The sequence below is a fragment of the Nothoprocta perdicaria genome, unplaced genomic scaffold (assembly GCF_003342845.1).
Source record: "Nothoprocta perdicaria isolate Ctin4 unplaced genomic scaffold, notPer1 scaffold_94, whole genome shotgun sequence".
NCBI lineage: Eukaryota > Metazoa > Chordata > Aves > Tinamiformes > Tinamidae > Nothoprocta > Nothoprocta perdicaria.
This window is the reverse complement of record NW_020456243.1, coordinates 2,590,029-2,734,207: the sequence shown is the minus strand read 5'-3', so window position 1 is coordinate 2,734,207 and position 144,179 is coordinate 2,590,029.

The window sequence follows — 144,179 nt, the reverse complement described above, 5'->3', positions numbered from 1 at the left end:
TCATCTCTACAGTAAAGAGAGAAAAACAGGCATTTTCAGAAAGTAGTACATTCTGTTCTCGGATGGATGAATTGTCCCAGGGAGATGAATCTCCCTCCATTTTTTTCACAAAAAGATATTACATTTTCAGACATCTAAATCTGGGTGAAATTAATCCATGTCAGGCTTGCTTTTCTACCTGTCTCTTCTCTCTGTGAGTTCTACAGATGAGAATCTCACTTCTTGGCTTTAGATATGCAATTTTACACCTGACTCTCTTAAAGTACACTTTATTTTAACAAGCATAGCTTACCAAACATATTTATGTTGGGCTATCCTGTTGTTAACTGCTATAGTTCGTTTTTCTAAATTATGCATCACCTACCAAGTCTAAAAGTAGTAATATTGTATTTATTTTTAAATCAGAGATTGGGTTGCAGCAGTCCCATATGTAGGATGCAGTTAGAAACATTTCCATCTTATCCTGATTTATTTTTAAGACCTAAATTTGGACTACAATAAATTTAATGTATCAAGCTTTTATTCTATTTCATGTTGACTTTTTTTTTTTTCTTTGTTACAGTATTATTCTTTCCAGGTCCATCTAAACCAGAGGTAAAGCTTGACATATCACTTTTAATAATAAAACCATTGCATTTATATAACTAAAGGCCATCCAGATAAGTTTTTCAAAGAGACTATGAGGGGTTTACTACTCAAATTCCTTAATCTCTCTAGAAAATGTTAGGCCATATTAAATTACCATTCTAGTCCTGGTCTTCAGTAAATGTATTTACAGGTCACAGGCGAATGCACAACACGTCTCCACACATGCATTTCCCTACTTCCCACATGTATATTGTGACCATGTGTCAACAAATTTATGATTTGTCTGTGCAGACTTTTCACACATAGGCTGGGATGTTTGTGGATAGCTGGCATATTAGCTCCAAAGTGCTCATTCTTCTTCATCAGTGTGATGCAAAGAGAGCAAGAGAGGCTGCTGAAGCTGTTATTCCTTCGCTGTGATTTGCACAAAGTATTGTACAAAGAGTAAACTTTTGTACCATATGTGCACAAATCTATGGTGCTAATAGGCCAGAAAAGAGGATAAAAATATTTCATCATTTCATTATAAGCTCCAAGTTCTCTGCAATAGGAATACTATATGTGTTAATATTTTGGACTGATTATCATCCTGCAATATTTCTAAATGCAAGGTTTTTCCTACCAAGTCTGTGTGGGTTTCAAGTCCTTTCTCTTTTTCTCCTTTAATGATCAGGAAAAGAAAAAAAAAAAAAAGATTTTGATTAGTTGAGTAGTTTCCATAGCAGCTGTGATCCAGGTGGCGGGAACCAGTTACTTAGGATGTAAAATTCTGAGTAATTAGTTTATTTTTAATCTTTTAATTCTGTGGGAGTAAAATTTGGTGTGCTAATGAGAGAGGTTTTGAGTAGAATTGTCTTCACTAATGTGCTATCATCATTTTGTTTTACCGATGAAGCTGGACCTTGTACGAAAATAAAATGAGTGGAAAAATCTGAAGCAGAAGGTACAGTTTTCATTCTGACTTAAAAGTCCCTAAAGGGCTTTTTTATATTTTGTTTTTATCGAGAACTTTTTATAACTGGAAACCTGAGGGATTTGGTTCAAAGGGCAGCTTGTGTTCATGCAGAAAAACCCACTCTAATACAGAAAAAAAGGCATCAACTGAAGAATGAAAAGGTATGGAAAATATATTAACTGTGTCATTCTTTTACCAGCTCCTATTGTTAAGGAAGGACTGAATTTGATTATTTTACAATGTGTACATTTGCTGAAGAACAACAAAAAATATTACTTGATAGTCATGTTTCTTAACTTGTCTTCCCACACCCCCTTTTTTATTTCTCCCACTTACTTCTGTTTTTAGTTTTTAAAGCTACTTGTTCAATTTCCTAGTTTGCCAAGTTAAAGCACTCTATTTTTAGTTTAAAATATGAAAATGGATCAGTGTATCACTTCAGTATTTTCCATGTTCTATGAAGCTTTTTTTTTTTTTTTCTTCCTGTGGACTAAGGCCAATTAGCAGATGGAGATTTGTGAGCTGGAGACCGTCCAAGGAGGAGGAGGCATTTCCTTTTAACTGGAGGCCCACCAACTTTACATTCACCATGAACTAAATATTTTATTAGGAAAAAAAATCCCGTATATTTTTACTGTCATTTTTCCTCAACATGCTTTAAAGCTACATAGATTAAACCACAGAAACATACCTATTTTCCTGAGCTGAGTTACACTGGCTAAAAATTAAGAAGGCTCATACTCAGACCACCTATCCTACTTCAYATATTAAGCATAGTTTCTTCTTCCATTATTGAAGGAGATGGGTAAGTTAGAAATGGGCTTAGAAATGGGGCTTAGAAATGTTCTTGGCCGTCTTGACTTTGCTCACCTGAATTAGCAAGCTAAGGAAGCTACCCAGGAGATGACCATGCTTTGCCTCTGCACTAGCCATACAGGCTGTAGGTGCATTTTCAATAGCATGTTAGTCCAGATCAGGAACAACTCTGAATCTCCCTGTTCAGGACACTCAGCTGTCTCGAGGTGCCTTTGGATTATGATATACAAAAGGGTGAGCTGCAGAATCATACCTACTGCTTCCTCACCTCTAACAGCTGGCCAATTCATGGAGCCAGATCAGAATTAGTCTCAAGTAGACCCCTCCAGAAGATTGATAGTATTCACACCATATACTCAGCACTATTTCTTTCTACAGTGAATAGCTACTAGAGTTATGCTACTACAGTCATGTTGTAAAAGGGACCGTTCTCTGGTCCCAAGGGCAAAATATACAGCCCAAATCACTTTTTTCTCAAAGGAAAGGTTGATCTCATTTTGACTAACTACTGGGAAAAAAAAACAAAACAAAACAAAACACATTGTTATGTTGTCCCCCAAATCACACCAAGCTCCTTCTCAGGAAGAGATAGTTCTTACACACCAAGGGAGCGCTATTGATTATGGCAAGTGTTCCCTGACTTTAATAATGCACACGTGGCTACCATGCTAAAGATGATATAGAATCAGCTTTTCAGGGCGAAAAGAAAGAATTGTTTACATGTTCCTCTGTACATATGGACAGATATATASTGCGCAAATGTAATCACCCTAAACCTAAGTGACATAGCTTAGAGACTCATACTGGGCTCAGATTTGAGAGGGCCTTTTCTATTAATATTTTTGGATACCCACACATCCCTTTAGCCTTGAGCACACAGCAGTAGATGAGAATGGCAATTTCATTACATGTCTTCCTCTTGCAGGGAGCCTAGAAGATTGATAGAGGAGGCCCAGGATGCAGTTCCACCAGATGCTGAAAGAGGTACAAACCTGCATCAACAAACCTAGTTGAGCACCCCTATCACTTAGCCAAGTCAAAGCTATAAAAGAGCAATTTTCTGTTGTCTTATTGAATATAAGTCTTTGCACATGAAAGAATCAAGAGATTAGGCAAAAGCAATAGGACCTCGAGTCTGATTCCAGTCTAGATGAGAGCTTTTAAGGAAATGAGCATCTTGGCTGTATATTGAAAGGCTGTAATATTGAAAGGCTGTATATTGAAAATAAAATACATAAATCATTTTAAGTGTCTTTTAAACAAAACTGTTAATCACACCTAAATTGGACCTAAAGAATAGTTAGACAGTACCCCAAGATCTAATTCCACTGTTACTGCAGTTTTGAAAGGAGGGATATTTTCTTAACTAGGTATTTAACCCTTGTAGARGGATGTCCAGGCAACCATCATTGACGTGCACAATGGGTAATAGCTCATCAAAATTTTCATTTGCATTTGTCTAGGTCTTCAGATTTCAAATTATAAAGAAACCTGTGTTCTGAATTGAAAAGGTCAGAAGGAGCAATATACAACATCTCAGTCCATACTCCCTCTGCCACCTCCTTCCTCCTTTGTTGCGCTCTCTGTAACACTCTTCTCACCCCCACTGAGTTGCCTGCTTACTTAGATCTGCTTTGCAGTGAAAAGCTTCATTTGCAGAGCACTTAACTGTACCTCTCCCTCCTGCTTTCATTGACCATTTCTGTTCCATTTCCTGATCATCTTTTCTTTAAAAAAGCCAGGATGATGTGAACAATACCTTCTTCCACACTTAAGAAAGGGAAAAAAGCTTTCTTTCCTTCTTTATTCTCTGTCAAAACTCTTGTTATCTTACATAATGTTGCCAGTTTGATTTTGTCTCCTTACATCGTAGGGATCAAACATCAGCTTTGTTCAAATATAGCTCTGAATATAAAAAGTGCTGTAGCTGCCAATAAATAGGAGAAGGCAAGAAGATGAAGAGCTGTTTGACTACTTAAAAAAACCTACCAGCACCAACACCAAAACTTTGACACTATTAGAACATTAAGAATCAAGGAGAATTTTCACTCTAAAGCACCCATCTGTGCCTGCAAACATACACATGTGAATGTGAGAGGTCTCCTTATTTACTTAGGACAGAATGGGGAAGAATGCATCCAGCTGAGCTGGTTCTGTTACATTGAACCCTCTGGTAAAATTAAGGATTAGGGTGCTTTATCGTATAAATGCTGTGTTTCTTGGTTCATTCCGTCAGTCTGCTTTCTTTCCTCTCTGTGTATTTTTGAACTATGCCTTCAGAAAATATTTGCTCTATCTCATTCACACTGTWAAGTGTGAAGAGTGTTAATGGAATGCTTTTTTTTCTTTTGTTTGTTTTTTTCTTTTTTTTTACTCTAGCTAAGTCTGTGAAAATTAATTTAAGCTGTCCATTGCAACAATAATTTAAACCGTCAGTATTTAAAAAAATATTCCATGTAGTGGGAGTTTTGAATGCTTTGAATATTTCTACCTCTATCCTCCAAAGAATGGGATAGTCATGAAATGTGTATAGAGTATGCATAAGAGGGACTATTTTTGTTGAAATAAATCATGTTTAGGTTCTGGTTTGGACTGGAGAGGTGCTGAGTTGCTTAGTTTTGAAAAATGAAAGTACCACTAAGATACCATCAAGCTTCAACAATTTTTTCTTCCTGCTAATTMTTTCGTTCCCACCTTTTCTAATACTAGGATTCAGGGAAAAAAAATGTAATGTGAAATCTCCCTCTGTTCTATCCTGTTGTCTTATTTCCTMCTCCAGTCTCCAAACTAGAGGAAGAAAAGAACATCTCTCCCTCTCTCCCGCTTTGACTCTAAAGTAATTGTATTCCTTTGCTGCCTTGCTTTCCTCTCATATATCAAGGAGACTAAGGGTATGACTATGGAAAGGCTGGAGGGGTATGGAAGCCAGTGAAGCCACAGTAATTTGCCAYAGCTGAGGATCTAGCATCTGAATCACCCTTTTGTCCCTACTGCAATGAATTCCTCTTGTTCTCCAACCTTGTGTTCTGCAGCCTTTTCCAAGGAAATTCCTGTTATTCCTTCATGGAATGATAGTCTCCCATAATGGATGTTTACCACGGCAATTTAAATAGAAATATAATTATATATATACACGTATATATCACAGAATCACAGAATTGTTAAGGTTGGAATGGACCTCTAGAGATCATTTTGTCCATCCTTCCTATTTCAGCAGAGACACCTAGAACATGTGGCAAGGGGGCACCGCTCCTGGAGGCACTGCATATGTATGTCTCYATATATATATTTGTGAGAAAAAGGAGTCAGAGCGGCCGCTGGCATACATAAATAAGCATAGACAACAATGCTTTGGAAACATCTTTCATTAAAAATGATTGCATACGGATAGATATCTCTGTATAGACTGGGTCTATGTARGTCTATTTTCTCTGTGATAGCCCAATTCTATTTTAGCTAACATATATTTGTTCTTCTTGGGGAAAATCAGCTCTGTCAAGATACTTTTTTTTCTAGACTCAAAATGAATATGAATTATTTTCATATTTCATCAGGTGCAATATGTTTCATGTTTTACTGCTGTAYTCTTGGAACATGTTCTAAATGAAAAAAAAGAATATATTAAAAAATGGAAACAAATATCAAGAAAATGCTGTAGGACTAGGACCATTACTAATTCAAGCAGTAGCTTCATGTCCTAGTATGATAAAATTTACTTTAAATTGGATTCAGAGCACAGGTGAACCAACCTATACTCTTCCACTTAGATGTCAGTAAAAGTAGGCCTAGCAGACAATAGTTACTTCGTAGTTATAAATTATCAATCCTGCTCAGTGAAAAAGTATTAACAAAACTTGCGAAAGTGGTAGGTACCACTTCTTTAACTAACTTCTTATCTCTTGTAGATACTGACAGTTTTCAAGCTGAGGTGTATATTGCAGAGAGCAAGGTCTTGATGATATGAGCATATTGTACTATATAAATAATAGCTTCTGTGAGTGGTTTTTGGCACATTCTTTCTAGTGCCAAATTCTTATGCACAAATGCTCATGTGGTGAGGAAAAAAAAGCACTTGAATTTTTCTTACAGGATTTGTTCCTGTCAGACATTCAGCATTTAAACAAACAAAATAGTCTGTCATCATTGTTGAGTGCAGTAAACTTTTGAGGAAAAGTTTGCCTCATTTAAAAAAAAAAAAAAAAAAAAAGAAACAGGAAAGAAAAGGTAAAAAAAAGTATGAGCCTGAAACAACTTACCCCTTTTTCAGTTGTCCTTGCAACCTCAACAAAAACATTTTATTAAAAAGAGAGAGAATTGCCTCCAAGGTGCCATTCTGCCATTCTTGTTATTGAAGTTAACCTTACTGTGGAATACTCCAGAAGACCAGGGTCTAACATGCTTTTACCTGTCMACTGCGGTGGCAGAAAGACTGCTGCCGGAGCTGCCCAAGCCCCACAGCTGCTCATTGTCCCCATCAGCCTGAGGAAACCCATCTTTGCAAGCACGACCCCTTTTGGTTGACTTCCTAAGTTACTTTGGGAATGAATCACCTTGTCTTGCTTACATAGATAAAGCAATCTCAGCTACTTCACTTCGTGTTGGTCTGAGATGGGTTAAAGAGCAGCCACAGGAGCAGCTCAGCCAGAAGGTGTCCAGCCAGAGTGGCAACCGGTGCCAGAGGAACAGCAGCAGTGGGCTAAGGAAGGTTTCACGTGGCTTCATCAGCACTGTCAGCATTTGTGGTCAGCATTTGATTGAGCCTTATGGGAAACAAGGAGTAAAATCAACTAAATTAATGCTGGAATGCAGTAGTTGAAGAAGGTTGAAGGTTGCTTCATTTCTCTCATTTAAGGTCCTTATCTCACAGGAAAGTGCTKCTTTGCAACTCATGGACACAAAATGAGATTAGATTGATCAAAGAAATTCTTAAGAGTGGATTAYTTGCCCTGATCCAGCATTCACTAATAAGATTCATATTTAGCTTTTTCTGATGCTCACAAATTAAAAAAAAAAAAAAGTTTGTTTTATTTATTTTGACTCAGAAGCCATTTTGCTCCAGCTTATATAAATAAAGCACAAACAAATTCCAAGTTCTCATATTAGTTTTGAAGTATTCAGAAGTGTTTTCACTCTCTTTGGATGGCTTTATCCTATTTACTGTCAAAAAGTTCAGAAAAAGAATTGTGACATTTATCCCTTCATATTCTTTTTCACACTTCCACATTTTAGATGAGTAATTAAATGTTTCCCTCTTTAAAAAAAAAGAAAAATAGAATATGAGAAAAAGAACAAGTTTCTTCTTCTGTTTTAAACTCCCTATTTCCCTATACCTTTCCTGTCAATAAAAGCTAGAACTTTCTTTTAGTTTCCCAACAGTACAAAATATCTTAGTTTTATTTTTAATATTTCTATTATTAATAACTTTTCTTTTTATTGTTAATTATATAATTTCTATCTTAGTAAAATATTAAAATGAATTAAAAAATGTTCAGTCCAATGTCCGTGGTTGGTAATTGACCCACATCTGTCAGCCCAGCTATGGTGGCACCTGGTAGGCAAGAGCAGTGCCCTTCAAGCAGGAGCTCACAGGATGAACTCATCCTTTCCTGACTTTACAGGGAGCTTACAGAGACACATGAGTTCASTGCCAAAAGTTAGACAGGAGAATGTCCTCTATATCTGAAAATAAAGTCGCTTTTCAAAAGACCATGTGAAAAACACAAGGTTGAGGTAAATACCAAAGGAATATTTTATTACGGTAAATTCTGCTGACAATGTTTCTGCTTCCTTAGAAATGTCCCAGACCTGTGTCATCATGCTTAGATATATTGCCATTGTGATCCTTTTCTTAGAGTTTACAGAACTTTTTACAAACATGTGAATACCATGTGTTAAATATGACTCTTACCTGACCCCCTAACATAGCCTTTTCCTTTTCTCTTCTCTGGAGACTAAACATCACTCCATGGGTATAATACCTTCMCAGAAGGGCACTACTGAGAATCACCATAGAAATATCCATCAGCTTTTTCTCTTTGCCTTTCTTTCAAATTTGGACCAAACGCCGTTTTCATCATCACTTACTAAGGTGATCTCTGGCCTTATGCAAACCATTCTAATGCATTCAGAGAGGGAAGATCTGGTGACTGCTGTAATAAGGGTTTTACATTCATAGATATAGTAAAAGAGGGCAAAGTAGCAGATTGCAAAAGCAGGGGCAGAATATAAAGCCAAAGATGTGATTTTATGACCAACTATAAAGAACTGGTGAAATATAATCCATCTGGAAGATATTACTTGCCCTGAAGCCAGTAAAAGTCGGACAACCATGAGGAACTGACCATATCTCACCTGTAGGTTTTCTGCAGAAATACTGAACTGATCCTCAGTAAAAGGAGAGGTAAATGTGTGAGTAACAGTCCTGATGTATGTCTTCATAAATCTAGAAACTTGACAAAGCTCAACTAAAGGGATGTGAAGCAGTGAAAAACTTCACAACATGAGGGATAACTCTCAGAAGCTAGAATACATGTTTTGAAGTGTCTTGCAAAATCTTATTTTGTCTTTGAACAGTCAGTGTTACCACTTGAGCACTTGGAGTTTTGCTGGATGAAAGATTTTGCCATGTAATAGATGGATAGAAGACAAAAAGAAGAGTTCTCTTTCAGGARCATATCTCAGTGTATCAGTAGGATATTTATAGATGTTTTCTCTATAGGCCTCATGGAGAGGACCATTGTAATGATTTTCTTTAGACAGGATTTTTCAACAATAACCTTACCAGGGAGAGCAACTGACTCTTGCATTCAAGGAGCACTCCTCTTGATATGTCTAATGCTATTATTGTCCTCCAGGTTGGTCAGAGCTCCTTGTTCAGAGTAATGTATCAATGGTTAGCTATAACAAAAGTCATCCACGTTAAATCCCAAGACACAGAACAAGGCATAATAGCCTGAATGTTCTGTGCAGTTTGTCCAGTCAATTTCCTGGAGGTTTCCAGTTTCAGGGCAATTTCCTGATAGTTTTGAGTTTTAGCACTTTTAGGTACAGTTTCAGTTTAAAAAATAAAAAATAAGAAGAATGTAAAGAAAGCAGAGAAAAAATAGCACTTTTGCACAAGGGAATCTTTAGTTATAACACCACAGTCTATCATGAAACAATACAATGCAATTGCATCACAGACTGTTTCTGTATGATTTATATGTTTGGTACCATTCTGCAAGAAATATAATGTATTATTTCCAGGCAAAACACTTTATTACGTTGCCGTTAAGGTTTAAAGCATTTAGTGCTTACTCAGTCAAAGATCTCTTTACATGGTACTGAAACATAGCCATAAGAAAGTCTAGGTTCATTTTACAGAAAGAGAAAAGCTTAAAAATAAATAAATAAATAAATAAATAAATAAATAAATAAATAAAAACAACAACAAAAAAAAAGTACTAGAAGATAAGTACTAGAAGACCTCAAGAGGGTCCAGAGAAGGGCAACCAGGATGATTAAGGGAATGGAACATCTCTCGTATGAAGAGAGACTGAGTGAGCTGGGCCTGTTTTCTCTGGAGAAGAGAAGGTTCAGAGGGGATATGATTAATATGTATAAGTTCAGGAAGGGAGAATGCAGGGAGGAAGGGGACAAGCTGTTCTCACTGGTGGCGAGAGATAGGACGAGGGGTAATGGCCACAAGCTGAAGCACAAGAAGTTCCGTCTCCAGGTGAGGAGMAACTTCTTTACTGTTAGGGTGACAGAGCAGTGGAACAGGCTGCCCAGGGAGGTTGTGGAATCTCCTTCTTTGGAGGTCTTCAAAACCCRCCTGGATGCCACCCTGTGCCACACGCTGTAGGTGTACCTGCTTGAGCAGGAAGGTTGGACTAGATGATCTSTAGAGGTCCCTTCCAACCTTAAATATTCTGTGATTCTGTGATAACAAAATAGCTTTTGTATTTTGTATTTTTATTCATTGTGGTCTTGATCCTATTCTTCAAATAAATAGAAAAGGTCACTTATCCCTACAGATACTTTGAAAACAATTTGGAACCCCATAGTAGGAGCTAGCACCTCAATGCATCCTACCWTCAACCTTAAAACATAGAATATTGTGCTTTTAGAAGGCTTCTAACTGCTTCACTGCTTCTTACAATCTCTCCTCAAACCTAGAAATTAGTCTGAAAAACTGGAACWGTGGAAGACTGTATCCTCTAACACGTGAATAAGTAATATCTTTTTTKTGTGTGTGTGAATTTATAAACAAAAGCTGATGTCCAACTTTCATTTCCATGGGAGAATTCCATCAATTAATAAAATAAATTATGAATTCATAACTCCTGGACCAAGTGTCTTACCAATGACAAGACAACCCACCAAAAAACAGATAAAACATATYTGGATGTAAAATACTTTATGTTCTAGTCACTTTTCCAAATTACCACTAAAAATATAAATAAAAAAAACTGGTTTGATATCAGAAATGYTGTGTGTTTTGATTTGGTTCAAATCAAACTACTGAGTATTTAGAGAAGGAAAAAAAAAATCCGTCTTCATCCAAAAGCTATAGCAAAACTGGAGTCTCTCCACAATACCATTTTTCACTGTCCCATGTATCATACTTTCTGGTATAAGAGGTTTTGCAGCCAAATGGGGTAGTTCAATTACTTTAGTGAGAATGTATTATTTATTGACCTAAAGGTCAAAGGGGATCAGGTGATGTGGGGAGTTTTCAGGAGGAATGATGATCATTTGTCAAGAAAGAAGAAATGTACATTGACACGTGAGGTTATTACGCTCCTCTTGATCACARTTTGACCTTTCTTTCACTAGAACAATAGATCATGCTAAGGGAGAGGGAAATAGAACCCAATCCACAAAGAGGCAGGACATTTAAGGTGGTGATTAGAAGAGTTGAAGCAAATGAATAGAAGAGAAAAAGATATACAAGCATGCACATGCATTAAAGACTACAAAACCTTTTTGTTGGAGTGAGGATTAATCCTTTCAAAATTGGAAGAATTTTCTTTAAAAATAAGAATTCACTTAAAAAAAAAATCTGAAAATTTGGAAGTTCAGCGATTCACAGGCATAATATCTGTGAATAACCTTAACTGTTCTACTAAGCCCAGTTTCCTATACTGTTGCAATATGTGTTTATATCCTCATATCAGGGAAAAAAAAATAAAAGGTACCCCAAATACCCAGTGAGCTAGAAGAATTGGTTACTTCTGAGACACCAAYAATGTATGTTATGAAGAATTAGGGGCCACAGGGCTGCTCTGGCTCCTTAGCAGAGCTGCTGGCTCAGCTCTCCATGAGACTTGATTAATTGAATTGCCTGGTAGAATCATCTGGTGAGCACTGATTGGGACCTTAATAAGGAAGGTGTGATTACTGCCAGTAGTACATTTTGTGTAATCAGAACTGAGAGAGGGGAAGAGAGAGCTATTTCTGTAGCATTACTATAACAGTAAGGTAGTCAAAGCCAGTATAAGCACTGCAAATTTTAATAACATAAGGAGAACAGGGTGCAGTCTCCATATGTGACTATTTGAAATAGGTCGTGTCCCAAAGTGCCCTTTTCTAAGGACTCACCCACAAGGGATTTACAATGAGTTAAATAGGAATTCAGCCTGAGAATAAAATAGAATTGGGAAAATGCTTTTTCTCACTGAATGAGCTCCTGGATGAAATCTTATGACTTATAATAGGCAGGAGGCCAGAAATGTGGTGCTCTTAACAACATGATAGTATCTTAGAATACATGGACATAAAATGAGAGAGAGAATTAAATACCTCAGATTTAGGCTGCTAATATTACATTCTCTTGTCATTTTTGTCCCCTAATTGCTTTGTATCTGACTTCTGTGCAGAAGCTAAGAAATCTTAACATATAATRCCATAAAATAAATAGAAGATGAAAGAAAATAGAATATGATTTTCCCATAGTTTTTCAGATTCTACTATAGAGCTGAAAAGAAAAAAAATGTATTATATCATAGTGAGATTGAATTTATAGAATAAAATAAAATCTTTTATCAAGGAAATAGCCTCCCATGCCTTCTAGAAAATAATATCCTGGCTCAACTGTGTCACAGAGGAACCTTTCCAATAGCATCAGTTAGATCAAGATTTCCCCACAGCTTTTCAAAGTAATTTTAATATTCAGTAGACCACCATGTCAATCCTACTCTATTCTGTTTCATCTCTATGCACTTGTATGAAGATACTCAGTGAAAAGGAACTTCTTGCTTTCATCTTTCACTGGTCATAGTTACCATGGAGCAGTCCGTCACAGTTGAAAATTCTTAAAACATTTATCCTTTACCAACTGTAACTCAGTGAGTTTACTACTTCCTCATTCTTGCCCATGGAAAAATTTATATGGTTACATGGAAGCAAAAAATATTTAATAACCTTTTCTTTTCTTAAAGCTAAAAAGATTTACCCCAAGTTCTTAAGGAAACAAATTTCAGAATCTAAAAATTTCGCTATTTATATACTATATAATGCTATATTTGCTTCATCTCCTTAATTGATAGGATTTCAAAAGGGAAATAAAAGATTCATGGAGATACAGAAACATATATATGCAAAATCAAGGACAGCATTTACATTCTTAGAAGGTCSTAGTCTCTACATCTTGGATCCCCTCTACCTCCAGGAAMCAACTGCAAAAAGCAATGAAGCTTTTCCACATCTCTTCAGCTACCAAAGAAAAAGGTGGAAGGAATAATTCAGACTTGTATTCCTTCTGTTGAGGAAGCCAATGATGGTTCATGGGAGGTGAAAAGATTTGGACACAGATTGTTGTGCTTGGGCTCTTGTCTTCTACTGACTTCCTAATAACTGCTGTTTCATCTTCTCTTGGCTTTTTAAGACATAAATAGGTGGGTTTCTTTGATGAATATGAAAGGGAAGGGACTTAGACTGAATTTAGTGGAAAATCAAGGATGCATAGAAATTTTGAAGATTCGTTCTGACATTGCCTGAAAGGATTTTTTTCCATGTTTTGTTTCTAAAGTGAATTTTCTCTTATAAACTGTTCTAAAGTTAAAGAGTTCAATTAACAAAGCCTCGTAACTCCAAATGTAAATCAAAAGCACCAGGCTGGATGTAATCAAACATCTTGACTTGGCTCAGATGGAAAAATGTGGGGGGTTGTTCTTCTGAAAACAAAGGAAAAATATCATTTTTGGCTCAGYCCAAATCACTACTCCCTGTAGACTTCCCATGTAACTATCAAATGCTCTTCCARTACCACAGAGCTGTGAGTCAGAGAGCCTTTCAGTTGTTTCCTATTGCTAGAGAAATAGTTGTTATTGCTGAAATTCTACTCCAAGTCTTTTCCCCTCTCCTTACCCCCATTTTAGTAGACACCCCACTCACTCAAGGCTTTGAAAAAAGCAACAAAATCAGTTACAGAAGTCTCTTACCACCTCATTCAGAAAAAAAAAAATGTCTAGAATAAGAAAATTACTTTTAAGCATTCTTTCAAGATGTGATACAACCGATATTGCCTGAAGCACAAGCAGAAAGGCCTTCAGAGGCCTTGGTTCATGGGCCAGATGTGGTCCTCTACCCTGACTCTTCACCATCCCATCTCCCTGCATTCCCCTGTGCTGTTCTGTTGCTCATAGCAGGCTGTCTGTTAACTCTCAGCCCGTCCCCAAAGCATAAGGATGATGATTACAAACATGGCATCTCTGAAACATTGCAATTGGACCATCCACAATAAGGATTCCTCTGAAAGATGTGAAATCAACAAAATTTGACCTGTGAGACAACTTAAAGCCRGACCTTCATATTTCAATCAGGTCTTTGCATAGATGTAGCTGCAGCTCTTTTCCTTGTTTTAATAAACAACAAAAAGAACCATAAAATATGTATTTTTTGGCTGATTTAGGAATAACTTGAGTGGAGAATTGGTCAAGAAATCTACCACTCTATCAATTTTCAACACTTAACCTGTTTGTGATGAACATAATAAATTCTATGTTGTAAAAGTACCTAACTTGACTGAAGATGTCTTTTTTTCTTCTGTACTTTCTTTAATTACCACTGTATGATACCAGCTTATTTGAGTATCTGGAAAATATTCTCTGTCTCTTAGGGAATAAATTGAAACAAAGAACAACAGATTCTGAATTTGCTGCTCCAGTCAGCAATAAGAGTTGTTCAATTTAAAMCATTATGCAAGATTCAGAGACTGTCTTATTGATTAAAAACGCATGTGAAATAACTGAAAAGCAGCTTCCCTACCCTATAATCAATGTGCCATCTATTCACTCTCAACGATGTTCCTATTCCCAGGGCAAAGTCCAAGTGCAAAGTCTATTTTCCCTACAGTCTGCATACCATCCCACCCTCCAGCTCTACAAAGTCCCTGAACTTTGCAACTTTGCAGAGTTTGTACAATTATTAAAAAAAAAAAAAAAAAAAAAAAAAAAAAAAAAGGCAAAGCTATCTGCCTCAGTGTGATGGCTGAAAGGCATGGCAAAATGAAAAAGAAAAAATCATTTTGCAAAAATAGAATGTTTTTGACAAGTAGTGGTATCTATCAAAGAAATATTCCCCAGATTACAACTCATATTCTCTTTACACATATTTATGGATACAAGTGCATAATGTGACAGCAAAAGGAAAGGGATGTGCGTGCGAAGAGGGAGTAATCAGGCAAGAATATGCAATGATCTTGTCTTGAAATGTAGAACAGAAGGCATATATGGAGGGGAGAGAGGGTAATATACTGTGTTACACAAGAAAACCTAAAAGCAAATTAAAGCAACATTCCAGCTGCATGCTTCACAGCTCACATTTACTCATTATTGCTTAAATATCAAACACTGAAACACATCTGGTGAAACTCACATTTTGATGCCTTTAAAAAATATACAAAACCCCATGAAACAATGAAACCACAATGTGAAAATAGCTGAGGGGCTGCCTATAGTTAACTTGATTTTCAGGAAATAATAAGGATTTGATCTTRCCTATCACTGAACACCACAGATACCCACTGAGAGCCAAGACTTGGTTAATGTGGGATCATGCCTATAACATGCTGCTTTCAAGAGGCACTATGAAATGAAGAAAATGGGTCAGGTTAAAAGGGAGCATTTGTGTAAAGCAGTGTCACTCTGTAAGAAACATGTCGTTGTCTGTGTTCTCATAAATCACAGAATCAGAAGTGGTATCCTGAGAAGAGGGAGGCCAGAGAGAGAGAGATTAGTGGTTTAAAATATCTCTCCATTACCAGCTATAAGTAGTGTTGGCACAGGTGGAATCTCATTCTGCCCAGGCAGGGGAAAGGTTGTCTTCCCCCCACAATTTGATCAGCACTTAAAGCTTTGCAAACACACTCCCATGGGGGTACTGACATAAGCAGGAAACTCAGTAGCAAGAGTTTCAGCTCATATTAGTGCCATTTCTTCTGGTTCTTACCAGGGAGAATGGGAATGAAAGACTAACAGAAATGCTGGTCATGCAGCTGATCACACTTTCCCAACAGAAGTGTTAGTTGGCATGTGCATACTCTGCCAAAAACTCTGAGAAAAAAAATCTATTACATGCTTCCACTTTTGAAGGAAAGAAAGGTTTTGAGATAGTTATTTTGTAAAGGACTAACCTGCCTCAGCTTAAGTACCTGAGAGATGATTGTTGGAATCTCAACTAATATCACCTGGGATTTTCTTAATAATCTGGGGTAAAAATGTTAGCACCAAATGTAATTCATCTCATCATGGGAGCAGTGTCTAAGACAGTCTGAATAAATTAAAAGGCCTATTTCTCTTCAGATACTATAAAGTCATGAAAGATAGCTCTCCCAGACTGCATGGGTTAATGGGTTCTTTTTGACTTAAATGGGTTAAATGATGTTCTTTCTCTTTAGTAATAGGGTACCTAATTTAACTATGCTGTATATCACTTTGCATATTGTACAGCAGTTCAAACAATAATATCAAATGAATAATATTTTTATAATAATAATTATAATAATATAATAAAATGATCTTTGATCTTTGGTCTTAATGATGCCTTTCCAAATAGTACTTTCAGGTTAAAGTTTGAATTTTTTGCTCCATAAGATTTTTTTTCAGTTGCAGAATATCCCACAGTGCAGAATCTCACATATTTCACCATTATCAGGGCAAGTCTAGTTTCTGTCTATCAGCAGGCACTCTCTAGCAGATTTTCTAAATATCCACTCTTATTTGACTTTGTATTAATCTATGATCCTTCTGAATCCTATATCATTAGGAATGCAAGAGTGCAGAAAAAACTATTTCACTCAGTTTTCTTGGTTTTCYTAAAGTCCTTTTTTATCTAATTAGAAATGGTGTGACACAAATAAATGTTTTATTTATTCCTAGAATGAAAAAAAAAATCGAATTAAAACTAAAAATGAKTGCTAAATTATCAGTAAACGAAAAAGAAAACTCATGACACTGGAGAAAATTATTCCCATATAGATCACTGGTAAGACCTTGCTTTTAAATACCCTAGACTGCCAAATCCAGGTCTCTGCTATAGTCATTTAAAATAAACCCATGCAGATGATATTCTGTGAGGAGGGAGAGTCGAAAAGTAATCTTGGCTACTATTTTGCCACTTGTTCTTTGACTGACCAGAGAGTCTTCCTGCATCAACTCTGTAAGGCTGATAACTATACTCTGTGCCTGGAGTAATAAAAAACAGAGGTGAGGGAGCTACTTTTTTCATTCTTTTTATTCTCCAGGGTAATTACAAATGCAGTAAGACAAAGGAAAGTGGATTGGAAAGCCATCCATCTCTAGGACTCAAATTAATGGCTTTACACAATTAACACAAAGGCTGTGCTCTTATATTAGTTATTTGCCTGTTACATTTTGAGGGTCAAAAATAAGCAGGAAAAATTCTAAAAGAAACATCTGGGCTGCTTCTGTGCTGACCATCCGTGAGAAATTTGTTTTGAGTTATAATTGTTAAAGAGAGAATAATAACACATTGCTGTACAGAGATGCCCCAACAAGGCCATTCAGTGGCTTTAGAAAGGCAGTCACAGTTCTTGCAGGAGAAGAAAGGTCCCAGCTTTCCCACACAGCAAACTCAAACAATGCCAGGTAATAAACAACAGAAAAAATAAGGATGATACCTAGTTTCAGTGATACTATTTTAGTTATATTTTTATTTTAGTTTATTTTAGTTTATTTTATTATTTTTATTTATTTTATTATTATTTTATTTTATTTTATTATTTTATTTTATTTTATTTTATTTTATTTTATTTTATTTTATTTTATTTTATTTTATTTTATTTTATTTTATTTTATTTTATTTTATTTATTTTAGTTTATTTCAGTGATACTAATTTTAGTTACTAAAATTCATCGTTAAGTGAGCCAGGGCCGAATTTTCACTCTCACTAGGCCTAACTTCTGTTTTAATAGTTTGGTACATCTGCTTTTGCACTGTGTAGCTAATTATGGGATTCATTCCTGCTGCTTCAGGAATGCCATATTTAGGAGACAAAGCCTGAAGGCATGCAAGACTTGCCTTTAGGCTGCCGAAGAGCCCGCAAGCACCTCCTGCTCAGCACAGACCTCCTCTTTCTTTTGCCAAATGACTACAAGGCAAACTTCCTAAAGAGATCGTAACTACACAGCAAAGTCTTCTTGTGGTGGTTCCCCACACTGATTGAATAATGTGGGAAAGAATAGCCCCATATCATTGAGCAGAGCTGYGAAGTGAGGCAAGGGCTGATTATTTCATAAATTTGCTTTTTAGTTTGAACTGAAGAATCAGATTATTAMACTGAAAAGCAGAGTTTTGCCTTCCCATAGATAAATCTGCCACATTCTTTGCAAAAACACATTGATACTGCTRCCTGGGGGAGCTGCCGTGGAAAAGGAAGAAACCTGAGCGTATCTGTAGTTTGTCAAGAAAAGGCACAGAAAAATTTTAAGACTGTCTCAAAAGTTATAAGAYTTTCTTTAAGGTAGAAAGTATAGAATTGTCTCCATTTGTCTTCTGCTTTCTTAGGCTTGGCTCTGGTTTTCTGCGATTTATTGGTTTTTAAAGGAAAGCTGAAAATCTCAAGTAATCACATTTCCCAGATAGCAGGCTTCAAGGAATATATAGAGCACATTATGATTCCCATTTATAAGGCCAGAAAGTATCACTATGATGATCTACCTCCTACAACATAGGTCGACTGGAGTGGACCTATGCTTAAATTGCTTAATTTATGAGCACTCTTGACTTGTCAGAGAACCCATCACAACCACTGATATGTTGTTGCAGAGATCATTTACAGATTTTTTTCTAGAAAACACAAGACTTATTCTCCTTTTACTGTGCACAGTTTTCATTTGCAGTCATCRGATCGCAGTGCTTGCTGCAGGGACTGCTGCTGCAGTGTTTGCCCTGCTGCTTCCTGCATTAAAAGTTTCTGGTCTGCAAGTAAGAGAAACTACCAGAAATGTCCCCGACAGAAGAGCTGGGAATGCCTGAACTTGGAGAGAGGAGAAACAGGTACTCAGGGCTCCTGCAGCAACTCCTGTGAGTGCCTCTCCGAGTCGCTGCCTCACTCAGTTCTGAGAGCTTGGGCTCTCTTCAGAAGCTGTTCCCATGTACAGTATTTTCCATCTCCAATAAAAAGCCTTTACTTATGCCCTACTTGCTAACCATATAGCTCTCCATCTCATCCATTATTTATTATATYTTCAATGTTTCTGTCTCTTCCATATGGATCAGTTATAATTTTATGTTTTTTTTTTAATTTATGTAGACCACAGCTAGAAACATTGGACTATAAAGGGACAGGAGACAAGCCCTGTATAACCTGTAACACCTTCTAGCTAGTCTGTGTTCAGTCCATTCACTGTATGTTATTTACTGCACTTAAATAAGTTGTTCTACAATATCAAGTTAAATTCAATGAGAAATTTATGTATAGTACCATATTATTGTATAAAGACCATTATTTATATCAACTCAAAAGGCATTTTAATCTAAACAGGTACCAGATAAGTTAGGGGAAATATATTTTCCATAATTCCATATTGCTTGCTATTAGATATAATATCTTTATTTCCTTATTAGTCAAGCCTCATACCAGCTGTTTCATTGTTTTGCCTAGGCTAAATTTGAGACTGATAAGCCTGTAATTCCCTGTGTCTTTCCCCTCCCCCTTTTTTCAGAATTGGCACAGCTATAGCTTTCTACCACTTGGCTTCCTCACAGCTGCACATTTATTGAAAAATAATTTAATTTAAAAAGAAAGACTATTAGGAGCAAAATTACAATACATATAATTGTTACTTAATTCCTGAAACTTAACTTTATTTAGTTCTTTCAGAATGAGAATTGAACTATGGATAATTTAATGTGCACAGCGAAAGTGTCTTTATGCACTCCTATTAAACTAGTAAATACACTTTGTAAAAATCTTTTGCTAGCAATAAATATACCTAGTACTAGAAAATAATTTAATTTTGCATAGTAAGGCATTTACACATATTTTGTRTTTCTCTAAGTTGGTTTCTCTCATATATATGTTTCTCTCATATATATGGCTTTAGAATGAGTAAAAAGAATGCACTAGGGAACAAAAAGATTTTATTTAATTCTCCAAACTTTTTTGTTCCTTCAACAATAGCAATTGTTGATTGCTAGAAGTCAATAAGATAGACTCCCAAACACAATTTATGTGTACATAGGAAAACACTGAATACATATTAAAAGGAACTGAAAATATCTTGCAATTTTGTATCAATTAAATAGTAGCATTACTAATGTAGAATAAGAAATATGGTATAAGAGATTATTTGTAAAGTATATTCAGTAAATTGCAGCTGCTAATATATTCAGAGACATGACTTCAGCTTCCCATATACCAGGTTTCTCTCTCTCTGTATGTTTTGTGGAAAATTACTATTCAGGTCATATGAGCTTTGGCCTGCAACACTAGAATGAGGAGATACCAGATCAAACTGTAGTCCACAGATGCCAAGGGGAGGCCAAGCTTAGAGGGTGCCATAGGGGATAATCACAGAGCAGCAGCTGCTGCTGAACAAGAAGGCTTTGGCAGGCAGATACTGGAAAGGATGAGCAATTTAGACCTGATTCATTCAAGGGTGGAGCAGGGATGAGCTACCTGCAGAGTATTCACAGTTACTAAAATCAGGATTTGTAACATGTTAAGCCATTCTCATTTCTGTCTTCTTCCCAGGTTACTAAGCTGTCCTATTATARGCATTCTTGATTTTTTTTTCTCCCATCCTCCTCCTCCTATGCATTTAGGACATAGCATTTTTACCATTTAGCAATTATTACATGAGAATCTCAGCTTTTGATTTAGAAAAAATAAAGGAACCTACAAAGTTTCCAACCCCGCTTTGAGTTAGACTGGAATATACTCTGGTCATCCAAAAGGTGAATAATATTTCTTATTATTTCTAAACCAAACTTGTCAGTCTTATCTGTAGGCAAATTCATGGCATGTGAACTTCAGTTTAAACTGGCATTTTTCAGTGCAAGGGCTAACTCTTTAYAGAAGTGCCTCAACCTGGGAACCTGGGCTAATGCAGCTGTAAAAGGTTAGAATGGAGCAGAGACTTAAAGGATTTTTAAACTCACTTCTTAGCTCTCAGCTCCCCTTCATATTATGGTAGAATTATTTTACCCTGTGGTAGACACTCTCCCTCACACCTGAGCCTGTGAGACAGATGTCAAGAGCCATACCAAAGAAAAGTTGTGATGTTGCAGCTTATGCAAAAAGTGAGTGCAGTGAGTGCTGTGTCTCATGATCCATGATCCATCTTATGTAAGCACATCTCYATCACATGATTCGTGTGGAGAGTATCCACCTAAACTGTGACTAGATGCAAGATGAGAAAAAGGGAAGGAATGGAGTTATGCCTACTACCTGACTTAAACTAGATAAAGCAATTGAATTTTCCATCTCCACTTAGAACAAGAGCTTGTCTGTCTTGCTTGAATGATATTAAGGGCAACTGTAGATAGAGGCCAGCCTCTACTGCTTATATAAATCCTTATTCCCTCCCTACTTACACAAAAATTATTCACATTTCATGAATCCTGCTTCACTCTATGGTGTACTGTCTTCTTTTCTTCCTATGTCCATAATTGCATATTTTTATGTACTCTAGCCTTCCATTTAGATAAACAGCTGCAGGTAGAATAATTGGCTCTCTAGAGAATCATTTCAGAGAATGTCAGATGACATTTTAACCCAATTTTTCAGCAATCTGGAAAGGAGTGGATAGATGATAAATCCACATATTTCAGGTGATCATCTGGAACCGTGGAACATCTGTAAAAAAMCATCAGAAGATAATGACAGAGCACTACAAGTTTTGTCTGCCATGCACTTTATCTGTATCTTATATATGCTTTACTCTGACGAGGAGAAGCAGCAATACCAGTGATGATGGGGAGGCACAGGTTTCAGTGCAGACTGTACAGAGCTTCCTGATTCCTAGAAAAGGAACTTGGAAAGATTATGGAAGAAAAGAAAGATGATTACATGAAGCAAAAGATGCACCAGAGACCAAAATGTCTCTGCTATCCATATTCACACCAWTGTTTACCCATGCAATGAACAATACAGATGGCGTAACTATGCCTGTTCACCCTACAGTTATATGTCCTGTTTGCAGAGTAGGGAAATCCTTGATTCCCTGAGGTTATTCCACTTGTCATCTCAGGGAGAATCTGTCATCAACTTATTAATCATTCCAGCTGCTACAATAGTTTGGGTTCTGGGAAAGTGGACACTTATCTGTGTAGAAATGAGGGACAAGAGAGTGTAAGACTCTTGAACTCATTTTACAGAGCTGCCAAACCACAGTTTGATTTTAGGTTGGGTTTTTTTTTTTTTTTTCAGAAAAGAAAATGGTAGCAATCACTGACAGTAGCCAACAGTGGTGGAGTGCGACATGATTGAATCTGTGCATGCAGAACTTCCAGTATTGCACATCTAAGAAAAAATAATTTAAATGCTTTGGTTAAACCCTAAATGCARCATCAACTAAACATTTCCAATCAACAATTTGCATTTTCACTCACCTTTTCTGCTGACAAGTACCATTTGTTAACTATGTAAGATGAGCTATGAGTGATGGAGCAATTATGCTAAACAAAATGATTTCAGCATTTCACAGGATGGACTTGGGATACTAATCACTGAATTTGACTGTAGTCAAGAGGACAGAAACATATTTTTTCTCTTAATCATTTGTGTGTGCACAGAAGTATGAAAAATGTATTCTTCTATCCAACTGGGAAGCTATAAATTCACTCTTCTAATCCTCCCAGCAAGAGCATGTGTAGGGCTCCAAATATAACTTGTTATGATCAATGGATTGTCACATCCCTGCAACATTGCAAAAAAAAAAAAAAAAAATCACTGAAGTCAAGCCACATTAGGAATATGGGCAAGAACTAGCAGGCCATTTGAATTCTCGTTTGTTAAACATGCATTGCTGGTTAAGTTTAGGGACCTTTGAAATGTGAAACATTGGAGCAGAAGTGAAGAAATGCCTCCTATTTACACAATTTATTATTGTATGAGGAGCCTGAGAGAGTTGGAAAACTGTCATAGCAAATGGAAATTGTCTTTTCAGATATAAATTAATTATGACTCTAAGAAAGTACTAATGAGAACAAGSAAAAATATCTAGCACCGACATGTAAGACAACAGAAGAATGGCATCCAAAGATCCAGCTTTCCTTTCACTGACAGCATGGACTAATCAGAGTAGAGAGGCCAACAGAACTCAATTTGTCTCAGCTTTCCTTTACTCTTAGATCTTGCAGACTGCTGATTTCACACATCAGATGCTTGCCAATTGTGCATGGTAGCCGTAGTCTAATTTAAGAAAACAATTCTTAGAAGATCTTTTAATCTGTAATATATACATGTGTGTATATGGTTATAGTACTTTTGTCAAGAGGCTAGGATGTGTGGATATAATGCATTATCTCTTCCTTACATGCATTTTCSTTTTGTAAAATGCAAAAGTAAATCTGTGCRTATGCTGTACACATTTTTTTCATCTCTGTCAACAGTGAAGACAGTTATGTCCCTTAACTGTATCCCACTCACTTCTTTTAAGAATTCTGTATTTATTCCAGTTCCAGGCTCTTTCAAGACACTCTGAAAGACTAAAAACTGCACAAAGTCCAGGCTTCTTCAAAATATACTTGATCTCTGGGTAGTTATTTTAAGCTTGCAAAAATGCATCAATATTCCTGCACACAAGCTCAACATCTGCAGCTTCTGGCTGGCCAAAGACATGCTGACTGTCAGTGGTGAACTGTGTTTTCAAGAGCCCTGACCATGCCACATAGTGCAGAACCACATACTTTTCTGGCTCAGCCAGAAAGACAGGACAAAAAAAAAAAAAAAAGCTGAAGGTAATTCTAAATTGTCTTTATGTGACTGTATTATTTGGGGGGATGAGACAGCTACTAAAATCTTTCTGGAGCAACCCTAGAAGCTGTTTAGACTTCTAAGGCACTTTCSAGATACTATATAGTACTCCTTATCTCAGCCCACACTTTTGGGCTACAGAATCCAGCATCTTCTGTGGGCAATATGGCAGGTCATTTTCCTGGCCTTGTGCTGAGGGAAGGCTCTCTCAACCTGTATAATTTTATACTGTGTTATCTGTATTCTACTTTGTTGTATAGCCAAGTGCTTCTGCTGCCTCTGCTGATAACRTGCAGCAATGTGCAACTCTCCCCAAGCTGACAAAGTACTGCCTGGCTTACTTCTGCTATGGGTTTGGAGGCTGTACTGCCTGCCATAACGTCGCYAGAGGCATGGGCTTTTCTGGCAAGGGACCACACTATTCATCTCAAAATGGTACAGTTCAGAGTGACACATCTGCAGTTTAACTAATTAGGGAAGAGCCAGGAGCATGGAAGTGAGGACCAGCTCACTTCACACTATAACATGCTCTTTGACACTTTCGGATGGAACCAGCAGTAGGAGGACCATTTCTCTGCATCCTCTAGTTCTACTGAAATCCAAGGAAATTAGGAAAGTAAATACTCTTATTGGAATATGAAATTGAGTGTCTTGCCTGGTTTCATACACAATAAGGGAGGACAGAAGTTGATTCTGATAGTAGTGGGAAGTTCCATGTTTGAGACAGGAATTTTGATGATTAAAGTCGTTCCTGAATAACTGCAGGAAGAGGAAATTTTTCTAGAAATTCACRATTTCTTGGGAACTATGTTTGTAACATATATAAACAGAGGACAGAAGCAAACCAATAGYAGCAAAGTAAAAAGTATACAAACATAGCCCTAGTTTGCAATCTGCAGTCTAGAAAGTARGAAGTGACTACATTCTTGAGACTATTTTAAATTTTTCCACAGATACACCTAAATAAAGAATATAACAAGTGCAATCCTRATGCCTGAACGTAGGTACCTAATGCCAGTTGAGATGCCCCCAAGACTAATCGATATGACACCAGGTTATTGGGAGACCTATGCCTTTCTGAAGGGGCATCTTGGGACATCCAGGGCATCTCAGGTAAAACTAGGCAAGTGTCTAGGCAGCTGGAGCAAGCCATTCAATAATTTATATCATCAGCTTGAAAACTCGTAGAGCTCTTAATGTACAACCACACCAGATTAGAGAAATTTGATTTGCAAGAAGATAAAACTAATTTTAAAGATCAAAGAAGCCAGAGCATTTGCTAAAATAATTGCTGAGATGGAAGTCCAAAATACTGTAATACGATAATAAATATTTTTTCTAAGTCTTCCCTAGGCCATTTGGTTAGCTTATTCTTGAACAAGCAGTGCATAATAACTTTTATCTGGTTGTCCTACAGTACAAAGACTGTCCATTCTATGAAAAAMAATTTAAATCATGTAGCAACAAAATTCCAGCTTCCATCAAGTACTACTTGTACTTGCTAGTTCTATATTTAGATTTTTCATGAAAATTTAACATCTTTATGTAAAGTAAATCATATCAGGCAGGAAAAAATAATTAAAAAAAAGGAAAAAAAAAAGAAAAAGAAAAAGGTTAAGATCAATGAAAACTATGGTTAAGATATCATTTGCTGGCTTTCATCCAAACAAGTTTCTTAAGTGAGCTACAAGGCCTTAATTTTTCAAAAGAGATTAATTTTATTGAATTCAATGGGATTAAGCAGAACTACCTCCTTTTATAGAGAAATAGGAGAAATGGTTCTTCACCATTATTTAYTGAGTAAAATAAAACGCATTCTGGCCTGAAATGTGCACATTTATCAACATTAAATGGAGCCAGTTGTGTGTCTTACAAAGTCTGAGTTGCTTTTTGTCTTCAAAATTACTTGGGAAACCTGGAAAGAGACATGAGAGTTATACAAATGTACTCCTGAATASATACTTATTATAAAAGTTAGACTCTAAGAGTAAGTATGGTCACTTCCATATAACCCTGAAGACTCTGAGGTGTGAGATAGACTATAAAATTAACCAATGGAAGAGTGCCTGTTTAGAATGCTCACTAACTGTCATTTATAGATGTCTCTAAAGCATTAAAAAACAACAAAAAAAGACAAAATATTGCCAAGGTGAAGTATCATTCCATTGAAGGGAAGTAATTTATCATTATATTTAAGAACTTGGACTGTCAGGCTCGATAAATGAAATGGTCCATTGATATAACTCAAATCACTGATGCATGGCTCCAATATATAATGCTTAATTAGGTGTGCTAAATTAACTTATTTCTATGTAAAGTGTTTATGTTTTATGGAATGAGCCATTTAATTAAAAAGGCCCAAGTAGAATATTGTCTCACATCATAGCCCTGCCCTTTCATTGCAAGCAAAATTTCCAAACTGAAAATCAAATTAAGCAAACCTCAAGAAAATTAACTTTATTCACTGACACATTATGTAAAGCCTATTGTCTCCCTGGCATATATATGTTCTCTGATATTTTATAAGAAAGGCTTTGAAAATCTTCTCTCTGTAAATGCAATCTCTTTCCTCATTCACTTAAGGCYTCAAATTCAGTATCTAAACATAGGGAGACATCCATGTCACACACCTCAGTTAGTACAGGCTCCCTATATGATCAGTTAAAGAAGACAACTCTAGTGCTTGTTCTATGCGCGGGATGTGCAGCTAAGATAGATATGATTATCTGCCGTTATGAGATACCTTCTCTCTTCATTGACTGTAGAAGAACAGATGACTAGCTCAGACTGGACCTTTCATGTTCTGGTAGAATTAATCTAGTTAGATGAATACTGATCACTCATACTGGTGAGAAAAAAGTTTCCAAAGAAGCTGTTCAGAACTCCAATTTACAGGGAATAATTATTTTGTCTTGTGTTTTATATTGATAGAAATTGCTCCAATACGCAGCAATTGCTTCAGAACAAACTGCATCACTGTAACCAGACCTTCCCATCCCTCCCCCTGCTCTCAGACATATSTTGTAGTGTATATGGAAACTAAGTGTACTTTCAAATTAGTAAGTTGATCACAAGTATTTTGTAATTGACGAAGTCATCTGTTGTTCAAAGAGGGAGAGAGAGGAAGAGGAAATCATTAGGGTATAAAAACAAAGAGCTCAAGTCTCAGTGGAAATAATTCCATATAATCGGTCTTAAAATGTAATGCTATAGTGATCATGAAAGTGTTAAAAAAAATATATACAATTCTCTGAGCTAAAACTTCCTGCTTCACTTTAAGAATGAACAGATGAGTTTTTCAGCTTGCCCTGCAACATAGTTCATACACTAAGAAAAATGGAAACTTTTTGTGCTTGCTGAGGTCTGGCTTCTCAAACAATAAGAAATCAATGTTCATCCCAGTGCTTTTCTTTAAGATTCATCTTTTCTTTCTCAGATCTATTCACTTTTCTTCTTCTAGAGACTGTGCCCATTTCCCTTATCCAGGTGAGGAAAATAATTCTATGGTCTTGTGCTTCACAGACTTGAATTAACTTCAATATTATTTTGCAACAAAGGAGAGCATTATCCCTATTTGCAGTAGAAAAACTGAAACACTAAAAGACTAAGGGAGAGATCAGAGCACCTCATTAACTGCTTCTAATTTAATCATTTTGGTATCTAAGGATTAGGATTCAGATTCATCTTAATTTTGGTTGGGTACTTAAAGTGTTTAATTTAGAAGCCTATTTATCTTTATTGTTTTTTGTTGTCAACAGAGTGAGGTAGGTTTCATCTGACTGAAGATTTTAATGACACCCAGAGGACAGCTCTACTCAGCCCTGGTAAGGCTGCACCTGGAGTACTGGGTGCAGTTCTGGGCTCCCCAGTATAAGAGGGATGTGGAGCTTGTAGAGAGGGTCCAGTGGAGGGCAACAAAGATGATTAAGGGACTGGAGCATATCTTGTATGAAGAAAGACTGAGTGAGTTGGGCCTGTTTAACTTGGAGAAGAGAAGGCTGAGAGGGGATATGATTAACATGTATAAATACATGAAAGGAGATTGTAGGGAGGAAGGGGCCAAGCTTTTCTCAGTGGTGGCCAGGACACCCATAGGACATACCCATAGGACAAAGGGTAATGGGTGCAAGCTGAAACACAGGAGGTTCTATCTCCAGGTGAGGAGGAACTTCTTTACTGTGAGGGTGACAGAGCCCTGGAACAGGCTGCCCAGGGAGGTTGTGGAGTCTCCTTCTCTGGAGGCCTTCAAAACCCACCAGGATGCCACCCTGTGCCCCGTGCTCTAGGTGTCCTTGCTAGATCAGGGGGGTTGGACTAGATGACCTCTCGAGGTCCCTTCCAACTCTAGCCACTCTGTGATTCTGTGATTCTGTGATTCTGTGACAGTTAGGAGGACAATTATTAATTTCCTCACTACAGTACCTAGTGTGCAGTGGAGTGAATCCAGGTCTTCATGCATGGGTCTGGAAGACTCAGAATATCTGCATTTGTCTTTTGAGTTTCCTCTCTGAAGGAGTAACTGGAAGTCACTCATGTTGGGTGCCAGGAGCTCTCAAACTCAAGCCCTCTAGGCACTGTACCTGTGGTCAATGAACATCCAAATGACCTTCTACATGCCAAATTTCTCAACTGTCCAAGAAATGAAAATCACATGCTCTCCCCAAATCTTATTGAGTGATCTGATACCTAGAGTTCTGAATTATGTTTTCTCTACTTGTTTTTTCCCCAACTTTTTTGGTCACAATTCACAGAATTCACAGAATATTTAAGGTTGGAAGGGACCTCTAGAGATCATCTAGTCCAACCTTCCTGCTCAAGCAGGCACACCTAGAGCATGTGGCACAGGGTGGCATCCAGGCGGGTTTGGAAGACCTCCAGAGTAGGAGACTCCACAACCTCCCTGGGCAGCCTGTTCCACTGCTCTGTCACCCTAACAGTAAAGAAGTTCCTCCTCACCTGGAGACGGAACTTCTTGTGTTTCAGCTTGTGGCCATTACCCCTCGTCCTATCGCTGGCCACCAGTGAGAACAGCCTGTCCCCTTCCTCCCTGCATTCTCCCTTCCTGAACTTATACATATTAATCATATCCCCTCTGAGCCGTCTCTTCTCCAGAGAAAACAGGCCCAGCTCACTCAGCCTCTCTTCATACGAGAGATGTTCCATTCCCTTAATCATCCTGGTTGCCCTTCTCTGGACCCTCTCCAGAAGCTCCACGTCCTTCCTATACTGGGGTGCCCAGAACTGAACACAGTACTCCAGGTGCAGCCTCACCAGAGCTGAGTAGAGGGGCAGAATCACCTCCCTTGACCTGCTGGCAACACTCCTCCTGATGCAGGCCAGGATCCCATTGGCCTTCTTGGCCACGAGGGCACACTGCTCACTCATGGTTAACTTAGTGTCAAAACAAGACCTTAGTGCTTTGGCACAGCTTCCACAGACGTGTCTATTGTCTCTTCACAATCTATTCTGTGGTCCCCTGCTTCAGTTGGACGTGAAGCTTGAATTTCAAGAAATCATGGAGTAATGATGACTAATTTGTGTCTCCCACTTTGTGAGTACTCTAATAAGCTGTCTTTTATGCAAAAGAGGAACTCTTCTTTTGAGCTTCCTTTTGAAATATATTACCATGGTGCAGTTTGGAGTCCATGATGTCAGAATTTCCTAGGCCCATTCAGATCCTAAGAGCATAGGTCTGCACTAGAAACTTCAACAGAATTTAACTTTTTCCCCAATTCATCTAACAATCTCAGAAAAAAACTATAGGATATGTTTCCAAGTCTGTACTGCTTCTAGATGTGTGGAAGAATAGTACTTTAACTGATAAGGAAAACCAAGGATAAAATTTTAACGGCCAGGATCACATTCAAGACTCTGGGGGTACCAATAGGCCATAACAACATTGTCCAGGCTCCTCTGGCTGCTCTCCAAACCTGTCCAGAACCAATCCAATCCAGCCTGAGGCCATCAATCTATGCACCACTATGCTGCAGTGGTGCCAAACACCAGCCCCACCGCAGCCCTAGCCCAGCCATGGTGTCCCCTGATGCCATCCACGGTCCACTGCTTGGCCATGATGTCACCACCAGCCCCACTAACACTAGTATCCTAGGAAATCCATATCCATAGGAAACTGGCAGACAACGCTGATTGGCCCTGACAATTACTTCCATGAATTTAGTTGTCCATTTAATTCCACTTTAAGCACTAAAGTGGAATTTCCAGATCATAAAGTGACTTTCTTGAGAAAGCTTTAGATGGGGAAGATTTGTAAAATTAATTTAGTGTTCTAAGCAACGGAAAATCTTATTCTGGCATGTTGCCTACTCTAGGTAGTCAATACACTCCAGTCATCACAACACAATTTGCTGGTATGTTGAATTCCTGGAAAGATGGTGGCAATCTACCACACTAAAATTTATGAGGCAATTCCCAATTATCATATTTGCATTTGCTTCTTCTGAGGTCTCTTATTCATTTTGTCTCCACAGCTATAAATGGTGACCCACTCTACCCATACTATTGGTCTCCGCTGCTAAATGTAAAAGGGGTCATGAATCAAAGCCCTCAAATACTATGGTGTTCAACAAATGTTGGGAACAAAACCTGAAGCTGACAGCACTTTGAAGTTGCCAAAAATGACTTTGGCTAGATAAACAAACATCTCACTTATTTTGCCAGCTCAGTTAGGGGCAGTAATTTCTGGCAGAAAGGAAGAACAGACTGCCGGTGATGGTAACTTCTTAAATTGCCCCATAACAAATCACTAGAACTCATTAGTCTGTTTTACATTATTTGCCATTCTCACATTGTAGATGTATGTGAGGTGTTTCATCTCCTGCAGCTGAAAAATAACTGAGTTTTAGATTTCAGACGCAGATTTGAGTTTCCAGCATCATGAAAAGACCACTTTGATGCAGTTTCCACTAAGCTTCTGTGCAAGACCACTCTATTTTTTTAAAAGATTGTGCCTRTTTTGAAGCTTTTTGAGAGTGCCCATTGTTACTCAAGTTCTTTTTTCCTCTAGTAAATGCTACATATATAATATACACTTAAGCAAGTATATTTTATGGACACAGTACATTAATATAGCAATATGGGCCATATGGTTTAAATTCTCTTGGAATAAATTACTAGACATTGTACTTGTTTTTCTAAGTGGATTTTTATGAATGTATATGATATGAATTATTGCTGTATTGTGTGTAGAGAGTAACTTCTATTTCATGCCTGAATCTGTTGATATCATATATGCAGTGAAGGTGTGGGGCAATTTTAATCTCAAACATGGGCTCAAGCCTGTGCTTGAAACATGGTATACACACAACCACATATACTGCAGTCTTCAGGACATTGATTCTTAAGACTTCCTGGAAATAACAGATTGTATTATTATATAGAGCAGATGGTAAATATTTTTTTTTATGATCCAAAGAGGAGAGCTTTCATATTTCAAGATGAATCTTCTATATTATGGAATACATATTGAAGTTTTTCAAATGTAATTAGAAAGTGAGACACTTTCTTCTGCATCTTCTAAGAATCAATGTAAGAACAACCACTAAATATATGATAATAGTAAATGAAATCTTTGCTTTCTCAGCCACATTATTCCAGTTTCTGTCCCAGTCTCACACATGGTGGCTCTGAAGACTTACTTCTCAGACTTGTTAAATTCTGGAGTGACTTACATTTTTGTCTAGAAACCCTATCTCTTTTTCACACTACTATTTATATTCCCAAGTGAAATACTAATTTCAGCTAGTCAACATTTTTCAATTATGAGGATTTAGCAGGGAAATTCAAGGCAGCTCTAGTTACAGTATCATTTTACAGAAGAATTATTAGACTACTCAGCTCACCTGTAGTCAGGGAGCAACAAACTCTTAACCTGAGACTACTCTCCTGGCTACTTTTCATGACCTATCATACTCATTCATTTCCTTTAGTCCAGAATTATTTGCTTTTGTGCACCCTGAGGTTTATTTTTCCAACAGTTAGCTTCCATATGAGGGTGAATGTCAGGATGGAAATCAGAAGTTCTTTCTTCTCAAATATGTTTAGTGACTTTAAGGTCTTTTCCTATAGGGTGCATTCTCTCCCCTCTGCAAGTTCAGGACACCTGCCAACTACCAATGATGTACAGGACCTGGCCAGTGTCCAGTTACATCGAAACTGCAATGGTACTTCTAGATGCATAGATATTACTGAGACCTTTGGAAAGCAAAAGATGTCAACCATATTCTGTCAGTAGCTTTCTGCTGTTACTTTGCTCAGATGCATGCAAAACACAGACCAAAATTTCTTATGGATTGCATTGTACTTTACAATTGTAATTCAGCAATAAATTTAAGGAAAATTATATATTATGTTTCACAACCAATAAAAAATGTGTAAATGAGAGTTGCAAAGTAAAGTAATGGGGAAACAGGCCTTTCCTGAAGAGTGAAAGGCTTTAAACACTATTATGGTCTGATAGGAATGTTTTCAATTCTTTTTTTCCTTAAAAAAAAAAAAAAAAAAAAAAAAAGTTGTTCCTCAGAGAGCACATATTTGTAGTCTCTTATTACAGAATTCCCACTAGACATCTCCTTCAATACCTGTACCTCAATAAGGCAGTCTTTGGGCCAGAATCAATCCTAGTCTACTGGCTCAACTCATGTAGAACTCTATAGAAACTTGATAGTTTTCTTCATGGACAATAGGACCTTGCACTTCAGTTCCATCAAGCCTTTTTGTATTTTCCCCTTTTTTGTTTCTAAAACTGTTTAGTATAATTATCCTTATGTGTGTTCTCATCATTATCTGCTTTGTTCTGCCTGGTAGGTGATAGTGTCTTACAGATGTTCACAGTGGCTCCCTGTGGAGCTGAAAAGAACAATGATTTATTTGCCATCCCAGACTTTTTTTTTAATGTAACAATATCTGAGATTTCAGGAATTAAGCAGAGTAACATCACTGTAAGGAAATATTTGGATGTGCTCCTTTTGAAATGGTCTGTGATCATCATGGCTTCTAGTTGGTCACTCATTCAAGGTCATTTGTTAGATCAATTAAAAATATTGCTCTTACTGTAAAAAATAATCTCAAGCATTTGCAAACTTATCAGTTTCTAAAGCTGTGTTGACTCTTTGCAAGAAAAGAGCAGTCCTTGAAAGCACGAAGTAGAAAACTATTCTCCTAATTCTGCCATCATTTATGCACCTGCTTTAACTTTAACTGTTGAATAAGCCTAGTAATTTCATTCAAGTCTATAAAACCATATTATCACATAAAGGTTTTAGCTGCAGACTGATAGGCTGAATTTGAAGTCTAGACTCCTAATATATTCAGTTGAAAGAGGCAGAGACTTGGAGAAGGCAATTCAGAGCATATACGTTCCTAGCATAAACAGTACCTAGCATGCTTCCTCTTCACTTTTAACTTTAAAGGGAATATCCACCCTAATTGCTTAGAATAAGGAGAGCTGAATACTCCAGTCATGCCATCTCACGTTTGAGATTTTAGATGCATGATAGTGCAAAAACTCTAGTGATTTTATCAGTGTAGTTGGTCCTTGACTCTGAAGAAAAAGTAGTGTAAGTAAGTCTCCCCCAGTTCCTGTCTTCAATCTCTCCCCTTCAAATTAACACTTTAATCTGTTCATAGAAGCACTAGAAACTTCACGCTAGAAATCAGGTGAAAGGATATGGGTTTATTGACATTTTTGCATCTTCACCATGCTGCAAATTTTGCCACTTAACAAATCCAAATATTCTTTCAAAATTGAAAATAGAGCAAGGCTTTTAACTGGAGCTAGAAGTATCACAGAGGGACTAGTTATCAGCGATATGAGATCACATTACAGCTGCTGTTTGAAAATAATAATGATCTTCACTCATCCATTTAGGTTTTTAATACTTACACCATTTCATCCTTCCTTTCCATGATTTTTCTCATGTATAGAAAAATTCTGTGTAAAATGTAATAAGACTCTCTGAATGAGGAATAGCCAAATAAAATTGTCTTTAAAAGCATGGAGTATGTCTAGGTCATTCTAAAAAGCATTTCAAACCAGTGCCTCTGAGATTGGCCAGTTTGGTGCAGACTAAAGCATGCAAGCCCTTGAGGACAGAAATCAGTGTTCAGAATGCATAGTCTAATGAGGCCACAGACCATACATGAAGGATCACATAGTCTCAACAGTCTAACTCCCAGGTTATGTGTAAATATTTTGCACTCACAGATTTGAGTGGGGCACCGTATCTAGCCCCACTTACCTTTATGGCTGTGGATCTCAAACTAACTTGACACATGGACACATTCTTTATAGAACAAGGAGTCATTTAAAGGATTTCAAAGAAATTTACAACTTAATTAAGTTGTAAACTATCAGCTTTTGAGAAATTGCTGTCTTTTACTGCTTAGATTATAAGAAATTTAGGGGAAATAAAAAGGAAAATAGTACTTCTTCCTGTGTGTCCAGCTAGCCCAGGGTCCTAGGGTCTGGTTAGTCCACAGAGGTGGTTCAAGCAAAGAGAGAAGTTTGTCATTCTCTGGATAGATACATATTCCAAAGCATAACCTTTCCTGCAACATTTATTTCTTTGAAGTAGTAAAAAATAAACTGTCTCCTAAAAATATTTCCCATGGCCCTGCAGCCATCATCTTTATAACAAGAAGCAAAGACCATTGCTGTCCCCCCAAAACAATGCAAGTCCTGCAGTACTGCAGTAGGAAAAAGCAAAGTCTATTGATACATGGCTGAATCTGTGCAAAGGATTTCAGACTTTGCAAGTTGGGCTCAGAAACACTGTTAATGAATGTTGATGTCAATTTAATTCATGGACTCAGTTTCTGTATGACCAAAAGATCTAGAAAGGTTGGAGCAATGTTTTGAATTCCGATGTCAATTGTAATTTATCTTATTTAAAATAGGAAAGCCTCCGTGCTGGGTGATGTGAAGAAAATTCTCCACTGGAATCAGACATGATAATAAATCACTTCTTGGTTTTCTCGCATGAATAATTTGTGTCTTGTTATGCAAAGCCTGGCAGCTAATTTGAAGCTGAGACCAGAAATACACAAATAATCAATGTTTCTCATTCCCAGATCTGCTTTTCAGAGAAGCAAAAATACCCTGCGTAAGAAATCAAGTAGTACACTAGAGTGAAGTAACAAATATCTGACATGTTAAGAAACAGCAATAAGAATACTACAACAGCCAGCAACATAGCAAATGATGTGATGCAGACAAAGTCACCTTGAGCTTCACGCTCTCTTTCTTAATGTATATATATCTTTAGGAAAAAAGAATCTCTAAACTGAAAAGGAAGTGACAGCAGAATAGACAGGATAGACAAGGCTGGGAATTTTTTAGGATTGTATTATGCAAGACTGAAAGTTAATCCTTTTTTTTTTTTTTTTTTTTGGTGGACAGGTTATTTTTCAGCCTGACCAGTGAAGAAATGGCTGGAGTGAGAGCGGGGCAGAACCACTTCTTCTGATGGCTGCCCTGGCTCACGTCAGCTGGAAGCACACATCAGGCTTCATCTGAGTTGTATTCATCTGTCACACTGAAAAAGCTGGGAGAAAGATACGACCTTTAGCTGTAAACACAGAAATCTGACAAGTGATTTTTGCTCCTTGAGTATCCCAGTGTCAGAAGCAGATTCAAGGGGTGTTTTCCACCTAAAGCTTTTCATCAGATGTTTTCTATGGGTTGCCTTGATTGTGCCCCACTCAGCAGCTTACTTGGCGGTCCTGAAAGGCTAAAGTATGAAGTACTAAAGGCATTGAATATCCTCTTCTGAAACACTCAGGAATATTGATGAAATAAAGATTGTCTGATTATGTCTCTCTTTCTACTCCCAGTCCCACAGCCTGAGAAGCATTTGATTGATAGAATTTCACCTTCAGGACTTGCAGACAGAGAAATATTTTCTCAAGTAGTTTGAGTGTAGAACTAAAGCATTTTAAACTGCATTTTATGTCCAGCAAAAAATCAGGATGCAACCTAAAAGATGGTGGTGGCATGCTGAATGTCTCAGTATTCAGATTCCTCTGTGTGGAACCTTTTCAGGATACATTAAGGTGTACTTAAACCTCCACTGCAGTACATCAGTTGTGCGTTTCTGGTTAGAGAGTTCTGCTTGGATATATGTGTTGAAGAGGATGGCACACAATAAGTACATGCAGGAAGAAAAGACATTTCTGATTTTATGAGCTTTTTAGAACTGAAGACTTCAAACAAATCCTGACAGTAAAAGGTATTCAGCCAAAATGCCATTAATACTAGGGTGGGGCAGAGGGAAGGGGAGAGAACATACCTTATTTTTAGAGGACAAGGGTCAGTCAGCCATTTGTCTTTCTCCATGCTGTGGAGGTCAGCCTCAAGGACACCAGTACAAGGAAAGACTCATGGGCAGATAAGGAAACTATGCAAGAAAAACAAGAAAATGCTAACGCATGGCTAGCGCGTGATCAAGCAGCTTTTTGGGCTATTCTGTGTGTGATCATTTAGTCTATTGGTTGAATTGCAATTGTTACTAGCTGTTATTAGTTGTTACTAGTTATATACTAGAGTATATAACTTGTGTCTGTTACTAAATAAGGGGTCTTTGGTACATGATACTGGAATCCATCTCACATACACTGTTCAAAAAAAAAAAAAAAAAATCCTAAAAATTTCCCAGTCTTGTCTATCCTGCAGTCACTTCCTTTTCAGTTTAGAGATTCTTTTTTCCTAAAGATATATATACATTAAGAAAGAGAGCGTGAAGSTCAAGGTGACTTTGTCTGCATCACATCATTTGCTATGTTGCTGGCTGTTGCAGTATTCTTATTGCTTTCCGTCAGAAAATCTAATTCTGTACATACAAATTTTTATCTAGTTCATTACATTAAACGATCTTAAAAGATCTTATTTAAGATATATAACTGCTGCAAACATATGTACAGGACCTGTCAATTTTGATCAGAAAACTAATTGCGTATATAACACTGCATACCCAAAAGAAAAAAAATGTAATAGGAAGGTAGATAGCCTTACAGTCCAAGCACTGTTGTTTTATCTAGGGACTCTTTAATTTTGAAGTTAATTTGGGTTTAATTTGGATTGTGATATGGTTTTACTATTTGCATTTTGGCAAATCCACTACTCTTGCTGGTCCAAATTCATCCAGAACTGGAAATCTTGCAGAGCTGTTGAAGAGAGACAGACTCTTCCAATAGCTGCTTAGATCTCAGATGTTAATAACTGTCCTATGAAGGTGTCCTGTCCTTTCTGCTGGCAGAAGGCTGATGTGACTTGTGACTCATTTGAATGCTCTAAGTTAAGTTGGGTAGATCAGGCCTCTGTGCCTTATGTTTCAAAGTAGTTCTGTAAGCATGAATGACTGGGAGGTACTTGAACACTATAGCAATAGGGTCCATATGAAGTATCTAGAACTGCCCTTGGTTAACATAGTATCACTTCAAGAGTGAATTCTAATTTCCACTGTTTGTGCAATGTGAACTAGAGAACTTTGAGCTGTGGCTTCTGGCATCTAACTGCATGAATGTTTCTTTGAAGATAATACATATTTGCAAGATTTAAAATGAAACAAAATTAACTGGACACACTTGAGTGTGTCTCTATTGTTGAAAGCCTGGGTTAGCTCTTACTGATATAATGCTACATTTGTCACTCACCCCCTCACCCCTGCCACCACTCGTTCCGTGACAAAAGTATATGTGACCTTGCAACACATGAGCAGGTGTGGGAATGCAGCTTGCAATCTCATCCCAGTAAAGTCCTGCTCCATCTTATTATTCGTATTTTAGCATGTGTATGTTTGTTACATAACATGCAGAATATGTATCTTCTTCCATTCATCTATATACCCATTGCCTTGCCCTCTACCCCATCAGGTGGAGGAAGGTATAAACAGGAATATTTCTTTTCATCTAAGAAATCATAAATCTTATTCTCCTCTCTTATTTGTCACTGTTTTATTCCACTAGAATAAATAGCTATGGAGCTACATTCTGGAAAATCAGATGATAAGAAATCAGTTAATGGGATTTATCCCATGTAATATTAAACTTCCACAAGTTAGACAAATGTTTTCACTCAAGTTAATTATCCTCAGCTACTTTTTCCCTAATTCAAGGGAAAATAAAATAGGTTTGTCTATAGTGAATCATGTTTTTAAATATCTTCTGTTGCACTTATCTCTATTATGCTTAGGAACCTGAYATTCTCCACTAGGCTGAGAGTGACTAGCTCAGATCCTAATATTTTCACACAAATGTTTACATTGAGTGAGACACAAGCCTTCCAAAATGTGGCAAAAAATGATGATATCTTTTGTCCTTTCTTATTCAGCTTTTGCCAAGCCAATACTTGGCTCCATGCAATATTCCATACTCCATACAAAATGTATGTATGTTTACATGTATAGTGTACTACCAGGTCTAATGCAAAACATCTGTAGTCTTATAGATTATCCTAATTCAGCATAGGATATCTGCTAATGGGAAAAATGATTATGTCTTTTCTACCTAATTTCTTTCAGTCAAACATGGTTGTAATTCCAGGCACAGTTATGTTTGAAATCTGAGGAGTCTGAAGCATTTTTGTGTCTGAAACCACTACCTAAGTATTTTTGAAACAAGTATTACTTCACTGTGTCTCACCTGTTAGTCAGCTTTTGGCACTTTTCCATGCCTGATGCTTCAAAGCAATTTAGAAGAGTCCTGTCATGTATATAAATGTCTGGGCAATTTAGCAGTTGGTGAACATTTTCCTTCCTGAGCTACCCAGATAAATGGCTTGTGATTCAAAGGTGAGACCACACAGTCTGCAGAGCTCCTCTCTGTATGTGGCTGTCCTGTGTAGCATGCAAGGTGGCTGGAACATCCACATGCACTGTGCTTGGCAGAGATATCCATTCAGACACTGTAAACAGCACACCATTAGTTCATCAGAACACCTATCCTGATCTGTCRTCAAGACTAACTAAGCCCAACACAGAGCCACACGTGGTTATTTCTCCCTGTTTCCAGTGCTAGCTTGCCTGGCATAGCACATAAATTTGCACACTTTTGTCCTTTGCACTGAGTAAGTATCGCCTGGAGTGTCCGGGCTCACAATGTCACCTTCTCTTTACACCTTCACAATTTCTCTGTGATATAAACACTTACAGGTCTATCCAAGCCTGGATGTACTTGCTTATAACAAAAAGCATATTATTCTTAGTGTTACATAAAAAACACTGCGGAGTAGAGAGAATGGGTTCTTTTCTCAGAGAGGCTTGTCAAAGGACAGAAGGAAGTACGGAGATCAGTCATTTTACTTGTAATAATTAGTGACTCTGAAATAAACAGCTTTTATTAGAAAAGTAGAATACTTAACAAACATTACTCTTTAACCTTTCATAAAACAGAATGTCTTAAAAGCATGACCACTTAATTGTTTTATGTTACTAAGTAAAGAACATGTATTTTTAGATTAAGACACTGTTGTGCAAGGAGCAGTATGACTGTAACAGAGAAGAGAGATTTTGTCCTAAGGGAGTTTGAACTTGAACAGACAGAAAAGATGAAAGAGAAACAGAGGATTTGGGGTGAAGTAATCCACCTGAGCTTATATAACAATGAAGGGCAAAGCCTTATCCCTTCAAGTGTTCTTTTTAAGTTTTTTTCTTTTGTTTTTGTGTGAGATAGGAAATTCTTTTTTTTTTTTTTTTTTTTTTTTTTTTTTTTTTTTTTTTTCCTTCCATGTGAATTCTGGGCTCAGGAGCAGTGTGATAAACCCACTGACTAAAATCTCCCCAGCAGCTGCAGGAAGAAGTAAATTCAAGCTCACTTGTCAAATCCGAGCCTTCTGCCGGGAGCTCAGAGCTTGCACAGGCTGTGTGGACTGTCTCCCCGTCACCCTGACTGCTGATTAAGCAAAACATGTGTTTAAGTCCATTCAGCCATTGAGACCCATAGAAAGCTTGTCATGTGGAAAGTTGTAGAAAAGCAGGGAAGAGAAATAGAGCCAAAAATCATATTTACTTCATATTTCATATTTTAGCATCAATTCAACTTACTCTCTTCCAGAACATGGAAGGAGCAGGCAGTCTCCTCACTTCTTGGCTCAGCAAGCACATTGGAAATCTTCCTAGACCTTCTTCCCCTCAGCTCCAGCCAACCATGGCAGAAAGAATAAGCCAGMTCTTGTTTACAATATTTTAAGAACAGGGAAAAGCAATATATTCCTAGTTGCTTGGAGTTTTATTCTCTTTAAGAGTGATGGATTTGGTGAGAAATACATGTTTATAAAGATGAAGATGTGACTCATTGTAAGGCAAATTCTAAACATTTGACCTTGTCATATAATTTTCCTACTCCTTAGTTTCATGTAGCTGAAGACCAGTGGGGTTTATTAGAGTAAGAGCAAGGGTGAAGCTAGTGTCACGCTTAGCAAAATAAACACGGAACAAAAGTGGTTTATAAATGTCAGGATAATTCTCAACTGCCAAAATGCTCTGATCGTGCCGTGGAATGAGTGGTGTCACTTTGGGAAAAGACAGTTTGGCTGCCTAAGCTGTGCCTGTCGCAAGCCATCAAATATCATCTACTTACCTCCATGCAGAGCCCAGTTACTTAGCCTCAGAGCACTACTCTGTGACCCTAATGAGAAAGCAGGAGGGATAACTGGGCTATCAGTGCCAGAATGGCTTTGAGGATCATTATTCAAGCAATCTTAACAGGTCCCATGCTCTGGATGAATATAACCACTTTTCAAATCCTGACATGCCTGCTACTCTTACTGCATAAAGAAAGGGAAGACCCATATTAGTTCCTGCCTGCATATGTAAGCCAGACACCACTAAGAAAGATATTCCTTGCATTCTCCAAGAAGAGGAATCCATTCTAGTTATGGTCTTGTGCTTGGCTGTACTCAAGCTCTGTATACCTCAGAAGGGGCAAGAGGGAAAGTTAATGCTCTGTWGCAGACAAAAAAAAAAAAGAGAAGGGACCTCTAGAGATCATCTAGTCCAACCTTCTGCTCAAGCAGTCACACCTAGAGTATGTGGCACAGGGTGGTGTCCAGGTGGGTTTGGAAGACCTCCAGAGAAGGAGACTCCACAACCTCCCTGGGCAGCCTGTTCCAGGGCTCTGGCACCCTTACACGAAAGAAGTTCTTCCTCACATGGAGATGGAATCTGGAATCTCCTGTCTTTCAGATTGCACCCATTACCCCTTGTCCTATCRCTGGCCACCACTGAGAAAAGATTGTCCCCTTCCTCCCTACAATCTCCCTTCATGTATTTATACATGTTAATAAGATCCCCTCTCAGCCTTTTCTTCTCCAAGCTGAACAGGCCCAACTCACAGTCTCTCCTCATACGAGAGATGTCCCAGTCCCTTAATCAACTTTGTAGCTCTAAGTTCCCTCTCCTATTTTCTTCCCTAGACTAACATACAGCCTGTTTCTGAAAGTTTGTTCTTAAAGCATATCTGGGGACTCTAACTTTTAACGGTGAAAAGGACAGAAATGTTGAGGAGTTTCCTTATTTTGGGAGCCTCTAAAAACCAGGCCAAACTAACTTCTTAATGGCCCTTGGAAGATCTCAATTAGAAAAGATTTAATGCTGGGAGAAAAATTTTGGCTCCTAAAAAGAGATGATGACTTATCTCTTATACATTTGACTTCCCACTAACTAGGCCTTCCCAATCTGGATATCATCCACTAGCCTATTAATCAGCTTTCTCTCCTGCCTGACACACTCAAAACATTTCATGTTAATAAGGGTTTAAAAGTGCATTTACCACTTCAGTTTTCTGGAACTTTGATATTAATAGCAATAGAGTCTTGTAGTACAAATTTAGTCACAGCTTTAACAAAAATACATAGCTAACACACCAAACTTTGGAGTAAGCTGCTTGAAACTTTTTTTTCTTTTTCTATTAGAGACTTAAATCCCTCAGCCCATGTTCACATTCCTTCAGCCTGAAGGCAACTGTATAAAAGCTTCAAGGATGAGCTTTGCTTCTCATTGCAGTCTTAAGTATTGTCAGTATGCAAGTATTGTCAGTATGCTGAGGACTTTGCATGGTTTCCCACTCTCCATGATCAAACCCAGCAATGACTAGACTATTCATATATCCAGAACTGCATTTATTCATTGCAGGGCCAGAAGAGGCCACCAGACCCATACAAACTGCATCTGAGTTAAAGGCTCTGTTTTCTGACACATAACCAATTTCAATTGAAAGGCTCTGGGAGACAGAGAATCCCTCACAACAATATAGACATTATTGGATAGGATGTTTCAATGCTTTAATTAACTTCACTAATAGGAAATTATGTCCTAATTTGTTCAATTTCATTTTTCAGGTACTGAGTCTTGTTTTGCCTCCATCAGGAAAAGCTGAAAAGAAGCCTCCTTTCATCATCTGTTTCTTTCTACACCTAGTTCAGTACAGGGTAGAGTTCATCTAGCTTCTTGTTAAAAGGTCAGCTTCTAATCTGTGGATCGTTTATAGGGATCCTTTTGAACACCACATCCTTCTAGAGGTGGACATCACTGCTGGACAAGGAATTCCACAGTATCATTGTTATGTGAATAGAAGTTATTCTCCTGACCACGTATGTGCTGACATCTCACAGGAAGGCTTGTTATAAAGGGTGGGCTATGCTATCCACAAAACTTCCACACAAAAAAATCCACAAAAGTAGGATAGCCCTAAGAACTAGAGGCAGAAGCCAGGCTACTCCATCTCATAGCCAGAAAGGGGTTTCTGTTTCTCCTTATGCTTAGCACTAGAAGCCCAGCCAAGAAGAAAAACAGAAGTGATGGTAACATGGGTACCAAAATCCTCATGTATTACCTACACTAATCCCTATGTCTTTCTAGTGCCAACACGGATTGGAAACTTCCAATGCTTTTGCCCTGTCATTGGCTCCAAGCCTGGAGCAAAASCTTCCCCCTCTTCCGGGCCTTGGAGGCTGTGAGAATCTGCAGCTCCTGCTTTGCCACAGAAAAGGCAGGAGTGGATTGAGCAAGCACGCTGACAATCTGCCTGTAGTAAAACGGCAAAGGGCTGGTAATTAATAATTTATCTATGTCTGTCTGTTTGCACTGTGTTCTCTCTCTTCACAGTGGAATGAGGACTTTGAGAAAACAGTAACAAAATGGAATTGTTTAAGYGTGTATTTTCTTGAAAGGGCTAAAATGTGACTATGCTTCTTGCCAAGTTACAGAGAATATTTCCATTGAAAAGTAACCAGTCTGGAAATTTAGAGAGCTGAAAATATAGGACTAGGTTCTCTAAGCTGCCAGACTCCAGCAAAGTAAATGAAATGAGGCTGATTTACTCTTGCTGAGAATGGCACCCACTGAGTCACATCCTAAGTTTGCATCGAGCCTTCCCCTAGACAGACTTTATTGTCCTTCATGGGGGGCGTAGGAAGAGGTGTGTGTTCTACCTCCAGCCCCGTCAAATGATGGATGTGCGCAGAACACAATGGAGACACAAACAGTCCCATACAGYCAGCTAGTGTTGTCTGATCAGCGCATGTAGTTCTAGATATAGAGCTTATAAGCCATATATAAACAGATGGCGAACTGGGACTTTCAGTGAAGGAAGTGGCAGAGAGTGGAATACAAATCAGAAGAACAGTTGCCATCACCTTCTCCCTCTCCTGCCTGAAAAGCTGGTGGAGATGAGGCACCAACCATCAGCCCATGGCTCAGATGACTTGTTCTGAAACTTGGTCACCCCATTCCAATCTCAACTATGGATTATTCTGTTGCAAGAATTTATCTTTTCTCTTATCTCTGTTTGTATTTCACAAATTTCTTGTTTAACTGACTTCTGTAAGGTCAAATTTAGGTCAAAGGTTTCCAAGTCTACTGTTTCGGAAAACCAAATTAACAGAATTCCTCTCCTCCCTGCCCCATTAGACCTTGATCTTACAGAAAATTATGTTTGTGCTTAATTTAATGAGTTATTAACAAGGGATCTTGTGAAGTATCTCAGGACCTAGGGCTGAAGGTGACGTMTAACCATAGGTGTTTCCACAGGAGAATATTGTAGTCAGATACTACAAGAAGATCTCATGACTGAGGAAAGGTGTCCTGGTCTTTGCATGAATATGAGTTTATTTTATGCCCTTTCCAGCTGGCTATAACATGAGTCTAAGTATTGCATTATGAATAATCAGGGACATGCTTCAGTGGAGTTTCTATCCTCATTGYCTGCAGCCTTTTAGATCAGTATGCTTAAGTGAAATAAATCATTTGACTTTGGAAACATTATCCCCCTAAATCATTTGTACTTCTCCACTATTTTTTTTAATTCCTCCCACTCCCTTCTTCTGCCTGCTATCTTCATTTTAAGAAATGCAAGTACACATAAATGACGCTTTGACTTTCACACAGCCAGCTGAACCACACCAGAGTTCATCCAGTCAATTTACCATCCACTAGGTAAATCTAATCTTTCCATCATCCATAACTACTGCCATTTCTGTTCTGAGCTAGCATTGAAACAGACTGCATTCTGGGAATAAAAAAAATACTGGTTGAAAAACAAAGCATAATTCTTCAAACCAAGGACAGACCCACTAGCAAGCAAAAGCAAGAGATGACAAGCACTGCTGCTGAGAGAGAGGGAGAAGGCACCCCGTTTTCTGAGACTCAACATATCTTTCTGATAAAATATGAGGATGAGGAGAATTTTATCATGGCTATTTTTGTAGTAGGGCAATAGGGCTCAGAGACTCCTACATATAGGAGATGATACCCATATCACTGTTCTGCGCCTCAAATCATGTGAGATTCATGGATTCATACTTATTACATGAAAAACTGAAATGAATCATCTGGATTTGGAAAYATAAAACATCTGTACCTCTCCATATTTTTCCCTTTTCTCTTTCTCCCCACCTTCTTTTTTTTTCTCTTTCCACCCTCAGGAGGATAATAAATAACAGTTCATATTTATTGCATGAAAAATATCTTTTTCCCAATACAGTTAGGCAAGCTTTTTGTTACAGGCCAAACTTTATTCACACTTGCTTATCTGTAGCACTTTTTGAAACATCCTAGATGAAATCTACTTCTTTAAGGTATAACTTTTTAGTATTCTTTTAGTATATCAACTGTCTTTAATTGACAAGAGTAGTATCTATTCAAACCTCTGACAGTTCTTCTCATCTATAGATTTCAAAACATTTTGTACCAAATGGCACAAGGTCTTAGCCCAGCTTTATGAGTCCTGTGGCACAAAGATGATTTTCCTATAGAAATTCAGTTTCAGAGTAAGACATAGGTTTTCATGATGCTATGTCATTTTTATGATCAGCTTAAGGTGATGAGATATTTTAAACTTTAGCTTCTGCACTGTGGAGTAGATTCAAAAAAGTTCTTGGGTTACATCCACATGGGAAGAACTAGACTTCAAATGTTTCAAACAGGTCAGTTTTCTTAACCTTATCATTGCAGACATCTAGCTGAAAATAAACATTGACTGAAAATATACTTGAAAACCAGTCCTTGAATGCAGGTGACATGAAGGCATTTCTATTCAGGCTCTATTGGCAGCCTGAATCCTCTCCTGACAACATCCTTAATTTCAAAAACAAAGACAGTAATCATTATTTTTAATGAGGCCCTGAAAGAAGCCTCCCTTCTTTCTAATTTTCTTCCCCAAATGCTCCCACATGCCTAATGGTTAACACATGTCATCAAAAGGTGAGAACCTAAAATTCTGTTCCCTCCTTAGTCCAAAAATGTTCAAATCCCTATCTCTCTAATACCTGGAAACACATATCATTTGGAGGTGAGAGGGAAGGGGATACTGTTGCCATTGCTGTTGCTTTACTATGCAGAAAGTCATTCAAGATTAGAGAAATAGAAAGACAAAGACAGAAAAAGTTCATGCTCTTCATGGAACTTCAGCCCTCTGACAGAGGGCTACAGGCCCTATTTCCAGCACTATATATTTTACATAAAATGTATGTAAAATACACACTATATATTTTCTGTGCATATATTTTACATAAAACTGTAAAACAATGAAAACTATATATCCTTGTATCCTTGATATGGGAACTGGAAATGAGTCACTAGTAAGTTTCCTAAACTTTCACTTAGACAGYGATTTAATCTTATTACTGTGATTTATTTGATTTTTACTCTGGTATTTGCTTATTTCTCTCCTGTCTGTAGCTCACACCTTGACAATTTAATATATTATTTTGAGGGAAGCTAGATCCAGAGCTGAAGCACAGAAAGCCATGGCCATGTCTGTTTTTTGAGGTTTAGGGTCTTGTCAGCACATCTGATATGGTCTGAGAGTCGTGGTCAGGCTGAGTTCTGCTGAAAGCTTAAACAAGAAAAAGRGGAAGATTTATCTTGCCTAAATTGAGATGAGCACAAACACTTCTGAATTYGTTCCATGTGCTGCCTTTTAATATCAAAAAGTCACCTTCGGATCAGGGTTCATTCAAACCATTTGAACAACTATTTTTCCTTGGATTGTTCTCTTAAATAATCCAGACACATTTCTCTAGTAACATCTCTGCCAATTTAATGATTAAAATTAACTCACAAGGGGTGCCATAAGGAGAGACAATGGTAAGTATGAACAGAGGTAAATAGTTAGATTAGCACTTAGTCTTTGATACCTAAATTCTCTTTATCTCACTATTTAGATGTCTGTCTCATAGCACAACTGTTTCTGAAAGCAAGATACCCAGATATTTCAAATTCTGGGGATAATTTTACATGTGCTATGCTATTTCCAGATCAAATGAATGAGGTGAATTAATTGAATATTGCCATCTTTACAGCTGAGATAAGATAAAGAAGGTAAGAAGGAGAAATGGAATGAAGTAATTTATTGATTATATGTGTAAAATAYGGTTGAAAATATTTTATATATCTCTGGAAATTGAATGACACATTTGGCTTGTTTAACTTTTGGAACATCTAAGAGACATATTGTCTGCTCAGGAACTGTCTTAGTCAAACTTCCATTGAAGACAAGAGAAAAAAAWTTCTTTAATGGAAATTGGAGAACTGACAATGAAAAGATAAATTTCGAAGCATTTGTTGACTGAATGAATACACATTTGACAGTTGGTTTATAGAATAACTTGCCGAGTATAAAATAATATAACAATATTACTTTACCAATTTAAGATTAACYTAAGGTTAAGTATGGATGTGTAAAAATTCCATTTTGTTTTTATGTAGATGTGGGACACATGTATAGGTAAGGTCATTTAGTTTACAATAACTTTGTCAATAGACCAACAGTCTTTTTTTGATGGCACATGCAGTTTACTCTATCATCTCAGCCAAGATCTGAGCTAATTACAGAAAGGAAGATAGAATTAAAGGACAGCTGAAAGGCAGGATGTATTATCTCGGACTCTGACCTACAGCAACATACCTAACAGGGCCTCTAGCCTGGASTTGGCAAGCACTACCACAGCTCTGTAATACCAAATACTTGGAAAAATAACATTAGAAAATTGACATAGGGACTTATTCCTCACAACATTGACTTCAGGATTTTTTTCAAGGCTATAAATATATGAGTAACTAAACACAAGCCTGGCAAAAATTTGGGCTAGGAAAAGTATTATTCAYCTCTTCCACTGGGGTATTGGAAAAACTGATTTGACATAACCACACGTTGAGATTTCTAGACAAAAGGCTGTATATATTCAAAGTTCTACTACAATGAATTAGCAGAGTATGCTGAGTGTTATTGTGATTTTTTGAAGATGAATTTATTCTGAACTAGTAAGTAAGTAGTTGCTTTGAGAGAGCAGATTCCACTTGCACCTGTAAGAGAAACTGTATCTTAAAAGCAAATTCCCAGATGTAAAAATTAACTTAAAATCCATGTATAACCCGACAAGACAACTCCAAACTAAGTGGCAGAGTATTTGAAAAACATCTTCATTTAAGCTAATTCTGAAATAAGTTCCCAATTAAAAAAAAAAAAAAAAAACAGAATTTCTTTTTATTTCTTTTTTATAGTAACACTAATGTAAGAGAAATACTTGTAGTAAGCATTAGGCAGGCTTACATTTAATCTTCCCTCTTTCAAGGTTTACTTGAAAACTATTTGGATGTAAAGCCGAGTCCCACTTGTGATGGGATGAATAGTTTGAATAGGGTGGTTACTTGGACTCCCAGGATTTTTTTTTCCACAATAATCAACAGGTAAATCTAGAGCATAAAGGGTGGCTGTTCCAACAGAGTAGAATAAAGGATGTATTGCTAGCCTCAAAGTTGTGGAAAGGAAGAAAACCATGGCAGATGACATGATAGTCAGAAGATAGTCAGAAGATAGAAGTTTGTAAAGAGGAGCTGGAAAAAGGCAAGAAGGTTTCTTAGGATACGGGCAGTGTAGAAATTGTCTTTTTCTTCTTTTTTTTTTTTTTTCTTGTTTGTTTGTTTGTTTTGTTTCCTACTCTATTCCCAGATGAAAATAACAGCTTTGTCGTTACAAAGGGAGAGTTACTTTCTCAGGAAAGTGTTCTCCAAGGCATTTAATTGGGAGAATGAGCTTGAATGAATGAGAAAGGAGATGTAAAGGAGATACAAAAGTCAGAATCCATGTAAAAAAACAGTTTTAAGTCCTTCTTAGTCTAAGAGATGAACAGTGCCCAAATCACTCATGCCAAGAACCACGTTATCCAAGAGGGTAGGAGCAACTCTTAAATGTATTTATCTTCTTCTTAGCAAAGAAAGAATTCAAGACAAAGAAAGATAGAGGGAGCAAGAAAAAGGCTAACTCTATAGTCATGTGTAAAGTCAGTCTAGAAATGGTAGCATAGATGAAAATCCGTTTTTTTCTGAATTTACTACAGTGCAATACCCCAGCTGTCCATCTCTCTAGTTCATGTAATAACCCCAGAGTTTGGAACCAGGTTCCCATCTTCTGCTTGTCTCCCATTCTGTGAAACATATTTTGTTTTTGGACTTCAGTACAATTTCAGCAGGAGGCATAGGAAATATCTGCAAGCTTGGTGTTTATACTTACTGGTAGATAAAAAGCATGGGGTGCACTTCCTCCACAGAGTATGAGCTTAGGGCTTGTTTTTCCCATCAGCACAGTACATGGATTATTGATCAAGTGTAAAAGTGTGAGGAAGCTAGAGTGGATAGGAGAATGAGTATGGCCACTGTATTATAAAATAAAAAGTTTGACCTCTGTTTCATTGCTGAAAGGCATGAAAGGCATGGCAAAGAACATGTAGTCTGCACACAGCAGAGCAAACAATAGCTAAAACATCTGAGAATGTTTTCAGCTATAACTAACAGGACTTATCATCTCTTTTACTGCAAAGATTAGAGTCAATGTAAAGGTAACTTCAGACATGAAAATACAGTCTTTGAATCTTAGTCATATTTAAGAGCTTTCCCATAATGCAGTATTGAAATTCAGACCCATTGTTCTCCATAAGTTGTTCTGCTTTCCTCATTACTTCAACAGGTAGCTTCAGCTCGTCCTCATGCAACTCATTGAACAGTGTGAATCTCATTTAAAAGGGCTTATCTCTCCCCCTAACCCAGGGCAGGACTTTCTACTCCAGGATTATGGCACACAAAGGTTTGGTGAAATATCTAAGTCACAACACCGTACAAAGATAGTTGGACAATAGATTTAGTAATGTTTGCAAGATGTTCAGGCACTTCAGTAACAGGAATTCTATAAGTGCTTCCAAAAAGTTGCTTTTAAAGCATAAATTTTGTTCCAGTACCACTAGGGCTGCATCTCCCACAGCCCTCTTCCCACTGCTGCATGAGTCAAAAAAACGGCTGTGCTGCCGAACAGATCTAGCATTACCTCCCTGCATCGACTGCTCACATGGCTCCTTCCAAACCAGCCTGTTTTTCCTCAAGAACTATAGGACACTGACAAAGCCACTATCTCAATACTTCTCTGCTAGCTGAATAACCAGGAAATAACTTCCATATGACTCTCATTTTTGGTAAGAGAGACAACCAAGCMCAGTACTGTTTTTCTGTCTTGTTTCTCTGTTACCAATGTTACATTTGTTTTAATCTCCTGTCGTGTCTTGTACTTGCACAGTAACTGGTGCCATTATTGCTGAGCTCTGTAATTACACAGTGGATCTCTCAGTAGCACTAAGCACTAATTACAAAGTTCTCCAAAGTAGAAGGACAAAACAACTGTTCAATGTTTGCTGCCAGCGGAGTTTTACTGTATGCATTTTCCATACCACTTAGTTTACTGCCTACTTAACTTTCCATAAAGTGTAATTAGGTTCTGGGTAGGGTTGGAAGACACATGGTGTATAATATATTAACTGCATTTTTATTCATAAAGTAACAAAGACTCTGCATCAAGTTAATGCCAACAGTTTCCCTTGGAAATAGCACAAATAATTTGTCACTGCTCATTACTCACACACTACTATACCATTGTTAGCTTTTGAAAAGACAGTTTCTAAAATTATCCAGAAGAGCTGATTATTGGTTTTGGTATTATAATGTTTAAATGGACCAATTCAAGATCTACACATTTAACCCAAGCAAATAGAAGTGTTTTGGTTTTGTATTTGTCTTTCTGGCAAGTATGGATTATTTCTTTCTGAAGAATAAAGGCTACCCAGTGGAATACAGAGAACAGAGACAGTACAAGGCCTCTGAGACGGGTACTGATGTCTACCTGAGCCTTTTACTGATGGCAAGAATAAAATCTCTCTGAAAGAAGAGACAACAGAGGTCAGACCATATTGCATGAGAGACTTTCACAAACCCACAGAGATTTCCCTGTTTTTCCCAGAGAAAAAAGAGATAAAACGGCTTCTCCAAGGTCACAAACGACTGACCTGTAGCAGAACAAGGAAGAGAAGAGAAGTTTCCTCAATGCTTTGTTACTGCTGGGTCCACCTGGACTTCCTGTTTTGCCTCTCTGTAACTGCTTTAATCCTCCCCAGTCTCTTTAGGCCTCCATCGGTGGAAGACATGTGTGTTCCTGTGAATCTGGTTCAGTTCATCAATCACTGTACATTTTGATGCTTTCTTTGAAGACAGAGAGGTGTATTTTGCAAGCCTTGTGTTGACACTTGCCTCGGCAGGGCTCTAAGGGCAAACTGGTTGCAGTGTCCACTRACATACTAAACCAATTCAGGGATCTCATTGGCATGTCACTTGTGGATTACTCAATTTGTATGAATTTCTGCTAACTTGAGTAATACTAGGTCCCACAGATGGCTTCACTCCTCTTCCACTTCACCGCAGTGTATAAGAGGCTTATACACTGAATTATCCTGTGTCTAAACCAGAGGACGAGTTTTGATAAAGAGACCTAACATCTGCATTCTGGGAATAAAGAAGTATTGTTGTAAGACATATCAGTTCTCCCTTTTATGTTTCTGGGTGCAAAYGACTGGCTGGAGCCACGGCTCCTCCAGCTCTGTTTCCAGAAGCAGCAGGAGTGTTCATCATTTTCTTCTTGAGACTGGAGTTGCAGTCTTCAAAAAGAAGAAAAGCAGGAAAGATTTTTGCATATCTGACCAAATGTGGACACATTGTCCTAGTCAGATCACCATACTTATCACCTCACAAAGRAAAATAAGTTACAGAAGACAGGATCTCATATCCAAGTCCAGACCAGTTGGAAGGTCAATCGTATCCCTTTGCTTTTCTGACAGGAATTAAACTGGTCACTAAAATCCAGCAGTCTATTACAGGAGTATTAGCAGTGTCTATTAAAATGGGAGAAAATGAGAATTGCCTTTGATTTTTTTTTTTCTGACRTATGTATATAGGGACACTTTGCTAAAGTACCCTAAGATAGTTCGTGCTGCTCCAGCCCAAGTTTCCCAAGATCTGCTTTGGCCCTACTAAATCACTTCGCAGCAGTTTTGGAAGAAAATTCTAGTATATCAAGTGATCCCAATTGTGAATAAGTATCCTAAATAGAGAGATTTAGTTTACAGAGCTGACAATCTCCCCTGTTTCACAGAAACATTGAAAAGTTGGGGTGGGAAGGGACTACTTGAGATCATTTGGTCCAGCTAAAGCAGATTTGGACCAGATCATGTCCAAATAGATTTTGAATATCTCCAAGGGCGAAGACACCACAACCTCTTTGGAAATTGCTTAGCACAAAGAAAAAATATTTTCTTAGGTTCAGAGAGAGCTTCATGTGTTTCAATTAGTGCTCGTCGCAGTTACTGACTCCACTGAGAACAGCCTGTTTCCATCCTCTTTACACTCTCTCGTCAGTCATTTATCCACCTTAATAAGGTCCCTCTGAAACTTCTTTTCTCTAGGCTGATCAGTCCCAGCTCTTTCAGTTCTCTCTTCATATGAAAAATGCTCTAGTCTCTTAATCATTTTTGAGGTCCATTGCTGGACGTGCTCCAGTAAAACTACRTATTTCTTGTACTTGGAAAATAGGTACATACTCACACATAGGGCAAGATAAAAACATTTTTTTTAGCTCCTATTTCCCAATAGTGGGAACACTTTGACTGCTGAAAGCTGCTCATACTTCATAGCCAGTATTTTTCATGTAATACACTTTTTCCTCTTTTTATCTGTTTTTTTTTTTTTTTTNTTTTTTTTTTTTTTTTTTTTTTTTTTTTTTTTTTTTACCCTCTTTATTTTTTCATTTTCTGAACAGGATTCTCTCTTCTTTTCCCACTGTTGCTTGTCTGTAGAATGCTGACCCAAAGAGACTCAGTGAGTTACTAGTTCTCTTCAGTAAGTCTGTGTTTCACTTGAACTTCACTACTATTCCTTTATTTTAAGAAGTAAGCTTCAGTTTGGCTAAGATGATCTGATGACAGGCTGAAGAGAGACTTTGAGCTTCTGAAAGCCATGGAAAATTCAGATAGTAGGTAGTAACTTCTCATTTCAGAAAACTTATGATAATAATTTCTCATCCTGAGATAGAGAAAAAGTCTCCTAATTAACTCTGATTATCTCTCCTCACATTTGAACATGTTGTGTAGAACTACACAGCTTTACACACTATAGCACTGTCTCATCGATATCTATTATGTTTCCTTGTCTGTCTTCAAAATCTTTGTTTAGCAGTGTGTTTGAAACACAGTTAAAGCTGAAATAGTTACTAGCAACGGCACATGAAGACAAAAGAACAGCACAAAAGTTTTAAGATAGTTTCAATACTGTGACAATACTTCTCAACAGTATGCCCTATCAATATGGAGCACTTAAAATACAATTTAGAATTCCAGCTAATAGCCTTATCCCCATCAGCAACACATATAACAACATGGAACTGAAACTACTGCTGTCTTCAACAGCTTCTAATTAGAGATGATGGACTTTTTCTACTAAAACTACTTGTATTTTAATAGGAGAGTCATTGTTTTCTTCTCAAAATGATTTTTTTTTCACAAAATCGATTTTTTTTGCAAAACAGTCAAAACTGTCAGTGGTCCAAACCTGAACTTTTCATTCTTCACTCCCAAGAACCTAATTTTACTAAAAGTAAACATTTCTGACAGACAATTTGAATTTTCTATGAGAAAGCCACATCCACATTTATTTGCTTATTATTAGCAAAAAAAGCTTCATTCTGAGGCAAGAGATCCTTCTGACTGGCTATTTGTTGCTGATGTGACATATGAATTTCACATCTTCTGCAAAATCATTGCTGTTACTAAAACAACAGGCGGGTATTTCACTGTAAAATTTGAATAGACAGATGGATTTTGGACCCACTCCTGAAGATTATCTGATTAATAAATTGCATGAACTAAGAACAGTTCCATTTCCATCAACCTTCATAGAGATCCTTTCAGTGTAATCTAAAATGTAATTTGGCCAATGTTGGATACCATGCAATTAAAATGTCCCGAAAGGTGCAGGGGAGGTTATGACAATATTTCAGGAAGGAATAAGTAGTAGTCATTAGAAATCCTTAAAAACAATAGCCAGATAGTATTTGATACTAGAATCCTTTCTTGATAAAGACTGAAAAATGCTTGAGAAGGATTGAACTTTGATTTTTTTTTTTTCTGATATATATATAGGGACACTTTGCTTGATTTGATTTCTCTAATGACTACCAGACACCAGCACATCAGCAATCCATAGCTTGATAGCTTGCTGTTTTACTCTGAGGCTACATACGTACAATCTAGGTTAGAAGAGAGTTATCTAAGGAACTATGTTTTCTGTTTAGCAACATGAATAAAGTGTTTTATTACCATGAGATGTAGAAGAAAAATGTTACTATTGTAGGTGTTCTTCCATAGGAAAACACAAAGGAGGCTAGCAACAGAAACTGAACCCTATGAAATGCAGGGTCATCGCTAGACTTGAAAAAAAATCATTAAAATTAAAATTAAAATTAAAATTAAAATTAGAATTAAAATTAAAAAAATAAATTAAAAAGTAAAAAAAAAATGTTTTGTCTCAAAGATCAGCTTACCATTGCTTTGCAGATGCTACTTTTAATACAGTGATACTGACTGACTGAGTTGCACTGTGCTGCACATTGGGTATGCCTGATGGAGAGCTGGCAAGCAGGAGCAGACTCTGTCAGCACTTCAAACCAATCAGAGCAGAGCAGAGCCATCTCCCAAAACATGCCATGGATATACTGCTAGCACTGCTTGAAGCTCACATATATTATATGAGTCTTGAAGAGATCTTCTTGAAATCAAATACCTTCTAGTCAGCTCAGAACATAGGCATAACTCTTCAAATTATGCTTGAGGCTTGAGCAGCAGGTCCTCACCTCTACTAGTAAAATGCTGTGTAGGCAGAATCACAACATAAGACAACTCCAAAAAGCTATATCAGAAGCAGACATAAAACTTGTTATCCAACATTGTATTTATAGATAAAGACTTGAGGTCAGAAAAGTCAGGATGTCTTTCTTTCAGTTGTAAAATAAATCTAAATTACATAAGTTCCAGTTCAGTGTTCAGTATATAAGGCCTTTCCTCTCAGCAATCTTGCAAGAATAATAATGCCCTGTAAACACAATTGGGAAAGGGAGAGAGGGAAGAAGAGAGGAAAGAAGACACCAGTTACCCAGTGCTAGAGATTGTATTTCTTCATTCAGTGAAGCAAAAATCTATTCCTAAACATATGCTGATGACCAAATCAGACAGGAGATATTTATTTATCTACTACTTAAAGACTGACTGCATGGAAAGAAATTTTTTTTAATAGTCCTTAGTGAACTACTACAATAAAATCCTCACCATGTGTCTCTCACTACTGCTGTAGTCATAGAGAGAATAGTAGTGATCACAGGTCTCTAAACCACATATAATATTTCAAGAAAAAAGGAAATCAAAAGCTATAGTAATATTTAGATAGAATGCACTAATTTTTAGATTTAGAAACCACAGTCATCCAGGAGACACAGTGGAGTCCTGGATGGAGTCCACAGTGGAGTAATGTTGCTCCCAATGGATCAGCAGACACAGTGGGTTATTGGCCAGTGAAAGTTTTGATATCTTTAGGGAAGTGTAAATGACATAGAGTCATTTACAAACAGCATTATCTCCAAGGGACATTTCCATCTGTCAAACCCATCTATCATAATGCCTGGTGCTGTGCAAAGAGTAAAAGCCCTCTGCTCTCAAAAGCTTCTTGTTATAGTATATAAATTCTGCTTTCACTACAGTGATAGAACTTTTTGTTTTACTGAGGTGAGAGCAGAGAGGATGTTAGGACATAGAGTCATGAAGTTCCCATTCTTTCAAGCATAACATGATTTATTCTTAAACTAATCTGAGGCTCATGGTTAAGTCTAAAAGTGAAAATCAGCAGGAATGAAGATGGAAGAAAAGTGTGACTTTTGGGGGGACATCTAGGTAACAGAAAGCACAGAAACCAGATGCAAAGCTTCTTCAGTTTGATATTTTTATATGATAGTATTTGTAACCTCATTGTTTGAAAGGACCACGTCATACAAATCCAAGATATTTAATAATTTTGATATGTGCTAGTGTTAGGAACAATTAATTATGTCTAAATTTACTTGAGTATATGTTCTCCTTAACATAAAGAAATAGCTCATAATTATATGGTACAAAAGTCTTTGGGGAAATTAAGAATTAAGAATTCTCCTTTGAGCAACAAGACCCTTGAGCAATCCCATATGTTACATGCACTCTCATTAACTGAAAAAACAGGTGCTTTTGCTGTAAGTGTGGGGTTTAGAAGAAACAGCTAGCAGCTCTATTTGCTGAAACAGAGCAGATGCTACTAGGCAGAGTGCTTGGCTGAGCAGAGCAGAGTCACAGACGGTTGAAATTGGAAGGGACCTCTGGAAATGGTCTAGTGCTTAAAGTAATGTCAGCTACAGTAAGTTTATCTAGTCATTTTTCCAATGTCTCCAAGGAGAGAGACTTTACAGTGTCTCTGGGTAACTTTTTACATGGCTTAATCACCATTAGAGTTAGAAAAAATGTTTTCTTATGTTCAAGTGGGATCCCTCTGACTTTCTCTTCTCCACCCTAAAAAAAATCAGCACTCTCAACTTCTTGCATGACAGATGCTTGAAGCCTTTAATCATTTTCATGGCCCTTTTTTGCAATCTCTCTGGAATATCCATTTCTTTCTTGTACTAGGGAGCCCAAAACTGGACACAGCACTCTAGATGCACCAGGGCCGAGTAGAGTGGGACACTCACCTGCTTCAAGCTACTGGCAACTCTCTTCCTAATGCACCCCAGGTTTCTGTCGGACCCCTTCTGAAAGGATGCATTGCTGGCTCGTGGTCAACCTTTCATCCCTCAGGACCTCTACCTCCTTTTCAGCAAAGCTGCTTTTCAGTTGCTTGACCTCCAGACAATACATGGGGTTATTCCTGTGGAGATACAGAATTTGACATTTCCCGTTGTTGAACTTCACAAAGTTCCTGCTAGCCCACTTCTCCAGTCTGTTAAGGTCCCTCTGAATGGCAGCAAAATCATCTTGGCTATCAACACCCCTCTCAGCTTTGTATCAAAATTGCTGTCTATAATGTGCTGCTGGTGGAGTCAGCAGCAGGCTCACTTCCTTTTGCTGCTGATATGTCTGTATAAACTCTTCTTTTTTTTTCTTTTTTTTTCCCCTTCATGTCCCTTTCCAGATTCAACTCCAAGTGGAATTCCTCCATAACGCTTTCCAACAGACACTTCCTTATAAATGTTCATGTGGTTGAGGAGGAAACTTTAATCCCTATTTTGTTGCTTTTAAAGGCCATGAGAAACAATGAAAGCAATTCTGAAAACAATGTGAAACTCTTTTGAAAATATTATTTGACTCCATCAAGGAGTTTTTATTCTGAATCAGCACTTTCTTTTTCTTTTTCTTTTTTTTCCTGATGTGAAGATGCAGAATACCAGGATCATAGATATGATATTAGAGATTAAATAGTTCCTACATATGAATTTGTATATATGGAGATCCAGACAAAGATAGTTAGATATTCTCTTCTTTTTAGATGCTTTTTGGAGTCTGTGTCATCACTATGGGCCTTTTGGAGGTGAAAATTGTGAAAAAGATATTGCCTAGGGTAGAGACCAGACCAGAGTAGATTTGCAGAAGGTCTGTGGAAGAGTCTACTGAATGAATGTGATGCAAGCAACAAAAAAGACATGATTGGAAAGGAAAGGATCATTCTGCTAGGACTGAGATCATTCTCTTTGGATGCTAAAAAAGAGGAGGAAGTTTTGCAACTCTCCTTTTAATCTCTGCTAAACTTAACAGGAGAATGAGTTCTTACAGTGGTTCTTGCAGTCAGACATCCAAAATGTCCTTAATATGTATCAGTCCCTTGTCACAGCATATAGGACCTCTATAAATATGTCAGTAGCAAGAGGAAGACTAGGGAAAACATTAGCCAGCTGCTGAATGGGAAGGGTGGCTTGGTGACAGAGGATGCAGTTACTAAATACTTTCTTTGCCTCTATCTTTACTGCTAAGGCCACTCCCCCAAAACTGCAGAGCTCAGTTGAAAGAGAGATAAATGGGCAAGAGGAAGGCCTTCTGCTGGTTGAAGAGGATTGGGTTAGGGATGGCTTAGGTAAACTGGCAGCCCATAAATCTATGGGCCCGGAAGGGACGGACCCAAGAGTGCTGAGGCAATTGGCAGAGGTTGTTGCTCAGCCTCTCTCCATCATCTTTGAGAGGTCCTGGAGAGCAGGGGAGGTGAGCAGGGGAGGTGCCGGAGGACTGGAAGAGAGCCAACGTCACTCCAGTTTTCAAAAAGGGCAAGAGGGAGGAGCTGGGCAACTACAGGCGGGTCAGCCTCACCTCCGTCCCTGGAAAGGTGATGGAGCAGCTCATCCTAAAGAGCGTCTCTAGGCATATGAAGGACAAAGAGGTGATCAGGAATAGTCAGTATGGATTCACCAGGGGGAAGTCAGGTCTTACGAACCTGATAGCCTTCTATGATAGGATGACTGGCTGGCTGGACGAGGGGAGAGCTGTGGATGTTGTCTGCCTTGACAATAAGGTAGACAACTTGTTGAAAGCAAGGCTTTTGACATCGTCTCCCATAACATCTTCATAGGAAAGCTCCGGGAGTGTGGGTTGGACAAGTGCACAGTGAGGTGGATTGAGGACTGGCTAGATATCAGAGCTCAGAGGGTGATGATAAATGGGGCTGATTCCAGTTGGAAACCTGTGGCCAGTGGTGTCCCCCAGGGGTCAGTACTGGGCCTGGTGCTGTTCAACGTGTTCACCAATGACCTGGACGAGGGCATGGAATGCACCCTGAGCAAGTTTGCAGATGACACCAAGCTGGGTGGAGTGGCCGACACTCCGGAGGGCTGTGCTGCCATCCAGAGGGACCTGGACAGGCTGGWGAGTTGGGCAGAGAGGAAMCTCATGAGGTTCAAYAAGGACAARTGCAGGGTCCTGCMCCTGSKGAGGAATAASCYSMGGCAYCAGTACAGATTAGGGGTTGACCTGCTGGAAAGCAGCTCCACGGAGAGGGACCTGGGAGTCCTGGTTGACACTAAGTTAACCATGAGTCAGCAGTGTGTCCTCGTGGCCAAGAAGGCCAATGAGATCCTGGCCTGCATCAGGAGGATGTTGCCAGCAGGTCAAGGGAGGTGATTTTGCCCCTCTACTCATCTCTGGTGAGGCTGCACCTGGAGTACTGTGTGCAGTTCTGGGCTCCCCAGTATAAGAGGGACATGGAAATTCTAGAGAGGGTCCCGCAGAGAGCTACAAAGATGATTAAGGGACTGGAGCACCTCTCATATGAGGAGACTAAGTGAGTTGGGCTTGTTTTCTCTGGAGAAGAGAAGGCTGAGAGGGGATATGATTAACATGTATAAGTACATGAAAGAGGACTGTAGGGAGGAAGGAGACAAGCTCTTCTCAGTGGTGGCCAGTGATAAGACAAGGGGCAATGGGTACAAGTTGAAACATAGGACGTTCCATCTCCATGTGAGGAAAACCTTCTTTCCTGTGAGGGTGACAGATCAGTGGAACAGACTACCCAGGGAGGCTGTGGAATCTCCTTCTCTGGAGGTCTTCAAAACCTGCCTGGCTGCCACCCTGTGCCCCGTGCTCTGGGTGTCCCTGCTGGAGCAGGCGGGGGTGGACTATATGATCTTTAGAGGTCCCTTCCAACCTTAACCATTCTGTGATTTTGTGATATATCTGATATCACTGTAAATGATCTCCATGTGTCTAAATGAAATTTCAACCATCAGCAAGTGATTTTCTTTTTCTATTGTAAAGGATTAGTTCTAAGAACACCAATTGTTCTCTTTAAGAAGTTTTTCTGAATCACCTGTGTTTAGGGGGCTCATCATGAAAATATTAAATTTAGAATTGAATGGGATTCTCATGTGGACAAAAGTATTTACACACCTGGATTTGTGCTCAGGTATTTCAGCAGAATGGCTTGCATTTTTGGATACTTCACTTCAGGGATCTCTTGAAAAAATCTGGTCAAGTTTGAAAAACTTGACCAATTTAAAGAGTGCCATAGTAGCAAAGGATCCAGGTAGGCAGTCCTTCACAGCAAGTGTTCATGCATTTGTCAGCTGTTGTCAAACCTTGAAATATTTATATGTTTATGCTCTATTAATTAATATATGTTAATTTTTATAAGCTTTATACTAGTCGCATTTACTGATAGAAATGAGAAAAAGATTTTTGCCATGTTGTGGTTTTAGTCAAGTCAAATAGATAAAACAAAGTGCCAAGGGCAGAATAAAAATGAGGAATTACTTAGAGCATCAGAGGATGAATGAAGCCTAAAGAGTACAGGAAAAGAGGGAAATAGGCTGCAGAACCATGCATAGGTTCTTCTGACAAAGGAATCTGAGGGCTAAAGCAGAACCTGGAAACAGCTTTAATTGACCATGTAGAGGGTCATTACTATCGTATTGTTTGTTTGTCCATTAAAATATTTATGCATGTGGGAAGATCAAACCAAGACATGACAGGGAGAACAAGTCGAACATAGTAAGAAGCTTTTCATTGTGTTTCATATCTATGCAGAACACCCCAGAACCAGCCTCACATATGAGCTGCATTGGTCAGATTTTAACAGGGATAACAGCCATTCAAGAATGACCCTCAGAGACGTTGTTCACTTTGTATTGTTCTCCCTCCTCCCAATTTTGGGGCATGTTTTAAGTCCAGAAAAGGCTTTTCTGTAATAAACCAAGTAGGGGTAATGGCTTAAGAGCCTAGAAAAACAGTCCAAGTAAGTGGCAGGTTTAGAATGACTTTCCCTATAGTTCACATCTTCCTAAAATCAGCAGTTTAGGAATTCATTGAACAGGAGACTGCATCTGACCCAACATTATTGTTTTAAATGTCACAATGATTTTTTATTACTTTAATCATTTATACATTAAAAGCCCAGGGGTATCCTCTGGATAAAGTCAAACGATAGTAGTATTGTTTTCCCTTTTGTGGGGATGCAATAGTCACAAGGAAATATAGCTTGTGATTGAGATCCTTCCTCCCCACCCCAAAGCATTTCTAGGTAATATACATTTGAAAGCTTTTAGGGGAAAAAATCAAAAGTACTTTGCTGTTTCACGATTACTGTGTCTGTTACAGGATATAACAAAATATTTAAGCACATATAAAACAATAACGGGATGCAACGCATCATTATAGGCAAAGTATTTGGAACATAATGTAAATCCACAGCAAATCACATCCCTCCCCAGTCTGACCCTGTTCCAGCCATCATCATAAAGATACTTTACACAAAGTCAGTCAATTTGTAATTATGAATACATGCATTCGAAGTCTGCACATTAATCTAGAATACATTTTCTCCTTAACACCCTAGGCTGAAGGGAAGTCTATAGAAAGCCCATGCTACCTATATATCAGACCTTGTCAAGTTGCTGAAAAAAAGTTTATAGTATTTAACAACTTACATACATATAGATACACTAAATGTATTTGTACAGCTCTATTTAAAGTTTTGTATTAACTAGATCATTCTTTTGCTGAAAATATTTCTTTTCTCTAGAATTCCAGAATACTCAGAGGTGACTATAGCCCTGATTTAATAACTGATTTATTAAATCATTATCTCTTTGTATTTGCTCTTCAGTATTTCCTCTAAAACAAACAAACAAGCAAACAAAAACTAGAGAAAAAAACAATCTGCCAAAGGGGAGTTTATTTACCAAAGACGAACTTGATATTCACAGACAGTTTAAGTTCAAATCCTTTCTTTTTGTTGAAAATTCTTAATAGTTAAGCCATTTTCTGTATAATATTGGGAGTCGAAGATTTGGAATGACCAAGCTAATGCACTCTTTCTTTCTAAATTTCAAGTATACCAGACTAGATCCTGCAATAAGGCTTATTTGGAGAGCTAGAATAATATATTTTTATCCTTTTATGACCATTGACTTGTAATGATCTCTTCACTCAGTATCCTAGTTTTTGTGAACACATAACAGTAAAATAGATGCAATAAAAATTAGTTGCATGGTTAAATCTTACTAATGAGAGGGTTGTTGATCTTGAATTCTATAAAGATCAGATTTAACAGAACTAGGAAGAAAAAGAAAGAGCAGAAAATAGTAACAAACAAAGGTAAGGAAAAATTCCTCAGGAAGAAAGGCTAATTAGACTAGGAGCATTCAGTCAAGAAAAAGCACAGTTAAAGGTAAACATAGATGAAGTCTCTAAAGCCAACAGTGACATGGAAAAATAACAACTCTGGAATGACAGTGCATTGCCTTTTCTGATACAATAATTAGGAGGTATCAAATGGAAGTAAATGGCAAGTTCAAACAATGGCAAGGCATTACTTAGCACAGCATTTATTGTGTCAAATAGAGAATTGTTCTTAAAAACTCTTGTAGATCAAATAAATAAGTAAATAAATTCATAAAAGAAAAATATACCAAGAGATGATTAAATTCAAAATACCATTTCAAGATGTCCTTGAGCCAAAATTTCTAGGGAAGATACTTCTTGGGAATTACCACTTGCTCTATTTTTATAACCTGCATAAGAATCTGCAATTAGTCATTACCAGAAACAGCATATTGGTCAAGGTAGACTTTTTATGACCCAGTATGTCCATTACAGATGTGAAGTTCAGTTCTTTAAGAACAAAAATCTAGGTGTCTAAATGTGATCTAGGTGCCTATTTTCCCAGAATAGTCCATGGGGATTTATATCAGTTGCAAGAATACAGGTGTGTATTGCCATCTGAGATCTCATAGCTTATCTAAAGCATATCCATAGGGATGGCTACTATCACTTCAGATTTACAGGAAAGGAATATCCCTCCATATGAGTTGTTGGAAACTAAGGAAACTATTTTAGAACCTATATGATTCTGTTAAGAAATAGGTAAAAAAAATACAGAAATGAAAATCAAATCAAAAAAAAAAAATAAAAATCAGGGCAGAATCAACCAGAAAGACGTTTTTTTTTTAAGAATTATGCCAAAATTGATTGCCAGGAATAAAGTATGTGTGCATGTGAAATGCACTCTTGAACAGAGATTCTGATCAATTTTATCAAAAGCCTTCTACGTGGACAGAAGTCACAAATTGTCAGATCTTTTGGCTAACAGGAAGGGAATGATGGAAAGTAGCTTCCTTACACTGGGTAATAAATCATAGTAGGAATGGGGCAATCAGGGAGTAAACAATTATTCTTATCTGACTTAAGAAAAAAGAGTGCAAAACTAAAGTTTTCAGTTGTATTTACTGGATGTATAGAAGGAAATAATAAACATTCTGGAGTTTACTTTTTTTGTAATATTTGAGAAAATAGTATTTTATATGAAGTACTATAAAAAATGAAAAAAAAAAAAAAGAATAAGTTAGAGCAGAATTGTCAGTCATAATAATCAACAGTAATTCAGCTCCAAATTAGGATTTTTTTTATTTTTCAGTCTAGACTCTCAAACTAAGTGCTTTTCTTTAACCAGGTAGGTATCCTGACCTAAACCAAACATTCCTGCATAAGGATAGAATTTTAAATTATTTCTTTTTAAAATTAGAGAGCTGTAGGTATACAGATCTTTTTTCATATCCTAACTCATGCAAGGCAGTGATTTTCTGTCATCTCTCAGTCTTTTAAATGAAAAGATTGATGAAGTTGACTTATAGCCCTTAGCCAGTGTATCTAACAATATTGGTTCAGTTTTTGTTGAAAGAAAGAAATCACGCCTAGGAAAAACATATTGAATTTTTGGACTTTTTGTCAATCAGAGCAAAATTTGAACTTGGCAACTCGTTTTGCAAAGGTATTTTAGAGTCCTTTCTCAGGTTCTTTTATACTTAGGTTCTGAAGGACTCTTGACTTCTTATTTTCCAGAGGCATGAGATAATAGCTCCCTTAAGACTTTGGCTATCTCCCAGAATAAAGCAGTAGAACTGTTACTAATGATATCTGTCCCTGAAAACAGTCTTTATTGATTTTTTTTTCAATGATGTTTGGAATGACGCTTTCGAGTAAAGCTATATTCATCCTTCAGAGTTCCTTGCTGTTCCAGATGGGTATTTTATATAAAACTAACCTACCTGAGGTCACTGACAGTGTCAAGATTAAATTTATGTTACACTAAATGTTCTAAAACAAACAAAACCAACCAAACAAAGTTCATATGTAGAAAAGAGTAATTGTGGGAAAAAAGGAAATGGTATCTTCACAGTGTTTCCTAGTTATCTACCTATGTTGTCTTCGAGGATGCATATGTTTGTTACTTTAATCCTAAAGTCACCAATACAAATCCCACAGTCTACAACTAATCCTTTAAGGAATCGTCTTGTAAACTTTTTCCTGTTTAATTCTTCCTCTCTTACAATAACATATGGATGTATTATATACTACTTTACACCTTATCTTAAAACATACACATTTTTACATCTTTCCTCGGTCATTTCTTATTGTAAAAAAATAGTTGTGATTTATCTGAATATTTTTCAGGATATAATTAAACTAAACCAATGAGTTAGTCTCTACAGATTGAATAAAGGATTGATAAGCAAGGAAAAAAGAGCAAATATGGAGATAATGTGAGAACTCTTCATATTAACTCTTTAGCTTGTTTCTAGTTAGTAGCATTATATTCTCCGTTTCTTCCAGTTAAACTGCTTTCTTGTTCCACTATATCAAATGTTTTTCTGAAGTGCATGTAGATGAGATATATATATTTCCCTTGTCCAGAAAGTAAACAAACTTATCAAAGTTAACTATCAAATCATTCCCACATGATGTATCCCTTTTTTTTTTTTTTTTTTTTTTTTGAGGGGGAGTGTAATTCCTTCAAATAGGGTGCATAGATTTTAGATTTTTGTGCGGTTAAGATCCATAAGCATATTTTATGTTTCTTTGGAAGACCTCTCCCAGTAATATTTCCATCTTGAGTGGTTTCAGCCAAATTTGAAAGGAAGATTGAGGCCACTGAGGTATGAAGTTCTTACAAGTGCTATGACATCTGGTGGATGGCTAGAAAAGAAGCATAGGGAGAAGACACCTAAACTAATTATCCGAAGAAATGGCTGTACTCTAAGCTCAGTAGATACGAAGGATCTCACTTTAGACATAGATTTTTGTTCTTTCTTGTTAAAGTCTTTCAGTCAATTATGTTGAATCTACCTGTGATCCCGTCAGAGTTATCCTGTATGATCACCAAATCTTATTCACTCTAGCAAGATCTATCTTGACATGGTTTTAGTCCTGTATTATCATAGCAATCTCCTGAGAAAAAAATATCTTTAATAAAGTGATCTTCTGAGTTTGAGAAAGGATTATGGAAGCAAATGTATCTGGATTACCTTTATACTAAAGAGCATACTTTTTTAAAGTTAATTTAAAGCAAAAATAAACTGCTAAGTAAAGGCAAAGAAGAAAAAGAAAAGAAAAAGAAAAAAATCCAATTTAATCTGTAAGTGACATTTAAACAGGCAGAATCTAAAAATATAATTTGATCAAGATACAGAGATGATTTATTACATCTCTTGTGATAAAAGCCAGAGGTTTCCATCATGTATGAATGCTCCTTTGTTTTGGATACTTTACATAGGATAATGAAATGCCAGGCCCCTTCACTTTTCTATATTAAGATTTCTTTGAGGATAATGTAAAATAAGTTTACTGAACTTGAACTTTACTGACTACTTCAGTTTTAAAAGTCCTCTTAAAAAAGAGAAAAAAAATGACACTTAATAAAGCAAAAGGCAAAAGATACTGACAGAGGAAGAAACAACGAGAAAAAAAAAGTGATACCATAAGAGGCAATTAGTACACAAGGCAACTGGCATTCATCTTGCCTCACTGCAGATGTCTACACTTCCAACACCCACAATTTAAAATGATGTTTTGCTTCATAGCTAGTCAAAGGAAATCAGCATGTCTAGACGCAGACTCATGTAGGTAATCTTTATTTATTTTTATTTATTTTTATTTAATTCACATTCTATAATGCTGTATATAACATGCTATACCACGCTGCTATACTATGTATAACTTCTTTTTTTTAAAAAAAAAAATAATTTTAGGATTACTAGGTCAGATTAGGAGAATATATATGTGCAAATGTGCAAGTGTATATTGTGCAAATGTATTATTTGCTAGGAGGTAGTGCAGATATTAGAGCAAACGAATTCTTATCCTCCTGCTTTTGATCACTTTGAGCAATTCTGGCTGAATGCAAAGAAACACTGCACACAGGTGGTAATCAATTAAAAATAACAAATCTATACTACTTGAATAATAAAGTAATTGTTTTTGGCTAACAAAAATGAGAGCTAGAATGTAGCTGCTGAGCTGCCATCTTGCCATCTTCCAGCAACTGTGCAGGAATACTTTTTGCTTTAGGATTTCATGCCTTTCAGGTTTGATGTTCACATTCTTAAATCTTTGAGCTGCAAACAATCCCCATTGCAACAACCTCACCTCTGTCTGTAATATTTCTTTTCTTATCTTCCCTGATTCTGTTCTACAGCCTTTCTCAAGGCTTAGCAATTTCCTCTGAAGTTTGAGCCAAGGTTGTGCAGCTGGGCTGTGTCAGAGCTTGGCCTTGGATCCTTGGATCAGAGACAGATGAAACCATTAGAAACAGGGAGAAGTTGCAGAAGAGTCACAGAGAGTGGAATATAGTACATTTATAGGAGGAATTTGTAGGGAGCAAGAGAGAAACTTTAGATGTACATGTGGTGATTCTCCCACATGTAAAACGTAACTTGGATTAGACCAAGAATTAGAAAGTTGGAAAATACAATTCACAGAGGATATAAGATGATATTACACTGCATCAGTGGAGGTGGGAGATACCTTTCACAATGACAAGAAAGACCAAGTAGGGAAAGTACTATAAAATACTTGAAAATTAAGACAGAAAGTAGTTTATTCTGTATGATGGACAAAAGGATACAAGGAGAACATGGTTACTATGACCTTTGCTGCAATATTTTGAAAGCGAGACGAGACTATTTACCAGGTTCTCTGGAAAGCTTGTTCCAGAAGTAGAAATAAATATGCAAATGAAGATAGACAAAAGAGGTTTTTACCTGTGAACAAAAGATAAGTCTTTGAGATATTGTAGAAAAMCGAACCAATATGAAGGGAAAGGTTTTGAAAATACTTCAGCCAACATATTAGACTCAATGACAGAAAAGATGATATTTTAATCTCCATAATTACTGAGAAAAAAAAAGAAGAAGAAGAAGAAATAAGGGAAAAGAGCAATATAAACAAGGGCATACAGATGTTTGAATTGCACTGAGCTTAAACTGGAATCTGACATTCAAGGGATACCAAATGACAGGCTAAAAGCAAGCATTTTTCTTTAAGATTTTCTAAAATATTTATGATCTCAAATCTATACTCACATGCTCCTTGACATCATTCTCAATGACCTGAAGCAATTTGTTTTGTGAATTGGGATTAAATATGTTTGAGCATATGTTAAACATGCTTCTTTATTCATTTAAATAGGAAATGAGGGGAAGGGAGGGAGGGAGTCAGTGAGAATAAGAAAAAAAATCATTTTAGGAAACAGAAAAAAAAATAAGGCCTTCAACATAGAAATATATATATATATATATATATATATATATTCCCCAGGTAATAGTTCTGCGATGTACTTCATTGCTTTCTGATTAGCATTCTTTTACTATGAGAGAGACTAATGTGATTATACTTTAGCCATATTAGCAAAAACAAAAAAAAAAGGAAGATGATAAGATTCAATTAAAAATTATGCTAATTTGATAGGATGGAAAATTGCTTATGTAGGGAACAAACTTATTACTAAGACACACTGACTGYCCTTAGGAAAAGTTTCACAGTGCTTATCAGTATTTATTTTACAATAATTCATTCCACAAGAAGGAAAGCCTGAAGGAAAAAATGTCTGTTGTAAAAGCTAACTCCACTCTGTTTATTGTTGGGTTTAACAAAGCCAGTTTTAGTACTAAAACCGTGACTGTTAGTTTGATTATGTCTACCCTGCAATGCTATAGAAATATTGGGGTTCATTCTGAGTTATCTGGCTTGCCTACACTAATATGTAACTCAATACATATTCATAGAATCATAGAATCATAAAACGCCCAAGGTTGGAAGGGACCTCAGAGGTCATCGAGTCCAACCCCCCTGCTCACGCGGGGTCACCTAGAGCACATGGCACAGGGCTGCATCCAAGCAGGTTTTAAAGATCTCCAAAGAAGGAGACTCCACAACCTCTCTGGGCAGCCTGTTCCAGTGCTTTGTCACCCTCACAGTGAAGAAATGCTTCCTTAAGTTCCTGTGGAACTTCCGATGCTTCAGTTTGAAGCCATTTCCTCTAGTCCTATAGCTGTCCACCACTGAAAAGAGGCCGCCCCCTCCTCCTCACTGCCTCCCTCCCTTGAGGTATTTATACACGCTGATCAGGTCCCCCCTCAGCCTCCTCTTCTCCAGGCTGAACAGGCCCAGCTCTCTCAGCCTTTGCTCATAGGGCAGATGTTCCAGGCCCCTGATCATCCTCGTAGCCCTGCGCTGGACTCTCTCCAGCAGCTCCACATCCCTCTTGTACTGGGGAGCCCAGCACTGGACGCAGTACTCCAGATGTGGCCTCACCAGGGCTGAGTAGAGGGGGATGATCACTTCCCTCGACCTGCTGGAGACGCTCTTCTTAATGCATCCCAGGATCCCGTTGGCCTTCTTGGCCACCAGGGCACACTGCTGCCTCATGGTCATCTTGTCATCCACCATGACACCCAGGTCCCTCTCTGCGGGACTGTTCTCCAGCAGGTCCACCCCTAATCTGTACTGGTGTCCAGGGTTATTCCTCCCCAAGTGCAGGACCYTGCACTTGCCCCTGTTGAACCTCATGAGGTTTCTCACCGCCCAGTCCTCCAGTCTGTCCAGGTCCCTCTGGATGGCAGCACAGCCCTCAGGGCTATCAGCTACTCCWCCCAGTTTGGTATCGTCRGCAAACTTGCTGAGGGAGCACTCCAGCCCTTCATCCAGGTCGTTAATGAATAAGTTGAACAGGACCAGACCGAGAACTGACCCCTGGGGGACACCACTAAGTACAGGCCTCCAACTGGACTCCGCACCATTGACAACCACTCTCTGCACCCTGCCATCGAGCCAATTCCTAATCCACCTCCCCGTCCACTCATCTATCCCACTGAGTATGCTGTGAGGGACAGTGTCAAAAGCCTTGCTCAAGTCCAGACAGACCATTAATATGCCTTGTTTCTTACCATATCTGATTAGTCTATGCCAAGCATAGTCCTTAGTCTACCAAATATTTAAGACCTTTTTCTTAGAGAAGTTCCAAGCACCATCTACATTTGATTTAGCCTGAAGAAATATACGCTCTACTCATTTCTAAGGTTGTTGTTTTGTTTTGCTTTGTTCTGTTTTGTTTTTTCTATTTATAAGTAAATTTATTAAACTCACGAGAAGATAGTCTTAGATTTTGATCATTCAGTCTTATGGAAAGTTAGAGTTATCTCGATGTATCCCCGAAGTTACTAAATTAGTACTCAGCAACGTACACCTTGAAGTAAATTCGACTACATACTGCCAACAAGAAACAAGACAGCATGAAAGATATGTACATGTCATTCTTCTTTAACTACTCACAGAGTCCTGTAATTCAGGTTATACATGAAGTGCATTTAAAAGGTATTTTTGTAGAATCTCTGTTTCCATTGATTCATAGCTTATGACTTCTGTGAAACTTCTGTAAAAAAAAAAAAAAAAAAAAAAACTTAAAATGGTACAACTTGAGAAAAAATTAATTTTTCATATTTTTTTTTCTGGGACTGACTGGCTAAAAAGCAGCTTTGCAGAAAAGATTTTGGGGCTGCTGATAGACACCAAGTTGAACACAGCTCAGCAATGTGTCCTTTACAGCAGTCAAAGTTAATCGCTCCTGAGCTGCATTAACAGAAATGCAGTCAGCAGGTCAAAGCAAGTGATTATTCACTCCCATTCTGCACTAGCGAGACTATCTGGAGGATTCTCTCCAGTTTCGTTCCCCAATATATGAAAGACATTGACATACTGGAGGAATTGCAGTGAAGGGTCACAGAAATAAATATTTAGAGAACTGAAGCACACAATGTGTAAGAAGAAATTCTAAGAGAATCAAATTTATTCAGTGCAAAAAGAAAACGCTAATGGGAGATTACACTGTTTTCTTCAGCTATCTAATGGCAGCATGTAAAGGAGGCAGAGACAGTCATCTCAGAAGTGCATAATAACAGGATGAAATGCAATGAACAAAAGTAGGAACATGAGAAATTCCAATTAGATGTACAGAAGCATTATTCGCCATTATATGAGGGTAGTGAAATATTGGAACAAGTTGCAGAGATGTTCTGTAATCTTCATCCTTAATGATCTTCAAAACATGTTTGGAAACAGACCTGAGCACCCCAGTCTAACTGGACCTGCTCTTGTCAGAGCACTGGACTAGATGACTTTCAGGATCACATTTATTTATTTTTGTGATTGCTTATTGCATTGTAGGCACACCAGTGATGATTAAGGACACATGAGACCATGAAACCAGTGAACATCCAGATCAAATATAGTTTTCATATGTTGTTGAGTTTCCACAGTAAATAACAAATAAAAGGCAACTAGTAGAGAACAGGAATGGAAAATATAAATAAACTGTCATTGTATATTCTCCTTTCCAACAGTATTTTGTGGAGCATTTTTTTTTTCATCTAATTCATAGCATGATATTATCCTTATTGGTTTAAATTTTTTTTTTCATCATGACTGCCTTAGAACACTGTAAACATATTCAAAATCACCGAGAAGCTAGAGAAGAGCTGATAGAAACATGTTTAATCTTGTCACAGAAAAGAAAATCTCAGTTAAAAATGTCAAACAAACATAACTTTTTACTAGAGTTTTATTCCTATTTTATCTCAAACTGTTAAATCAAAAGGACTTGTAGTAAATTCCATCTATCTCTGAGAGCTTCTGAACATCTTCTTTACTCTCATGTGCAATTCTGTTTGAAGAAAAATCAGAAGATAGACCTTACCTTAAGATCTCCAGAGATCAGATATTTAGGCTATAAAAAGTAAGGGATGTGTGTAGGGAAGGTTCAATAAATGTTGTACTTTTCCCTAAATATCTGTAATTGGCCACACCTGGAGGTAGAATACTTGACTACTTAAATCATCAACTTGATTCTTTATGTATTCTGATGCTCTGCACTGTCCAAGAGACGGGAAACAATCAGTTAAAACATTACGCCTTGTACCTAGAACATTTTTCCTAATTGAGACTCTTCAAAATATTATTTTCCAGATGAGATATTAAAAACAATGCATATGTTTATATTTGCTATATGTATTCATGCTCATGCATTATGTTATTATGGTAGTGACAATGATTTTAGCCAGAATCATTGTGCCTGCTTGAGCAGGAAGGTTGGACTAGATGATCTGTAGAGGTCCCTTCCAACCTTAAACATTCTGAAATATTCTGAATATAGGTCTCATTGTAATAGACTACATTTCTATAGAGTTTCTTATGAAAATACTATAATCTTTATGTTTTCCTCTTAAATAGAATCTCAGTAAGTTTTAAAATTAGTGTAGTAGCATCTCTAATTTGTCTTAATTTTTTCATTCTTTATCTCTCTCGCTCAGCATTAGCATGAGAAACAGGTCCCCATACTAGGCTGTCATCTAATTTTGACCTACAATTTATTTCAATTTCTGATCGATCCCTAAGAAAAGGCTCTCTCTGACAAATATATGAACTCTGCACTGCAATGGTCTGTTCTGGTGAAGCTGTCATGTGGCCATCACCCTACATTCATATAGCCTTGAGGATTGCATGAGTGAAGTTCAGTTCCAGGAAAGGAGATCAAGATATTGTGAAATACTTGCTATTATTTTCATAGAACTCCAGTTCTCCATTTAAAAGACAGAAGATGATGGACATTCTGTATTACCCACGATAAGCAGCATTAAAATGTTGCCTACATGTGTAAAATGTATAAAATCAAATGTCAAGATGTGAAAAGGTTATTGTATTTTATTCCTACCGTCATCATGTTCGATAGTGAAGATTGCACTCATTGACTCATTATTTGTGGATTACTGCTTTACAATTATATCTTAATTGACTTGATAACCAACTTGAACACTTAATATTACAGTATCATTAGCACATTTATTATTCATCTAAATCTTACAATTACAGCAATTAAATTGGTTGCCTTTTAAATACTTGGTTCACTGATCTTTAATTAGACTTCTATGAACTGAATTACGTAAAAAAGGTGCTAAATCTTAAAATTGTAGTAAAGGAGTTTATTTGCTACATTATGCAGGCCAGCTTCAGGTAAGTGTCACATGTATTACAGCATGTCACCTCCCTGATACTTTCTGGATACCTAATGATTCAAAGACTATTTGTTAAATAACATAGTGGAAAGCTTCATCCTCCTTTAATCCCAGCCTAGGCTACATGTAAAGAGCATAAATATAATTAATTGATTCAAATGCAGGCCTTCACCTGTAGAACATTAAAGAATATTTATCTTTCCCATCCTCCACTTCCACAGAAGGGAAAATCTTGATGTCATGATTACAAGACTGCATGGGCATTTTCAGTCCCTGACTGCAAACTCACAGCTGCTATTTTCTATATACGCTATTCTCCTATTTTAAGAAATTACATTTCCAGTGTGGTCATCAAGAATTTCCACTCTAAATACAAAGAAAACAAAGGATAAAAGAGTATGAGAAGTAATTTAAGTATTCTATTTCCATGAATACACCTCTCAGTTTTTCCTTTCATATATAAAAAAAAAAAAGTGTCAATTTGTCAGTTATGCAGTTAAGACACAAAACAAAAATGGAAATACAATTATCCATGATTTATTTACATCTTAAATTTGGAGTACAGCTATAATCTCCTATTTTCAAAGAAAATATTAGAACTGCAAAATATTAAAGGAAGGCTCTTCTAAGGTACTGTTCTTCGATTCTTCCAATAAGTGGAGTGACTTAGGATCACTTAGCATCTTCAATCTCATAAGGAAATGACTCACAGGGTATATTATACAAGTATACAAAATCATGAGACGCATGAAGAGAGTGAATAAAAATTGATTATTCATTCTGTCTTCCAATGCAAGAAGAGTAGTTGAAAGAATTAATCAGTGTTAGCTGGAGCAAGGTGCAGAATAAACAAGAGAAGATGTGTGCATGTGTGGAACTCCTTGCTAATGAACATTATGAAAACAAAAGGAGATTGGAGAAACAACTAGAATTTTTATTCAGTGTATAACATTTTTTAAAAATATTGAAACTTCTTAAGAGATTTTTCTCCCAAAAAAAGAATAATTTTCACACATGATTTAAAAGAAAAGAAAAGAAAAGAAAAGAAAAGAAAAGAAAAGAAAAGAAAAGAAAAGAAAAGAAAAGAAAAGAAAAGAAAAGAAAAGAAAAGAAAAGAAAAGAAACAGGCATTTCTCTTGAGAAGTACTGCAATTACAGTTATACTTGGGATGCACTTTGTCCTCTTTGAAACAATCTCTTTGGAAATAGTACATAAGGCATCATGACCTCTTGTCTGATTATTTGTTTAGATAACTGTTCTGAGAATGTTTGATTTAGGAATCATTCAGAACAAGGAAACAAAACACCTGAACTACATTCTTTATGAAGATTCTTTACAGTGTTTTCAACAAAGTATTTTTGGTTCTCCGATGAAAGTTCATTTATCTATTCTGGAAAAAAATAGTTAAAAATACTCATTAACCTTCCATCAAAATCTTAAACTTATGATATTTTGTACTAAACTCGGCATTTCCAAAATTTCATATACTTAAAGAGTAGTAGTCAGGATTATGGGCAAATTTCTGAAGTGCTGAAAAAGGTAAAAAAGTAAAAAAAAAAAAAAAAGAGAGACATGTGGTCAAACAGCAAGTGAACTAAAAGAGTTTTCTTTCCATATTAGCTTGACAGTCTGCTTAAACTATTCTGTTTTACCTCACTTTGAATAGAGTAGGGATAACATTTAATTATTTCCTATGGATTGAGAAGACAAAAATCCATTAAAGACTAAGATATTTTCAGATTTTACGTTGATGAGGATCATACAAGTGCTTAGCAGGATAATACAATATTCTAGTTATGCTCTTTTAATGAAGCCATTAAAAATTCACAAAAGCCAATGATATATTTTAAGCAATGAATAGGACTAACAGTAGTTAATTTCAGAAAACCTTTGATAACATTCTTAAACTGCAAAATAAAAGTATCAAATTATTAAAAGAGTTCATTAAAAGTGATGCAACCACACAAGAAACTTGATATATGAGACCATTATATGAAGTCTAGTGATACAAAGATTTTCAAAATCAGGTTGATCTTGTTATTATTGAATAATAGGAGGAGAAATGTAATTTATTAAATTCCTTAACTGAGATGTGACTATCCAGTGGTATGACAAAAATGACAGATCATGATAATCACAGCTATGAGTAGGGCCATTTTCAGGAATTCCCAGGGTACTTGAAGAAATAGCTCAAATAATTACGTATTTTTCTACCTCTTTTTGACCATCTTTTGAAAACTACTTTCTATGATTTGGAAGGGGGTGCTCTACTGGTGATTTAATGGATAGCTTCAGAGAGTTCTGCATCAGATGAATCATTCAGTCATATCACTTTACATAATTTGTCTTATTTTGCCTTAATTTACATAAATTGCTACAAGCTCAATTGTGTCTATCTTTTACTTGGGGTAGGTAAGTTCAGAACAAAGTTTTCACTCTTTATCTGCAAAATTCCATTTTCTTATTATAGGACAACAAAAGGAAACAAAGGGCAACAAAGATGATTAAGGGACTGGGACATCTCTCGTATGAGGAGAGACTGAGTGAGTTGGGCCTGTTCAGCTTGGAGAAGAGAAGGCTGAGAGGGTTTATGATTAACATGTATAAGTTCATGAAGGGGGAATGTAGGGAGGAAGGAACCAAGCTCTTCTCGGTGGTGGCCAGTGACAGGACAAGGGACAATGGGTGCAAACTGCAACACAGGAAGTTCCATCTCCATATGAGGAAGAACTTCTTTACTGTGTGGGTGCCAGAGCCTTGGAACAGGCTGCCCAGGGAGGCTGTGGAGTCTCCTTCTCTGGAGGTCTTCCAAACCCACCTGGATGCCACCTTGTGCCATGTGCTCTTGGTGTCCCTGCTGGAGCAGGGGGGTTGGACTAGATGATTTCTAGAGGTCCCTTCCAACCTTGAACATTGTGTGATTCTGTGATTATGATTCGGTACTATGACCTTCCTACTAAGACATTAACTGTGCCTATATTACTAAGTAAAAAGGGTCTATGAAACAATACCTGACATTAAGGTCAAGTGGTACTGCAAAATTTTCTTGTAGATAGGAAAAGTGAAGCTAATGAACAGCTTGGTCCAGTGCCTGAAATGTGTTCCTGGACCTTTTCTATAATACTGGAAATATATTCTCTTCCTATAAATACTCTTTATTTTTAAACAGCTCTTTAAAGAAAAACAAAAAGTATTTCCTATACAAAAAAAAAAAAAAAAAGTAAAAAGATTTTATTAATGAATATATTTACTTCAGCTAGACTGCACACATATAATATCATAGCTGGGGCAATTCTATCTTTTTTTCATGTTTTGAGCTAATTGCAAACACGTTTTTATTCAGCTAGATCACATATAAAAAAGAGTTCTTCAAAACAATATATCTGGTTTATATATATATATAATATATATATATAAATATAAAGTTCTGAATTCATCAAGTAATTTCTTTTCTTAGATTTAGACTTTCTCGTTATGAAAATTCCATTTGAAGAACATACATCACTTTAAAGTGATCACACATCACTTTAGGACCTGTTGATTAATCCAAGAAAATATTAATGGGCCTGTTTAGCCTGCAGAAGCCTCTCAGAAGACTGAGAGGAGACCTCATCTATAAGAATAAGCACCTGAGGGGAGAATGTAAAAAGGATGAGGCCAAACACTTCTCAGTGGTGGCCAGTGATAGGATAAGGGGTAATGGATGTAAATTAAAACATAGTAAGTCCCATCTCCGTATGAGGAAGATCTCCTTTAATGTGAGGGTGACAGAGTCCTGGAAGAGGCTGCCCAGAGAGGATATGGAGTTCTCTGGAGATCTTCCCAACTCGTCTGGCTGTCACCCTGTGCCCCTTGCTCTGGGTGTCCCTTTTTGAGCAGAGAGGTTGGACTAGATGATGTCTAGAGTTCCCTTCCAACCTCAACCATTCTGTGATTAAAAATACCAATTGGACTAAGGTAATCTTAAGTACTCTTGGAAATTTCAGTAGAACCCCAAATAATTACACCACTTTAGCTACACTGCAGGAAACACTTTCTTTGGCCAAAGCAGATACTGCAAATGCACCACAGAAGTGCTTTTCTTTCTGTCCTAAGTTTCCTACTGAGATTTTCATGATTCCATCCCTTATAAAGTCAACTGGAAGTAATTTAAGTCTTCTTTTTCTCTACCTTAAATTCTTAAATATAAGTGACTTAGACATTTGCTCATAATTGCTTCAATTGCTTCCTTTTTTTTTTTTTTTTTTTTTTTTTTTTTTTTTTTTTTTTTTTTTTTTTTTGTGCTCTAAAACACTCCCCTGGAATTTCAGAGTTTGTTAGAGTGCAAGCTTTCTGCTGCTAGTAAACAACTCATCATTCATCATCTTTCCTACCCTCTATCTCTTGTTTTACAGCTCCCACTCTCATATTACTAGAATACTACAAACATGGCTTTTTGCTTCAAGCAGAAGTGGCTATCCCCTTCCTAGAATGCACAAAACTAAGACTGCACTGGTGGATAATATCAATACACAGCTTGTTAGATTGCCTTTCACTTTCCTGAACTATTTTCCCTGTCTCCTGAGCTCTCATGGTGATAAAATAGCAGTGTAACAACAGCTTGAAAAGAGGTAAAGTGGCATCATAAATCTTCCCATTCTAAACCGTTTTCTCCAGCACATGCCTGAAGTCCTGTCTTCCAATTGATCAAGCTACAGAACCTCTCTGAGCCTGCAGTCCATGACACCCCTCATTCTCTACAACCAGTTCCAAGGAGATCAGAGGAACTGATGCATCTGATCTCCTTGTATATGTATATGTATATGTATATGCATCTGATCTCCTTGTATATGTATATGAGCGTTAAATATAAAATAATTTCCTGAAGGGTCTTTCAGTATGTGGTAGAAGATGGCAGAATGGTATCTATAGGTTGGGGGGAAACATACCCAATCCCTCAACAGCAGCAAAATAACCTTCCAACCCATTGTTGTATTTAGTGGTGTGTAAAGTGCACAAGGAACAGAATCAACTTTGTTATTTTCCTTGCTTTACAAGGAGCAAAGGAGACAGAGACAAAAACAAATGAAAGATATATAGCAAACATTTCTTGGAGCTAGAGATTGGGGAGAAATTCTCAAGGCTGAGGAAAAGAAAGACAGTAGTTCTTCAATCTGTTCAGAGAACTGGTAGGTAAGGTTTTTGTCCTAAGCCAACAGACTGGTCAAGAAGAGTGATTAAGGTAGCTATGTGAAAAGAGAAGATTTTGTAAAGATTTTCAATATAATGAAGATAATACCGAAGTGATTATCAAAATTCCTTTCTCTCAGTCTCCCTCCTGTTTCACATCATAGCCTTTAATAGCTTCACCTCGTCAAATCTCAGAGGATACTTCTTGCTTCACTTGGTAGGAATGACAACACGATTTCTTTCCCCCGTGGCATTATAAACAGCAGGTTCTGCATTACCACCTTTGAATTTCATTAGCTAAAGAAGTTCCATAATTTTTGCCAAAACATCCCAGTCTTCATGGTCCCTAAATGGTGGCTGAGCAAAACAAAAAGCAAACAAAAAAAAATCAATTAGATGAATAAATATAAATTAATAACACAGCTATAAAGTGATATCAGAGAAGAAATCACTGTAACTACTAAGGTATCCAAGGCCTCTGAACAACACCACATACCAGAGTCTTTCCAACAGATCCCATGCTATAATCCCATATGATAGTCTGATATCACAGAAAAAGAAGTTTTTCTTCTACAAGGACACAAAGCRAAGGAAAAAAAAAATCCACTAGGATCTCCACCTACCTGATAAGCAATAAAGAAAGCCACTATAGTATTTAAGCTAAGTCAGTGCCAATAATATCATTCTCCAGTAACCTGATACAGACAAGTCCTTTAAGATCAAAACCTAGGACAATGATTGAAAAAACTCTTTTTGTCAGGGTCCGTCTGTTGGCATCTTTATCACAATAGTTGTCCTTAGCAGGCTGAGCCTGTCTGAAAGAACAAACTATAAATAGGCACAACCCCATATATGAGAACAATGATAAGGCACAACCCCATGTATCAGAACAATGATGCCCTTTTTATTACTATTCAAATATCATTACGCCAGCTAATTCCAAGTATTTGGGAATTTCATTTTCCTCTTATTTCAGCACTAGGCTGATCGGTAAGGTTTTGTTCATTCAGGGTGTACAGGATATTTGAAGAAAGAGGGACAATAACCTGTACAATAGGGAAGATCTAATGGACAGTTCAAAGAAAACTCTTATGACTGACCATCAGTATGACTTTTGGGCTCTCATTTCACATTTTTAAACCTCCATTTTAAACTTTGTTTCCTACCTCTAGACTGAGGATTCTTTGTGATGGAGACTGACAGCATGATTAAATCACACCTAGTAAAGAAAAAAAGCTCTTGTCCTGTCAAAAACCTTAGTAAAACTGAGGAATAATAATAGCATTTGTTATCAACTTTGAATGGAAATTTTACCAAAATTTTCTCTATTTCCTGTGATAAAAACTTAATGTTTAAAAGTAATTCAGAGATTTCCTGCCTGCACTTGAAAAATACTATTCAGGTTCCTACTAGACATAGTTGTTTCTGAAATGTTATCCTTGTTCTGTTAGTTTCATTGACAAATGTTAAAACAGACTACTAGATCAATTCCTTTCTCTATTCACTCTTAAAAAACATATACATGTTTGTGCACTTAAATACTGAAGAATAATTTGTTAGTAGAGTTTTATGGATCCTTTTGAAAATGTGACCTTTAATGCTTCTGTGCTTTGGAGAGAAACATCAAGGTTTTGCAATACACTGACAAAGATATGCTTTGATTTAACCAAAAAAAAAAAAAAAAAAAAGGTAAATTTCCAAGTAAAATGAGTGAATTTTTGGCTAAGTCAGCTGTCAAGCTATTAAAAAGACAAAACAAAAAATCATCTACTGAGTAAATAAAAGAGACTGACTCATGCTAATGCTCTAAGCTGTAAATCACATATGCCAGAGGTGCAGATGATAGTTTGACTTAAACTTGGCTCTGCCAAAATTACCTTTAACCATTTAACCAATTACCTTTCCATTTTGCAGAATAGAATTAAGTATTTGTTTATGAAGCTGCACAAGCTAAAGGCTAAATAAAAGCATAAAGATATGTTTCTTACAGATGCAACAAGTTTGGAAATGACAAAAGTAAATAAAAACACAAACGCCCCAAAAAAATGTCAAACTCAAAATTCCTGTTTTGGGCAAAACAAACAGTACTTTTAATCCTTATTTTGTCTCCTTTGGTGACCAGACACTTTTAAAAGTAACTGAAAGAAGAAGCCAATAAGTGCAATTGGTGAGCCATCTGTCTAACACATAAAGAAGTCCTCAAGCCTGAGGAAATCTGTGGAAAGGCCTGAAGCTTTGAATGTGGAATGCATTGAAGCATAAAAATCTCTCATACATTTTTGTTAGAGTGAGTGCTTGCACCAAAGGAGCCAAAGTAATAAGATAAAATAATATTAAAATTAAAAATATTGTAAATTTTCTCCCTAACACTTTATTTTCCTGCAGAGGTGCCCTCTTGCTCTTCTCTGTAATCTAGGAATTGCTGGACATACCATGCCTTCAACATGTGAAGGAGACATGGAAATCATATGGCAGGCGTCAAACTCTCACCTTTATCAGCTTGTGCAATGTTCATTTTGAGAACAGGTACTTCTACCTAGAGGTAGTCCTGGATACTTAAAAGGTGTGTCACAATGAGAGTCACCTAAAAATCCTTGACAACTCTTTCCCCTTCAGTGAATACATCCTACAGGACTTGATGTACAAGGAGATTCACTGAACAGTGGACACGTGTGTGCTCAGATTGAACCCATGATAAATGCCCACTTGGTCCAAAGTGTCCTGTACATTGATATGATATTCACCCCACAATCCCATCCAACTCTGAGGGCTTAAAAATACAGTGTAAGCACAAATCTTGGCTTGTTGGAAACTCGTTCATGGAGGCAAAAATTTCATGGAGGCAAAAATTTTATGGAGGCATATTTCTAAGTATGTTGAAAAGAGAAATAAAATGTTGCTACCATATGGTACAACACATCAAACCAAGGTAAATCTTCTGTAATCCAGGTCTTTACAGCTTGCCTCCAGATTAGAGGATTCTCTAGGAGGGCAGAATGTTTTTGTATATAGCTTCTCAAAGTTTTTACACCCAAGCTATTGTTTCAGTGCTTCTTCCCAAGGGCTGTTCTGTTCGGCAGAGATGATATTATCCTTGCAGTAGCTTAGACTTTTGTGGGGCAGTTCTTAAAGTCAAAGAAAGGGATTCTCTAGGTGTGAGTGCATTGATATATGTATTTATTATTATTCTTGATTATACTGTTAGGAAAGAATGAAAGTAAGTTGTTATTTTCTTCACTCTAATGTTCTTTATTTTGGGTTCAATGAGAAGTTACTCTTTTTTTTTTATTAATTTCTGCCATTTTACTTTCTTAAGAAAACTGTTTTTTTGGCTGCAGGAATGGTGTTTATTGAGAAAAAATATCATGTAAATGATACATCACAATTATTCCATCCCATCTCCAGAGATTCTCTTTCTGTCAAGCTCTTGAATTTCAAGCTGTGTCAAGCCTTCAAGAAGGCAGGCATTTTTACGTCTTGTTTCATAAAAATAAGCTGAGAAAACAACAATGATAATAATTATAATCTGTGCGTATTCAACTTGTTCAAGATTTCATACCAAAGAAAAGCCCCAAAACACCAAAAATCCCATTAAAACAAGCCAGAACTGTTGAATTCAATGTGGTTCAAGTTTGAGAGACTTTTACTTGATTCAAGGTAAGATTTCCAAGAAACTATTCTGGAAGTCATGACTAAGACAACTTTGTCACATAACACTGAAAATTATAAGAGCTGGGACCTAAGTGCAGAGCTGACTAGTAACTACGCATTTCATATTTCAAATAGCTTCAGTTTTGAGGATGCTTCTGATGATGCTCTGCTTCTGATTATATTTGAATAAAACCTAATTTTAAACAGAAAAAAAAAATCTTAGCAGAACTAGAAGCTTTATCTTGGCCATGTTTGGCCTGCCTTTATAATCTAGAGGCTTAGCCACTACATGATGAATTAATGAAAGCAGCAAAGTACTTAAACAGAAAATATTAATGCAAAGCAAATGTTCTGGAGTAGATTCCTCCAGACTTCACCAGATTTGCCATTTATGACACTTAGCTAAAATATTTCTAACATTATTACTCCAATGAAAAATACAAATAACAAAATGCTTTATTTCTTTAATGGCCAATGATAGTAACATTTTACCAGAAGTCACATGAATGAAGGGAATCCTAATATTCTTATTTCTTTTTCAAACTGTTCTCTGAGCATAGCTTATCAAACTTAGACCAGAAAGAAGCCAGAAAGAAAGAAAAGAAAACATAAAGAAATAAGTAAAGGAAAAAATATATCATATTTGAGAAGGAAAAGAAAAAAAAAAGGCAAAAAAAAAAAAAGGTTTACAATAGCAATTTATGCATCAAAATTATAATTGGGGTGGAATGGAGGGAGGTATCTATTGATTTTTAAATGGCTGAGGATACTGCAGCTGGGGAAAGGAAAATGTTCAAATAAATTACTAAATTAATTGTGAATTTGGCACAAGGCAAATGGGCATGAATGAGCCAGGAATACACTAAGGCTGAAAAGCAGAAGGTATTCTCTACTAACAAAAGCAACAAAGCTCCAGAAGATACTAGTTCAGAATATAGGCTGACTATAGGACTCAAGATGAAAGGTTTTAATTTTTAATTAAATTTGGGGAACAGAATGTGGAGAGAGAAAGTAGGCATTTTTGTATGTTTCTGTATATATCCACAGATGTTTGTGTTCATAGAAAATATAAAGAACTGATTTTCTTCGGCCACACTATTTGGCTTTCTGCCTTTCTTCTTTTTTTAAACCTGTGTGTATATTTAAGACATTATTTTCCTCTAGAAACTGTTTAGCTAAGCTACAAAAATAATGTGACTTTTTAAGTATTATAGCAAATGCCATCCTGTTAGCTGTAGTGGCAGTCACACCTGGGATGAATTTGGTTATACTATATTGATTTCAGAATTGTTTCCTATGTTGAAAAGAGCACCAGCTGAAAAGTAATAAAGGAACTTCCCAATGGTCCTGCTATGCACAGGCAAATGGAGAAAGCAAATTTTCTCTCCCTATCTACGTCCTTCATCTCAGGCAATGCAAGCAGAGTGAGACAATTTTCTGACAGAAAAGAGACATTCTCCTAGGAGACATAGATTTCTTCACTCAGTTTATGTTAAATATAATCTGTCATTTTTACTGAAAGGTCTGAAAAGGATTGGAAGCTTTCTTCCTACTATTTCAGCAGAGAAGCTATTTCCTACTTCAACCACTGAGCTATGAGCATCAGGCTTGGAGCCACTCTTGTCCACCAAATTTTGGGAAAAAAAAAAAAAAAAAGCGAATTTAACTTTGTCTCTTTGTCTGCAAAAGATGCTGTACATGTATGCATCATTTAGGCACCTCTGGATGCTCCTGAATTACTAAATTTGGAATTAGATGGAGACATCTAGAGCACCGATCCTATCTAATTTAGGCATCTAAGATAAGAACTTATTTAAGACTCCTTCTGAACTTCTGCAGGGGAATGATGGGACGAGTAGCATGTGATGAGTAGTTGTTAAGGATAAAATATGCTAAATTGGGAAGGATATATGCACCTTTAGGCATCTGTGCAAAGAGCATCTACTCCACATTAGCATTGCAATCGTTGCACTTGGACTGTCAGCATGGTTAGAAGCTAGCAACATGAACGCTAATCACTGAAAGGAGATTGTGAGGGAATTTCATTTTCCACTGTCCTCTATTTCTCTCATTTCTCCTGTGCACATCAAAACCTTTTACCCTACAGACCATCATGCAAGCACAATGACTCCTTACAGTGCCTTCTTAGTAAGGCAAACATATTTCCAAACCAAGCAAAAACTAGGAAAGAGGAGGACTTAAATGAAGAAGATCTGAAGAATATATTGGATGGATGGAGTGAATTGTTGGTCATTGATCAGACAAGGAAAGGAACTGGTGGTGAATCACATTCAACCCAAAATCTCTAAATCTGAGCAAAGCCTTCACCTAACATTCCCCCCTACATCTGTGAAACATCACAGCCCCTGAGGGCTGTGCTGCCATCCAGAGGGACCTGGACAGACTAGACAACTGGGTGGTGAGAAAACTCATGAAGTTCAACAAGGGCAAGTGCAGGGTCCTGCACTTGGGGAGGAATAACCCCAGACACCAGTACAGATTAGGGGTAGACCAGCTGGAGAGCAGCCCTGCAGAGAGGGACCTGGGCATCATGGTGGACGACAAGATGACCATGAGACAGCAGTGTGCCCTGGTGGCCAAGAACGCCAACAGGATCCTGGGGTGCATTAAGAAGAGTGTCTCCAGCCGGTCGAGGGAAGTGATCATCCCCCTCTACACAGCCCTAGTGAGGCCACATCTGGAGTACTGTGTCCAGTTCTGGGCTCCCCAGTACAAGAGGGATGTGGAGCTGCTGGAGAGAGTCCAGTGCAGGGCTATGAGGATGATCAGGGGCCTGGAACATCTGCCCTATGAGCAAAGGCTGAGAGAGCTGGGCCTGTTCAGCCTGGAGAAGAGAAGGCTGAGGGGGGACCTGATCAGTGTTTATAAATACCTCAAGGGAGGCAGTGAGGAGGAGGGGGGCGGCCTCTTTTCAGTGGTGGACAGCTATAGGACTAGAGCAAATGGCCACAAGCGGAGGCACCAAAAGTTCCACAGGAACTTGAAAAAACACTTTTTGACAATGAGGGTGCCAGAGCCCTGGAACAGGCTGCCCAGAGAGGTTGTGGAGTCTCCTTCTTTGGAGATCTTTAAAACCCGCTTGGATGCAGCCCTGTGCCACGTGCTCTAGGTGACCCTGCGTGAGCAGGGGGGTTGGACTAGATGACTTCTGAGGTCCCTTCCAACCTTCGGCATTCTATGATTCTATGATTCTTTGATTCTATCAGTCCTACCTTCCAGGGCTTTTCCAGAGCCAATCTGGAAAACCAGTACTCAAGTCCTCATTCCTTCTCAAATCAACAAAGCCATTGCCACACCTCCGCTGTCCAATCCTCAACCGTGTAACTCCAAATATCTCCTGTCCCTTCCAACACTCTGAGCTGCGCCAGCCCCATCCCTGTCTGTCCCTTACCTGGGACAAATCTGACAGTCTGTGGAGTGATGCCAAGCACTGCAGCCACCACCATTTCAGATCCCATGCTTTGTGCCCTCCTCCTGCATCCTTCTTCCCATAACCATTGCCCCTTGCTTGGTTTCCCCTCCGTGGAAAAGATCCTGCTGGAAATTCCCAAGTGCAGCAGGCACTGGCTGCATTTGTTCATGAGGCTGTTTCAGAGATACTCCAAGGATAGAAAGAAAGACATATCAGGGAAAACCAAGTAGCTGATAGCTCTGCTCTTGTGAGGAGCCAGCTCCATCTGGAAGCTGCTAAGGATACTTGTTTTAATAATAGAACACAGCTCCGTGGTTTAATTAGCGCTTAAACCAACATGTGTCAGGTAGCAGTAGCTTACACGAGGCCCTTGCGAGAATTGTCTTATTGTCCATAGACATGCAGGCAGGGTGATATTCTGCCCCTGCTCATGTCGATGTAAATTCCACCTAATTCCCATTATTGATCTTGATTTTCACTGTCTTTACTGAAAGGATATCTAGGCCAATTGTTTACCTGCTCAAAATATATTCTCTGTCAGATGTTTCCCTCTTCCTGCTTTAGGTGACAGCTCTCAGTTTTCCACCACAATCCCAGCTTTTGAATGATGAATAAGCAGTAAAAGTGACATTAATCAATTGCAGCTTCCAAATAAAGATTTTATGGTTCTCTGTGTCAGTCTGTGTTCTGCCGTGCAGCAGGATACGGCATCACATTGCTCTTCCATTGGATCAGAGGCAGAAGACGTATATGCTATCAGAAAATTTAATTAAACTGAAAGAAATCATCTACAAGGTCCCAGACTGGTTTTAATCACATAGTGAACACTGTTATTTGTGTGGTGCTGCGCTACTGATAAGAAAACACTGGGCAAAGAACAAATTAGACATGGTGTTAGGTGCCTTTAGTATGAATGAGAGGAAATATAAATAGGGGATATTTATTTCTCAGGATATATTTCTTACCTCTATCTCCACTCTGGTTGTATAACTCACTGCTGCAGTTTTTAAAAGAAAAGTTTTCTCCTAGCTATGCCTACAGCCTCTGTAGCCAGAACACACATCTACGAAACCTCTGTAAGACACTGAATTGTGGGAAGGACAGAAAAAAAAATGAAAAGACTTGTGTGTGGCTCTTTTTCTATTATTTTTTAATTTATTTTTAGGTCCATGAGTGACCATCATAGAAAGAAAAACAGCCCTTGGAGGAATGCGAATTTTTTGATTTTTGTGTGTGTAAAAGAGTCGTGCCTCAAAGAGGACATGTTAATCTCCTTTTTTATACATACATGCCTTTTTTATATGTATGCATGGAAAACTACAAAATATATTCAACTTTCGTTACTGTATGAGCTAGGATTTTGACTCAGGTCCTACGTCTAATTCCATTTTTCTTCTTTGGCTTGTACAAATCACATAAAGTAGGTTGGAATTTTCTGTTACAAACATATCTTCGGAAAAAAATCTTTTGAAATGCTTTAGAAAGCCATCCTTTTTGTTTCATATCAAACTGTGTTTCTGATCAGAACAAAGTTTCTTTTTTTTTTTCCTATTTCATCTAATTCTCAGAGTTGTAAATAGACGGGATCATTGTGTGTGCTTTACTTGCAAGATATTGTTCCTCTTGGAGCACATGCATTAAAGGGGAACTTTTTACTCCCAATTTAATTTAATTAAAAGCCAGGATGTGTCGGAAGCTTTGAGCTGATTTGGTGAGAACATGACTGATCAAAGATATATTAGCACAGCTGTGTCTAGCAAGTTAAAGCCATTCCCTTGGTAGCAAACGGAAGTTCAGGCAACAGTCTAAAAAGCAGTCTCTTGATTTTCACAAAACAGATTTGTTAAGCCTAGTCAGGAAGGAGAAGGCAAATAGGAATTTGAAGGCAATGGCATTTGTAAGTGYTCAGATCTCCTAAGGTGAGTGACCTTGAATGGCCTACAGTCATGCTTCCAAAAGAGAAGGTTGTGACTCTTGCCTAATGACATTAAGAAAAAACATTCTAACCAGGTTCCTTCATCATTATTTCATGCACCTTTCAGGATATTCCCCTTTCAAAAGCAATTTGTGGAAGAGATTTCCAGACTAAGCCCAAAGTATGCTGACCTGCTTTCATACTTTTACATATCCTCTGCTGACTGTCAGGCCCGCACTCTGCATCTGAGAAGTTATCATGACTCACCTGGGCTGTTCTGACTCTCTGCAAGCTTTTCAGTCATGGTAAAAGTTACATGATGATCTATCATTGAAAGTTGAATTATCTTGCATTTGCCAAGACTAGGAGTTAGCTGATACACAGCACTTTCTTAAGGTTTAGAATTTRTATCTTGTCCACAATTTGTCTTAAAGTTTTTACTTAAAGTTTACTTTAACTTAAAGTTATTTGAAGATCCAGAAAACTCATTTGCTTTTCCATGTAAATTGATATCTGGGTGACCTACGGTCAGCATGAAGCTTACAAGAGCAGTAAATGGTAACTTTGTGTTGTAAAACCACATTCACTAACGTCATTTTTCTGTAGATGATATCCAGCCTGAATTTCAGTATTTGGCTTTAAGAACAAGAGGTGATCCTGTAAGCTTGTTCAAAAATGCATTCACAAATGTGAAAGCACATTTGTTGTTCTTTGACATGTGCTCCAACTGAGTAATGTGGTTTTCCCAGTACTCTTAGAATTTTACTGGAGATTTTAACAGAAGAGGTCAGAGAACGTCTAACTAGTTTGTTAAAAAWTTAAAGATGGTGCTTTGTTTCCAATTTTTGCAGACACAATATGTTTCCAAGGCCTCTCAGACCATAGAGTAGAACAGGACAAGGCTATATGAGTACACTTCTATAATTTCTTCAAACCTGGAACCYATATGGATAGGTATTTGAAAAAAAAATCTAATTGTTATTTTCTCATAGAAACAGGGAGACATGTTCTAGGGTGACCTCTATTTTCCTCACTTTACTGAAGACATCTATTTTAATAAATCAGAGTTTCAGAAGACTGAAAGACTGCTTCCTAACTTCTCATAGGTGGTTGGGAAAACCATCTGCAGTGAACATAACACCTACTGACATACTTTGTCCTGATACTGAAGGAAATCACCATTTGTTAGCAAGGCTGTCAAGCAATATGCCAGTACTTAACTTGGCATATCAACATCATCACGAAGACTTTTGACCGTACCAGTGAAAGAACTAAAGTTATATGAATTTAAGATAAATAGCTTCAATAAAACATAGTCTTCCCTCTGAGAAATAAAAACTGAAGAACAATGATATGAACAGTTGCATTTATTTCCCCAACTTATAGGATATACTTGTTTTGTAATACAATCTTTTTGTATTTACACGMAGTTTTTTGTTAGTGATATAGCCTATCCAACCTGAACTCTAAAAATATCTAGTGAGTTCTTATAGATGTGAAGGCCTCTTCTCTCCTTATTCAACTTCAYTTCCATCAACTTGTTTGGGACTATGCAACTCACAGTAAAACTACATATTGAGGCAGGCAGTCAAGCAACCTAGCTTTGGACTAACCTATCTAACTTTTGATAAGATAAGCTGGGAAGCCAGGCTTTCTTTCTAATCAACACATGCAGAGAAACTCTTTCAAAGGGAAATTCAGCCCATGGTCAAATTTATCACCCAGAGCACGCACTAAATTTCTAGTTATGCTGAATCATATCACAGTTCCCAGATGACCTAATTCCTTGAATTTTCTTTTAAAAGGAACCAAGGTACCAAAATTGTAAGGAGAKGCAGAAAAGGAAATAATTTTATCTCTATTGTAGCAGTAGACACATTCAAGATGCACATCTAAATATGGCATTAGGTAACATTCATCAGTTCAGGAATGAGCAGGTAGCATCCCTGCAAAATATATAGGTTTCTTCTGTAAAATATCTTATCTGGAAAAATCTAATATTTACTCCCTAACTTTACTTTTAACAGAAATTAACCAAATCATTATTTTCTAAAATATAACTCTACAGTTGTGTCTACTATTTATCTCATATATGGACCTATAAATAAATTATTTTTATCTTTTATAAGCAAAATAACCAGATTATTCCTATGTGGGCATGGCYGGCCACACAGACAAGGCGCTGTCTCCAGTAGCTCCCCTATACAACAATGCCACAACACACATCACTTGTTAGGATAGAGAACAGAACCTCCTTCCCCTTCTCTGCCTTTTAGAGATTGAAGCTCACTAGAGAAAGCACACATGCCTCACTCTCTAGCTCCAAGCACATGCACATATCCTTATAGGTTTGATCAGAATGTATGAAAGATTCACTAGACACAAGTTCTCTCTTTTTTACTACTACTTAGAGCATTTTACAGCCAATATGTGCARGTGTTGTATTTAGCAGCTGCATTATGTAAACTAGTTTACAGGCATTTAAATTCCATTCCTCACTGAGATATCTGCTAATTGATAATCTTACAGTTAATCTAACATAATCTATTAAGATTTACCTCAATCCTGGTGATTGTATGAATTATATCCCTGCTACAGATTAGTAATTCACCTAGGTTCGTACTCCACCAACCCTCTAGCTGCTCTGCAGTGACGTATGTTAGTCACAGTTTCCAGGTTGACAGCTGCTTATCTAAAACATGCCTAACAGCTATCAAAACCCTCCCGAATATCTTCACTCAGCAGTGATATTAGACAAGATTAAACACAACAGTGATCTTGCTTTTTAGCTGACTGTTGTTCACAAAACATACACCAGATGTAAAACTTCAGATTAGAAAACTATCAAACTTTCAAGTCTTACTAAGACCACTTCACGGAGAGTCCTCAAATAAGTAGTTTTTTTTTTATCTTAGTGGAGGAGATAAGAAAAATGTTACAAATAACAGACGATTTGGACTTTCAGCTTTCTCTCAGCTATTGAAATGTTCTGAAAACAATATCTAAGTTCTCTTAAGAGTTAATTGCCAAGGCTGCAAATGAATCTATCTCTGGGAACTATATTCAGCACTACCCATCTAAAGGCAGCTGCAAACCAGGAAAGGACTGCTTGATAGCAGCATCCTGGGCAGAGATGCAAGCATCCTTCTTTTTTAGAGCGTTCAGCTTATTTAGAAGTCTCCCCTCCTCCTCCTTCCCTGCCAAATTCTCACTGTTTAATCAGTTTATCAAACACATCCATGCAGCTTGAGGCCAATTGCTTTTCCCAGTCACCTCAGCAGCAAACATACGGTTTGAGTTTTCTGCAAAGCCTCTGGGATAACTGCGGTGCACTTTGCATGGCTGTCACTCCAACTTCTGTTCTGTCAACAGCACCTTCATGCTGAGAGCACTATTTATGGAGCTTCCTGGTGTTTTTTTATGGGGACTAACACCTCTGTTTTGGCAGCAGTCACGTCCTGAAAATTAGCAGTATCACAGCTGTCTTTACCAATTTGGTGTACAATTTGCACAATTACTTTTATTTGAAATAACTCTACTTAAATATAAGACCATAGCCTATTTGGATGTGTTCAAAACAGTGCCTCTCATCAACAAAGACGTTTAAAAGTGGACTATTCTCTTCCTGTTTTTTATTCTCTTCCTGTTTTTTTTTTTTTTTTTTTTTGATGGATTTGTCAGTGTTTTGTGTTTTTTTTTTGTTGTTGTTGTTGTTTTTAATTTCAGAAGCCATTTTCAACAAGAAAGAGAAAGCATTTATTTCATGTAAATGTTGCTGCCATGCTTTCCCTATGCATGAAATCAGTTTTATTGATAGAACAGTTGTAGGTTCATTCTACCAAAAGCTGCCCTGAAATCCCTGCATGTACTATCCACCAAAATATGGAGGTATTCACACTTTAACAATTGTATAAGGGAGGAAATATATTAACCTGAAATTTAATATACATACTATTCAGAACAACTCTTATGCTTAATGCTAAGTGTGTTCTAAACCCCATCATCAATGCACAGTGAGGTTTCAAATAGCTCAAGATATCTTTTTGTGGACATGTCTCAGATTTCCATTGACTATAATGGGAATTTAGATGTTTAGGGCACAGATTGACTGCTTTATTTAGACAATTATGTATATGTAGTTCTAATCTAATACTGGGGTGAGATATCTAACCAGATTTGAGTAGAAATGAAGCACCTAAATCCATGGAGAGTGTTTAGTAAAGTCAAATGTTACAGTCCCTCTTCCGTGTCCTTTTGTTCAGGCATCTTTAGGGCTCCTTGGCTCAACTTGATGGCACGACAATTTTTGGTTAGTTATGAGTCAAAACAATGAGTACTACTAGAATTCCTGAGGTGTTCTGTTCTTTTTTTTTTTTTTTTTTTTTTTTTTGAGGCAAGGTTGCACAAGTTTGTCAAGCTGGGACATAAGACCTTGGCACCCAAGCAGTCAAATCTCCAGGAGATGGCCAGAGGGTGCTAACAGCAGGGCAATAGAGTGACTGTTAGTGGATGACTAGTTCTGGAGATTCCTAAAGTTTATAAACTTTAAATTTACAAAACTATAAAACCTTAAAACTTTATCTGAAAGACCTTAAGATGCCTAACATTGGAACTCTTCCCATGAATACAAATGCCCTCATGTGGGCAGCAGTGAGATGCTAGGAACTCCAATCAATAGTCTGAACATATATTTCTAAAGTCCTTTTTAAAGATTCCATTTGTATTTAATGGATTCACAAGACAGAAGCAAATATGACATAAGACATGGTGCCATTTGACAGGAAAAAGTGGAAAAGGAAAACAAAGAATTTCAGAGGACACTTAGTACCTGTGCGTGCACTAAGTCAAATCACAGAGTCTGGGATTCATCTTGCCTGATTTTACACACCAAAACTGTGGACTTTTGTATCCGAGTTGATCAACTGAGAGAAAGATACACTTCTAGAATGAAAGTTATTTGACTTCTCATAGATGTCTACCTTAAGGTGAGATAAATCATGTCCTATAAATACCTGCATTTCTCTTGTGATTACTTAAGAGAGAGCCTAAGGCCAGCTCAGATGTAGGTGCTGGCAGTGTATCTTTCTAAATTAAGTGAAATGAAACTCAGCTGCCACTTACTTCACTGCAATCTAGAGAGGAGGCAGGGAGAACTAAATTCTGCCTATGCCTTGGGACATGACTGAGGTTCAGGACTGCAGAGACAAGGGAAAAAGACAGAAAGAGCATATATTTGCTTTCCTTTCTTCCTTTTTTCAAGTAATCTATAAAAGGATCATATTTCCACTTGTCTGTTTATTTTCAGCATCAGTTCTATGATAAATTCTGATCTATAGATCTTTTGGTAGTAATTCATTATTGGTATTAAATATTAAGTTAGTATTAAGTATTAAGGTATTGAGTATGAAGAATTAGAATTGCTCATATAGGATGTATGTTATCTTTCTATTCCTTCAAAGGTTAAACTTAAGACTCCTAATAAAAAAAATTCCCAAATAAAAACACAGTCTTTGAGAATGTCCCATGATATTTGTTTAACAGCTGTTACTTAAGCAGACTTTCCTGGCAGCTAGTTTTATGGATGCGTATGCAAAACAATTTAACAGAAGATGCAGAAGAAAGTATTTACAATTGGAAAAATGTTTATTATGCATTTTTTTAAAATTATGACAAAACAAATGCAATTCAGTACTTAGATCTTTAGTTATTGGAGAACTGATACTGCATTTTGTAATGGTCCTAATTTTCCCTTGTACAATAATTAAGAGCAAATTTATAGCTATTAACAGATTTTCATCTCTGTAAAAGTTGTGCAACTAGAAGGAGAATCTAGTTAACAGGGCTCTTATAAATAGCTTTGTCTTTAAAACTGCACACTGACCCTATACAAAACTCATCTGACAAATGGGAATTCATGAAATGATGTCATCAAAAATACATGTAATTTGGCTGTAACATCTGGCACTGCTTGATCAAGTTCAATATGAAGGATCTAATATATGATCTGAGAGATTTAACACCTCCGTCAACCTGCTGAAAAAGCTCTTTGTAATGCAGTCCAGGATGCTGGTGACCTTCTTTGCTGTAACGGTGCTTTGCTAGCTCAGGGTCAATGTTTTGCTGACCAAACACAGTGGTTCTTCTCTGCAAAGCTAGTTTCCAGGACCCAGACAGTAGTGGTGCATGAGGGAATTCCTCCCCAGGTGTAGGATTCTGCACTTGGCTTTGTTGAACTTCAAGAAGTTTCTCTCTGCCAATTTCTCTAGCTTGTCACAGACCCTCTGAATGGTAGCACCATCCTCTGGTGTACCAGTCACTCCTACCAATTTTATATCATCAGCAAATTTGTTGAGGGTGCTTTATGTTCCTTCATCCAGATCATTGACCAAGATAGTACTGGCCCGTGTATCTATAGACATCACTGTTGAAGACTGACAGTACTAATGAAGACAGTACTGACCCCAATATCAACTCTTGAGGTTTACCATTAATGAATGGTCTCCAGAGGGACCTCAACCCACTGACCACAACCTGCTGACCTGGCAGTTTCGCCAGTTTTCAAGCCACCTCACTTACTACTTATCTAGCTTGTCCTTCATCAAGCTGTCAATGTAGATGTCATGGGAGACAGTGTCGAAAACCTTGCTAAACATAAACAATACAAGCTCTTCTCCCCTCACCCACCAAGGCATTTTTCTCATCTCAGAAGGCTATCAGGCTCGTTAAGCATGATTTCCGATTCATAAATGCATACAGACTATTCCCAATCACCTTCTGGTCCTCCATATTTTTGGAATGTTTTACAGGATTATTTGCTCCATCACCAGTGCAGTGTTTGAGGTGATGCTGATTGGTGTGTAGTTCCTTAGATCCTTCCTATTGCTCTACTTGAAGAGAGAAGTGGCTTTTTCTCTCTTTCAGTCCTTACTGGAAGTTCAAGCTAAAATACTAGGTTTAAGCTCTACTGAGTTATGTATTCAAAGGGAAGTCCCTGTCACAGAGCTGAAGTGGACTGTGGTATCTCTAAAGTTTCAACCCATCTACAGAAATTGTGGATTGAGGTCACATTGGCATTACTATTCATCATAAAACATTTTGATAGAGAAAGTCAAAGCAGGAAAACAAGGTTAAATGAAAAAAAAAAAAAAAAAAAAAAAAAAAANAAAAAAAAAAAAAAAAAAAAAAAAAAAAAGAGGTTAATCCCTGAAGCCAAAGAAAGGTATGTCACTTAGCTCTCATAATTAACAAATCCTGATTAAATACTCAAGTAAGACTAGATGGGAGTGCAAATCAAATGCACCTTTAGAGTAAAGTGACAAAATACTCATTTTAAGTAGATCCCTGGCAAGGAAAGTGATTCCAGAAGAACAAGGAAGCCTCCTCTGGGACTATTAAATTGTACATATTTTTCAGGGCTATCACCATAAACAGTCTTCTCACTTTTCAACCAGACATGCACAGAATTAAGCTCTTGAATCTAAATAAAAGATTACAACTTTTAAAGCTGCTAGATATCTGTTTTTCCTGACATCTTGGTACTAATTCTCTGCTTTTCACAATAAGTTTTGTAATTCAGAAAGAAGAAGTGGGATATATCTCTCAAGCTTTAGGAGGTATATACAACTGTTCATACGTAGTTATCTGGTAACATATGAGAGGTCCTTGGGTATACAAGACTTCCATATGGGGCTTATAGAAGTGACACAGAAGCTATGGAAGATCCATGCCTCCTGTGCATGTTTACAGGACCCATGCATACAAGACTGAGAACTGAAAAAAAAAAATCCCTGACGCACCGTCTTGTCAGTTGTCTAGGAATTTACTCAGGGAATCCTGCCTGTTCTCTACCTGCTATTTCAAAAAGAAAGGGTCTTCCTTAGATCTCATCTGCCATTTGTGTGAAACTGTCCATGATACCCTGCAGTCTCACAGATGGCACTGGTGCCTATATTTAAGCAATCAAATCCTGTTCTTCTAGTAATAAATCTGGAAGGGAAAAAAAAATGGTCATTCTCAGCATACAGAGCTATTCATTCAAATATGTTGAAGTAGCATGATAAATGGATATATAATATATTGTGAGATTCCGAAAAATGTCCCTCCCTCCTCAGACTTACAGGTCTAGCCATCTGCTCACATATTAGAAAATCATGCAGGACACATAAAGTATGTAAGGAGTAAGAAGCCTAACGTGAACTAGAGCTCAGATCTCCTGACTTCTAAGTCTCTGCCAAAATAGACAGTTCTATTCCACATGGATCAAATCCACTGTTCATTGAAACTGAGAAAACTGCTAGTGATTTCAGCTATAGGTCTGACCCAGTATAAGCTCTCTCTTCAAATATAAATACTTGTGTTGTATCTTGTGTTGTATTTACAGGCAGCCCTGCAAATATTCCGTATCGTAGGATGATAAACCTGTCTTTTCATTGTTTACCTCTTGTTCTGGTGATCGATATTAGAGATTTTCTCTTACAGAGTCCTTGTCTTAATGATTGAATTACTTTATGATGATCTATCACCTTTAGGTACTATAAAAACTGCCTTAATAATGTTGCCTAAATGTCATTTGAATATAAGGATCTGAATCATATTGTTATAATCACTTTCTATTAAAAAAATAAAATTTCAATCTTTTTTTTTTTTTTTTACTATTCCCACTACTATGATGAAAAAAAAGTGCTTATGTTTTCTATCTGAAAAATCACAAGATGTGATTTTTCACAGGAAGTGAACACCTGTGGACAGGTATTCACAGGATGCAGTCATCTAAAAAAAAATTAAATTAAATTTAAAAGAAGCTTGAACAGAAAGTAACTTTGATACTGGAACAAGATTGTTGATATTTTAGGGATACAGCTTTATTCCTTGTACAGAATATGGTCCAATTTAGGATTCTTTTCCACTATCCGCATCTCATTTTTAAACTTTTATATGATACCAATAGAGAAAGGAAATTCAATAAAGAACTCTTGTATGAAATAACAATAAAAATAGTAGATATTTTTTCCAAATCCATACTTTGTTCCATTTCATGTGAATTTTCACTGTGCTTATTTTAGGTAAGTGATACTGTTTCTTTGGCACAAGTGCTGATACTGGCATGTAGGCTACTATGTAAATAAAATTTAGCCAACAGAAAACATTTATCAAGCTTATTAGTAAATATTTTAATATAAGCAGGTAACTTCCTGGAAAAATATCCTTAATGCAAAACATAGATAAAATAATCCCTTATCTCTGGAAATTGGTTTGCCATGAAGGCAATTTCCAGAAAATCATCTTTCARCAGATCCAAAACAGACTCAAATGTCTTCCTTTCCATTATTCAGGGGCTACAGATGTACTCAACTGGACATCACACATGCCAATAGCCTACATCATGGTAGACTGATGACCATCTTAAAAAGCTTTGGGAATTCTCACCTTCCTCACCTGCTGATATTTTGCCCCAAAAGGGGATTTCTCAAGCCAAGTTCTCTAAAACTCTGCAATGCACAAGAAAATGAATGTGATAGGCATATGTTTTTCTAAAAGATTTCAAGCTTAAGTCTGCATTTTTGCTTTTTCTGTTTAACCAAGAGAGACTGGCATTTTCATCCCATCCCTTAAAAGAAACCTGCCACAGGATGAAATATCTTCAGGAGACATTCCGGAGGAATTTTAGATAACCAGTTTGAGCCAAATGCCTAACTTCCTGATGTATGAAGCCCAGTGAGATGGATCTTGCATATCTCCACCTGTCATTCAAGTTAGTTTTCACTGGCAAACTCAATAATGACTTTCAGATTTGCTTCTATGTTAGGTAGAATGAGACATTACTATTTCTTCAGCCCCTAATACATGTATTAGAAAGTAAATGTATAATACAATCTTCACTCTCAAGATTAACATTCAAAAGCTTTTCTAGATGACCTTACAACTTACTTCTATTAAATAACCTTCTAGACCTCCTTAGACATACCACAATTCATCCAGGTTCTCCATACTGCAGAATTATTTCTGTGCCCAGGACAGGCTATTCTGTCTTCCTATTAAATCCTTTCTTAACTATCTTTCTGTGTAATCTMACTCTCTGTTGCATTTGCAAGTGCTGTCATAGGTTCTAGCAACCRAAGAAACAAAAGTGAGAACATGTGAGCCAGCAACTGGAGTCGGACTTCAGGAGGCTGCCATAGCCTGTGGAGCCAGCAACTGGAGTAAGAGATGGTCCCAACATCAGCCATTGGAGTGGAAGTGCATGTGGGCCCTCCCTAGACAGCTTTAAACTTTGCTAATCAGAGAGGGGGAAGGGGGTTTGGCTATCCATATTCATGTGCTGTGTGAGTAGTGGTAGCGTTCCAAATGGGAAAGCAGCAGTCACATCCATCACCCTGCGAYAGGAAGAACCTCGGAGTCACCAGGTGCACCAGGATGAGCTCAGCAGGGAGGCAGGAGGCACTCATGTGTCCCAGAGCCTGCAGGGGTGACTGCCCTTATAATATATCTTAATAAACATTGTCTCTGAAAAATATTTTAGAATATGACTCTACAGAAGCTAATTCCCTATTTGAAAGTATGTTACTGCTCGTGAATGCTCACGAAGCCCACATAGCCAACCTACCATGTACTCAGTTATACTGGCAAATCTGAATTCTGTCTGCTTTATTCCARTTTCTTCTAGGGAACTAAACTACATGGGCAATAAATAAATAACGAAAATAAAATGTTTTTGCCAATATAACTACAATTACACTAGGGCTCTTGCTGCCTTGGCCAAAGATCACACCTTATCACATGCCTGTTTCTAATACTTATACAAATGGGAAGCTGGAATGAAGCCAATATGCAGAAATAGGTAAGGGACAGATGTTTTATTAAGAGACAAAATGTTAAGATATTGAGCATCCTCAATTCGCACTGAATAAATGGAATGAATTTTGCCAATTCATGTGATTCATCTCTGGTTCAACAAAGCAAGCAAGTATATGCTTAACTTTAAGGATGTCGCTAAACCTCACAAAACAACTAGAGTGAAATGTTGACTTAAAAGTGCTATTGCAGAAAGACGGGATTACTCACAGGCTTAGAGTTTTTGCTGAATCAGAATTTGTGGCCAATGCAGAATTGTCAGTTTTATCTAATTGCATATCTGGATCAAACATTAAAATGACCTGGAAAATCTCTCACATATTTAAATAGATTAGCACAACATATCAAAATTTCATCTGCACTAGAGTTAGGCTACACTGATAATTTCACTCTTTCTACTTCTTGCAAAGATGWTATCACAATAGTTTGTGATTCTACCATCAGTAAATTAAAATCGAGAAATTTCCTGTCAAGTTAGTTTAAAGAAAACCCTAATTAGTTTATCTATATGCAGTTATTACTGTTTAGGATTATGATTCTGGAAAGCTAATAGCTTGATCAGTGTATCAGAAGGCTAATGACGTCTCTTGCCAGTTTTCTCCAAGATGGATTTCAGAGATATTAATGTTCTTACCAGACTGATAAATAAACTTTCTCTGCAGAACTCATTTGAAAGTTTAAAAGGGAGGAGGTGGAATAGTATGCACATAACTGTATATTTTTCATACACAGGGATAATCAAGGAGTATGCCATRGCTCTACTTGAAATTAGTTTTATTTGATTTCTTTACCATTTTTGGCATCTCCAGGTGCTGATCTGTTTTTACCATCTCTTTCAATCTCAATAAATTTGTTAAAACAAGAGTATGTCATACATTCAKTGAGTTATGGCTGAAAAATAAAAGTAATCCCTCAGCAGGATAAATGCACTTGAGCAGGAGACCAGAGCAAAATGTATTGGTTTTTAAAATTGATGATGATACACTTTAACCAACATTTTTTCCCGAGCCTGTTTTGTTTTGAAATTGTCAGACAATGTTTGCATGCATGTTTGTAAGCAAAACAACTCTCTCCTAAGGCTATAAAAAGGTACTTCGGAAAAGAGAGATACTTCTTAAATGATTACTAAAAGAATCTGAAAACTAAGGGGAATCATTACTTAAGAACATATTTTCAGGCCACATTTTCACCTGAGGAGGTATAAAATGCCTCATATGCTGATTGCATAAACAACATCCCTGCTAGGACAGACATAGGAGGTCAGGCAAGAATGGCCATATCACCAATGCATACCTCAACTATGAGACCTGTTATGCATGGTATGAGACCTGTTCTTAATTAAATATTAATTCTTTGTAGTGCTTCCAAATAACTGCCTCAACTATCCTTCATAATCTCTACCATTATGTTATTTTCAGGCTTTTCTTAGGCACATGAAATGACAGCATGTGAACCACGGAGTGTGATGAAGATCATGTAGCTCTGCAGATATAAGGAAGGACTTCTCAGGCTGAAGGGAGTCAATATAAAATGTGATTCAACAACTTTCCCAAGGACATTTTTGAAGAACTTCTGGTCTGCAAGCAGATCTGGTGAGACTGGGAGTCATAGCGTAAGCCCTCTGAAAACCCAGGACTTGGTCATTATTCAGAAAATATTCAAATTAGCTTCAATAGGAGAGATGTTTGAGCAAGGTCCAAGAGGTCAAATCTTAAAASTGGATTTAATTAGTAGTGTCTTACTATCCAGCTAGAGATGGATGATGATTTGCATCCCATACTTGAACCTTCAGGAAGCTGACATGTGAGTGTCTTATCTTCTTATCTCTATTTCTACTACCCCTTGTTATCATTTCAGAAGTTATTTAGCATATTATCCATAGGAAAGAGCAGACTCCTTCATAATCTCTCTCCTGATATATTTGTTCTAAATTCTAAGCCTTACTATTTGTTTGCTATTATTTATATTCTTATATATTCTTATATTTCTATATTTTGTACATTTATAAATTTATATTATATATATTTATATGTATTATAGATTCATATTTATAAAACATAGAAATATACAGAAGAAGTATACAGAAGTATACTTCTGTATATTTCTATATTTTATAAATGTAATAATATAATATATATGTATTAATATAAGTTATATAGTATTTATTTATATTATTTGTTTTATTTATTTTTTGTGCTGGTCAAAGCATAGTATTAGCAAGACCAGGATGATTTAAGTCTTCTCATTAGCATAGGAAATAAATAACTTTGTAGCCTCAAAATGAAGTCAGAATAGTTAATACTCTGCTCCCCTTTGGTCTTTACCAACATGGCCTCTACAAGGCAGGAAGGTACCGTTAGGGAAGGTGCTGCAGCCTTGAGCATGCAGGTGGCAGGTCCACGGCCATCTGCCACTCTGCTTAGGAAGTTCAATTAGTCTTTCAGGCTTCAGAGAGAACATCATGTGGAGGGGCTACTGCTTTTTCTCTGCTACATATAAGCTTCTCCCCTGGGAAATTGCCTACAATATCTAAATGTAAAATCTGGAGAAGAAAATGCCAATTGACTTTGTGCATGTAGAAGTACCACTGCTTATTCTTCCAGATCTTCCTTGTGAACATCCTTATGACTCTTTAAAAATGTCTGTTTTCTCTATGTATAATTTTGTAAAAATAATCTTTTTTGTTGTTTTTTTTTGTTAAAAATATTACCTTTGGGAGGAGTTGGAATCTTTTATCTATTCATATATCTTTCTTTTTTTTTTTTAAATCCAAGAAATTATGTCTCTGTTTAACGTCTCAACTCAAAACTAGTCTGAAAGAATTTGAGTTCCTCTGAAGCAGTTGCCTACTTCTGAAGTCAAACCTATTTTTTATCACACTAAACATTTCTATAACATTTCTTAATCCTCACCTCTTATCAAAATTTCCAGCATCTTTCCTACAGACAAATCACTAGTTTAGGAGATCTTCAATGTCTGGAGTTAATCTTACAGATATCTGATGTCTAGAGTCTGTCTGAAGCATGGATACAAAAATACGTTCCCTGATGCAGCATCTGTTTGACCCTTTTGGTCATCTGCTTGGTATCCTCATCCTTCACATAGTGCTTTAAAACTAACAGGTGCACTACATTATTGTATGCTTTGTCATAAGAAGTCATTTTTGCACCTGTAATGTCAATTTAATTTAATATGGAGTATGAGCTAACTGTGAACATCCCAAATCTTTTTAGGTGGGAGTAGTACTGAGTAATCAAATACCATCATTTTGCCCCATCCAGAATCAGGGCTAGGATTCATGTGAGGTTGCAGTCTACCAAAATACAAAGAGCTGTTTTACCAAGCTTTTTTTTATTATTTTGACAAAAATTGTTATTTTGAAACTTATTACTTTCACAGTACTTTTTTTCATTTCTACACTTATATTGCATGTGTACCTAAGATGACTAATATTTATTATCCATAGCAGAAATACATTGAAATTACATCTTCAGAACAATGCTTCGTTCACTCATTTATTCTGCCATTTAAGGAACTACTTGGTTTTAGTTTAAGCTCCAGATGATTTTAATGATCCTTCATGGCCATGATCCCTTCATGAAGATTCCTTCATTTATGAAGGTACAGAAGGAATCTGTAAATCTAAATATTGAGGTGGGTGACTAAAATTTGATTGGTATTAATTATCTTTATCCTACTCTTCTGAAAGTCTGAACTTTCATGGGCTTCTCTGGTAACAGAATTGAGTTACAACAAGCTCTTTGCACTCCAGAATCTTGTCATCAACAGAAAGTAAATCATCTGTATTTTTGCTCTCTTGTTTGGTAACATATGTCTAGGGATTGAATTAGGACAATTTTATCAACATGAAAGTTCAACACAATTCTTTCTGTGAAGGAGAATAAAATTGGCATAATAATTTCTTTTAAATGCTTCTGACCATTCATATTTACTGCACATTTTCTGTCTGATCATGTTTTCTGCCTCTCCTCCTATATAACTTGTCCATAAACCTACTAGATTATGCTCTTCCACAGTGTGCCTGCTGTTGGTATATTAATTCTCCAAAGCTCCCTGTATTTGCATATGCAAATTGTAGCCATGATACAATTTTCTGTTGATGGACATATTCCTGCTGTTAATATCCACAGAAGTCTTACAATGTATCTGTTGTTTACCTATTGCCTCCAGTCTACCATTAAGTCTCCAGCCATATTCATTAGATTCAATTAGTGACATTCTGCCCTGTGAGAATCTGTCAATATAAAATAGACACAGTAATATTTAGAAAATTGAGAGAATAAACACATTTTTAATGACATTAAATGACTTCACACCACAGGAGACTAAGCTCTATTGGTTCCCATGTACTTTGCAAATCCTTCTACAAAATTCAATGTAATGAATAAATATATAAAATTTAAATAAATAAAGCATATAAAAGAATACAACATAAAAGGAATGTGGTAGTACCCAGCAGTGCATTCAATTCATTCCTCTACTGCCGAAAAGGACCACTGATTGTTAAACTTACATTTGTTGGGATTCAGCATTTATTTCCTTTGAAATAAATATTTTGTTTATGTTTATTCATGGTTATCCCTTCTGGATGATTTCGGCATTGTCATCTTTTCCCTCTCTATGCCCCTCAACATTTTTGTTTTTCTCCTAATTTCACCTGATCTCCATCCTATTGTAGCTGCCTTTTTCCCAAAAATTTTTTTCAGTCTCTGGTCAATTTTAAAGGATGAAATTTTATTGTTATTAATTACTTTGGTGAAAATTATGTTAAGACATAGCAGAAGGTTTCAGTCTTATCCCCTGTTTCTTTCAGATTGTCTCTAATTTACTAAGATTATCTTGAATTTTAGTCCTGCCCTCTGACATACTTGCAGTTCCTGTAAGTGTAATGTCGTCTGGAGACTTAATAAGCTTGGTCTTGGTTTCACAGAATCACAGAATGGCTAAGGTTGGAAGGGACCTCTAGAGATCATTTAGTCCAACCCCCCTGCTCCAGCAGGGACACCCAGAGCATGTGGCACAGGGTGGCAGCCAGGCGAGTTTTGAAGACCTCCAGAGAAGGAGACTCCACAACCTCYGTGGTCAGCCTGTTCGAGGGCTCTGGCACCCTCACAGTAAATAAGTTCTTCCTCACCTGAAGATGGAAATCCCTGTGTTTCAACTTTTTGATTTGATGATTTTTATTTTATTTTATTTTATTTTATTTTGTTTTGTTTTGTTTTGTTTTGTTTATTTTGTTTTTTTATTTATTATTTATTTTGATTTGATTATTCAATGGACATTATTAATAAATTGATATTATCAAATAACTGATATTATTAACAAATCGAAACAAATAGAACCATTCTTAAAGTTGGACATTGAATCAATAATAACTTTACACAGCTACGTGGCACTTTATAGTAATTTTACTTTTGCCATGTCTCCCCAGTGTGCTTGCTTGTAAGAATGATGCAAGGCAATGTCAAAAATCTTAGTGAAATAAAAGATATATGATTATTGCTTCTTCTTCATCTATAGGATGAAAAAAAATAAAATTGACTTGACATGATAACTTTTAGCAAATTCATCTTTGCTGCTTTTCACCTTTTTGCTGTCTTCCAAGTGCTTGCAAATCACTTCTTGATTGTTTTACATTTTTTTCAGGATTTGAAATAAAACTGGCTTGTCTATAAATTTGCACATTCTATTTTTTCTCATTTCATATAGAGGCGTATTAAGACTGCCCTTTTCCAATCTAGAAATACTTCATACTTCCTCCATGAGTTTTCAGAGACAACAATTCATTTCAGAGAAAACAATTTCATCTCAGCCCCTGCTCAGATCAGAATCAGAAGGCCCAGACAAACTGACAACCAACAAAATACCAAAATACTCTCAAACATGATGAAGTTCACTTTTTCAGTGAACAGTGAAAAGTGAAACAAACAAAAAAAGTCTTCATTTTTGCTACATGATTTGATGATAGCTATTTCTTTGCATTGTGTAAATAACCAATGCTTTCTTTGAGCCTTCCTTTGCTACTAATCTTTTAAAACAATGATTTCTTGTTACTTCCAAGTTCTCTCACTACTTCCAGGGCTCTCTTGTAGGTTGTACATTCTTATTTTGTTCCTACCTGCTTCTGATGTTCCTTATTATAGGTATTAGTAATCTGAGCTTGCATAAATTTATCCATACTCTATACTTAAAGTAAATAAAGGCTTCATAATTTAGCCAAAGGCCTTTAATATTTTTTCTAACCCTTCTCTGCACTGAAAACTTTTAAATGGTCTCTTGAGAAACTAGAATTTCTCCCTCATTCTTTTTTTGCTGAGACCTTCTTTATCAGAATCACAGAATGTTCAAGGTTGGAAGGGACCTCTAGAGATCATCTAGTCCAACCCTTCTGCTCAAGCAGGGACACCCAGAGCATGGGGGACAGGATAACAGCCAGGTGGGTTTGGAAGACCTCCAGAGAAGGAGACTCCACAACCTCCCTGGTCAGCCTGTGCTCGGGCTCTGTCACCCTCACAGTGAAGAAGTTCTTTCTCATATGCAGATGGAACTTCCTGTGTTTCCACTTATATCCATTGCCCCTTGTCCTATAACTGACTACCACTGAGAAGAGTTTGACCACTCCTCCCTTCATTCTCCCATCAGGCATTTGTACATGTTGATAAGATGCCCTCTCAGCCTTCTCTTCTCCAGAGAAAACAGGCCCAACTCACTCAGTCTCTCCTCGTATGAGAGATGCTCCAGTCCCTTAATCATCTTTGTAGCTCTCCGCTGGACCTTCTCTAGAATTTCCACGTCCCTCTTACACTGGGGAGCCCAGAACTGCACTCTGGTGCGGCCTCACCAGAGCTGAGTAGAGGGGCAGGATCCCCTCTCTTGACCTGCTGGCAACACTCCTGATGCAGCCAGGATCCCATTGGCCTTCCTGGCCATAAGGGCACTGCTGCCTCATGGTTAACTTGGTGTCAACCAGGACTCCCAGATCCCTCTCTTTGGAGCTACTCTCCAGCAGGTCGACCCCTAATCTGTCCTGGTGCCCGGGGTTATTCCTCCCCAGGTGTAGCACCCTGCACTTGTCCTTATTGAACTTCATGAGGTTCCCCTCTGACCAAAAGCAGAAGCCTCTTCTCCAGTCTATATAGGCCCAGCTTGTTTATTCTTTCCTCATACAAGAGATGCTCCAGTCCTCTAAATGCCTTTGTTGCTCTCTGCTGGACCCCCTCTCTGCTCCACGTCCCTCTTGCCATGGGGGGGCCTAGAACTGCATATAATACTCCAGGTATGGTCTCACCAGAACTGAGTAGAGGGAAAGGATTGCCTCCCTCGACCTGCTGGCAACACTCCTCCTGATCATTTCTCTTTATTTGTTAAAATCTCCTGGATTTGAAAGTTGCAAGTGACAGATAGATAGATGGTAAAAGAGAGAGAGAATAAACTTCAGAAAAACGCATTTGAGATTTCTCTGAGGGCTCCCTCTGCTCTGTCTGGAGCCCACTTGTAAGAAAGAACTTAGCCCCTCCTTACCGACCCAGCTGAGTCAAATCTACACATTCACAGGGATGCTTGCTGTGGCACTCAGTACTCTGGAGCTATGGCTCTCCAAAGCACTTGGCATCAACACATGAAAACAGCTACAGCCTGCTGAAAACAGCATGTTCACTTTTGCATTCAGTGTGTAAACTGTAAGTTGGTTTCAACCATATTTTGTTAGCCTTTGAAATGTTTCCTCAATAGTGGATTGTGCCATCTGTTGCACTGTTTGCCTGCATGTTTTGCTTGTTAAACTAGTACCCCAGCAGTACACGAAAAAAGCCTTTCAGGAACATCCCTTGTCCCCTGCTTACTTCCTCTGACCCTGATGTTTCACTGTGCGTTACAGCTTCTCTAGTCCTACCTTTTGCTTATTTCTCCTAGGAACCAAGCCAAAGTCCACTATGAAACCTCAGAGAATTTTAAATCTGGCCATCTCTTTTGCCAAGAGATATGCTTTATGTGCTAAGGACAGTCTTATGTATGCCAAAGCAAAATGTTCGGCTGAATCACCTCAGGTTTCTGCAGAAAGCATGAGTTCAGCCATAGTTAATGCTGAAAACCCTTTTAAAGGTGTAAGACTATCCAGTGTTGGTCAGACATCAATAAACTTCATTTTCTCGATAAAACTCCAGCCTGTAGTATATTTACACTGCATTAGAACATACTCTGTCTCCTGCCTATGTGCTGACATACTGTCATGACAGAAAGGCTATTCTGTCCTGGTACATACAGTGAAGCAGGGCTTTTCCTTCCTTTCCATAATCCTTCCTCTTCATCCTTAGAATATAAGCGGTAGGAAAACCCTATCTCAACTTTCTTTCCTTCCTCCCTTCCTGGTATGTTTATTAAACCTTAGCAAATAACATGTAATGTTTTTTACTTGAAATGTGGTGACAAAACCTTATGTATATATTCCCATACATTCTAAATATTCCCATATTCTATTCATGAACAGAGTGAATGATGAGAGGAAGAAGAAATCCAATGAATAACATATTCAAATATGACTGCAGAGTGCCTTGAACAAATTGTGCAATGCATATTATTCAACATTAACCTCTCTTCCTATTCTTCCTCTAGCTGACATATATTCGAAAACTTATTTCATATCTCTCCTTTCCCTTGAATTCTCAGACAAAARATTGTCATGTAGACATGTGTCATTCACAAATGTTAGCCTGCTTCCCCTTCCTGGACAGTAAATCAATTTAGAAAACCAGCAAGATCATCACAATTGAAGCTTCATGGCAGTACCAAAAACATTTCTTGTAAAACATAATGGGATCCAGCAGATGAAGCAGAGATGTCTGCATGTGAACTAGTCACTGTAGGTTCCCTTTGTAATAAACAGAGAAAAAGAGGTATTTATAGAGAGAAATTAGTCTTATAAGTATACCTCTTAAATAGACCAGACAAATCACACGCTAAAGATGCMTATTTCTCTTCATTGGATGTAAATGGAGACGGAGAGTACTGTCAGATGCAGAGACTAAACTCATAGATATCTAAATTGAGGTGAGATGAATCCCACCCACGAAGCTGACTGCACACAAAGGCAGGTGCAGGCCCAGTAACAGAGCTATGTCATAGAATGTGGCAGCATGTACCACATCAGCTGGTACTAATGTCCCCTTAGCTTCCCTGGGAAATCTATCCCAACATTTCTGTGAACCAGATATCAAGAGAAGATCTGGCCTCTTAGAGTTTATTTCCTCCTCTACAGTCGTTTCCAGGTGGCTGAACCCAGACCAAATATTTATAGAGCTAAATATTTCTTTTCTCCATGGGAGGGAAATAGAAAAAGTACAGATCCTAATTTGTTTTCATAGTGGGTTGGAAATAATGACAAACTGGCCRTTAAAATTAAGACTCTTTTTTGAATTTTTTTTTTCAAGGACAAATGTACATCTGTAAGTTTCTTTCTCATAGGACAGTTGGGAGGTCTGCAAGGTTGATTAAGGAAATCTGAGAAAGAGAAAAAAAAAAGGGATTATTTCTCTTTAGTAAGTGAAATTATTTGAGATGACTGTCTGTTCAAATAAATTGTAGTTACAGTCATTTTAATGAATAGAATTTTGTCAGAAACCATTCCCAGGCATATAAAATCAGCTCATCTACAGTGTGAATGCCTTTCCCCGCATGTGTTTAATCCATATAAGGTCAGTTCTTCAAAAAAAATATGGGCAAGGTTCTATAGCATAATTGTATATAGAAGAAAATACAAAGGGTAGATGGGGGTTATTACACATCCCTTGTCCTCAGTACCAAAAATAAATCCTAGATATAATTTATTAACTAGAAATCACATCACAGTCTTATTTTTGTTATCTTCCCTTCAGGTCCTTTGCTATCTAATATACAAATTGTTTTGTAGTTTCCAAAGGTGACAAAAGAGTTTGACTAAGAAAAAAAATCAGTTGTGATTAATATAGGTAAGTATTTTGAGTGGCTATCTGCTTGCATTACAATGCCACTCATAGATCCCTCCTATTTGCACTCTCACATACAAATCCTCCTATTGTATTCTCTTTCCTTACAGATATTTTTCACCTCATATTGAGTCCTATGGACCTCCACAATCAAGACATTTTTCAAAAATGCCCCCAGAGAATTAATTTTTGCCTGATTCAGAAGCCTGCAATTCACTTTTCACTAACAGTTCAGTACAAAGAAAAAGTAATTTAATAATCTAAAAAAAGTGATTTAATAATCTTTGAAACAAGTTAGTTTTTCTCTTTTTTTTTTAATACATACTACAAATTGTCTTGACATAGATCTCAAAATCCTACTACTGCCAGCATATGAAAATGGAGGGCTATATGTCATTATCGTCTCTTGTCTTCACAGCATAATTGTCTTCACTATTACATCATCTAAGAGACTAAGTGATCCAGTTCAGTGCCACTCACCATTGCCAGGCTCTTGTTTTCTAAAAATTCAGTGAAAAGAAGTATTCACAATACATAATAAATAGAAAAAAAGACTCATATATTTATAACATATCGTTTATATTTTACTTTTTCTGAGTCTCTAACAGGAATTTTGGGGAAAAAAAAGAAGTATGTAAGAAAATGATYTGAAAGTACTGAACAATTTTCAGAAAAAAAAAAAAAAAAGCTCATATGTAACTTGTGTAGGTAGGCCCTGACATTTATACATTTATGCATAAATGTACTTATGCATTCATCCTTTCTACCTTCCATGCTGAAATGATAGACACTAAATCATATTTTTACAGAGAGTTTGTTTCAAGCAACATCTAATAAATGGCTTGAGAGGTGGTTACAACAGAATTTTTATTRTAAACACCTAAATATCCACCTAATTCAATACTATAAAATCAAGATAGAGGATATTACAAGTCAAAGTGTGGAGGAAAAAGGGATCCTGTTGTCCTTCCAAGTTATCCAGGGTAGAGTTGGGAGCACCTGCCATGCTCACAGAAATCGAGAATATCTGCTGATCTGAAAGCTACTGCCAGTGATGCTAGGAGAGCAGAATTTGAAGAGAGTAGAGAGAATTAAGCATAGGATTCACCTCATTTAACTTCAGAGGTCTGGAATATAATCATGTCCATTTGAACTAGGCTTCTTCACTTCCATTACAGAGCGAGGAAAGAGATGGGCATTTTAAGTAACAGCTGAATTTGCAGTCTGATTTACAAGCACATCACATCAGATGAATCCCACCAGGCTGGTCAACATACTCCATACCAAGTGATAATGATTTGGTCTGCAGGGATGCAGGGAGCTAAGTTGAGCTGATCNTTTTTTTTTTTTTTTTTTTTTTTTTTTTTTAAGCCATCAGGGAGTTTAACACATGGCTTGAAAGAGGAGAATGAGATGTCATGAATTCAGGAGATGCCTTTCTAAAGCTTTTTCAACATAGCAGCTGACATCTCAGGAAATGGAGACACAAAATGGAGAAAAAATTAGTATGTTGGTGAAGGTAGAATATAAGTTYCTCAAGAGATTTTCAGAGAGTAAATTTATTCAAAAGACTTGAATGACTGTTATGCCAGGTCTTAATATTTCAAATTATGAGTTTGAAAAAAAAAACACAGCTCAATAAGCATTGGCAGGTGCCATGCCTGATTTCTGTTTAGASTTCAAACTGTTCTTTAACTGACACATAATGAAATAATGTATCTGTTAGAGACTCCTTGATTTTATTTACCTTTCTGAGAAGTGGGAAATCAGTGCTACTTTCTATTCTGTAGGATGGTATTTGCATATAACCTTTTGAGGAATTTCCTTTATTTTGATTTTTGAGAGTTTTGAAATCATTGCACTCAAYGCTGATAGGAGCAAGAAGAGATCAGACTCCATGAACAGTCAAAAATTACACCAAAGAAGAGCTGGTATTAATCCCATCCTATTTTATCTGAAACTGTTAAATCCTTTATAAGGCAAGCAGCACCTTCTTCAATGTCCCGAAGCCATTTGATGACAAACATGAGGCAACAGAAATCACAAAACATTTCATTTTACTTCCGTCTTCCTCTGCCCTCCCAGATGAGTGTATAGTAAAATGCATTTAATTTAATTGAAGTTTGAAGCATTGATTTTGTACTATAAGAGTCAGGGAGTAGCAAGAGCCAGCTGCTCCCTAAGGAATCGGGAGGTCAGAGATGAGTGTGATCATGATGTGGGCAAAGAGAGTCCTGGTCGCTCCGATGGCCCAGAGGCCAGGCAGGTGGAGGTGGAAGGATTCTGGGCCGGGCTGAAACAGGAGCCTTGGACTATGTATGAAGAGAGGAGGCCCTAGGAGAGGCTTGACAGGGCCATTAAGGCCTGTTCTGCATTCATGACCCTGACAGTAATTAACTAAAATAATGCCAGTTTTATTTATTGCTATTGGCTCAGGCTGTGCCTGCCAGATATAAATTACATACACGTGAAAAGCAGCTAAATAGATATTTTATTTTTATGATAGACATACGGTAGTTAATGTCCCTCCTTAGTACTGATTATACTGTGCAGAAGACTGGGTACTCCATACTCTTCCATTTTTACAGATTAACGGTAACATTTTCTAACAAGGCAGAGAGAAGGAATATTCATTTAGCGCGATGTCATTTTGAAAATTGAGCTTTGATTGTTAAGCCTACTTAGCCAAATTCTCACGTTAAATATAAGAGTGATTACTTTTTTTTTTTTTTCACAGTCTGACTTAAGCTGACAAAATCAGGAAACTCAAAGCTAGACTTGGCACCGTTTCCTTAAAATATTCCTAAAGAGTTATCCTAAAGAGTGATACTTTGCAAAGTTTCTTCACTTTCTGCAATCAGGCTTATAACACAGGGACCATGTAAGCACGTACTTCCACCTTTATACACAGAGACATACAAAGAAGAACAAACTGTAAACATAATTTTGTGGTGTAGGACACATGGGGAAGAAGACTATGCTATTAAGGCTTATAATGTTAATATCATAGCCTCAAGTCCAGAAAGATGTATCTAGGTAGCAAAAATTATCTGTTTCTCAGGATTTCCATGATTTACTAACATTTGGAAATCTCCTTTGTTGTTTTGTAACTTTCAGAAGATGGGGAAGATTCTTGACTTCGAATTACCAGCTTCAGATGGTCTTTGATTCATCCCTTTTGTGGCTCTCTGTTGAACAAGAGTTTATAGAACAACAGTGATGTGAGGCCGAATAAAAGCTGTCAAACACCCGAACAAAACATTGTGTCTCAAACTCATCCTTAACAGATGCATGAAGCACAAGCACTTGTGTTCATGTTAACCTCTTTGTTTAAGAACTCAGCCCTATATATGTCATCAATTTTGAAAGTTCATAGAGGTTTGGCATAAAAGGATACTGTCTTTTGAAATAAACAGAATGATAAATTAACTCAGCCTGAAGAACCCCTTGCCACACTGTACACTGTTGAAGCTCCGCCTCTTGGGGATCAGTAGATTATTTCTTGTCCTTCACTTGATGAGATGATAATTATATACCTGTCACATTACCTACTGCTTTTAGCACGCAACTTGCACATTTTCCGCAACAACCTACCACTTAGTTTTCTTCCACTTTTTAAATAGTGCTGACTGGTGATTTTTAATTAAGACTTGACAGTTGAAATTTGCATTCCAAAAGCTAGCTGAAGTTGCTGGAATTGGATTGTCTGTTAAGCTCTTATGCAGCAYGCTACTTGCACACAACCCCATCTAACAAGAATATTCTCACCAGGGCCTTCATAGCTCCTGGAGACATTGTGTGCAAAAGTTTAGGCTACTTCTCTGAGAGCATCGTGAATTGATATTTTATGCTTTAATGCTCAGGTAATGGAGTACAAATAAGCACGCTGAGCAACTTCTGTAGGTCTAAGAGAAATATTGTTCTTGTTTGATTCACTATTCATTCATACTTSTCAGCTAACAGAACTGTGTGACCAGATTGCCAAACTGCTAAGATTAGTTTTGCTAGTTCCAGGATGTAGTGAAAAAGTGACCCAGGGTAACAGGCAAAGCACTGAGAGCTGCAGTTCTTCCAGAACTACACTTTAGGTTTTATAGGTTTATTAGAAACTTGGTTCTGTAAAAAGCTTTGACTACTGTGAAAAGTTCTTGGTATGACATTCATTTAACTAGACCAATTTTCCCTCATCTCCATTGACTTTAGTAGAGTAACTTCTACTTGACACTCTCATAAGCCATGCCTCAATTAGGTTCCTCAAATTGAAATCTGGTCCTATTAGTACGTACTTTTTCTTAAAAAATGAGAGGCATATGTTGCCCTTAAAGCCAAGAATCTTTTTAAAGATTTTCCATTAAAATCAGATGATAATTAATCACTGCAGGTAGCTACAGAATCAAATATCTTATCTTGTTTTCACAACCAGGAATAGCACAAAACTGCAATTATAACAGACTAGGAAATATTGAGTTTACAAAGTCACTTTTGTCTCTAGCATGAATTATAATGTTATGGAGTACAATTCTGATCATGTCCCCAGGCTGACAGATATTTTGAGAAAAAGTAGATAATAAGTTCATGAAATGTATTTGTGAAACTCCAGTTGCTTCTTTCCAATGCATATTTTTTCCTGTGTTTCTTTCCTATGAGTGTTATGACATTTGWAACAAAACAACCACAGTATAGCTGTAAGGTTAGAGCTGAGGATGCACATTCAAACCAAGAAGCAATAYACAGAAGAAATACAATTTCTACAATACAAATCACATTGCCTAGAAAAATTGCATCCTCTAGAGCACTGGTTTCATTCTAATTATACGCATTCATCAAATCTGTAGGGTTAAAAGGCACACTGTGCCGCTTTCATAGCACTGGAAAATGCTGTTTGGATTTGTTTCTTTTGGAAAATAAAACAACAGAAGTCCCATTTATGTCCAGTCTCAGAGAATTTTAAAATCATTGAATAAAATTGTTCATTTGAATGTTTTCTTACTTCCAGGATCACCTCCCAGTTTAATCGTTAACTTGTTTCACTTGCTGTTTTGTAATTCATCTTATCTTTCATCTTTAACTGAAGTAAGTGCTGATGAACCAAAAACAAGAGAGAAGTTTTTCTGATAGATGAATTTAAAAAAGAAATTAGGGAAGGGAAGAGAAGGGAAGGGAAATGGGTACAGGTTAATCTGTATAGAGGTCATGGTAGATTAAATCCTAGAAAGTCAACCAGCTTATGTAGTTTAAATATTTAGAAAAAAAAATAGCATTGAGAAAAAAAAAAGATTTATTTATAGATAATATCTGTTTTTCTGTTAATAAAAAGTGAGAGGATGTTCTAGGAAGATGTAGATTGTTCTTTCCACTGGAAGAACTTCAATATGCCTGAGAACAGTGCGTTTTCAGGTGGAGACAAAGAAAGAGGGACAAAGTAAGGAGCTGGAAACCAGGTGTTTGACAAATATCAAGGGATATCTGAGAGGAAAAATAAGCAGGCATATTCTGGTCTCTGTGGTGAAGGGAAAAAAAAAAATCCTAGAGACCAGTAGAAACAGTGCAATATTTACTGCAACTCGGAAAGTCATTGATGTGTTTCAGAGCTAGCTTGGAAGGAAGTGCCAAAGTGGGTGAGGAAGGAGCTGCTTATATTACCCTTTTAAACTTATTTTTCTGACCCAATCATATTAAGTTTTCTCTATTTAAATGGTTAAGTAAATATACTGTGATCAAACTATGTATTTATGCATAATATACTTTTGGATCTTCATTGGGAAGCTCACTACAAAAGGAAAACAGTCCAGACAAAGCCATGCTTGAGGTCTTGCTGACTGGGTGCCATCATAAGCCCATTACCTCATTCTTACTTGGCACATAGGCCGGATCACTGAGTGATAACAATGAGTTGCATTTTGGTTGTATTTCATCCAATCTCAATCTTGGCCTAGGAACCCTGGAAGCTTGATTTAAATCTGTGATGATCCCTGCTTTGACCCTGTAGGTTAATCCCTTCAAGTGCACAGGCGTGAAAGAAGGAAAAGAAAATCTACTTCCCAAGCAGAAGTTCTGAAATGGTAGGTATATCAAACCAACTGCTTAATATGCAAGCAGCACAGATGGTGCAGAAGGCTACAGTGAGCCAAGATGAATTAGCCTCCTCTGGCTTGTAAAAGAAAAAGAAACACCACCTTTCAAACAAATCCATCTGTGCAACAGCACCAGCTCTTGCAATCTGAGTSTTGCCAAAAGTTTTTCATGAGAGAAGGCAATTCAGAAGCCCAGAGCTCGTCAGGACTTAAGCTACAGCACTCCTGGTATTAGTTGGTTCACCTCATGCCTGGATAACAGCAGAATTTCCTCCAGCAATAGGCCCAGCACAGCAAGATGCTCATCTGCTTTTCAAGAGAGCAAAATTACTTTTAATACACACACTTCAACCATTCAACAAATCAAGATAGATTTAAAAGCCATAGCAGGGAGGCAGTTTTGTACCAGAACCACAAGACGAACCTGCCTGGTCTTCTCCAYTAAGCTTTTAAAAGCAGACACCCATTTAATCCAGTCTAACAGCTAAAACATGACTGTCAGCTGGAAAACCTCTGTTACTCTTTTGAAATCAAGACCCAATACATTTAAAGTAGACAATTTTTCAGACAGTGGCATAGACTGTGATGTCTTCAATAAGCTCTGATTGGGGAAACCACTGACCTTTAAAATGGTTAGTCCTAGCAAGGAGATTTTTCATTACTCTTCTCCAYGTTTTATTTCCTGATACTCATCTGAGTTCAGTGTTTGCTCATGGCCCCTCTTATCCTTCCACTCTTCTCTTTCATGTTTAATACATCACCGCCCATGTTGGCCACTAAGTGTAGGCCTTGTTCTCTGATGGGAACAGCATCAAGTTCCCTCTGCAAATAACCTGAAATGTCAATTGAAACTGAGCTGTCAGCTGAAATTGTTGCCTTGGATCTAAGCGGATGGAAATGAGAGATGAAGAGGCTTATGTGGAGATATTTCTTTTTAAATATTAAATATCTGGCTTCCTGGATGGAGCGTGAAGTTCSTGGACTCCTGAGGTGCACATGCCATTTGGAGACACAGAGACAATCAGCTACTCACAGCTAGGAGTGGAGAGAGCTCTGCAGAAGGCTTATTGAAAGCCTTTGATGAAAGTAAAGCCTCTGAAAAGCTGTATTGCAGTTGACTGCTGATAGAAAGTGTCTAAAGAATATCTGTGAGGAAGGCTGAGCTAGTGAGATTATTCTTATGATCCCACCAGAACCTAAGCCCCTAAAAAACAAAGAGCACAGGCCATAAGGAAGCAATGCAGGTAATAAAAATGTTTAAAAAGTTTGGGATGAGATTACTAAAATAAGAATGGCTTAAATGTATCCATCTAAAAAGGAGACTAAGGGAAGGGGAGATATTCAGAGTATGAAAGTCATGAGGACTAAGCAGATCCCTTAACTCTACTCCATAGCATTAAGACTGTTTAGGAGGAACAGAAGGAATGACCTGTAGTTTCCTTCTGGAATTTATTGATACAGAAGATYGTTAATTCAAGCACCATGTCCAGATTTTTTAAGAAAGTTAGATAAGTTAATGCTAACTAATGATATTTCAAGGTGTAAACAAGATACCTGTAATGATCAATAAAGGCATATCTCTCTGTCCCTGCATCTTGCAGATTATACTATAAAAGCTCATATATTTTAAAATGTGAGTTTTTTAAAAATATAGCATATTTTGGAGCATATTTTTAAAAAGATATTGCTCTAGAAGAACCAATGGTTTAATCTGGCATGATAGTTTTTAGGAGCCAGTGTGTGATCTCAGAGGATGCAAAAAAAAAAATAAAATAAAATAAAAAGGACAGAGTAGGAAGACATTCTTTTAATGCATTGCTCTGTGAACCTTYGTGATATGTAAAGAGAACATGAGTAGCAATGAAGTTGATCTAGAATACTAAACAAGGGTCTTTGGGCTTCCTATGGAACCTGAAGTCTGATAGCAGTTCAGCCTATAGCACTGCTGTTCATTCTTCAGAGAGAAATGAGTGAGAAAATAGAAAACAGTGAAAGTTCCCAAGCTTAGGAGGTTTAGAGCTGCCTTCTTCTATAAAACCTACAATGTAGTGCAGAAAAACAGAAGGTACAAGGGGGTGTAACTTTACTGAAGTCTACTGCCAGGTGCTGAGGATCCAACCTGTTATATTTCTAACAGCATCGTGGGTTTTTATTCCGAATGTATTCTTTACCTGTCGAACATGCATAATGGTGGGATACTTTATTTTGCAAATGTGACAATCAATGTCTTCTCCATATTTTGTAGAGGATTCAAAGCGATAGCTGGAGGCACCAGCATCATTGTCAGATTTCCCAACAAGTCAGTCAGAGATGGCAGGCACTCACTATTGATATAGCACTGTTTTTAAATTCATCCTCCACATGCAACTTTGAAAATGTTTGTAGCATTCTCAGTAGGTGTCATTTCATTGCTCAGTTCCAGGCCATAATTACAGCTCTATTTATCTGGGAAAGGTGGAAATAAAAATGAAAAATAAAAATACATATATATTAAAAACTTCTAGAACCTAGAAAAGTTTTGGGAAACTCTTTTGACCAGCAGGAAAAATGCCTTTTCCATCAGAAAAGTTGCTTTAGATAGTTTTAGAGGTAGATAAGTCCTAAAGCAATTAAAAAAAAAAAAAAAACAGATTAATTTCATAGCAAAATTTTGCCCCTCTAGGGTAGCTGAAGATGAAAAACATTATGGTCTTTTACAGAAAACACTGCATAGGTATTGCTTGAAGATTTCAGTTAAAGGCTAATTAAAATACAAAGTCTGGAACATCTTGAAGATGATTAATTGAAAGAACAGGAATTTTAATTTCATGAAGAAAAATCATAGCATTATATGAAATTCCTGTAATTACATTTGCAGATGAAGCAAACAAAAGTTAAACCACAAAACTTTGACCGCTGCTAGATCTAGGTAAAGAATTTGATTTCRTTTATGGAGGACTGTTTCCCTGTTTCCTCATAGTCAGAATTAGGTAAGCCCATTCATAACCCTTCCTTATGGATAAGATCTATTCGAACTGCAGCTGGGGTAGACCTCTTGGCTGCTCTCCTGCACCTCCTGCCTTGCTTCTGTGGAGAATGGGCAGAACAGCTCCTCTGACTCCTTTTTGTTTTCTGGCAGGAATTTCCACACAGCTACTGTAGAGTATGCTGGCAAACACCATCTTCAGCTGCCAGTGTATCAATTGACTATATAAATTTCCTGATGTTTTCCCGTCATCAGACAAGTCAAATCAAATCAATCCAGGAAGTGAAACAGGTATAGTGCCCAGATCTGTTAAAGCACATATTATCACTAGCTTTCAAGTTGCTTTCGAAGAAGGCCAGGATTGTCAGAAACATTTTTGTATGTTAGGAAACTGAGGTACAAGGCAGTAAAGTAACTTGCCTGAAGTCAACACAACAGAAAGCAGTCTCACATCTCTTGAGTAGTACCCAGTTCTACTGAACACAATTCAGAACAGCTCAGAGCGTTAAAAAAAAAGCATTAAAACTTCACCTTGTGAGACAATAAAAGGAAGAAAAAAAAAAAAAAAAAAGGAAAACTCCCTAATACACCATGTACCAAATTTGTTAGCAACAAAACGTTACTGCTGGATTAAGATATTAGGCTCACTTCAGTATATTGGAGCTATGGGCTATCAACAACAATTAAGAGCAAATCAGCAAGACTCCACTGAGTATACAGATATTTACACAGCCACTAAGTGGTGGTCTACACTGACCTCCAGGAACACCCACAAAATGGCCATTCTGGCAATAGCAGCCAGACACAAAGAGGAAAAGGAGAGAATCACATCTACCAATTCAAACTTGACCTACTTGCAATGAGAAGCAAGACTCCAAATCACCAATAAAAGACTGGATAGGACTAGTGATATGATCACTGGCTTAGTCTGGTTATTGACTTTGCTGGTCTGTGTTTTCTCCACAACAGAGCAAGCAATGGCCCAGTTGTTACGATTCTTTTCATTATATGTWTATCTAGTTAATAACTACCACATTCCTTTCAGAGCTTGAAAAAGAGACACCCAACCAATCCATAAATCAGCTAGTTTGTGCCCCAAAATAGCAGATGCTGTTCATTCAGTAGTCAGTGGCACACTATCATCTCCTTTAACAATATTGAGGACTTGGCTCATTAGCATTTCTCCTGAAAATGACACTGGGGTCCTGGTGGACAACAGGCTAAACATGAGCCAAGGCAATAGCTTGGCACCAAGAAAAGCTAATGATGCATTCAGCTGTATCAAGAGGAGCATRGTCTCAGAAGAGTGAGGGAAGTGAGTGTTTTCCTTTTACTTGTCTGCATCCAAAATATTCCCCCCAGATTGTGGCCTCCTCAAGAAGAAGATGAAAGAAAACTGGTCATTAAACTGGAAAAAATTCAGCAGAAGACCAAGAAGATGTTTGAGTTTGGAGCCTCTCGGTCCTGTGAGTAGAAGATGAGACAGTTCTGTTTGTTCAGCCCGAAGCTAAGGTAGTTTTGGGGACACTGTGGAGACATAGTAGCCTGCCAGTAATGAAGATGAGGTTACAGAGAATTACAGAATCCTTAAGGTTGGAAGGCTTTCTCTCCTCTAGAGAGAAAAGCAGAAAGCAGAGCTCAGCTGTCTGGTTAGGTGAATATCAGGAATAATAAAAGAGAATGGTCATAAATTGAAACAGGGGTTATTTTAATTGGATGTGGGAGAAAAATTTAGTGTGAGGGCAATTAGGCACTGGAATTAATTGCCCAGAGAAATTTTCAGGGCCTAATTGGACAAAGTCCTGAGCAACCTACTCTATTTGACTTTTCAGTGAGCAGGAGATTGGCCTGTAGACCTCCCAAACTCCTTTCCAACCTGAATAAATTGTATATTCTAACAAAAATGGTCATAAAAGGATGACCTCTAGGTAAAACTCTTTGTGTAGGATATCTGGACTCAATGGTCAATTCTGCCACAGGCTTCCTGTGTAAGCACAGGCAAGTTATCTAACCAAGGTCGCTGAATAGCATTTAAGCACCTAACTCCCCTTGCCTTCCTCCCTTCAAGTATCTACATGTCTGAATAGGAGTTAAAAAAATATAAGACTTTTTGAACTCTTTGTTCCTTTCTGTAGAAATAACTTGAAAAGATAAACTATTTGAGAAGAGTGATATGATGGGAAACTGATTGATACTTCATTATTACAGTAATGGAAAAAGCCAAAGTATCTTCATCATAACRCTAAAGTTCAATTATAGATTGTTATGCTGCAGGACTGCTGATGGATGAATAAATCATATGGCTTATAATTAATATGTAAAGAAAAGTCCCTTCCATGTGTCTAATCACAGGTCATATAGATCATCAAGAAAATCTAAACATTCCTTAGATCTTCCATATTCTGGGTCAATCCCACCCACAACGCTTTGTTCCAGGATCCAGAGGAGTTAGCAGGTTRTTGCTTGTTACCAGGAAGACCTTTTTTTAAAAACTGATTGCAGGAAAAAAAAAAATTAGTTAAGAAAACCCAGTTGGCAATTCTTGAAAGCTGAGAAGATGAGATACCAACCGATAGGAAGAAAAGGAAAAGAAAAAAAAAATGACAAAATGAGAAAAATGATATCAGAAATGTGAAATATGACGAGCATTTTGGAAAAAAAAAAAAAAAAGAATAGTGCCAATCCAAATCAAACCCAAATTCCTAGTAGTCACTGCAGCAATTGTTTTATTTAGTTCTGAATATTACTTTGCTCCCTTCAGACAGTCAGGCTGGGTGAGCTCTGCATGCCTTTCATTTCACCAGCCAACTGTTAAGTCCCAGTATCAGGGAACTGAGCAGACAGAGGAGAATATTTGAGACATAACCTTCTCTACAGTCCATGAAAATGTTCCAGTCGCCACTGCTCCTCCCTGCTCCTTGTGATTTCAAAGTGAGGCTTTTTCTCATTGCCAAGGGAATTTGATGTCTGAGTTATTTGAGCTTAACACAGTGGATCCTTCCTGAATATTTATAGACCTTGAAAAGGATTAAAGTTTTTACACCAGTAATATACTTCTGATGAGATAATTCCAACCATGAGTCGCATTGCTCATGTCCTATATTTGCATTTGTTTATATATTTGATTTAAAATAAATACCAAAAGTGTGGTTCTCATGCTAAAATATTTGATTAAGTGGCTTGGCAAATTGATAAGCCTTCACAATATTTACAAAAAAAAAAAAAAAAAAAAAAAAACAGGCATTGCTAGCAGGCCAAGAGACTTTTGTAGCTTGTATTTAATTAAGACAAGGTTGTTTCTAGTGTAAACTTGGGCACAGACTAAGTTGGCCACTATTTTTACAAAATTTTGCCAACTGTGAATTGCTGACATTTATTCCTAAAGAGTGATCTTTGTTTTTATTTCTAGTTTTATCTCTATGTAATGCCTTTCATACAATGTTAGCTCTTTACCTGACTATTTACCAACATTATTGTAACCTCTGGCTCATATATCTCTGTCATACATGGAAAAGCATTTACTAAGGAAGAACTAGTAGCACATATTTATTTTATATCTTTTCTATGTGTTTCCAGATAAGCCAGACCTTGTTTTCAAATGCCCCAAGTTGAAAGCTTAAACATCATCAGCTCTTGTTAACTGCAAGCTACAAGTGAGACCAGATGTTTTTGAACACATCTGTGAAGAATCARCATTTGCCTGTGGGTTCTGCATTCACAATAGCTTATCCCACAAAGCCAAATCAGCTGAATTGCTTAGGAAAGTAGACTCTAATACAGATGAACTAATATATATCCTCAGGTGCAACTTTTTCTTGGCAAGAGAAACAGACTCTTCTCTAACAGCAAGGTAAGATACTGCTGCAATTCAAGTTTGTCTGTTTTTCATCCTAAGTCTAGTTACAATAGGAGTAGTAGTCTTCCTTCTAATTTTTAAGATATCTACTAATGCATAAGGGACCTTCTATCAGTCTGTGCATTCTTAATTATATCTAATTTTCTCATCTGATTTACTGTATGTTTTAACATATACAGCAATAAAAAAGGCAGGACAAGTACAGAGAGAAAAAGAAGAGAGTAAAGCACAGGCAAATGTGTGGCTGGTTTGTATATAAAAAAGAGTTTTCCTCAGAATGTTAGTAACTTCAAATGCTGAAAATTAGTTATATTCTGCACTGCGGAAAGGGGAAAAACATAACTGTCTACAGAATTTGTATAGGAAGTGTGGCTTTGAAGCCAGAATCACCCCAAATTAGAAAGTGCCATCTTTCTGAGCTTTATGCTTCGGGAAAGAACAACAACAACAATAACAACAACAAAAAAAAGCCACAAATAATAAGCAACACAGACCATAGTGTCTAGAATTTGCTTCTCCCACTCTTTAGGGATATATCTAAGAGGAAAATAAATGCAACCACTTCACTAAAACTTTTTCTAGAACTTTGACTTAACACATCAAGAAGCAGTAATTTTGCAGGAAGGGCAAAGGAAATAACCTCCATATTAGAGGTCTACTTTTTGCTTTTTAAAACAGCAAAGCTGGAGACAAATGAGAAGACAAAGTTATTAGCCTCTGAAAAACTTCTGTGTTTGTGTTGAGTTTCACGGATACTTTTTTTACAAATTGAGACTCCCATGAGTATGTTCCTACCACTCCCAGATACTTCCTGCAGTTAGATGTTCCATACACCGGCCATGGCTCTGCTGCGGGAACTGACCAAGAGCTTTAAGCAGTCATTTATCCCTTCAGCATCATGCCATTTATCGTCATGTTTTCTATAGCAAATCAAGGAACTGTTTGAAGCACATACACATCAAAAATGTTGGGACTGTAAATTCAAATACTTAAAAGTTTTAAGTATTAAGAAAACAATCATGTTTTTTCACTTCATGTTTACTGCCTAAAATATAGATGTCAAGTTARAACATGGGTAGCAAGAGTCTGACACCACCATGGACAATTCATCTTATTCTATAATAAATAGCTACAGGATTTGTTTGAATAAATAATAAATAAATAAACTTCCAAAGAGTCATCAGTCTACCCAAATTAAGGATCTTTTTCTGAAAACATGGGAAATAATAGGAATCAACTCCCAGCCTGTCAAGTCCTCTTCCATAATAAATAGGAGGTTAGAAGGGAAACCAGAAGTCCAGCACTTTAAGATCCATTCAGTTTGAGGAGTCTGACCTCATATTATTTAATAGATAATAATGCCTATTACACCAAGGAATGTCCAAAATTGGGGATTTCAGAAAGTKGTGTTCCTTTTCATCTTCTGTAATTTTACAGTTGGTTATAGGATTAACTACAGCAGGCAGAGTAGATTGCTTTTTTGGGGCCTTAGGTTAGCTCAGGACCTAAACCCAAGCATAGGGAGGATTTAGGTAGACTGTAAGCCACCTTCAAGCCATTAATGGTTGTAGACTATAAGACCCTGTTAGTTACCTCAGGGAATTCAATCTTTTTTCACTACTCTACTATTAATCTTTTATTCCTAATTGAAATGTGAAGGGGAAATGCTTTGTCAAAAGATTTTTTTATATAATTTCATTGCAGCCTCTTTTTACTGTTGAAGCACTATTGCCMAGGATTTGTAGAAATAGATTTGTAGAAATATGCAGGAAATTCTAACCCAGATGCAAATGTTTGTGTAATACAGAGGAAACTCATCTCAAAGCTTCAGTTCCAAATACAGACAAACTTTACTAAATCTAATTTCTTCTTGAAACCTTGATCTTATCATGCACCACTGAAATAACTAGTAAAGGAGGGACTCTGGAGAGTGTGAGATGTCTGTACCAGTCAACTGTAGAAGATGGAAAATAAAAGTGTATTGAAACTAAATTTGACAGAACAAGTTAAGGCACTTTTCTGCTTTCTTAATGACCTCTGAACAGTTCAAATCTCTTTCCTGGAGTATGTGTATCTTGTAGTGCTCTTTACAGCTACAAGAATCACAGAATCACAGAATATTCAAGGTTGGGAGATGGAACCTCCTGTGTTTCAAATTTTTACCCACTTCCCCTTGTCCTGTCACTGGCCACCGCTGAGAAGAGCTTGGCCCCTTCTTCCCTACATTCTCCCTTCATGAACTTATACTTGTTAATCATACCCACTCTCAGGCTTCTCTTCTCGAGGCTGAACAGGCCCAACTCATTCAGCCTCTCCTCATACAAGAGATCACAGAATCACAGAATATTTAAGGTTGGAAGGGACCTCTASAGATCATCTAGTCCAACCTTCCTGCTCCAGCAGGGACACCTAGAGCATGTGGCACAGGGTGGCATCCAGGTGGGTTTTGAAGACCTCCAGAGTAGGAGACTCCACAACCTCCCTRGGCAGCCTGTTCCACTGCTCTGTYACCCTAACAGTAAAGAAGTTGCTCCTCACCTGGAGACGGAACTTCTTATACTTCAGCTTGTGGCCATTACCCCTCGTCCTATCGCTGGCCACCAGTGAGAACAGCTTGTCCCCTTCCTCCCTGCATTCTCCCTTCCTGAACTTATACATATTAATCATATCCCCTCTGAGCCTTCTCTTCCCCAGAGAAAACGGCCCAGCTCACTCAGCCTCTCTTCATACGAGAGATGTTCCAGTCCCTTAATCATCTTTGTTGCTCTTAGAAGACTGTTTTCTCTGAGATAAATAAAACTAAGCAGAGAAAAAGATTTTTTTCAAAGACTGTTCTTGCATGCAGGGTAAATGGAAGAAACCTGGTCAGATATATGCTACATGTAAAAGTTTTAAGGCACATTTTTACTGAATCCTCTCCGCTTCTCAAACTGAATAAGTCTTAGAAAGACTGTTTCATATCTTCTCTCTGTATTTCATGAAAGCAAAACATATGTTCTTCTGTTTAAATATATGGCTTTCACAGGTTTTAGATAGACATTCCTGCAAATTTTGAAAAGGATGTTGTTAAGTCTATTTCCCTACATTTTATATGAATCATTCTTTCTTTCTTCTGAAAGCTATAATAGTCCTTTGAATTTTCTTTGAAAAGTAGAAGCTTTTCTACTCCATTACTACATAAATTTATCCCAGTATTGTCTAATGATTCCACAAGTACAAAACAAAGTCATGTATCTCATCACCAGGTTAAATGCAACACATTTTAATGATGTTGCCTGTTGCTCACACAAGTGTTCTTTCACAGTAGGATAGGATGACATCTGACTCTATGTCTGTGCAAGAACTCAGGCACATCACCCTCCACAAAGATAAGTTGTTAGCATTGTCCAATGCACAGTATTGGCCAGGGCCAATTTAGCACTTTCACAGCGAATGGCCTCTTGATCGGCCTTGACGAGCAGAAGGTTTTGGAAGTAGCTATAGTTTCATGCTTTGGGCTTTGTGGAAAGACAGCAAAATTACTACCTGGTGCTTGTATCCTGGAAGACACACTGGAACAGGCAGTTCAATCATCTGGTGACCTGGAGCCATCTTTGGGGCTGGGAAACAGGGCTTGAAGAGCTTGTGGAGAGCTGGAGCGCACTCTTCATCACAGCAGGCTCATYTGGATCTTTGGATCAGTTGTCATCTCTCGGTCTCAGTTTTCTTGGTGAAAAATGAACTTTCTGACTAGACTATTTCAAATGTGTCATTTTGAAGTACTGATATTTACCTCTGCTATTGGGCTTAATTTGCCTGGAACTTTGAGGGGAATATTATTTAAAAAAAAAAAAAAAAAAGTATCCAAGTATTCCAGGCTTACAAAATACGAAATATTGAGGGTCTGATAGCTAGTTCTTGATAGCTTTGGCAACATGGCATATAAATAACAAGGATTGAAAAGCAGCAAACTTTCTTAAGGGCAAATATTTTTCACAGATCCTTGGCTCTTCTGGCACAAAAACATTACATTCTAATTAGAGAAGTACATAAGAACAGTCACAGCTTTAATGTTAGGATTGATGTGAAAAGGCTAAAGAAATTCTGAAAGAATTTGTGCTGAGTTTCTGTCATATGCTGCAGACCATCATTTGTTTCCAGATTTCATTCATSACATTCTTTTTGGTTTGTACTCTAAATCCATGAACAACTCAATGTCTGCTTAGCTTTGATATTTAAAAATACTCCATACAGCAAACGTTCAATAAGGTTTTATTACTTTCTCTCTAATGAATGGTTTTTTCTTTTTTTTTTTTTTGTGTATCTTTAGATCTTTATGCATTTTTCTCTCTTCTGTTTTCCTTTTTTTTTTCCCTCTTTCAGACTACCTTAGGTTTTCAATCTGAAAAATGATATAAATTTTTTATGATCCTTGATATGCTAGTGAGAATTGGCACTGGGCACCAGCTAAGGGTCAATGTCCTTTCACGGCGAACATGGAGGACAGAGTGTTTCAGTGATACCTTTTTCAGAATTACCTTCAAGTATTTGGTTTGTAACTTTGTTGCTGTTGTTATTGAGTTTTGTTGTTGTTGTTGTTGTTGTTGTTGTGTTTTAATAAAGATGATGATAAACACATATTAACAAATAAGTTCAAAAATGTAAAGGAGGCTGAAGTTACATATATTCCTCACACTTATCCCTTTTATTCACATGTCTATCAGTTGATTTTCCACTAGATTTCCCTCCTGAAAAGGTGACATTGAAAATCACTGAATGAACTCAGATTTTTTTCTGCACAGCCCAATTAYAGGAACACCTGTGCTAAATCACTGTGTGCTGATTCACTGTGCTCATTCATAAAGCTCAAGAGCCCTCAAAATGTCTCTTTCCTCATCTGGAAAGAGGTGGTGATGGTGGGCAAGTGACGTCAGTATGAAACATGAAAGATTGCTTGTTCAGATCCTCCTAAAAGGCCTTTTATTTTATTTAATTTTCATGGCATCATTTGCTGAGAACACCTGGGCTACTCCACTTGTCTCTCTTACATAATTTATCTCTACATCAATTTTTAACACCCTTGAGTGAGGACAAGAGCTACTACTGACATAATTGCAGGTCAGAGTTCCAAGCCAGTCTGAATGTCAGTGATTTACCCACACCGGAACAAAATTCATCTGTCTGCTCATGATGCTTCCTAGAGAAGYAGAGAAACTTCCTCTGGATTTGCACATACTATGAGCTCCATCTCACCACATATGAGTACTAATGTCTGTTTTTTTGCAGCTAGCTGATCTACAAATGCCTGCTTGAAAAGTGGGAATGTGAACTCTGTTTGGAGAATCACTTAGGCYTCATGGCACACCAGTATTGCATTCATCCTAGAACAAAGATTTTATTCACCTCGTGATGGAAAGAACAGGGCCTCGCACTTTCTCTCTCTAGAGTAGCAGTTTTCAAACTTTCTTCTTTTTTTACTTTGTAAAATCTTCAGAATTTTTCAACATTCACAAAGGAAATTTGTACTGATGGACAGTCCTTTATTTAGCTATTTTTCATGAATCAGAAACTGGAAATCACCTCCTTTCTGTACTCAAAATATCTTTTCTTATTCCACAAATAATCAAGAGTTTCCTACTGGTAATATTCCCATTTAAAAAAAAAAAAAAAAAAAGATTCAGCTTCCATGCCAGCGGGTCATATTCCATATTGTTCCTAGCCATTCATAGAGATAGAGATTGAATATTAAATATGGTGATGAAAGAGGGTCATTGTTGCTTACTGCATATTACTTGATCATTTTAGGTTACATTCACCTAAATACAGCTATATCTGCCCTGGAAAGCAAATCACACATCCCAGGACAAAAGGTACCAAATGTCAGTCATACATCTAAATAGCCATGTGTTATGTACGACTGACATACATAGACCAGGCCCACCAAGGCACCAAAATCGGTCTGGCTCCTTCCTGAGCTTTTAAAATACACTTATTATTTTGTGATTCCTTTTTTTCAGTTTAAGGTTCTCAAAATAAGGAAAAACAATAGTAGACTGATATATTTAGAGCAAGAAACCAAGGATGAAGGTTGAATTCCCTTAGCAGGCTATGGAAGTGATTGAAGACAAAAGGCTTGATTCAGTRATATTGAAAGACGCCGCAGGGCACAGAGTGCCAAACATGGCACAATTTCAGCTAACTCAGAGGCATCCCCAGAGCTTCCACTCCAATTCTTAAGGACAGGTGTTGTTTCAGAGAATCTTCAAAAGAGGGCCCAGCAAGGGCTGTTGAGTTAAATCATTTGACAATAGATACATGYCCAGTGGTTTTCATTGACAGTAAGAGATATGAAGATCAGTATATGAGTGCAATGACATAAATATTATAACCACACTGTAAGCTAAGCTAACACCTATTATTAAGCCCTTTCTTTCTCCCCAGCCCAGGATCCTCTAATTGTATTTCTTTTTCCTCGGGTCTGACACTTTCTCAGCAGTATGAAAATCAGGGAATACAAATCCCTGTCTCACTGAACCAGTGCCAAAACTCCTACTAGCTTGTACAGTTCACACATCAGTTCAATCACATCATATGAAAGGAATTGTTTCTTTTTTTTCTGCTCTACTTGTACTGCTATATTGCCCCCATCACTAAGGAAACTCTAGTGCCTGACCTAAGTATGAATAGATTAATACCAAAACTGTTTTTCAGAGCAATGAACTGAAATCAAAAGACTCACAGTTTTCTAGCAGTAAATGATGGAAACAGAATTTTTGTCCTTTGGTCTCCAGAAAAAATAAACCATAATTCCTTGTCATACCTGGAAAATWTAGTTTTCAGGCTAAGGTACATATTATTAGACTTTATCCATCAACAACTCAGTGATGATATCCAAAGTTAGTCAAAGTTTGCATTATGGTCAGGGGAAATACACAGGTTCCTCTACAGGAAAATGCAATTCATCAGATCAGCATCAAAAATTTGTGGCCTGAATCACCATTTGGAAATATGTGTTTACTTTCTTCAAGTGCAGCAGGTACACATACAGGTAGCTTAGACCAGACACCTCAGCTGTAGAGAGCTAAAGTTAGGGGAGATGAATGTGATTCAGAGAAATAGCAATATATCCTATAGGTTTTGTTTGATAAGTCTTCAAATTAATTATCTGGTTGATATTTGAATGGACGACCTCTTTAAATGAAAGAAACTGCAGCAACAGAATTAATAATAAAAACACTCTTCCTGAATTACCAGTAAACCACTTATCAGTGTGTTATATGTTAAATACTCTGCTTAGGATGAGCATTAAAACCTTAACCGAAGATCACTTATTGTCAATAAAAATCGTGCGTCCTTTCCACAAAAGTAGTAGTGAAGTGGGTCTCAACATATTGGTTTTACTCTAACTGGACAATTAGATACTAAAAAAAGTATAAAAGTGCTAAGTTTCTTCTGCACTGGAAAAGACACTGCTTGTATAATATTGCTGTGCTTTGGTTACGGACTACTGCTCTTCAAGGGTAGCCTCCTTCTTCATCACATATATTCTGCAGTATCATCTGTTATCCAAGGGGAATACAAGGAATTGCAGACTCAGTAAGGGGAGATCCTTCCTAACGCTCCACTACAGGAAGAAGTACTGGATGGTTCCCTTGGGCAACCATTTCCCTAAGCCACTGTTCCCTGGGGTCTATATCACATAAAACTTGAGCAATCACATTTGTAGGATCTTTATTTCTTTCCCAGCTTCTGCAAAAACAGAGCTCCTGGTACATTCCCATAGCAAACCCCAATGACGTCTGCATCAATTAGTCATGCTTTTAGAAGTATTAACTCCAACATGAACTTTGAAATTGCAGAACTGCTGTCTCTATAGGGAAATAAAAGACCAGCCTTCTCCAACACAATGTCTGTCCGTCTCCTCCATCAAAATACTATTGCCTCTTCCATCAAAATACTATTGCCTCTTCACTGTTTCAGACAGGAAGAATGGTATTTGGCAAGAGAGAATGTCATGAAGAGTATGAAATAAAGGCTTTCTACTTGCTTTGCCTTCTTTCTTTTCCCTGAGTAGGTTAACAGAAAGGACGGGATTTTGCAAGGTTTGTTCCAGGATCCATGGCTGAAAGGAACTCTCCCAAAATGTCAGTCATATTCATTATCRTCTGCATTCCTCCTCATCTGAAATGACATAAAATGAATATAGACTTTAGACATCTCCAAAATGTGCTCATCCAATATTTAAGCTTTCAAAGTGATTATAAGGTTGGACAGGGCTCTTCCTTGGCTTCTGGCTCTAGAAACCTGAAATATTGCCATATAATTTCAGACAGAAAATCACATATTCTGATATCTAAACCCCAGGCACACATCTGTCTTTGAATCAAGGGTCTCTGAGTAAAACTTCTTAATAATTTAACCACCAAACCTGCATCTTTCATTGTGGATATCTGCCAAAAAGAGATAAGGGGAAGATGGAAGCCCAGATATGCTTTTGTAGACACTGATGTTAAAGCCATCTACAATGCTGTAAGAAATGGATAGTGAGATTCTTATCTCAGTTCTGGACTGGTGACAGTTTAGCACAGAGGAATCTGGTTATTATGAAAATAGAGGCATCATGGATTAGTGAGCAGACCACTGACCAGGGAATCAGAAAATCTGGGCTTTATTCCCAGTCATGTCACTGGCCTACTGTGTAACCTTCACCAGTTCATATTGTTCTCCTTTTCCCTTGCACAGTTAATCCAATAGAGCACTTCATTGCCTATGGGCACAGTCTGCTCCCTCAGCTGACTAGACTTTGCCTAAAGTAAAATGAATTTGCAGTCCTGGAAAAAGACACCAGACAATTGCACTGACAGCTGAAGTACAGTATCATGCTCCAGCTCCAGCTCCATTTCCTTTCTGGATCCACGAGTTTTACTTTATTGGCTACATGTTGACTCAGCTTTAACTGAGAAGCGAACAATAAAAGAACATCTCCCATTCTGCCCCCCTGCCAGCCCCAAGATGTCCATTTTATGCACAATTACCTCACTGCAAGATTATTTTACAAATGTGTGTAGCTACAACACTACCAGTCAATTGGTGATTTTAGAAAGCAGTACTTCAGCTATCTGCTTCCAAATGAGTTAGACACCTAAGTAAAGAAGCAATTTYATACTTTGCATTACATAGCAGCATGCAAAGCATGGTATGTGTTTTAATAAAAGCTCTGCCTTAAACACCTAATTTAATATACTTCTCTTTGATATTTCCTATTGGCTCATAGAGAGAAATTACCAAATATGCTGGCTTTGGTATTCCCTTCTGCTRTCTTTCATCACCATAGTGTAGTTGGAGACAGGGCTGTGAAACGACTAAGTTGCTTGTATGGCACTACTCCACCAAGAGCTTTAGAAGGGCCATTAAGATAGCAGAGAAGTAGATCATGACACAAAAATATTCAGCTATAGAGAGAAGGATCTTATGATGGCTCCAATGCCAAAGCAGCCATATCTTATGATTACATTCTAAATCATACCAGATAATGTGAACTCTTGGAAACATCAGAACCAAGAAGTCTGAAGAAGAAAGGGAAAGGGAACATTATGAAAAGTACTTCATTAAAAGGAAGAACTTCTTCCCATAAAGAAGCCCAGTGCTACACACTATTTATCTACTTATTTATATAAAATTCTTAGCATTCAGAATCTCACTTGTTTTAAACTCAGGAAAGTAAGTTCAGAAAGAGCACATTCAAGTTAAATGCTTTCCTCCAAATTCAAGCATTCAACTTCCTTTGCAATTTTTTTTTTTTTTTTTTTTTTGTATCTGAAGCTGCCAAGACTGTAATACCTTAGCAATATATTTTAGTGTTGACCATGCTTCATCCTTTTCTCAGAAAAAAAACCATCCAATTAGCAGATATCTTCTTAAGGTTACATATGACTAGCAAGGTCTGTCCTCAGATACCTGAGAATAATTGATTATTGCTCAATATATAACTGGAACTTGTGACTGACATGGACATAGTAAAAATTATTTACCAACTTTAACTCAACAGGCAAACAGGCCCCTCAGACCTTTATATCTTAAGACATTATTAACTTGATTCTCATAGGATGTGGAATAGTTACCCACTCTTCTCCAAAATCAGTCTTTTTTCTCTCAAGAGGCCAGTACATCTTGTCATGCTGTCAGGATTTCAGTTCTGGGTTCAAAGGCAAGGCTAAAGAAAGGCCTTGAAATGATGCTGGAGAACACCAGCTCTTCAGTAGCCATCTCTTTCCACTAATATTCTCTAGATGTCTCCCACCCAACTCAGCAAGGCTTGAAGAGAGCAGCAAGGTCTGACAGCAAAACAGAACAAAACAAATAAATGCTCAATGTTAACAATCCCAAAAGATATAAGAAGCTACAGGAGTTTTGCTAACAGTAGCATCATCTAGTTTTGCCATAACAAAAGCTTGTTATAATAGCCAGCTTAGTTATTTTTCTGCATTAAAATCGATGGTGATACATGTGTTTTGGAAAGGGGAAAGCTGAGCAGTTTGTGTCATAAAAGCCCTTAAAGCAATGCTTCCATTGCAATGGATTTTCTAGTCCTGGAACTGCTGAGGGATGACCCTTTCTTTTGTACTTGAATAAATATATCCAGAATTGACACAAAAAGAATAAATGATAGTTGATGCAGAGCAAATGCATTAGACAAACTCTCTCTCCCAACTACACCTCTGGAGACTGGAGAGATAAATATACAGATGGTAAATTGTCTGGCATGTATGCAAGCTGACARGGGTTTTCAACCTTCAACAACTGTACAAAATAATTTTTCATTTAATGCAAGATTTCTGTCCCTGAACTTTGCTTTGTATTATTATTTGTTAAAGGGCTACTGTCAGCTTCAGGGCTAAATTACTTCTGAGACTGAAAAGTGCCATTTACAGCTGCTGGTTGAAAGAGAGAAGATAAAATTAGAATCTTAAATGGCTTCACTTGTTCAGGTAAAGTCACAAATCAGCCCTAGAGGCAGATACTCTGGAACAAAATCGACCAACAGAAAATATTATGGAGTTGCTCTTCGATCATAATTTCACTGCAGTCAGTACTGTAAACACCAAGCACACAGATGGCAAAGCATCAGTGTCAGCTGCAAACATCGCCTGTAAGCTATTGGAAACATTCATTTTCTCATTATTGCTTCATCTCTGGTGTAACTGTGCTGCTGTAAAGCTGACCTAGGACTGCAGGAGGTAAACCAAATTCACAGTGGAAGACCTGAGAATTTTTAGTCTCTAAACACAGAATGGATAAGGACTTGCTGCATCCTAAAATCAAGGTCAAGATAGGGAATTATTTCTATTTTTCTCTTGTAAAAAGTCTCTCCCTTTAGCAAAGGCAGATTGGACAAAGTCCTCATAAGACACAATTGCAGTGAAACATCAGACAGAAACACCAGTTCCCCAAGGCATTGGAGGCAGATAAATATAGGAACCTCAGAGGAAAAAAAGGAGGCCTTGAGAGATCAGTACTATTAAAAGAGGTGTTGCAAATCTGAACCATGGTATTTTATAACTGCTATGAGTTGGTTCTGTTCTTCAAGCTGATGTGCAGATGTCTTGGTGATGAGTATGTTTTTCCTCAAGGAAAGAGAACAAATACTCCTATCTATTCTCAATTTGAATTTATTTTGATCTCAAAATGGTCAAAGCAACTTTCAAAAGCCAACTAGTCAATCTCAGCAATACTCTTTAGTTTCATTCTGCATGAAAAAAAAAAAAGAAAAAAAGAGCACAGTCTGCATCTTAATTTTTATAAAACAAATAGTGCCAGCACCACACCAACATTTTTTTCGTTAGCTAAAGAATTTTATAGAACATCACACAGCCAGCAACAGGTCATAACTGTGTGAATAATGTCAGTCAAACATCTATGAATCCAGTCAAAATTAGCCTAGATACAGCAGTTTATTATCTGCTTGCCAGGTTATTTATTCTTTGAACAAGAAATAGGTTGCTGTATTAATGGTACCATATTCTTTGCCRTTTTTGCTTGATTTGTCTTCTCCACAAATGAATAGGTTGGCAGTTTAACATGAAACAAGGAGCTAGCAGCAGGTATTGCTAAATATACCATGTAAGCCAACAGTTAAACTGCTTCTGTGGATGATGGAATGTACCTTAGCCTGAACAGCAAGTCATCTAGGGACCAAACAAAATAACTGACCAGAGCCAGACAGAAATTTCAAAGAAGAGGTAGATATCTGTGAAATGTACTTCCATACCATCCACTCACAGAAGAACAACTGGATCATCAGGGTGCTTTCCACATAGTTTTTTTGTTTGTTCGTTTGGCAACAGGTCATGGAGGGATGGCATCTATAGTCAAGGTTATAACCCTATTTTGACTTTAATTTAATAGAGTGAGATAATCAGCCATTGAACTATCAATATGCAGTTGGCCTCCACACAAACAATAAGTAAAAGCATATGGTCATGTGAAACTTATGGCAGGTGGGATATCTGCTTTGTTAAAGCAGACAAAAACAAGTTTAATTTTGATGTAGCCCTACCTTACTGCTGTCACCTCTTGTCATTCTTGTCTAGCATCTTCTTCCTGTCAAGCATGTTATTAAAGTGTCTATAGTTAGAGTACATTCCCTCCTTTTAAAAACAGATTTTTTTTTTCTCTACTGAGGTGTTTTCAAGTAGGCAGGGATGGAGATAGAGCAAAGGGAGATCCCAGCATTAACACTATCTACAGAATCTACTATCTTTGATACAGTTTCTAGTTTCAGTGAGCTTGTTTGTCTTAACAATGCAATCATAAGCTAAACAAGTATRTTTTCTGTTCATTGCACTTCTGAGACCAAAATGAATAGCAGAAGAGGAGTTATCTCAGGAGATATTGCTGGGGCTGAGGGAAAAAGTTTCAGCATCTTGATATTAAACAGGGAGTTTGCAAGATGCTCTTTCACAAACTACAACTCTCCTTCTCCTTTACTGCAGTGTGCAGTAAACTCAAGTGCTTTCAGCAACAGTGAATCTTTTTGCTGATGCCAGCTTTTCAGATATACTCATTAATCTAGCATCTGGAAGCCTGTAAATCAGAGCTACAGTGTTAGTTTAACACTCTCAGTGGCTTCCACTCTCCAGCAAAATTTGCCATTTTGTGAAGCAATTAATTACTACATTACACAGAAAAAAAATGCTGAAATTTGTCGCTGATTGCACTCTCAGCATTCAGTTATAAAGCAATGCACCTAGAGATCACTTGTCTGAAATGAAACACACTGGTGTTACTATGTCACCTACTATATATTCCTTCAGTTCCATCTCATGCTTAATTTTGAAGATTTTCAAGATTTTCAAGATATTGAAGATGTCATTTGAGACAATCGTAGTAGCACTAATTTCAGAAATCTTTATAGTATTCATCCTAACTGCTATGAATTTCATTTTCAAACTGAGAATGCATTGAGATCATTTATAATATCCTGACGATGAACAAAAAGCAGGCATTTATGTCCGTTCTTCTAAAATTACCTTCCGTATCAGCTTTTGTTATCGTTCACTACAATGCTAAGTAATCCCAAAAAGGCCAACTAAAAGTTGCTTCTGGATGCCACTGTAGTGTGATATATGAGATTGCTGAAAGAATAATGAAAAAAAAAATTAGACAGATTTTTCTGGAGCTGAACTGAATTTGTGATATGTGGCCTCATCTAAACAAAACAGAGAACCTGAATGTACTCTAAGAGAAATTTTCCTTTAGAGAAAGTGTCACCATAAAACCCATTCTTTTAAATCATCCAAAAAAAAAGGAAAAAAAAAAAGGTATTTTAGTCTCAATCTAGAGCCATTCCTAAAGCAACTGTTTCATGAGACAAATGTTCAACCATGCACACTTTTCCCAAAGCAATCATCTCCAGCTCTTGCATCAAGATTTCCAAAACTTCTTGTCTTTTGGCAATTCAAGCACTTTGAGCATGGAACAGTGCTCAGAAAACAGGTTTGAATAATTTCTGTGGTACATTTTTCTGTCTCATCACTCTCTACTACTTGCACTGCACTTTCCTTCCTCTGTCTGCTTGTGYCTGGTCCTTAGAGCAAACCCTTTTACATAACACAAGGGAAGACAAAGGAAATAAAGTCAAAGGAAGGCAAGGGAAGGGAAGGGAAATGCCCTGGAATAATGTTAGTGTCTTTAAAATGCAGAAATGAGAGGTGAAGTGAAAGTATTCTTAAAAATGAAGGAGTTTCCATTTAAATACAAAAATGCACTTATTAAATGGGATGAATGTTGCCTTTAGCGCTTTTCAAGTTGAGAAAAAAAAATCTTTCTCATCATAAATAATGAAAATTATTTGTCTCCTTGTGAATATTGTATTTAAATGTTAACCTATTCTGAGCTGTGGGTCAGCTTTTGAAGAATGTACCAGAATTAAAAAAAAAAAAAAAAAAGTTTTGTAGAATGAATTTTCTCTCAAAATCACCCCTGACTTGAGCTGGCAATGAAACACAGAGTAGGCATCCCAGAAAATATTTGGGGATCTCTGCACAGATCAAATATAATTTTTACCAGTACTTATTAAAACAGAGAGAAAATACTCTGAAAAATGATTTCTGATTATTGTATTTAGCCATGTACATTTGACTCCAACAGGATCAGTAAATATTATTTAGCTATTTATTTTACTCTTTTAGAAAAATGAATTATGGCCATTTTCTCAGCTAAGAAGGATCATCTCTAAACTACCAGTGCTTGATCTTCCAGGGGACAAATCAGTCATTGTCCATTAACTGCACCAAATATGAGATACATTTTTCAAGAGATAAATTGTTACTAAAAAGCCTCATACTGCTAGACACAAAAAATGGAATAATCTCATCCACCTTCAGACATTTATAGAGCAGACGTGTTCATGTGAGCCAATGGCCTTAAAACAGTCTASAGTCACTAGGGAGAAGCAGACCCGAGTAAACGGAGATTCATCTGACAATTTTTAGAACAAAATGACCCTGCAAGTTCCAGTTACTCCACATTGGATGTAAAGGAAGCCAAGGCARCTAGGTCAGGTCTATGAATCTGCATCTGGTCAAACTGTCTAGTGAAATCAACAGGCAGAAATTGTTCCCAAATCTGTACTGGAATTAATGAAGAATGGTATTGTTTCTGCAATTGCATAAAGAGTGTATAGGGGCAGTACTACTTTTATATGATCAAAAATTACAGGAAGGTTACTGTTTTTTATTAAAAACTAGGGGACAATAATCCATTCTGCAGTCGCCAGTCTCTCCCTCCATTTGCTTCATATACATTTGTGACCCAAACTCACTTATTGTAATCTCAGGCACAGTCTTTCCTGCATCTTTCATCTCCCTGTGGTCTTCTTCCTCCTTTGTTATAACCTATTATGGACAAGCAGTGGTTACAGAGGTCTTCATAGCTAAGCAGAAACATATACAGCCTAGAGAGGGCCCTGGGAAAGTAGTCTTGCYTATAATTAAGAACAGAGCAGACTGYTGTCCTGCCTGTCTGACAGTTTTGATGATTGATAATTTAGTTCTTTATCTGAACACGTGCTAAAGACAATGGATTTGCCTATACAGCATATAGTGGGGAAAAGTACATATCCGCACCAATTCTAAAGTCTTCTTGTCCAGCAGTTAACTGAGAATTAGCACATCACTTAGATGAAGTACTTGTGCCTTTTGGTGGCAAAGTCACCTCATTTAAAGCTGAATCACATGGAAATTGCATGAACTTCTGTTATTTCCATACCTTTCTTCCAGCTACTCAATGCAGACTGTGCCGTAAGGTAGTGGATGCAATCTCCCCATTTTCCATGGACTGACGTGTCTGGCTTTTGTCTGACTTCTGTGTCCTGTACTTTCTTGCTTACAAATCCATCGTGGGCTACTTCTAYAGAAGTGTAAACAAAAATCTTTTTTTCCTGCATGTATGCCACACRTGTAAAACGTGATGTCCTTTCTAGGCACCGTATCCGCTTTTCCCACAGACTTTAGAYGAAAAAAAAAAAAGCAACACTTGGCTTAAGACTCTTGCTCTGCGTGAATGTTATTTTGCAGAAGTATGTTTGACACAATTTTTATATAGATTCTAAGCCATATCCTTAAGTGTGCTTAGCCATTAAAGTCTTGGTCTTTTGGTTTTAGTGCTTTGCAGTCATAGCAGATGTTTAGAAAATTGTGTTCATAGGTTTGAATCCACTGCATCTGCTTCTTCTGATACATGCTGCTTTTCTAGCTCATTGCACTCTTTTTAAATTAAAAGAAAAGCAAAGAAGACTTATCTCATGCTTTATACTAATCAGAGAAAAGGGATTTGATGCTTGCATTTTATTACAGAAGCTTGTTTGTAAACCAGAATAACATTCAGAATGAAAATTTTTCTCAGGTTCTCTTAATGTTCATCATTTATCTCTATGCCAGCTGACTAAAGATAACTTCTAAATAAAGAGAAAACATGTTACCAAATGGTTTCTTGGATTTATGCCATCATATGATGATTGTTAAAGCAAGCAAGGTAGCCAAGTTGGTAGCAACAGAGCAAAACACTAGTTGCTTGGTCTTTGTCACTCATCTATGACATCTATGAATTCTGGGCTTCACTTTTCCAAGGCATAGAAGGGAAGGGAGCRAACTGTTCTTATTCTTATAAAGCAGTCTGATAATAACAATTAATAAAAGAGCTAGCTGTCATTATTTTGTCACATCCTGCAATCATATTCTGTTAACGTTCTTTTCCTGGCTTTACTATTTCAGGTCGAAATAGGTCTTTGTCTATTTCGGATCTCTTACTATTTCAGGTCTTTAAGAGAATAGAAATCATCATGAAAGATCAGGCTATTTGGACTCATATTTGCTCTGTTCAAGCTTATTATACTGCAGGCACTTCTTGTGACAGCTGAAAGCATACCAGGAATTAGTCACAATTCTTCCTGGTCACCTAGGAACTGCATACTGGAGAAATACTGACTTCTGCGCCAGATTTACTCAGAGTTCTGTTGGATCAAGAGACATTGTCTGGTAAGCAATTTCCAAGCTACYCACCTTAGATCTCTAAGTTACACCCTTTTGACTTCAATCTAATCCATGAAACTTGAGGTATCTTAGATGATCACATTTTGACTAGCCCTTTGAAGATACTCAATTCTCTGCTTTGACTATGTTCCACATTGGTTCTCCCTTAGCTTTATATTTTGCAAATATATTGGCAAATAACATCACTAGGATGCTATAGTCCTTGATCTCTAGGTCAAACTGAACACRATGATTTAGCAAATGTCAACTACCACAGTCAAAATTCATACTGTGGGTGCATATCAAGAAATATTTAATSGTTATTTTCGATCCCAGAAGCACTGGGATGTTCATTACATCTTGCTTCAGCTGYCTAAAAGCTATACTCAAACACTTATCTATACTTTGTCAGTAATCACTGGAGAACCACAGACACCTTTATGGAATAATTCATCCCAATATTCCAGAAACCATCCTTAAAATAAAATGAAATACTCCCTGGAGCACAATCTCTCTTTTTATCTTTTCTACTGAGGTCTAATAGAGATACTCATTTGCCCACATAAAGGCATCTCCTGGACAGTGAGATGGATTGAGAAYTGGCTGGATAGCAGAGCTCAGAGGGTGATGAAAAATGGGGCTGAGTCCAGTTGGAGGCCTGTGGCCAGTGGTGTCCCCCAGGGGTCAGTACTGGGCCCGGTGCTGTTCAACTTGTTCATCAATGGCTTGGACAAGGGCACTGAGTGCACCCTGAGCAAGTTTCTGGATGATATCACTGTCAGTGAAGTGGCCAACACTGCAGGGGGCTGTGCTGCCATTCAGAGGGACCTGGACAGGCCCTGGGGAGGAATAAGCCCAGACATCAGTACAGATTAGGGGTTGACCTGCTGGAAAGCACCTCCACGGAGAGGGACCTGGGAGTCCTGGTTGACACTAAGTTAACCATGAGTGAGCAGTGTGCCCTCATGGCCAACAAGGCCAATGGGATCCTGGCCTGCATCAGGAGGATGTTGCCAGCAGGTCAAGGGAGGTGAGAGCTGCCCGTCTACTCAGCTCTGGTGAGGCTGCACCTGGAGCACTGGGTGCAGTTCTGGGCTCCCCAGTACAAGAGGGACGTGGAGCTTCTAGAGAAGGTCCAGCAGAGAGGGAAAAATATGATTAAGGGACTGGAACATCTCTCATATGAGAAAAGACTGAGTTGGGCCTGTTTTCTCTGGAGAAGAGAAGGCTAAGAGGGGATCTGATTAATATGTATAAGTTCGTGAAGGGGGAATGCAGGGAGGAAGGGGCCAGGCTCTTCTCAATGGTGGCCAGTGACAGGACAAGGGGAAATGGGTGCAAGCTGCAACACAAGAAGTTCCATCTCCCTGTGAGGAAGAACTTGTTTCCTGTGAGAGTGCCAGAGCCCTGGAAGAGGCTGCCCAGGGAGRCTGTGGAGTCTCCTTCTCTGGAGTTCTTCCAAACCCGCCTGGCTGGCACCCTTTGCCACATGCTCTGGGTGACCCAGCTTGAGCAGGAAGGTTGGACTAGATGATCTCTAGAGGTCCCTTCCAACCTTAAACATTCTGTGATTCTGTGATTCTGTGATTCTGTGATCTCATCCCATTTCATACATCCTACACTATCTAAGACATCCCTATGGGACTTGCAAGTATGGCACAAAACTTCCAGATGAGGGTGGGATATCATAGGTCATCTCAAATAGCAAGAGACACATATGCTTGGACTACTGACCTTGCTCYATATGATTAGTTTAGACTAGATTTCTACCTTTGGGTGGTTAAGTTTGAGGTAGGTTCATCCCATCTACACCGCTCAGTTTAGGTGTTTTGGACTCAACTCTGTTACTCACACATAGTCTAGTGACATTTGAGATGCACTAGAGTATCCTGCCTGTGTATCAGCTGCTGCTACAGAAAGACAGATCTCCTATATCATAAGAAACAGACATTTGTTTTGCCTACAGCCAATCAACATTTCTTGTAGTAATCCCTATTTTCAATACAGGGAGTATTTATGTATCCTGTGAATTCCCCCAACTCCCATGAAGAGATCTGTTTCCACATTCGCTTGCAAAAATTCAAATGTCTTGTAATGCAGTATGCCTTCCAAGTTTTGGTTCAGTATGCAATATAAGGGCACAAATATACTCAGATCCAAATGGCAGCAATTAGTCCCACRTATCTCTGCAATGGTACGACTGCACTGCTAGGCATACATGTAAATAGGAGAGACAAAGAACAGGCACCACAACAATGAATAGCAGTAGAAAAAGCAGGAAGGAGGAAGGGAGGAAAAAAAAGGAAAATGTAGAAAATTTGGATTAAAAGAGCCATATTGCAATTGATAAAATAAAGGAGAACCAAACAAAAAACAATGAGCAAAATGATGAACTACAAATAGGAAAATTGTGCAAAGGAAAATGTTAAAAAGTGCATACAAAACCAGGCAATGGAATGTAGCCATGTAAACATCCCTTGCAGTAAAGAAGGCATATGCACTTATAGCGAGACACAGAACTGCACACAACAAAGTACCTAAGAGGCAAGAAGAACTGTTAACAACAATCTGTCATTTCACTTTTTGGTTGAGTTGAGGCTTAGGTGACTGATAGGCTTGGCTTAATTGTTTGTGTTTTGTGTACATATGGCTATTGGAAACCAAAAGCAAAACAAATGTTTGTTCAGAAAGCACTGTTTAAGGTGTCAGGTACATTCCTATTATTGCTAATCACAGATTGATAATCACATTTATAGCTAGAGCTGCAAAGAATTTACTCTTTTTCTCCTTTTCCAGCACATAGAGCCTTTAGTCTGTAGGCAATGAAAGTTTTTCAAGGAAATGAACAAAGTATATCCTCAGAAATCTTTCACAGGTCTGTCTCTTAAAAACTAGTTCATGGAGTGAAGTGTGATTTTTCAAAAGTGGAAGGTTTATTAAGAAAGGAAATTGCAAACAGAACATCAAAAAAAAAAAAAAAAAAAGAAATTTCCAACTACCTTACATTTAGAAGCAAGTTAAAATTAAAATCACTTCCATCAATAAAATATCCCAATACGTCTTTTTCTGCTTTCTAATCACAAATTACATAGACATGATTAAACCCATAATCATYCCGCCCTAGTCGTATGAATGTGAATTTCTGTCGTAACTTCAGGATCACCATACCAAACTTCCTGTATATACTTAAATGTATTACGTATTTAAAGTCTTTCAGAGTCATTTAATTTAGAATTTCTGTCTCCAGCCATTCCATTATACTAATATCTATGRGATGCAGGTAGCCTCAGGACAGGAGAAGACTTTCCTATCCTGCATAAGCTTTTAAGATTTCACTTTTTTTCTGTGCTTTCCACAAAGATGTCAATGGAGTTTTTCCAAATGTTAATGGGGAAAAAAAGAGGAAGAAAAACACTCTGGAGCCTGTCATTTCTACATCTGCTACTGATCCTACTGCTTTTGCATGCACCCTGAGTTGATTTATGAACAAAAAATCTACCCTACTTTCAGTCTTATGCACATTCTCAGGGTCAGCAGAGCACTTACAAAATCCAAATCCCATTTCAATAGCATAAGCTCTATTACAGGTGTGAGAACCCAACACCCGTTTTCCAGGTGGAAATTAAGAAGAGAAGGAACATACTTGACAAATTAAGATATATACTTTTTTTTTTTTTTTTYCCCTACAGGAATAAGAGGAAAGAAAGAGTATGTTGGTATCACGAGGTAGAGGTGAGGAAACGTCTTCTTTAATTTAGAATTATATATTAAAGGAGACAACAATGAACCACAGTTGCAAGGAGGCAGATCCATAAACGTTGTCTGCCATCTTTGTTCCTCTGGTCTRCCAGAGACCAAACCTCCCTCTGGAAAGTTTCTGCAGCATCAGGGACATCTAGTGGCTGAACATCATAAAGCAAGGACATATCCTATCAAGTCCTACTCCTTCATTCCCAAAACCAGGGGAAAATATGGATCAGTCACCTGCTCCAATAAAGCTGAGGGAAGGCGAACTCCGTTTTTTTCCTGTTTTTGACACCTGCATCCCTTATCCACCAAATATGGAACCAGAGAAAGAGACTACAGACCACTGGCTCATAATCATATCTTAGCCTAGCATATAAAGTGACTCAGCTGAACCTTGGAAATTGTGAGCCTGAAGCTCAATCAGGAGTGTCACGTCCTTTCCTGAATCCCACATGAACCAAAACACAATGTTTTTTTCACAGCTCTTGGTATATCCAACACAGGACATGACTGGAATAAGTCAGGTCATCATCTGTCATGTGAAATGAAAAGAGGTTTCTGAAAAATCCAGGCAGATAATCTCTTGCCTACTGCTGAGAAAATCACCCTATTGCAAGCTAAAAAGACCGTAACAGGCTGGAATTCAACACTTGGCTGGCCAAAATAGGATATTTCCCATCCTGCTGCAATTATTTTGAAACTAGGGAGTTATACAGCAGATCAGTTTGGTCCAGGATGTTTTGTCAATAATATAAAAAGTTTCCTGCTTAAAAAAAAAATAAATAAAATAAAATAAAATAAAATAAAGTCTCACAGGTCTAATCTTGGCTTCTATTGTCTGTAATAAGAAGATTCTCTTAAAAATGAGAATCCTTTCCATTCCACTTGCAATTGACTTCTAAAAGAAAACAGAGTTCACAGAGGTGTGATGCACACTTGCATATTAAACAAAAATGGCAGAGATACATAGTGTTCACATACCTCCTAGTTTAGATGCAATCTACAGACTCCCCAGGCAGTTTAGCTTTTTAAAGCACTAGTACCTATGGAGATGGTGCAGAAAATGAAGTAGCTCATAAATACAAATACATATTTCTGTMCATCCTCCTCAAGGTGTTTTTTCCCAGTACATTTGGGACGTGGTAGACCATCCGTTCCCTTCTTTGTGCATATATAGAATAAGCGGGCATATTCCTCCACAGAATTTGGATTTGCTGACTTACTTACAATACCATGCTGCTCGATATAAACTAGATGCTCATTTGGCTCATTCTTGTTCTTCATTCCAGGGCATGTGCAACCTTTTGTGGAGAAGAGATAAGGGCTCTTTCTCAAAGAGCGTCTGAGGTGGCTGAGCTGGGAGAAGCTGCTGGGATGCAGGGTGAGGCAAAGAAGATACATAGAGGAGGAGAAACCCATAYATCAGGGAGCCTGAAGCTGGGAAGCTGCTGAAAAAGTTGGGAAATAAACAACCCAGCCAAGCCTTGGAGAAGATAGGAAGAAAGACATTTTTCATGCAAATCCAGAATACAATTTGCTCCAGCCAGTGAAAGCTGCTAAACTGAGGAAATCTGGAGGAAAGAATAGCTAGGTGAGAAACTTGTTAAAAGCATTTTTTTTCCTGTTTCATCCCAAAGATCTTTCCTAGCTTCAAAAAAACCATCTTTCTAGTTCATGTCAAAATAAAATGTAGCATTTAGATTCATTCATTTAAATATACAGTGGTGGTAGATGCACTTCACTATTTGTAGGTCTCTTTCCCAGTACTATATACAACAGGCCCTAGTTCTTTACAAGGTAAAGCACACTGAGGCCATGGTGGAGCAAATAATTGAGTATAGCCCCCTCCTCAGAGTATGAACAGATAATTGTGCAAGGGAGGAAGTCCGAGGCCTGATCTCTTTCAGTTGCTCTGATTAAGGTTTAGGAATGCACATTATCTGTGCTTTCCAGAGAACAGAGGATAAAATTGCCCTTGGCAGTTTTTCTCTTCTTATACGTGTTTACCAGGGCAAGCCAAGCCTGTAAGTCCATCTATAAGCAGCAAAATKATTTGATACATTAGCATTACATATTAATAATGAGTTCTAAGTTTTGGAATTAGTTAGACATATAATCCTTCCCAGTCCAGGTGCTTTTGTTATTATTTTTGCCACTGAGGATTTTGTTTCTGATACTCAAATTATCCTTTAATTGTCTCAGTTTGTTTACATGTAAGCACTTGATCTAGGTTAAGAAATACAACCTCTCTCTTCACTTTGTAGACTTATTAGCAGTAAAAATACAGTGGCCCTGATCAGAAAAGTGTTAAAAAAATTCTAGGTTCTGGTTTGATCATGGATGTCTCAATCTGCTGCTTCTTCCTTTTTCTTTTCTTCTTTTTTTTCTCCCCCTAGCTGCCTCTGTGTTCCTGTCAATACCATAACTGCCTCTCCACAATAACCATTATGTTCTGTCATATCAGGTATCCAGAGCACCTGTTAAGCTGACCCATCATACTGTAACTCTGAACCACTTACATCCTATATTTTTGGCTGGTGACCAGGACGCTGCAATTGATTTTTTTTTTCCTAATTCCCAGCAAGATCAATGCACAACTGAAATTCACTGCCACACAGCTCTCTTCATCATTATAATCAGATAGCTGGCTGCAGCACACAGCAGACACAAGGGCAGCAAAAAAAAGAAGAGGCGCAATACAAGATAAGGTAGATATTATGCTGCAGAAGGTTTCCATCAGCCAAATGGCTTTGAGTTTACTATACGTAGTTACCTCCTCCAGACCAGTGCTTTCATTTACAACAAGGATTGTATCTCTACTTATGTACTAAGTAGTTTAAAGTCTGTGCTGGTCTGTATCTGTGTAAATATTCTTTTCACTTATCTAAAACGGGGGATAGGATTTAACTATATATAAGTAGAAATTCACAGAGATACAGGATGCAACATAGCAAGATACAGCTACTCCTTGATCTCTTGATAATAGCTTGCTGTTTATCATCTCTCCAGTGGATTCCATTTATCTTTTATGCTTTGAATCCAGCTGAGGTATTAGAGAAGAGAGAGCACTTTTCTACCTGATTTAACTAAGTGACAAAATTGTGAGGAGATCACAGTGACCATGGTTATTTCTGCACTTGACAATTGAACGGGATGAGCTCGGTTTTGAGCACGAGCACATGATTGTCCATACTGGTTAATGGTCGGCATGCTCCTTACTGTGGCCTTGGCCAGTGCCCTCACTCCCAACCAGTTCCTGGAGTGAGTAACGGGGTAGCACACACCAAGTCAATGACTGTTCCCACTCACCCGGAAGCCTGGGCAAAGTTACTAATTCTAGGAAAAAGAGAGTTTAGTCACATGGATGTGAGTTGTTCTATCCAGATTCAGAGAGCCAGTCATAGTTTAYTTTATCTATTAATATAGACCACTGTGAATATGGCTAGTATCAGTGCTGCTAGACAAATAGTGTCTCACTAAT